This window comes from Eleutherodactylus coqui, chromosome 7 (genome assembly GCF_035609145.1).
Source record: "Eleutherodactylus coqui strain aEleCoq1 chromosome 7, aEleCoq1.hap1, whole genome shotgun sequence".
Taxonomy (NCBI): Eukaryota; Metazoa; Chordata; class Amphibia; order Anura; family Eleutherodactylidae; genus Eleutherodactylus; species Eleutherodactylus coqui.
Genome location: NC_089843.1, coordinates 213,448,509 through 213,592,687, shown reverse-complemented (window position 1 = coordinate 213,592,687; position 144,179 = coordinate 213,448,509). Strand labels below are relative to the sequence as shown.

Sequence of the window (144,179 nt, the reverse complement as noted above, 5' to 3'; positions counted from 1 at the left end):
ACTCAGTAATAATGCCCTTATATAGGCCCCCGCTCAGTAATAATGCCTCTCACAGGCTCCACTTAGTAATAATGCTCCATATAGGCCCTCACGCAGTAATAATCCTCTATATTGGCCCTCACTCAGTAATAATGCTCCATATAGGCCATCACTCAGTAATAATGAGTGATGACCTATATGAGTGATAGCCTCACAGGCTCCACTCAGAAATATTGCTCCATATTAGCCCATGCTCGGTAATACTGCCTGGTATAGACTCCTGCTCAGTAATAATGTCCCATTACAGGCCTCACTCAGTAATAATGCCTCTCACAGGCTCCACTTAGTAATAATGCTCCATATAGGCCCTCACGCAGTAATAATCCTCTATATTGGCCCTCACTCAGTAATAATGCTCCATATAGGCCATCACTCAGTAATAATGAGTGATGACCTATATGAGTGATAGCCTCACAGGCTCCACTCAGAAATATTGCTCCATATTAGCCCATGCTCGGTAATACTGCCTGGTATAGACTCCTGCTCAGTAATAATGTCCCATTACAGGCCTCACTCAGTAATAATGCCTCTCACAGGCTCCACTTAGTAATAATGCTCCATATAGCCCCTCACTCAGTAATAATCCTCTATATAGGCCCCCACTTAGTAATAATGTTCGATTTAGGTTCACACGCAGTAGCAATACCCCACATATGCCCTCACTCAGTAATAATGCTCCTCACAGGCTCTACTTGATGATAATGCCCTATATAGGCTTCCACTCAATCATGATGCCCCTCACAGGCCTACACTCAGTAATAATGCTTCATATAGACCTTCACTCAGTAATAACACACCAATTTGTAATAATACTCTACATAGTCTCCCATTTAGTTATAATGCGCCTCACAGGATCCACTCAGTAACAATGCCGCATATAGGCCCCTGCTCAATTAATAATGCCTTTCATAGGCCCCTGCTCAGTAATAATGCCTTTCATAGGCCCCCACTCAATAATAATGCTCCATATAGACTCACACTTGGTAATAATCCCCCTCACTGACCATGAAAGAGAGAAGGAGGAATAGTGTACGAAGTCTGCTCAGCACTAGATAGAGGTTGTGAGGGCAATAAATATGTATCAGATTTGTATCTTGTATCCATCTTATGTGCTTCAGTCTGTTACATCATAAACCTTATGATTTTCCAAAACTGGAGTATTCCAGACAGAATATCTTAGCCTTGCCAAAGTTGTACAAGAAATCCAGACTGGCGACTTTGATGTTATCAGCATCAGTTTCCTAAGAATATGTTCTGTTTTACTTAACACTATAAATTGAGATGCAGCACTAATAAAGAGAGACTACTTCGATGCTGCGTGTGATTTGTAAGTTTCCTCGAGCTCGAACATTAACTCTTTTGAATTTGGCTACCTGAAAATATACCTGCAGTGAAGGTATTGCACTAACACATTTGGCACCCAACGTGAGGCATGACTAAAATCTCACTCCAGATCCCAATGAAGGATTCAGTGATTTTCTCTTTTCCTGAAAGGACAGAGACTGAACGCTCTATAAATAACAGGTTAGAAAGCTTAATTTTTACAAAATTATCTGTCCTTCCCTGAGGTTGTGATTGTCCCTCTTCACTGACCAAGGAGGGCACTACTGTCATGCTTTGAGATTCATGTCACAGAATCAGGAAAATAAAAACAGATGACACACAGAAGTATAAAACAGTTATATCATGGACATGCACACATTAAAATCATGCTCATCTGAATAAGCTCTACGAATACTTTTGCAACTATGATTAGTGATCGTACACAAAGTAATCATACCTAGAAAAACTACTAAAGAAAATGGTATTGTGGTGCCACATGTAAAAATGTCAATCAACTTTTTTTTACACTTTTTTTTTTTTTTTTTAATGGTGCATTGAATTCAATGGAAAATACCTTGCAATTTTTGACAATGGTGCAACAGTCAACATATGCCCTGAAAACTGAAACAGAAAAGCATACACTGAAATGGGAAAATACCATTAGGCCGCCTGCAGACGGGTGGAAATTCCGCGGCGGGATTTCCCGCAGAATTTCCGCCCCTGGAAGCTGCCATAGGCTTGCGTTAACAAACGCAATCCTATGCAGATGGCCGCGGGAAATCTCGCGCGGCAAACAAATTGCGGCATGCTCTATTTCTGTGCGGGGCTCGCAGAGTTCCGAACAGAAACGTCACTCACCGGCCGCTGGCTCCTCTCTGCGCATGCGCCGGCACATGAAAGTAGTGCACGCCACCCGAGATACAAGACATCGCCTTGAGAATAAACCCAGAAAAATGGGGCATCTACCATCAGGAAGATGCCCAACTGACTTTTCTTTCTGACAATCTTTTAAGACCTGCTTCACAGTTAAGTAGTAATTTAGGCTGGCTCCACACGGGCGAGAAAATCGCGTAATTTCTGCCTGCTGCGATAGAAAAAAAGTAGAGCATGAAACCGATGATTTACAATGGTTTAATTCTAGAGATGAGCGAACGTGCTCGGCCCCGCCCCTTTTTCACCCGAGTACCGCGATTTTCGAGTACTTCCGTACTTGGGCGAAAAAATTCGGGGGGCGCCGTGGCGGCGCGGGGGGTTGCGGCGGGGAGTGGGGGGGAGAGGGAGAGAGAGAGGGCTCCCCCCTGTTCCCCGCTGCTACCCCCCGCACCGCCGAGCCTCTCCCCGCCCCCCGGCGCCCCCCGAATCTTTACGCGCGAGTACAGAAGTACTCGAAAATGGCGGTACTCGGGTGCGTAAGTACTCATTATGAGTACGTTCGCTCATCTCTATTTAATTCCCATCTGCGATGTTTTCTCTGATGCGATGTTGAGGGGATAAAAAATCGTAGCATGCTCTATCATTCTGCGATGTGCGATTTTTTTTTTTTTATATATATTTTTTTTAAATCTCCCATGTATTCGTATGGAGGCTTCTTTCTATCGCAACGCTACAAACGTGCATTGCGGGGAACCAATTATTGAATCATTGTAATCAAGGATTCAATGAATGGCTGTGATTGGTTCCTCAAGCGCTGGGTCTGATTGGCTGAGCTGCGCGCTCGGGAACCAAGCAGAGACAGAGCTTTCTGGAGGCAGGGATTTTCAAAGTCCCGACCAGGAAGCTCTGCAGGAGAACTTTAAGCAACTGCCGGGGAGCTTCAGGGGAGATGACAGCGCCAGATAGGGGATGTATTCCTTTTTGTACATTTTTTTTAATGCAGCTAGGGCTTAATTTAAGGCTTTTACAGTAAGATTTCCTACTGTAAAAGTTCTATCGCATCGCATGAAAACCGCGTTTTTGTGCAATACGCTGCAACACATAGGAACGCTCCATAGGGAAACATGGGCTACCAAAAAAAGAAAAAAAAATCACAAATCGCGGCTGTATACAGCATGATGCAATTTTGTATTCTTGAAATGTCACAGGCTACAAAATATCACTTGTGTGGAAGAACCATAGGAAAGTATGGGCTCTACATACATGCGATTTGTAGCACTGTCGCATTGCAACAAAATCACCCGTGTGGAAGCGGCCTAAGCCAAGTGCTCCCCACACAAAACAGAAAGACAAGGCAGACAGTTCCTCACTAGCCAAAGGAGAAAATGACTAAGTGAACAAAACTGCTCCCAGCGAGGCATAATTTTTCCAGGTGGAGGTAGCTAACAACCTTCGTAGCAAGCCCCACATTAAGGCTATATCAAGACCCAGAGTTGATATTGGCAAACCTCCCCTTCCAATTTGGCCCATGGAACTAATTCCTGAAACTTCTGGAGGTGGAACCGGGAGAGAGAGAGAGAGTCAGCAATTGCATTTACAGATCCTGGAAGGTGAACAGCTTTTATTCACATATTAAGCCTCAAACATAGCAGAACAAGATGACAAAGTAGTTAAACTACAATATCCAACTTAGAAGGCACACAATTAATAGGGAACATAACCCCTTTATATCAGTATGGAACAAAATTCACCTGTTGGCAAAACCCCCAAAGAACCAAAGCCACCAAAATGGTAAACAATAGGGATGAGCGAGTATACTCGCTAAAGCACTACTCGCTCGAGTAATGTGCCTTAGCCGAGTATCTCCCTACTCGTCCCTGAAGATTCGGGGGCCGGCGCGGGGCGGGGAGAGCGGGGAGGAACGGAGGGGAGATCTCTCTCCCGCCCGCTCTCCCCTGCTCCCCGCCGCGACTCACCTGTCAGCTGCGGCGGCCCCCGAATCTTCAGGGACGAGCAGGGAGATACTCGGCTAAAGCACATTACTCGAGTGAGTAGTGCTTTAGCGAGTATACTCGCTCATCCCTAGTAAACAACTCTAGAAGAACAATATTAGACACTAACCCATTCTCAACCCAAGTAGAATGCCACTGCTCAGCAAACCAATGGCCGTCCCAGAAAACACCAAACCCAACATTACCTGCAGTATCAGCAAACAGCTGCAAATCATGTGAAGATATAAACTGCTCCTGCCGCAAAGATCTACAATTAAAATCCTGCAGAAATTATAACTACACTAACAAATCTTCCTCTGCACTGAAACAATATGTTACGAAAACCAGCAACCCCATTGGACAACCACCGACAAAAAAAAACAACACATAAGTATAATTCTAGAAGAAAAGGTCAAAAGATCGCAAACTGACTGGGTCTCCTTCACTAACACCATTCTAATAGACAGCAAAGGGAGGCGGAACTGTCCCGCAAAAGGAATCTATCATGATCACAAGATACTAAATACTGGTAGACAGAAGCACAGTTTTCGCCTCAGCTAGACGAACCCCAAAAGCACAGCACATGCAAAAAAACCTGATAACAAAACAAAACATCTGACACTACAGGACAGGCAAAAAATCATCAAGATAATGCATGGTACCTACTTGCATTGTTTCCACCACTACTGCCAATTCCAAAAAAAGAGAAAAAGGCTTCTAAGTAGAAACAAGACAAAGAGCAACCAATGGGCAAACAAGTTACCAAAATAAAACTGACCCTGAAACTGAAAACCCAATGAATTGAATGTCTCTGGATGAATTGGCAACAACTGAAAAGCCGACTAAATATCACCTTTCGCCATGAAAGCACCCCCACCAAAGGATCTAACAATAGACAACGCGTAATCAAAAGTATCGTAACGCACAAAACACAAAGACTTAATTGCATCATTCAAAAGATTTCTAAAAGGAAAAGACAAATTATGTACAAGGTGGTAAGAATTAGACTCCTTCTTGGGTAGCACTGCCAGTGGAGGGAGATGAAAGTTAAAGGGGTTGTCCCGCGCCGAAACGAGTTTTTTTTTTGCATAGGCCCCCTGTTCAGTGCAGGACAAACCCAAGGGATGTGTTGAAATTTTTTTTTTTAAATTTACTTACCCGAATCCCCTCTCTGCAACTTCTTCCTTCTTTTCCTCCAAGATGGCCGCCGGGATCTTCACTCACGATACACCGCGGGTCTTCACCCATGGTGCACCGTGGGCTCTGTGCGGTCCATTGCCGATTCCAGCCTCCTGATTGGCTGGAATCGGTACACGTGATGGGGCGGAGCTACGCAATGACGCGTAGAAGGGGGCGGAGCCAGAACGCCGCTCGTGCCCGGACCGACCAGAAGGGAGAAGACCCTTCTGCGCAAGCGCGTCTAATCGGGCGATTAGACGCTGACATTAGACGGCACCATGGAGACGGGGATGCCAGCGCAAGGAAGGTGAGTATATAACTTCTGTATGGCACATATTTCACGCACGATGTATATTACAAAGTGCATTAATATGGCCATACAGAAGTGTTTAACTTAACTTGTCATCGCGGGACAACACCTTTAAGAAAGGGTGGGGTGGAGAAAAGACCCTCGATGTGACTCACCATCAACTCTTTATGCAACCTTTGTTCCACAACCACAGGAAAACATTACCAGAAGACAAATTCTCAACCCAGACACACCTTTAACCCCGAGAAGATGGCAATCTGAAAGCATTAATGAAACCATCAATTAACATTTGCATCATCCGTCAGTTTGGAAATCAGCTTAACCACGAGAGCATGATCGTCAAATTTTACTGGCGGTAATGCTATTGACCAAGAAATTCTTCGTGGAGGGCTGAGCTGGAAAACAGGCTTTTTTAAAGCATAAGGACATAGGATGGGCCCAGCTGCAGAAAGAACATTTGTGCCGGTATTTACAAGTAGTAGTCCACTTACAATATCATTAACGTGATGCAAGTACCCTTACGAAAAACACTAGAACTAGCGGACTCTCTGGGAGAATTGGCTGGCAACTTACATATAACCATTACATTTAACCATAACCCACATCTCTAACCCCCCCCCCCCTAAGTAACTGGGGGTAAACAGATAGTTTCTGACGAAAATTTTCATCATACACAAACCACCCAAAGTTCATTGACATGTTGAAATAAATTAGAACACTCAGTAGAGTATCGTTCTGCTAGCACACTAGCGTAAATGCTGAAAGCCTGAAGCCAATTATTGAAAGAACGAGCAATAGCCCATCTTCTATCCTCATTTTTTATCTTTCTTCTCTAGCTTAAAGGGGTTGTCCCGCGGCAGCAAGTGGGTCTATACACTTCTGTATGGCCATATTAATGCACTTTGTAATGTACATTGTGCATTAATTATGAGCCATACAGAAGTTATAAAAAGTTTTTCACTTACCTGCTCCGTTGCTGGCGTCCTCGTCTCCATGGTTGCCGTCTAATTTTCGCCGTCTAATGGCCAAATTAGACGCGCTTGCGCAGTCCGGGTCTTCTGCTCTTCTCAATGGGGCTCGGTGTAGCTCCGTGTAGCTCCGCCCCGTCACGTGCCGATTCCAGCCAATCAGGAGGCTGGAATCGGCAATGGACCGCACAGAAGCCCTGCGGTCCACGGAGGGAGAAGATGCCGGCGGCCATCTTCAGCCGGTAAGTATGAAGTCACCGGAGCGCGGGGATTCAGGTAAGCGCTGTGCAGATTTTTCTTTAGGTCCCTGCATCGGGGTTGTCTCGCGCCGAACGGGGGGGGGTTTAAAAAAAAAAAAAACCCCGTTTCGGCGCGGGACAACCCCTTTAATCATAAAATCATTGGAAGGCGGCAACAAATAGAGGTCCATAAACTCATTCTTCCAAACTTTTTCTTTACCCGTATTACGAAGATGAAAACCCACCAGCAGCACCTCCCTATAACGAGTCTCAACCATTCTCTGCAACTTACCAATTCAAGGTGTGGTTGACACACTTCCTACCCAGCTTCTTCTGATGCCACCCAAGCCCCAGCAACCTCCAAAGAAGTAGGAGTGGCAGAAACATCAGCCTGGGAAACACAAGCAGAAGGAGGGGCAGAAAGAGACTTCAGAGTTGCAATAGCATGCAAAAGAGAAGCAGGAATATGACCAACTTAGAGGAAGGCAACTCACTGGGCGCTGATCGCTGTGCCAATTTAGGTCCAAGACATCTATCAGCTTGAGAGCACCGTGGGCTTCTACGAATAGGAAAAGGCAAGAAATGCCTTTGTTTGGACCTCCGCAAATGTTCCTGACCATGGACCTGAATCAGGTCACCGGCTACAAAGGAATCCGGAGAAACCACATTGTACTAACGACTCCTCTAACCATGCAGCAATCGTGCTGTCACCAGTTACTTTCTGGAACTCAGACACAAGATCCTCCATGGCTGGTGAGCTGACTGCAGCGACCATTCCAGAAATAGGTGAGCCAAAAGTCCATCTACCCCTGAACCAACTTATTTATCCCCACCGCCAGTCACATGGGTTCTATACGAAACCCAATGACCTGCTATTGCTGGGGGCAAAGAAACCTACCATCTGACAACCAGACCTGATAGGTCAAAGCACTGGTCAATCAATCATGCATCTCCAATGGTAGAAAAAAAACTGCCTGGTGTTGCTTTAAAGTGGCGGTAGAATACTCGTTAAAATTGAAGGAAAGGATGCACAAGGGATGTACCTACTGTCATGTGGATGCCTCCCTAAATCTCTATATGTCAGGTGGAAACCTATGCCAGCTTTGAGCTGGAGTAAGTTTGTAGTGTAGTATATGCCAGTTTCTAGTGTACATTATGCAAAATGTGACAGACAGCACTCAGCCATGCCCCCTAATGCTAAGCGCCACCTACTTTTAAAGCAGTAAGGCATAAATGTCCAAAAAGTTGCAATTTTGGTGTGAGCTTCAAAATTATAACTATTGTATTCCAGAAAACTGGTGCACGGGGCATAATAGATGTTCAATGTGATTTATCATTATTAGTTTTCAATTATTTGTTATGAGCTATAACAAGGTCCGGAATTGAAATGTCAGCATGTGAGGTATCATTCATTAATACCCTTCAGTATCAGAATGGTATACCATGCATACCTCCCAATTTGTTGGACAGTCAAAGGCACGCTTTGATTCGTTGTATGACAGATCTATTTTTCCATCCATATCTTTACACTTAAATGCTTTTTATATAAATATTAGCACAAATTACTAGAATTTTAATTATCCAAATTGCCCCATATGAAGGCATACAGTTAGGAACCATACAGATAGCTTATAGAGCAACATCAGTATATTGCTTACAGGTTTTAGCTGTCAAACATAGCCAACATCTGCCATGTATGGTACAGGCTTGGCTCTTTAACTTCCCCGCTTTTCCTTTTCTTCCCACCATATACAATAAATGTAAACCCGCATACCCAGGCTGTTCCTATAAGTATTTTTATCCCTGCTTTTTCAATTCTCCCCAGGCCATCAGCAGGTGGAGATTTGATATTGAATTCCCCCACCTGTTCCAGGCAGGCTTCTCAAATCTGGGTTGTCTTGCCCTTTCATTCCCATGGCCAATTAGAAAATAGAGATTTGATGTACATCCCGTTGGTATTCAAATTCTTGTAACCCCGCCCCTTCATTTCTCCTCATCCTATCGGCAGGTGGGGATTCAAATTTGAATCCCCCACCCATTCCTTGCAAATTTTTCAAATCCCTGTAAGCCCGCCTCTTCCCTTCCTTGGCCAATCAGCAGACAGAGTTTTGAATGTTTTGCTCTTTTCCCGCGGATATTTAAATCCTTGCGCTACACCCGCGCCACAGCACCTTTCCTGTCCCGCTTGCCCATACTGGTGATTATTCCTCACCCCCTATTTCTATGCTAAAATAAAGTATAGGAATGGGCCCCTCATTTTGTTTCTGACATTTTGATATATAATATGTATAGTTTCGGATTACAGCGACGGTTTTGGTTGGCATCGGCTTTGGGTCATTTTCTTTTTTTGGTATATTTTTTATTTTATTCTGTAATTTTTTTTAACTTATTTATGTAACTATTATTTTTACCATCTATGTCCTCCATGACATCATATAAGACCTCTGGGCGACATTCACATGTTTTTTTATTTTACACTTTTCCACTGTAGTTGAGGCATCCATAGGAGCTCCAGTTATAGGGGAAAACATCCCCCTGTAGTGACAATAGTCACTAATAGTGCTGATTAGGGTCTTCTAGGACCCTGCAGCTCTGCTGTGAAAGGGGATCCCAGCGGCCTCTTCCACTTTCGCTTTTTAGTACATAGCGCTGATTGAGCACTATGTACCTGGGAAACAAGAATGCAGAAGTGGTTAAAAAACACTTCTACATTCTCCTCCGGGTCCTCAGCTGTGACTATCGCCGAGAACCTGACCTGCTCCTGCTTGATTGCAGGAGCAGAGGCTTTAATCCTGCGCTGCATTTCTGCGATCGGGTGGGATTAAAGCCCAGGAACAAGCGTCATAAATTTACGGTGCTTGGTCCTTTAGGGGTTTATAGAGGAGAAGTTTCACACTACACTATCTTTGGTCTTTAATATTTGGAGTGTTGTGCCAAACCACCCTTTCTTTTGGCTTTATCTTCCTGTGCATTCATGCTCACGTAGGTGGTGCATTATCTGGTAGGCATTATGTTTCCCCAAAAATAAGACACTGTCTTATATAAATTTTTCCCTCCAAAAAGGCACAGTGTCTTATTTTCGGTTAATGCTTTAACACTCATCTAGTAGGCGCCTTTTGGGTCCCATTCGCTGTTCTCTGTCGCTCCGGCAGTCTTCTGTGTAGTCCTCAGTGCTGAGAGAGCATTCTCTTCCTGGTAACTGGGCTTGAATACCCCGCCTCCAGCATGACATCATTGAATGACTGTGATTGGTTCATCGAGTGCTGGTTCTGATTGGTTGAGGAACACCGCCTCAGCCAATCACAACAATCTCTTGCTGGAGACGGTGTATTTTAGCCCCGTTTCCAGGAAGAGAATGCTCTCTCGGCACTGAGCACTGCACAGAAGACTGCCGGAGAGCTGCGAGAGGGACCTGAACAGCGTTTGCTAGGTGAGTATTGTTTTTTTCATGAAGTGCAGCTAAGGCCTTTTTTTTCTGGGGAGGGCTTATATATCTCCTCCCCCCCCCCCCCCCCCCGAAAATCAGATTAGGGCTTATTTTTGGGGAAACACGATAGCACCTCTATTATTTCAAGCACTAATGGAAACTCCACAGTCCTAGATTTTCTTTTGTCGTATCACAATTATTCGGGTTTTGCTCCACCTTTTCTATTTTTCTCGTTCTTTGTATTTGGCTTCATACGATAACACTCGACATGTGCTGTACATGTATAGCACATGTTGGGAAGGGGTTAAAAGGGTTTTCCCGGTCTTAAAAACTGATAACCTTTCCACAGAATAGGTCAACAAGAGCAGATTGGCAAGGATCTAGAACATGGATAATGCACACAATGATATTTCACCACAGGGTCAATCAACTCACAGCACAGAGATGAGAACAGTGATGTCACAATACACAAATATTAAGAACAGTGATATATCTGCACTTGGGTAATGGCCAAAGGAAAGTAACAGGACAGGAAAATAGTCACTGAAACACCAATGTTTTTTCACACTGTGATAATGGCTTCCATTAAACGTACAGTTCTATGCAAAAGTTGGGGATTTTGGTCAAGATTAATGGTGTTCAGGGGTGTTTATTGTCTACTGGACTGAATGGCTGCTAAGTCCAAAACTCCTGAACCATCAGGGCCCCAAAGCAACAGCTACACACGCCTCACCTGTTGCTTACACCTCCAGGATGCTGCATAGGGGAAAGCAGTTGGCTGTTAACCCAGGCAATCACATTAATTTTTTTCTTTTCCCGGGCCCCAGAGCGAGACCAAGATAGCGCGGCCAAGAGCTCACAAGACAGCTCTCCTACTTCAGAACCTGCAGAGCGCTCATCTGAGCATGTGGATTCAATGGAGCAGCAGCAAGGACACAATTTCAAACCCTTGAATAGTGAGGTTTTCCTTCCTAGCTGTAGTGGCCCAGTACATACTTTACTGGCCCCCTCCATAATGTCATGCATGGCATGTCTTGTGTTGGTGCGCTGTGCAAATCTGTCTAGTCATTCTGTTATATGTATTGCACAGCTGCGGCGTGTGATGGGTTAAGTGTCTGCAAAAGCCTGAAGGTTGTCTGTAAATGCATCAATTTATGTCCTGTCAGGTGGTATGAGTGTGATTCTAAATAGGAGTGTCTGAGAGCAGGAAAGGAGTTCCATTTCTTCTGGGATCCTGAGGATTCAGAGTGCGAGCCACATGGGGGTACCATCAACTCCGATGTGGTGAAGATGGAAGAGGAGGAGAGGTTCCCTAGAGTGCAGGGGTATTAGTGTATCTTAAAGGGGTTGTCCCGTGCCGAAACGGGTTTTTTTTTTTCCATAGACCCCCGTTCAGCGCGGGACAAACCCAAGGGACGTGATAAAAAAAAAATAAAAATTTTACTTACCTGAATCCCGCTCTGCAGCTTCATTCTTCTTTCCTTCACCAAGATGGCCGCCGGGATCTTCACCCACGATGCACCGCGGGTCTTCTCCCATGGTGCACCGTGGGCTCTGTGCGGTCCATTGCCAATTCCAGCCTCCTGATTGGCTGGAATCGGCACACGTGATGGTGCGGAGCTACGCGATGACGCGTAGAAGGGGGCGGAGCCAGAACGCCGCTCGTGCTGAGACCGAAGAGATGGGAGAAGACCCTTCTGCGCAAGCGCGTCTAATCGGGAGATTAGACGCTGAAATTAGACGGCACCATGGAGACGGGGACGCCAGCGCAGGGAAGGTGAGTATATAACTTCTGTATGGCTCATATTTAATGCACGATGTACATTACAAAGTGCATTAATATGGCCATACAGAAGTGTATAATCCCACTTGCTATCGCAGGACAACCCCTTTAATGCTACCGGGAAGTCCTTGCGGAGTCATGATTGACAGGGGGTTGACGCCCCCTGAATGTCATTGGCTGCATATGTGCTCATCCTGGAGGTCGTGGAAGGCAGTAAGGAATTGTAGCTGTGGAGGGCCGCTGCCTTAGTAGCGGTGAGAGCTCATCAGGAATGAGGTAGCGGATGGAAAATATATGACAGCCAGCACCCAGCAGACACAAGTGCCGGATGGCCGTCTCACACGGCGTCGGAGCACATTGGGAGTGCTGAGCGGGGGAGCAGCCGTGAGACAACATGGAGGCGCCGACGGAGGCAGACCACATGCGTGGCTAGCGCCAACATCAGGGTGAGCAGCCGTCAGCCAGCACTGAGGCTGCAAGAGCTGTCAGAATGCAGCACTCAGTCGGCAGGCGGACGGCAACCGGGAACGGATGGTACGCTTACACTGATTGCTGCACACTGCAAATAGATTAATCGGTACCCTGCAGGCTTAGCCTCATAGTTATTTCGGTTCTTAGCCTTACATTATAACATGTGAATGCTGCCATGTAACAGCGCTAACATGGCAGTAACTGAAGTAACCATCGCGCTAAGCCTGCAAGGCACCCATTAAGCAATGTGCAGGGTGCACCTAGGACCTTTGTGCCTTCACCCTATCGGGAGCTAGGGGTGTGACAGGGGCGTTCCTCCTGACAAACCCCTAGCTTCCAGGGGCGTTAAGGTACACTAATACCAAGTGCATGTACCAGTGATGAGAAAAGAGTGAGCGCCAAGCGGAAAGAGAGAGCATGAGTCAGAAGTAAGTGCAATTTCCAAGGCCTAGTGCAGAGGTACTTTCTAACCTCTTTTCCTACACGGCCATCCGTAGTAATTGGATCACCGCATAGAGGTACTCTTCTTCATTCGTCACACCCGGCACGTCCTGAAGTCTGAGATCACTGAGTGGAGGTCCTCCTAAGTCTGTTATTTACACACGGCCGTTCTGAAGTCTGAGATAACTGTACTATTACTCAAGTCTGTTTAATACCTGTACTTCTAATTGTGCCTCGTGTTATTCTGAAGTTATTCAAGTAAAGTTCTTCTAGGCCCTGACCATTCCCAGGGACCTGAGGTACACCAATTCTGTCTGCGGCTCCATTTATTTACCACTGAGAGTCATTCTAGTGGGTAACGGAACGGTGACATCACCCGTGACAACCCCCTATCCCTGTTCTCATGTTATTGGGCATCCCTCTCTGAGGGTGTCCGGAAGAGACCCAGCGCTGTCCTGGCCGAGGATACGTGCGTCCCTCTGGGAGGGAGCGTGGCAAGTGCCGCCGTGACAAGCCAGCATCCTGCCCTCCCAGCTCCTCAACATACGCCCTGTGTCCAGGGTCACCCTACGGGACCAGCGGGTACCCAGAGGAAGTCTATACAGCAACAATGTCGTTATCATCAACCACTCAGCCACATGGCGGCTGCAATCTATTCTCCATCTACTACCTCAAAAGAACAAAAGGAAGAGACTGGACTCTCCAAGAAGAATCATTTGACGCACAGGTGAGCAATTCATCACAAACCACTGCTACATTCTCACTCTTAAGATTAATGGTGTCCTCAATGGTCAAAATTACAGATACTTATCCAACATGCAATACCATCAGGGAGGAATTTGATTGGCTCCACATTTATTTGGCAGAAGGACAACAGACCCCAAACACAGTGCCAATGTCATTAAGAACCTATTCTTGGAGTAAAGAAGAACAAGGAGTCCTGGAAATGATAATGTGGCCCCCAAAGAGCCCTGATCTCAACATCATCCTATCTGCCTGGGATTACATGAAATATTGATTTGATTTAGATTTCTCTTTGTTCAGTCACTTTGCATTTTGTTAATTGACTTCTATATTGGAAAATATTCTTACTTTGCAATATTTTTCCAAACCTGCTTAAGGGCGCCTGCACACGAGCGGAAATTCTGCGGCGGGATTTCCCGCGGAATTTCCGCCGCTGGAAGCCTGCATAGGATTGCGTTAACAAACGCAATCCTATGCAGACGGCCGCGATTTGGCCGTGCGAAACAGGCCCCCAACTGCACTGCTTTATTCATAGTACTGGGCTCCCTATATGGAGAATGGGGGGCTTATAGGCCCCCTAAGGCTCCTGGGTTTGGGTGCCGAAATGTCACTTACCCGCCACCGGCTCCGGTCTGCGCATGCGCCAGCTTCCCGGCAAGCCGGCACATCAAACAGCCGGAGCCGTGGGCGCGGGTGGTCCCTGCAGGCGCTCGGGTTGGGTCCCGCGGCGAGAATCCTAGCCGCCGGATCCGACCCGCCTGTCTGCAGACGGCCTAAAACTTTTGCACAGCTCCTGGCATATACGTTAAACAGAGGCTGTTTCAGATGGCCAACAGTGACATCCAACACCTATAGGACATAATGGCTTCGTATAAAAATAAATAAATTTAAAAAAACATTAAACGGATGCCATTATTATATGCCAATTATCACATGCCTGTGGGTGGTTGCCATACAGTGGCATCCATCACCCATAGATTGTTATGTTACTTGTTTAATGAATGTTTTTTACAATAGGCATCTGGATGGAATAGCGCAATATGCTGCCCTATCCCATCCAGGATAAAAAAAAACACTCTCCTCAATGGATTTCTGGCTGAAGAGATGTCAAAAAGGACTTTGTCCGGTGGCTTGTGGATCCAGTATGAGCTTCCTTCATGGTGCCTATGTAGACAAAACGTACCGTGAAAGTAGGCTAATCAAGTGATGTCACAAATGGGCAAAGAGCGCCATGAAGTCCTTGTCACAGTAGTGTCTCTTTTTTTTAAAAATCCCAGAAAATCAGATCAAGCGTACTTCAAACCACACAAAGAGACCATACTTACTGATACAAGCGCGGATTCACACACCATCTCTCATTACCATTTACCCTTCATAACACAAGCCTAGTGTGTCTGCAATGTGGGTCAATTTTTCTGCATTAGAGAGGGAAATACTGTGACACCCCTTTGTGACATCACAAAAACATAGCCTTAGGTGACTGCTGGCCCACAATGAATGTAATAATAGCCGCTCGCTTATAGCATGGTAATCTCTATTTCAGGCATTCATTCTTGCATCATTTCTCTCCTGCGAAGACAATTCGGGTTGCTTGTAAGACAAGAAATTTAGAGTTTCGTCTGTATAACGAAGACGATGTAAATAGATTTTCCAATTTCGTTTAGTAAAATCAATTATCCCATATGTTTGACAAAAAGATTTAATTTTTTTTTTTTTTGTTTCCCTTCATGTATTTAGCAAATAAGGCTGTATTTACACAGGCGACTGCGATATCATGCTAGTACACATACGCCTGACCTGCGATTGTGACGCATTTTGCAAGAAAGATACATTGCATCACTGCACATACATTGTTCACACGCATGAAAATCGCATGTTTCAATAGTAAAAAATATAAAACGTATCAAACTCGTATGAAAATCATATTTACACGCGAGTGCGATTTCTTTTTTTTTTTTTTTTAGCCATAGAAATGAATGGAAAAGATCGCCCAAAAATAGGACAAAAGGACATGCTGCAATTTTGCTATCTCTGACTCTCGGTGAGAGAGAAAAAAAACTGGTTATTTTCTTGTGCAAGTTCCATCCATATTGCAATTGGACGGAACTTCTGCAAGGAAGTCACCTGTGTAAATAATGCCCAAGGGCTCCTGCATACTGGCGAGGGTGATATCGGGCTGTAATTCACTGCCCGATATCGCCCTCGCAATCCATGGGAAACCCCTGGATGCAAGGCATTTTTGTGTGAAAATAGTATCGCATCACTGCGAGGAATCCTTTCATCCCATTGCTTTCAATGGGGCCAGCCGCATTGAAAGCAATGGGAGAAGATTGCGATCCTCTGCCACTGCTGTGACAGCAGCGGCAGGGGATTCCTTCATCCCCGTTGGGGAAATCCCCTCATCACTGAACACCCTGCTGCTGCTGTCACAGTATTCAGTGATAAGGGGACTCCCCACGGGGATGAAGGAATCCCGTGCCGGTGCTGTCACAGTGTGCAGTGATGAGGGGACTCCCCGTAGGAATGTAGGAATCCCCTGCCACAGCTGTCACAGCAGTGGCAGAGGATCAGGATCTTCTCCCCCTTTGTTTTCAATGGGGCCGGCCTTGTTGAGAACAAGGCAAAAACCCTGGATTTGACTGAAGGAATCCACCGCCGCGGGTGTCACAGCTGCAGCAGGGGATCACGAGGTTCTCCCATTGCTTTCAATGGGGTCGGTCCCATTGAAAACAATGTGTGATATTGCAAAAAGAAAGAACATGCTGTGATTATTTTTTTAACACACCATTGCAGGAGTGAAAACATCGCAAATGAGAATGAAATCATCGAAATTCACTGGTTTCATAATCATGCGTTTTCACTCATTCTTTTTTAACATTAGCAACACCGGTTGTCGTCTATAGCACGAGCAAAACGCGAGAAATGGCAGGCAGCAGCGATGCGCGAGGATTTTCATGGAAAAAGCATCGCCACTGCTCTAACATCACATGAGCAGATGTTATATCCCGCTCGCCATTGTGAAGGAGTCTTAAAACAGACTGACACTTGGTTTTTCGTTATGCTTTTTTTTTTACCCTTTGGCTTCTGCAGCTGCATGTATATACTGTATATCCTATTTAAAGGGGTATTCCGGCGATTTAAAGGGAAAGTTATTATTTTGCAATATAATGTTATAACTTGTTTTACAAAGCTGCAGAGATATGACTTTACCTGTGGCGTCCCCTCCATGCTGTACGCTTCGCTGTTTTACTGGTCAGGTATGCTCAGTGCCTTTAAATTCTGCAATGATTATACAGTTTGTACAGTTGTGGATGCACACTTGTCAGTAACTAGCAGTGAGGCATTGTGGGAGATGTAGTCTAAAGCTCGAGATTTCAGCTCGTATTAATGTTAATTTCTTTTTTAGAAATAAACTCTCTGAGGAACCAGTGGCATTAGCACTTGAGATTACATGATATCACATTCAGGGGATGTAAAGATAGTAGTGAAGGACTATGCAGCAATGTTGTTGGTCAATATGCACCGCCAGCTATGTATGTAGACATTTGTGAGACGTCATTTATTGGAGTCTCCACACAGGTGTGCAGCTGTCTCACAACCAGATACAAACTTCCAGACTGGGTACTGCTGTATCCATAGCAACTGAGGCTGCAGGGGTTAGTGGGGCGGATGTAGTTCGCTCATAATCCCTCATTTAGTGCACAAAAAGGACAAAGGACCTGTGATGATGTCACCGTCATGTGATTAGGGGGGCGAAGCTATGACCTGGTAACTGATTACATCATCAGGTGCTGTCAGGCTCTGCATGTAACTCACACGGATAGACGGACAAGTGGTCATTAGCACTTTGACAGGGCTGTTTCAAAACAGAGTGCGGATTTTGACTGTTTTTTGGATGCGGAAATGCTTTTTTTTGCCATGGAGCAATTGCTCCGATTGGTTCATCGAGCATCGCGTCAGCCAATCAGAGCCACCGCTCGATTAACCAATCACAGCCATTCAATGACGCGGCAGTCGATGAACCAATCGCTTGCTGGAGGCGGGGTATTCAAGCAGCGCTACCTGGAAGAAATGGTCTGTCAGCGTTCAGGAGTACACGGAACCCTGCAGCAGCGTCGGGGCCCAGCGCAAGGGACCCAAACACTGACTGCTAGGTATTGTAAGACACCACCCAAAAATAAGACACTGTGCCTCTTTTGGGGCAAAAATTAATATATGACTGAGTCCTAATTTTGGGGAACACGGTAGTAATAGTGCTCCCCTGAGACCTATATACTTACCTCCTCGTCAAAGCGCTGCTACTCCTCTGCTTGGTTCTTTTGTGGACATCATTGTGTGCCTCTGGATGCCTCCTCACCTCTGCTCTCATGGAACCAAGGAAGAGAGGTCTGGGAAGGAGGATCCCAGGTGCACACTGATACTCACTACCATGGTGAGCAGCCACTGGCACGCCTGCCAGCAGAGAGGGCACTGCATGCTGCCTCTGGCACACATGCCATAGGTGGCACCACCACGGCCCTATAGTAATAAATAGCCAAACTGTCCCCCTGTGGTAATATATAGCTATACTGTTCCCCTGTAGTAATAAAAAGCCCTAATTCCCCTTGTAATAGCAGCCAGAATGTCCCCAGTAGTAATATATAGTCATAGTGTTCCCTTGTAGTAATATATAGCCATGCTGTCCCCCTATATCCACAAATAGCCGTACTGTTCCCCTGTAATAATAGATAGCCATGCTGTCCCCCTGTAGCCATGAACAGCTGCAGCGAGCAGGAGTTGGCGGTAGTAGCTCGAGTGGGTGTGCTTAACTCTGGCCTAGTCACGGTGGTGGCTACTCTGCCTAAAATGGTAGCTTGTGCAGCAGGTGGGATTGCAAACGGTATTCTTGGTGTAGCAATTAGTAGTTAGAATAAGTTCAGTGTGATGCCAGTGCCTCTGTACTAATGAAATAAAGAGACAAGTCCACAGAACTTTAGTAAAACCAAAGGCGCAGAGTTTACTTTATCATTGCGGACTCAGTACAATATTTACAATCTTCAATTCACAGACAATACATTTTCCAGCAACATCTTGTACATGTGACATGACATATGTTTACTCCTTAATTCTTTCCTGAAGTGAAATGAACTGCCAGACTACGTTAAATGCTTGCTGATACTAGGATGTTATTTGTGGAGGAATGAAGGGAACAGTGCAGGCTCTCCTGTGACACACTGACTTCTGATGGTGCAGTGACAAGTTAAACTCACAATTGTGGTGTTGGGCTCCTTCCCAGTTACGTGCAGTCCTTCTCGGGTATTTCTTACTCCGGGCAAGGTTGAAGAGCCTTCTGCCTGTCTTGCTGCTCTCCCCCTCTGCTGACTTCACAACTCGACTTCTTCCAGTGCTAGGCTCTTCTTCTTCTTCTTCTTCTTCCTCTTCCTCCTCCTCCTCTTCTTCTTCTTCTTCCTCTTCCTCCTCCTCTTCTTCTTCTTCCTCTTCCTCCTCCTCCTCTTCTTCTTCTTCTTCCTCCTCTTCTTCTTCTTCTTCCTCTTCCTCCTCCTCCTCTTCTTCTTCTTCTTCCTCTTCCTCCTCCTCCTCTTCTTCTTCCTCTTCCTCCTCTTCTTCTTCTTCTTCCTCTTCCTCCTCCTCCTCTTCTTCTTCTTCTTCTTCCTCTTCCTCCTCCTCCTCTTCTTCTTCTTCTTCCTCTTCCTCCTCTTCTTCTTCTTCTTCCTCTTCCTCCTCCTCCTTCTTCTTCTTCTTCCTCCTCTTCCTCTTCCTCACTTTAGACTTGACTCTTCACTGCCTAACCTCACCCATGTTCTGTCTTTTATACTCTCCCCACTAACCAATCCAGAGCTAGGGATTCTCTCTACCCAATCCCAGTACTAGCTAGGGGTGATTGACAAGTAATAGAGTAGATTAGGGTGAATTTTGCATAGTCATGCAGTGTTAGCTAGAGAAGACACTAGACATTAACTCTTAGTGACCCTTTAAGGCCAATATACATAACTAAATGTTAGTACACATACATACTTCATAAAAAGTAGCTATAAAAGTGCTGTGGGACCCCAACTCTGGGGTACTACACAGCTGTAATGTTGCCCTGTAATAATAGCCATACTGTCCCCTGTAGCCATAAACAGCCGTACTGTTCTCTTGTTGAAATAGATAGCCATGCTGTCCCCTGTAGTAATAGCCGTACTGTCACCCTGCCGTAATATATAGAAATATTATCCGCTTGTAATAATAAATAGCCATAATGTAGTAATAAATATCCATGCTACCCTCTGCGTTAATATATAGCCATGATGTCCCCCTGTAGTAATATCCAAAATGTCTTCTGCTTTAATAACCATAATATTCCCTGTAGTACTAAAAAGCCATAATGTCCCCTGTAATAGTATCCATAATGTCCCCTGTAATGGCCATTATGTCCCCTGTAGTAGCAGCCATATTGTCCCCATAGTAAAATAATAACTCACAGAAAAAGAAGCCAAATTTACATCACCTGATACTGCAGGGCAGGCTCAATCACCAAACAGCATGCAGAAAGCCACATTGCAACATGAGGGAGCTAAATGTTTAGTGCAGACTAATGTTCAGTTACTTTACTCAACCCAGGATTAGGGGAGTGGTGACTGCAGACAACATAGTCTGCACATATGAACTGATATCACATTGCACTCTGGCTTTCTGCATGCTACTAGGGGATATGGTGATTGGGCCTGCCTGCAGTATCAGCTGATGCATATTTAACTTCTTTTCCTGTGAGTTATGTCTGTTCCCACACACCGATATTCTATGCGGCGGAGTAATGAAGATGACTTGTGTGTAGTACCTTGGGTCCCTATGAATGGTTAGGGCCCGGTATAACTTTACTTAAGAATAATAACTTGTTTAACAGGTCATGCAGGTACAATTCGCTTTAAAGGGGTTGTCCCGCGAAAGCAAGTGGGGTTATACACTTCTGTATGGCCATATTAAAGGAGATGTCTCGAGGAAGCAGTGATTTTTTTTTTTTGCCCAGTCCCCCTAATTAAACATACATTACTAATTACCCCTGTAAATGACTTTCCTAGCTGGTTTGTACTTACCGTTCCAGCGTTTCAGCAACTTATAAAAGTTTCCCCAAGATGGCCGCCGGCTCTTTCCCCATCGCTCGCTGCAGCCCGACGTGCGCGCTCCCGAGACGCTGCCAGCTGTGTCTCCATGGCAACCGGACGCCCCGCAGCCGCCGACCAGACGCCCCGCAGCCGCCGACCAGACGCCCCGCAGCCGCCGACCAGACGCCCCGCAGCCGCCGACCAGACGCCCACCGCCAGGCAGCAGGTAACCGGCGCTAGCCCCCGGCTCCCCAGCGCTACGCTCCCGGCTCCCCAGCGCTAGACCCTCAGCCCAGGTGAAGGCCCCGGAGCCCAGCGCTAGGTTCCGGAGCCCAGCGCTAGGTTCCGGAGCCCAGCGCTAGGTTCCGGAGCCCAGCGCTAGGTTCCGGAGCCCAGGTGAAGGCCCCGGAGCCCAGCGCTAGGTACCGGAGCCCAGCGCTAGGTTCCGGAGCCCAGCGCTAGGTTCCGGAGCCCAGCGCTAGGTTCCGGAGCCCAGGTGAAAGCCCCGGAGCCCAGCGCTGGGATCCGGGGCCTTCACCTGTCAGTGAACATCACCCCCGACCCATCACTTACCCCCCTGGCCCAGCGCTAGTTCCCCCGGCCTAGCGACAGCCCCCCCATCGCAGCGGCAGCCCCCCCCCGGCCTAGCGACAGCCCCCCCCATCGCAGCGGCAGCCCCCCCCGGCGCAGCGACAGCCCCCCCCCATCGCAGCGACAGCGACGACAGCCCCCCCCCGGCGCAGCGGCAGCCCCCCCGGCCCATCACTTACCTGGACGGCAGGACAGCTGGACGGCTTCTCCGGACAGCTGGGCGGCTCTGCACCTTCCTCTAACAGAGGATGGTACAGAATGGCCGCTCCAGCGCGCTCCCGAGCAGTGACAGCTCATCTGCGCATGCGCAGAAGAGCTGTAGCGGGGAGCACACTGAAGCGGCTCGTGCTGAAAGGAGAAGACCGGACTGCGCAAGCGCGTCTAAAAAAGCAAGCTGCCAGCGAATTTAGACGGAACCATGGAGACGAGGACGCTAGCAACGGAGCAGGTAAGTGAATAACTTCTGTATGGCTCATATTTAATGCACGATGTATATTACAAAGTGCATTAATATGGCCATACGGAAGTGTATAACCCCACTTGGTTTCGCGAGACCACCCCTTTAATGCACTTTGTAATATACATCGCGCATTAAATATGAGCCATACAGAAGTTATATACTCACCTTCCCTGCGCTGGCATCCCCGTCTCCATGGTGCCGTCTAATTTCAGCGTCTAATCGCCCGATTAGAGGAAGGGGGGTAGGGGTCACTCCGCAGACTCTCTAGCAGACAGTTACTAAGGAAGGCTTAGCCAATAAAACACCCCGCACTGACTACGAGTAGGTATCATAATCAAGTACCTCTGTGCAGTGATCTTAACGATGGATGGTCGCACAGAAAAACGCCTGTAGTGTGAACGGGTACCTGTTTTAGAAACTTTGATGGGGCTCTCTCTCTCTCTAGGGACTCACTCCTATTCACATCCACTCTTAACATGCTACGGGATGTTGCTCCTCTTCCTCGATCTTCACCTACATGGAAGCTGAAGGTGCAGTATTAGTGTATCTTGACGCCACCGGAAGCTAGGGGTTTGACTGGAGGAACCCCCTCTCACCCCCTCAGCTCCCGATAGGGTCAACCTAGTAAGGTCCTAGCAGCACAGTGCGGATTGCTTTCTGCGTGTAGGGCACGCAAAAAATCAATCCACACTGTGCTGCTGCCTGTGTGTGCTGCGGGCCAGCCGTCATTTCAGCCATGCTTACCCCCAGGCCGGCGACTCACGGCTCTGTGGTGTCCGTCCCCTGACTTCTCCATACGGGCCGTCAGCTGCGTGCTCCCTGCCGCGTGCCGACTGACTGCTCTCTGTCTTGCGACGGCCACCTCTCTGCTGGTTCACGGACGCTCCCCTAGGGACAGCTGAGAATACGGCGGCCGACTCTCTGCTGGGTGAGGGCAGCCACCTTTGTGCCCCCCGGACGCCCGCTCCACCGATTAAACATCTGAAGACGGTGGCCGCCTCTGTGATAGGTGACGGGGGCAGCATCAGTGATCTGTGATGGCAGCTCCTCCGCACTTATGTTTCTGTGAAAGCATAACAAATGGAAATTGGCCTCCCTGCGGGGGTTCGGAGTTGTGGCCCGCCGCCGGACCCTGCCGGACGCTCCCCTGCTGACAGCTGAAGTGCTATCCCTTCAGTGCGGCCGCCGGGCACGCTCTTGCCCCTGGGGCTATGCAGAAGCCACGACAGCACACCCTTTATTCGTTCTGTGAATACTTTTAGTGCCTTTGCAGGACCTGAGGAATAACAAGCACTGTAGCCAATCACATTCAGGGGGCATCATCCCCCTGTCAATCTTGACTCCACCAGGAATTCCTGGTGGCGTCAAGATACACTAATACCTGAAGGTGCTTCCATGCGGCTCTGTGTTAGCACTTAGTTGGAACTCCTGAGCATTGGACTCCTTTCCTGCTCTCAAACTCTCCACTTATAACTTTACTTGAAGTTATAACTACCACATGACAAGACAAACTGATACATTTACAGGCATGCAATGAATTTTATTAAAGTTAACCTCTCAAGCACTGCAGCTGTGCAACACACACTCTGGATATGACAGGACAAGGTTTGCACAGTGCATCTACATAGGACAACACATGTATGACCTTTATGGAGGTGACCGGGATGGTGTTCTGGGCCACTACATATGTAATGTCTGCTGTCCCGTGGTTCGGACAGCACACGGATGGTATGTCCATGCATTTTGTGCCCGAGTCTCAATGCGGCTTAAGCCAGACTTACATGCCGACCATACTCCTGATGTTTATCTCCAACTTGTGTGACCTCCTGTCCTCTGAACATGCGCTTATCTCTCCCCCAGGGTTGACAACCTTCTCCTTGATTTTTTCTGGACAATTTAAAGAAAAATCACAGACAGCCCAAAATTTTTATCAGCTTATTCCCTTAACCCTTAAGCCCTGCAGCCCAGGCTGGGGTACCATAAAGTGGCTCGGGACTACCAGACATCACTGTCCTCCCTGTTGCGTGGGCTGAGGTACAATATGGCTGGCTGGGCATACTACACATCACTGTCCTCCCTGTAGTCTGAGATGATGTACTATATGGCTGGCCGGGGCCACTACACATCAATGTCCTACCTGTAGCCCGGGCTGAGGTACTATATGGCTGGCTGGGCATACCACACATCACTGTCCTCTCTGTAGCCCGGGATGAGGTACTATATAGCTGCCTGGGCATACTACACAACACTGTCCTTCCTGTAGCCCGGGTTGAGGTATTATATGGCTGGCTGGGCATACTACACAACACTGTCCTCCCTGTAGTCCGAGCTGAGGTACTATATGGCTGGCTGGGCATACTACACATCACTGTCCTCCCTGTAGCCCGGGCTGAGGTACTATTTGGCTGGCTGGGCATACAACATATCACTGTCCTCCCTGTAGCCCAGGATGAGGTACTATATGGCTAGCTGGGCATACAACACATCACTGTCCTCCCTGTAGCCCAGGATGAGGTACTATATGGCTAGCTAGGCATACTACACATCACTGTCCTCCCTGTAGCCTGGGCTGAGGTACTATATGGCTGGCTGGGCATACCACACATCACTGTCCTCCCTGCAGCCCGGGCTGAGGTACTATATGGCTGGCTGAGCATACTACACATCATTGTCCTGCCTGTAGCCCAGGCTGAGGTACTATATAGCTGCCTGGGCATACTACACATCCCAGTAGCCCGGGCTGAGGTACTATATGGCTGGCTGGGCATACTGCACAACACTGTCCTCCCTGTAGCCCGGGATGAGGTACTATATGGCTGGCTGGGCAAACCACACATCACTATACCCTATCTGTAAGCGCGGGCTGTGGTATTTACTATAAGACTGGCCAACATCCTACACATCACTATCCCCCTCTGTACCCTGAGGTACTATATGGCTGTCCTCCCCCTGTACACTGAGGTACTATATGGCTGTCCACCCCCTGTACACTGAGATACTATATGGCTGTCCTCCCCCTGTACACTGTGGTTGTATATGGCCGTTCTCCCCCTGTACACTGAGGTACTATATGGCTGTCCACCTCCCTGTACACTTAGGTAGTATATGGCTTTCCTCGCCCATGTATACTGAGTTACTATATGGCCATCCTCCCCCTGTACACTGAGGTACTATATGGCCGATCTCCCCCTGTACACTGAGGTACTATATGGCTGTCCTCCTCCCTGTACACTGAGGTAGTATATGGCCGTCCTCTCCCATGTACACTGAGGTACTATATAGCCGTCCTCCCCCATGTACACTGAGGTACTATATGGCTGTCCTCCCTGTACACTGAGGTAGTATATGGCTTTCCTCCCCCATGTACACTGAATTACTATATGGCCGTCCTCCCCCTGTACACTGAGGTACTATATGGCCGATCTCCCCCTGTACACTGAGGTACTATATGGCTGTCCTCCTCCCTGTACACTGAGGTAGTATATGGCTTTCCTCCCTCATGTACACTAAGGTACTATATGGCCGTCCTCCCCCTGTACAATGAGGTAGTATATGGCCGTCCTCCCCCATGTACACTGAGGTACTATATGGCCGTCCTCCCCCATGTACACTGAGGTTCTATATGGCTGTCCTCCCTGTACACTGAGGTAGTATATGGTTGTCCTCCCCCTGTACACTGAGGTAGTATATGGCCGTCCTCCCCCATGTACACTGATGTACTATATGGCCGTCCTCCCCCATGTACACTGAGGTACTATATGGCCGTCCTCTCCATGTACACTGAGGTACTATATGGCTGTCCTCCCTCTGTACACTGAGGTACTATGTGGCCGTCCTCCACCTGTACACTAAGGTACTATATGGCCGTCCTCCTCCTGTACACTGAGGTACTTTATGGCCGTCCTCCCCCTGTACACTGTGGTAATATATGGTCGTCCTCCGCTGTACACTGAAGTACTATATGGCCGTCCTCCTCCTGTACACTGAGGTAATATATGGCCGGCCTTCCCCTGATCACTGAGGTACTGTATGGCCGTCCTCCCCTTGTACACTGAGGTAGTATATGGCCATCCTCCCCCTGTACACTGAGGTACTATATGGCCGTCCTCCCCCTGTACACTGAGGTACTATATGGCCGTCCTCCCCCTGTACACTGAGGTACTATATGGCCGTCCTCCCCCTGTACACTGAGGTACTATATGGCCGTCCTCCTCCTGTACACTGAGGTGCTATATGGCCGTCCTCCCCCTGTACACTACTGACGTTGGTTCTATCCAATAATTGTTTTCTATATCAGGACCGATTTTATCGGCAGTTACAAGGGACTGCGATGGGGTCCAATATGGCCCCATCGTATGCCAACATCTACATGCGACATATGGAGGAGATGCGTCTCTGTACCTCCCCATCCTGGGCTCCTGCCCAGGTATGGTGGAGGTACATTGACGACATCTTCCTCATATGGAATGGCTCAATTGAGCAATTGGATGCCTTTCACAGGGAATTAAACGATTTCCTCCCTGAATTAAAATTCACGCTCTTTGCATCGGACATGTCCATACAGTTTTTGGACGTTTTGGTCATAAAACAGGGGACCTGTCTAAAGACGGATTTGTACACTAAGCCAACTGATCGTAACAATCTATTACATTTCTCTAGCTGCCACCCGCCGGCCATGATTAGGTCTCTACCCTGGAGTCAGATGCTCAGGGTCCGGCGGGTGGTTAGCGATGAGTTTTTTGATGAAAGGCTGGAAACAATGTACAAAAAATTCGTCTCTAGGGGTTATCCCCATAAGTTGCTGTGTGAACAGACACGTAGAGTTAAACAAATGGAACGGGCTTTTATTCTTGGCCCTTCCACCATAGCTAAGGAGACCATGAAACGGATTCCATTTGTCTCTACTTATGGGACACACAGTAAGGAAATTCAATATGTGTTGAGAAAACATTGGCATGTCCTTACGAGATGTCATCCTGAAATTGTGGAGTTCTCACGTCCACCTATGATGGCCTATAAACGAGCACGGAATTTAAGGGACCGTTTGGTCCGTACATCTTTTTCTCCTGCTTCCGGTTCCATACAAAGAACATTGGCACCGGTTAGGAGTGGTAACTTTCCGTGCCTGGGATGTGCGGCCTGTCACAACATGGTCAAGGGGGACAGTTTCGTACATCCCAGATCTGGGAAGAGATTCCGCATACATGGATGGTATAGCTGTTGGTCGGCGTTCGTTGTGTACTTGATCTGCTGCCCTTGCGGCCTCCAGTATGTGGGTCAAACCATCACGGAGGTTCGCAAGCGCATGGCGAATCATAAGAGCAGTATCAGGACGAGAAAACTGGATCTCCCTATCCCTAGACATTTCGATGATCATAACCATACCATTAGCCAATTTCGGTTTATGGTTATAGACTCGGTGGATAAGGATATTAGAGGTGGCAACAGGGAACAGAGATTAAAATTGTTGGAGGCTAAGTGGATCTACAGGTTGGATTCTCTGACCCCTAGTGGGCTAAATGTGGAGTATAATCCATTACTACATCTTAATTAATATATGTCATGATATACCTTGGTGTTTTTTGGCTCTTACTTGCGTTGTTTTTAATCACAGTATTTCACTAATTGTTTTTATTGTTTTTGTTTTTTGCAGGTCACATTGGGTGTTACAGTCTTCCTAGTCCTTGTGCTATTCTGGATCGATTAATAAAACTAATAACTGAGCATTTGAAATATATGTGTGGTGTCATGCTTATAGGATTATTGATAGATCTGTCCATTATTTGTGAAAATTGATTTAGAATTGGTAAATATATGGGGTGATTATGAATGAAATGGTTTATGGAGCATTGGTAATATTCCCAGTATATAGAATAAAGGTGGGGTAAATAACACACATAGCCTCTTAACTGAATGGGAACAATAGAAATGCTAGATAGTTGGATATATACCCAATATATTGCACATATATATACCAAGCCCTCTTAAGTGGATACGGTGCTGGTTTTCTATAGTGGTTCCCAGCAGCCGTGCATGTGCGCGGTGAGCCGGAGGCATAACTTGATTGTGCTACCACTTGCGATGCGCTTTTGCTATAAAAGGTCTATGTTATGAATGGGATGGATGCGCGTGCGCATGCGCCGACAGCGCGACTATGTTAACATATGTGAGACGTTCGTAGTATAACAGGTATGCGCTACGGATGACAACAGTGCGCTTGCGCTGTGAGTATGCCCTAACAGCTGATTGACGTCGCAATGGGGAACTCCACACTAATCTCGCGAGATCTCCAGCGAGAACGTTTGAGGTGACTGACGTCAGAGGGACGCGACCAGATCGGCAACAGAGGATCTGGGACGCACAGCATGACACCTACACGCTCATCCCGATTATGTATGCTGCACCGGGGGTAGGAGACGTATACACCCAATGATAGTGTACCTGTTTTAATTGTATTGTGTTACGATATCTGTGGTTGGTGGAGGTGGAGCTATGGGGGGTATTAAATGTGGGCATTTGTGTGTATGTATTAGGACTTGATAAAGACTCTCAGCAGAGAGTTGAAACGTTGTTGTTTGGGCAATAAAGATTTCTACTTTATTTAAAATCCCTGGAGTGCTGCTCTTCCATACTTTGTACACTGAGGTAATATATGGTCGTTCTCCCCCTGTACACTGAGGTACTATATGGCCGTCCTTCCCCTGTACACTGAGGTACTATATGGCCGTCCTTCCCCTGTACACTGAGGTAGTATAAGGCCGTACTCACCCTGTACACTGAGGTAGTATAAGGCCGTACTCACCCTGTACACTGAGGTAGTATATGGCTTTCCTCCCCCATGTACACTGAGGTACTATATGGCCGTCCTCCCCCTGTACACTGAGGTAGTATATGGCTGTCCTCCCCCTGTACACTGAGGTAGTATATGGCCATCCTCCCCCTGTACACTGAGGTAGTATATGGCCGTCCTCCCCATGTACACTGAGGTAGTATATGGCCGTCCTCCCCATGTACACTGGGGTAGTATATGGCTGTCCTCCCCCTGTACACTGAGGTAGTTTATGGTTGTCCTCCCCTATACACTGAGGTAGTATATGGCCGTCCTCCCCATGTACACTGGGGTACTATATGGCCATCCTCCCCCTGTACACTGAGGTACTATATGGCCGTCCTCCCCATGTACACTGAGATACCATATGGCTGTCCTCCCCCTGTACACTGAGGTACTATATGGCCGTCCTCCCTCTGTACACTGAGGTACTATGTGGCCGTCCTCCATCTGTACACTAAGGTACTATGTGGCTGTCCTCCCTCTGAACACTGAGGTACTGTATGGCCGTCCTCCCCCTGTACACTGAGGTACTTTATGACCGTCCTCCCCCTGTACACTGAGGTACTTTATGGCCGTCCCCCCCCCTGTACACTGAGGTACTATGTGGCCGTCCTCCACCTGTACACTAAGGTACTATATGGCTGTCCTCTCCCTGTACACTGAGGTAGTATATGGCTTTCCTCCCCCTGTACACTGAGGTACTATATGGCCGTCCTCCCTCTGTACACTGAGGTACTATATGGCCGTCCTCCATCTGTACACTAAGGTACTATATGGCCGTCCTACCTCTGTACACTGAGGTACTAAGTGGCCGTCCTCCACCTGTACACTAAGGTACTATATGGCTGTCCTCCACCTGTACACTAAGGTACTATATGGCCGTCCTCCCCCTGTACACTGAGGTACTATATGGCCGTCCTACCTCTGTACACTAAGGTACTACGTGGCTGTCCTCCACCTGTACACTAAGGTACTGTATGGCCATCCTCCTCCTGTACACTAAGGTACTATATGGCCGGCCTCCCCCTGTACACTGAGGTAATATATGGCCGTCCTTCCCCTGTACACTGAGGTAGTATATGGCTGTCCTCCCCCTGTACACTGAGGTAGTATATGGCTGTCCTCCCCCTGTACACTGAGGTAGTATATGGCTGTTCTCCCCCTGTACACTGAGGTACTATATGGTCGTCCTCCCCCTGTACACTGAGGTACTATATGGCTGTCCTCCCCCATGTACACTGAGGTAGTATATGGCTTTCCTCCCCATGTACACTGAGGTACTATATGGCCTTCCTCCCCCTGTACACTGAGGTTCTATATGGCCGTCCTCCCCCTGTGCACTGAGGTAGTATATGGCCGTCCTCCCCCTGTACACTGAGGTAGTATATGGATGTCCTTCCCCTGTACACTGAGGTACTATATGGCCGTCCTCCCCCTGTACACTGAGGTACTACATGGCCGTCCTCCCCCTGTACACTGAGGTACTATATGGCTGTCCTCCCCCTGTACACTGAGGTACTATATGGCTGTCCTCCCCCTGTACACTGATGTACTATATGGCCGTCACCCCCTGTACACTGATGTACTGTATGGCTGTCACCCCCTGTACACTGATGTACTGTATGGCTGTCACCCCCTGTACACTGAGGTGCTATATGGCTGTCCTCCCCCTGTACACTGATGTACTATATGGCCGTCCTCCCCATGTACACTGATGTAGTATATGGCCATCCTCCCCCCGTCCATTGAGGTACTATATGGCTGTCCTCCCCCTGTACACTGAGGTAGTATATGGCCGTCCTTCCCCTGTACACTGAGGTACTATATGGCCGTCCTCCCCCCCCCCCCATTGAGGTACTATATGGCCGTCCTCCTCCTGTACACTGAGGTACTATATGGCCGTCCTCCTCCTGTACACTGAGGTACTATATGGCCGTCCTCCCCCTGTACACTGAGGTAGTATATGGCCGTCCTCCCCCTGTACACTGAGGTACTATATGACCGTCCTCCCCCTGTACACTGAGGTACTATATGGCCGTCCTCCCCCGTTCATTGAGGTACTATATGGCCGTCCTCCCCGTGTTCACTGAGGTACTATATGGCCGTCCTCCCCCTGTACGCTGAGGTACTATATGGCCGTCCTCCCCCTGCACGCTGAGGTACTATATGGCCGTCCTCCCCCTGCACGCTGAGGTACTATATGGCCGTCCTCCCCCTGCACGCTGAGGTAGTATATGGCCGTCCTCCCCCTGTACGCTGAGGTACTATATGGCCGTCCTCCCCCTGTACGCTGAGGTACTATATGGCCGTCCTCCCCCTGTACGCTGAGGTACTATATGGCCGTCCTCCCCCTGTACGCTGAGGTACTATATGGCCGTCCTCCCCCTGTACGCTGAGGTACTATATGGCCGTCCTCCCCCTGCACGCTGAGGTACTATATGGCCGTCCTCCCCCTGCACACTGAGGTACTATATGGCCGTCCTCCCCCTGCACACTGAGGTAGTATATGGCCGTCCTCCCCCTGCACACTGAGGTAGTATATGGCCGTCCTCCCCCTGCACACTGAGGTAGTATATGGCCGTCCTCCCCCTGCACACTGAGGTACTATATGGCCGTCCTCCCCCTGCACACTGAGGTAGTATATGGCCGTCCTCCCCCTGCACACTGAGGTAGTATATGGCCGTCCTCCCCCTGCACACTGAGGTAGTATATGGCCGTCCTCCCCCTGCACACTGAGGTAGTATATGGCCGTCCTCCCCCTGTACACTGAGGTGCTATATGGCCGTCCTCCCCCTGCACACTGAGGTACTATATGGCCGTCCTCCCTGTACACTGAGGTACTATATGGCTGTCCTCCCCCTGTACACTGAGGTAGTATCAGGCTGGCCGGCATCCTACACATCACTCCCCCCTCCTGTACACTAAGGCAGCCGAGCAGCTCCTCCTCTCCCTCCTCCCCCGGTGGCCATGTTCCTCCAGCGCTGGTGAGCGGCAGTCAGTGAGGTTGTGCAGCATCTGGCAGGATCGCATGTTCTCTCCCTTCTCCTCCTCCAGCACCGCAGGACAGCAGCATGGCAGTGGCAGTGGGCAGGCAGACTGTAAGTTGGCGCTCCTTTGCATGGCCTCCTGCAGGCAGCATCACATCGTGTCTCCATCAGTGCCCGGCGGCTCCTTTGTCCTCCGTCTGCTGGATTCCTCCTTTCCTTCCATCCTGCGATGCAAACCGCTAGGATGGGAGGCTGAGGCGTAGGAGTAGTTATATAAGGGGTGCCCGGGCAGCTGGCACACACCTAACTGTGCCCACACCAGGGGGTATTTATAGCCTGGCTCCTCTGTACCAGCAGCTGCGTTCTCTGCACAGTGCTGAGCCCAAGAGCTAGCAATCTACATGCATGCTGGGGGTGATGGTGCTGGATGACATCATGATGCTGATCGTTATATTCTTGATGGCTGCAGTCTGGCTGCTCATTAATTAGCATCTGCAATGTAATGATTGGGGGGGGGGGGGGGATATTTAGCAAAAGTCCCAAATTTGTAACAAACTTGAACAAGCAGAGGCTGGGACTTGTGATTTAAGGTGCGGTTCTTTCTCCTCCTTCTGGTCCAAACCTTGGAGTTTGTGCCCGGACCATGATGAGCGGCTGTGGCATGTGGCGCCCGCCGGCATGCTGCTGGTACTAGAGGAGGGGTAGAGGTTACAATACCAGATCTGAAGGCATCTCTTTGTTGGCTGCCGGATGGAGAGGCCTCACCCCATCCCGCTTCCCCCCTCATCCAGCCCTTGGACAAACACTTATCATTTCCTCTCGGCTTACAGTCTGGCTATCTGCGCCGTGTGGGCAGAGACGGTCAATGGGAGCAGAAGACACGGAAAGACACCTGAAAGTCTTAGAGTGCAGAAGTCTCTGTGCGGGGACTCATGCCAAGTCAAAAAGTGGCATTCTAGTTCTTAAAGGGGCACTAAATGTAGCGCCTTGGCTGGAAGTGCTCTTATGTATCCTTCATAGGTAATTGCTTCTGGAGCAAGGCTGGGGTAATCGCAAATGCGGGCAGCCGAGACCCTTAGCGCGGACGCGGGCAGCCGAGACCCTTAGCGCGGACGCGGGCAGCCGAGACCCTTGGCGCGGACGCGGGCAGCCGAGACCCTTGGCGCGGACGCGGGCAGCCGAGACCCTTGGCGCGGACGCGGGCAGCCGAGACCCTTGGCGCGGACGCGGGCAGCCGAGACCCTTGGCACGGACGCGGGCAGCCGAGACCCTTGGCACGGACGCGGGCAGCCGAGACCCTTGGCGCGGGCAGCCGAGACCCTTGGCACGGACGCGGGCAGCCGAGACCCTTGGCGCGGACGCGGGCAGCCGAGACCCTTGGCGCGGGCAGCCGAGACCCTTGGCGCGGGCAGCCGAGACCCTTGGCGCGGGCAGCCGAGACCCTTGGCGCGGGCGCGGGCAGCCGAGACCCTTGGCGCGGACGCGGGCAGCCGAGACCCTTGGCGCAGATACAGGGACCCTTAGTTGTTAGCGGTGACTTATTTTTGGTTGCTTTCTATGTATTTGGCCAATAGAAAGTGATCCTTGAGTGCGCTAAGAACTGGAGGTATGTGATATTACATAGATCATGGGGGAAAGTGTTTTACGTTTTGGCTCTGCTGCCAGGTGACCCAGTCAAGAGCGCAATAGTCAGACTTTTCCAACTGGAAATTGGTTGATAACGGAGAACAATACATGCACTTGTGGAAACTGAAAGTCTTAGGCCGGGCTCACATGGGCGGATTTGGATCGCCGTCCGCGTGGGAGTAAAACGCAGGCATTGAAGGGCATGAACTTTATTTTTTTTCTCGTTCACACTCGCGAAGACAAACTGCGGATTCCGTGAGCGGAAGAAAAATCACACATGCTCTGTGAAATGTGCGCGGACGGCCTCCGTTGATGTCAATGGAGGCCGATCGACCCGTAGCCCATGCTCAATTAACAATGTATATGGGCTGCGGCCACTTGCTTCCTAGCTAAGCGAAGAAGGTGGTAATACAAACGAACAAGAAAAAAGTTGCGAGCCTCCGCGGTCATACGCAATGCAGGTTCGTGCCGTACTCGGGGTCAGTGGCCGGGCTCACAGACAGAATCCGCTGCCGGCGTTCCACATGTGGTCGTGTGAGCCCGGCCTTACAGGACTTGGTGGACTTTCATGAAACATGGCAGATATGAGCAGCCATACCCCGTATAAAGGGTAGCAGATCGCAATGAATCACACTGTAGCAAAGGATGTCAGAGTTCGCTCTCATGCAGTCAGGCCCGTGTCACATGAGCGCATTTGCGCAGTGTTATGCGCAATTAATAGATTTTATTGGGCTCGTTCACATAAGGCATACTTTGCGTGTGCATTACGTTCGTGCAAAAAAATACACGGCATGCTCTACTTTTTCCTGCGTGTTTTGTACATATGGAACTAATTAACTTAAGTGCTCATTTCAATAATTGCGAGCGCGCTTACGTGTTTTTTTGCGTGTGCAAAACACTAATGCCTGTTTTACGCAGACGAGAAAACCGTTTAGGATTTGTGCGTTGCGAGATACACAAATCGCATGCGAACTCTTAAATAGGGTCATACACATGAGCGATTTCCCCAATCAGATCGCGGCGCAGGAAAAAATCCCGGCACGACCTATCTTCGGGTGTGCCATCGCATCGCCCATCATTTGCAGTGGGGCCGGCGCCAGCATTGCACCACGTGCTAGGTGTACGCGAGGCCTCCCCATTGAAGCTACGACAAAGGATCACTACTTACCCAAAAAAGCGCCTCACATCCGCGGGGAAATTGCATGTTGGCGAGGACGATACTGGGCCGTGATTCACGCACTCACCCTTGTGAACACGCGCCACAAATGCTCTGAAAATGTGCTTTCAACCCATGTGACAGCGGTCTCAGTATTCCTATATCTTGTTGGGGGTCTCGCCATGCCTGCTTGGTTTGTACAGTCAGTTGTTGTATGGTTTGTGGTAGGTGGCCATGTGACATAATGCATCTACCGATGGTGCAGGCCAATACATGGTCGTGACACCTTGCAAGACTTGTGATGGCTATTCTCTCATTGGAAGATACCCTTCATGGCCACCATCCAAAGTGGCATGACAATACGGTGTGCCATTCTGGAAGACAGTCATTGTACCTTCAGAGTCCTGCTGTCATAACTGATTTGCCCCCAAACCATGACTCTCGGGGCTGTGGTGCTCTGCAATGACACCAGGGTGGGCCCTTGCTCCAAATAGAAGGCGGCGTCTTCCTGCGCAGACCTCTAGAGGATTGGAGCCTTCCTGTGTCCACCGAGTAGCCACTCTCTGTACTGACATTACACTACGGCCGGTCCTTCGGGTGATATCAACCTACGTGCCAATTATCCAACCTCTCTCAAAGTCAGACATTTGGGTGTACGGAGTTTGACCTCTGATTTGGCGCACCGGGTCATCAACAATCTGACAAAAAAAGACCTTCTTAATTACAACTTTACATTTACACTTTCCGACTAAAACAATGTAGCAACTTGCGTTCCCCTTGATATGGAGAGACTTTGATCCAAGTTTCGTAACTTTTTGGCAACTTTGCCTGGATGTAACACTTTCAGAATAACAGTTTTATCATTTTAGGGGGAAAGTCAAGTCCAACTCGTCTTTGGAGGGGTGTAGATGTTGTTGCTCTGTTGGATGTTGACCTCCTGTAATATAAGTGTTATCTGTCGGTTTTTGCATTCACAAGCACTTTCCCACACTAATATTACGCAGCTGTTATTGGTAAATTTCACTTTGAGAAATTGCTTGTCACTTTAATGTGGGAATGTTCGGCCTCGCACGTCACGCGGGACTGATACGTCTACTAATGTGTCTCCAGGACGGAGCGCTTTCCCAAGCTAGCGGGGCTTTCACGATCACTTAAAGGCTCGTTCAGACTTCAGAGTCATGCAGTCTGCTCATGGGATTTAATAAAATCCTATATACCGTTTACGATCCACAGGCTTAATGTGTTTTTTTTCTTTTTCCAATACTACGCCAAGTCCCCTCCTTACCTATACTAAAATATCCTAAAAATCGCAGTTTTGAGTCTCCTTACGTTTTTTTTTTACTTTCACCCTACAGACGCAAAATATGAACTGGTCGGTAAAACCAATTTAAATGGGTTCTCTAGAAATTTCCCAGAAACAGCACCCCTGGGGCTTGTTGGCTGTGTCTGGTACTGCAGCTCACTCAAGTGAATGGTGTGAAGCCGCTGTACCAAACCCGCCATGCACTAGGTCTCAAACTGTCATAGAGGATGAGCTTGCATCAGCAGCCTCGGCTTTTAGTGTTTGTAGCCGGCAGTATAGCATGCTTTGTATTCTGAGTATAGACAGGTTTTTGGGGAAGATTGAGCAGCCATTGATTGCTTTTCCCTTCCTCTTAGGATGCCTTCTCATGTAGTGAAATCGCGAGAATTCCGCAGTGGGCAACTCAGAACTTAAATTGGTGTAGAATTGGCCACATTTTCACTTGCGGAATTCGACCCTTGTATTTTAAGGGCTGATTCCGCAGCGTGATTCCGCAGCATAATTAGACATTCTACGGAATCAGAATCCACAGCCTTCTTAAAAAATTCTCCGCATCGTGTAAAAGGGACGTTCTAAATCCCCTCCACATGGCTTGTACCGCAAACACTACTGCATTCCCACAGCGATTCGGTTAGAGGAAATACCGCAGTGGATCCTGCTTGTGTGAAGTCAGGCTAAGGCCGGCTGCACACGGTCATAGTCGCATTGCGGGATCCCGCACAAATACTCTCCATAAGACATGTCATGGAAAATGCTTTTGCATGCCCATGAGCAGAAAACAACTGCGATTTTCTGCTTGCGGTGTAAAATCACAGCACATCCTATTCTAGTGCGAGGCCCGCACATACTGCTTCCATTGCAGTTAATGGAAGACTTCTGTTCCGCTGAGACTCATGGCGGATCCGCATCATCGCCGGCCTGACTCTCTGCACTGCGCATGTACGGCGAGGAACACAACTGACAGGTACGCGGGGTCAATGCTGGGGTACAGGGTCTGATTCCGCTGCAAGATTTCGCAGTCGGAATCCGACCCGGCCGTGGGTATTCGGCTGTGCACGGTAGAGCCGCATTCTGCATACAGGTTCCCCCATATAATGGAAGCCGTCCATGCGGAATCCGTACAAAAGTAAAGCATGCTGCGATTAGAATTATTTATTTTTCCTCTGCGAGCAAAAAAGCGCAATTGATTTCTGCTCATGTAAAGGAAAACGCGTTTTTTCATAGCATGCTATGGGCAATATGTGCAGCGGAATCTGAAGGCCCGCTCTGGATTCCGCAGTGCAAATCTGCACGTGTGCAGCCGGCCTAAGGCTTTGTCCTACAGGACGGAAATCCTGCGGCTTGGCTGCACCGAAAAGCCACGACATTTCTGCAGGAGAGATGCGGCTTCAAAACCTGCAGCATTTTGCCGGCATTCCTTTGCGATCTTCTCTCCCCATAAAGAGGAGTGAGGCCGCAACGGAAAAACTAAAGAATTGACATGCTGCGGCTGTCAATTCCGCACTGCATCGCCGGCTTTGCCGCGACGAATTGGCCGCCCCGTGTAGATGAGATTTTTACAAAATCTTGTCCACATGGCTGGCTAATCCCGGGATTAGGAGCCGTGGGTGGATGTGCCGCACAGAATTTCTGCGGCTAATCCGTCCCGTGTGAACCCAGCCTAAGGCCGCCTGCAGACGGGCGGGTCGGATCCGGCGGCGAGAATTCTCGCCGCGGGACCCGACCCGAGCGTCTGCAGGGAGGAGCGCGTACTCACCCGCGCCCGGCGGCCCCGGCTCTTTCATGTGCCGGCTGACGGGCAGCCAGCGCATGCGCACACCGGAGCCGGCGGCTGGGTGAGTGACGTTTCTGTGCGGGGCTCTGTGAGCCCCGCACAGAAATAGGACATGCCGCGGTTTGTTTGCCGCGCGACATTTCCCGCGGCTGTCTGCATAGGAGTGCGTATTGTAATGCACTCCTATGCAGGCTTTCAGTGGCAGAAATCCCGCGGATAATCCCGCCGCGGGATTTACGCCCGTGTGCAGGGGGCCTAAGAGTGTCAATAAGAAGCCAAAAGTGTCCATTTAAGATGCTGGAGTCTGATATTGTATCACCAGAAGAATTCTATACGGTATATATATATTTTTTGTCTACGCTGTATATTTTGCGCATAGTACGGATACATTTGCGTCGTGCTTACCTCCAACAGGGCTGTTTGACGTTGTATAGCAAAATATTGCACTCGCCATACGTTATATCAACTTGGCAAGCAATTGTGATCTGGCAGCATACGTTCTGAGACGAGGCATAGATGGTGTGTAACAGTATACATTAATTGCTCTGATGGTTAACCACCAAACGTCGTCTAGTGACAGGAAGAGAGCCGTAGGGTTTGACCAGGATGTCCTTGCTGATGTCATCAGGCACGCCCGCACCAATTAGTTCTTCCTTCCTTTGAGAATGATAAATCAAGCAAGCTGAACATGTGCCTTAGTATTTAGTCTTCCTTTCGGGATTGCACTAAGTGCTCTTTTTTTTTTTTTTTAACCATAGTGACAAAAAGCACAAAATGTATTTTTCTAACACAAAAACCTAAATTCTTTCTTAACCATATGATACTTTCATCTTATTCATATCAATTCATATATAATATACATATTATTATCGAAACTAGCCTTTTCGTAGTAAATTTTTCATAGTAGTGATGTATATATGCAATGTGACCGTAGAGTTCAGTAGGCCAATGGGTGTCCTTTCATCTTAAAGAGAATCTGTTTTCGGGTTTGAACCCCATAAACTTTGTTATGGGGCTCAAGTGTGAGAGAACTGCGGTGCTATTTCATACTCGCGGGCGCTCCATTCCTTTGCTGTATCCCTTTTGAATTTTCAATGAATGAATAGCTATGATTGGTTCATCGAGTGCCGGCTCTGACTGGCTGAGCCGCGGCACTCGAGAACCAATCAGAGGAATCGCTTGCTGGAGGCGGCGTTTTCATGCCATGTTCTGTCGGTGTTGAGAACCGCAAGGAAGTTTGCCGGAACTGCAGAGACCAGCAGGAGGGACACGGATGGCGCCTGCTAGGGGATTATGATAAGACCCGCTGCCTCTTTGGGGGCAAAATTTTATTTTGGAGGAATCTTAATCATCAGGTTATGTGGCAATCTCATCGCCAAACAGTCTGAAGTCAGAAGGATCCAATAAATTGTATTTTAATCTGTCCAATATTTTTCCATGGTCATCGTACTTTTAGGGATACCAAACATTAAGGAGTATTCCCAACTCGGCCACTCATGGCTGGGATGAGAATCTGTATCTATGCTGTGGCCACTGGTGACTCGGTTTACCGAACCCACCGAACTTACCCTTCTACAATGTCCTCGAACTGCCTGCTTAGCCGTTTCCTTAATCTTGGCCATCGGTGCCCATGACATACACATCGGTATCATCTCAACCGTGATTGGCTGAGGTTGGAATACCATTTTAGGCCTCATTACCAAGAAGGGCCTCGTTACCTATTTTTCGAACTTGCTTTGGAGATGTTAGTGGATTGGTTGCTACATACAAGGTAATTTTCTCTGATACATGGCATTGTGTGCAGAATTCCTGTTGAGGTGTTCGATGGCCTCTTCTTACAACTGCAGAAACTTTCTTCTCTACAATCGATATTTCACACAAGTATGAAAGTGTAGAAACCAGAAGATGATACTAGTATATTGTCTTCTCTTCTAACTCATTAGCCTCACATTAGTTCCCTCATAACCGCCGCCGTACATCTATCCTGTCCCGGAGTTTCTTCCTTTCCTTTCTTGACAGCTTATTTTACTCCAAAAAGCCTAATTGCTGTGGTTGTTAATCCCCCACTAATTAGTCAAATCACATTTCAAAGAAATGCTAATTAGAGGATTAAGTTAAGATATTCTGATAAGAACCTTTAGATGTGTGAATAGAAATGAGGGCTGGGAGCAGGAGTTTCCACCCGAGTTGATACCTCTCCAATTACCCTCTTTCAGATCCTTCCTTTCCTTGAGCGATCGCCTTGATCCTTTATGTAAATATTGCTGCATATTCATCCCAGTTTGACCGCTCTGCCGTGTTCTATCATTTGGTGGCGCTATGTAAGCCACAAGCTTAAAGGGGTTGTCCCGCGCCGAAACGGTTTTTTTTTCTGCCACTTGATATCATGGAGTACCACAGTTTAATGTAGTTACCCCACTTTTTATTGGTAACACTTAGTAGCCAGACACTTTTCCTCGCTAGTACTGTGCAGAACCTTTGGAAGTTGACTACACTAATGGCCATAAACACTATTTAGCTGTTAGAAGCTAACCTATATATAAACGAGGTCATGCATGTTAGGGCTCTTTCCCACGAGCGTATATCGGCCGCCGTTTTCATGGCTGGCCGATATATGCTATGTTGGGAGAGATAAAACTGGTGAACAGGCGCACAAATCAAACGTTTGTGCGCCCGTTAGGATGTCATGGGTCCCGGCGCATATACGCCGAGACTACTGTGCCGTCGCCCTTTCCCCTCCCTCCCCATCACAGGCTCACCTCTGCTCTCCTGCTTGCTCGTTCTTTGCAATGGTAGGGGGAGGGGTGTAGCTAAGTGCCGGCCCGGCCTGCCTCCTCCCATTGATGGCTATGGACAAGGGGCGAGGAGAGGGTGGGAGCTTAGCTCCACCCCCACTCCACCCCCTCATATTCCAAAGAGCTTGCATGGGGGGGGAGGAGAGCAGAAGTGAGCCTGCATGGGGGGGAGGAGAGCAGAGGTGAGCCTGCATGGGGGGGAGGAGAGCAGAGGTGAGCCTGCATGGGGGGGAGGAGAGCAGGGGTGAGCCTGCATGGGGGGGAGGAGAGCAGAGGTGAGCCTGCATGGGGGGGGAGGAGAGCAGAGGTGAGCCTGCATGGGGGGGGGAGGAGAGCAGAGGTGAGCCTGCATGGGGGGGGGAGGAGAGCAGAGGTGAGCCTGCATGGGGGGGGGAGGAGAGCAGAGGTGAGCCTGCATGAGGGGGGAGGAGAGCAGAGGTGAGCCTGCATGGGGGGGGAGGAGAGCAGAGGTGAGCCTGCATGGGGGGGGGGGGGGGGAGAGCAGAGGTGAGCCTGCATGGGGGGGGGAGGAGAGCAGAGGTGAGCCTGCATGGGGGGGGGGGGGAGAGCAGAGGTGAGCCTGCATGGGGGGGGGGGGAGAGCAGAGGTGAGCCTGCATGGGGGGGGGGGAGGAGAGCAGAGGTGAGCCTGCATGGGGGGGGAGGAGAGCAGAGGTGAGCCTGCATGGGGGGGAGGAGAGCAGAGGTGAGCCTGCATGGGGGGGGAGGAGAGCAGAGGTGAGCCTGCATGGGGGGGAGGAGAGCAGAGGTGAGCCTGCATGGGGGGGGGAGGAGAGCAGAGGTGAGCCTGCATGGGGGGGGGAGGAGAGCAGAGGTGAGCCTGCATGGGGGGGGGGGGAGAGCAGAGGTGAGCCTGCATGGGGGGGGGGGGAGGAGAGCAGAGGTGAGCCTGCATGGGGGGGGGGGGGGGAGGAGAGCAGAGGTGAGCCTGCATGGGGGGGGGGGGGAGGAGAGCAGAGGTGAGCCTGCATGGGGGGGGGGGGAGAGCAGAGGTGAGCCTGCATGGGGGGGAGGAGAGCAGAGGTGAGCCTGCATGGGGGGGAGGAGAGCAGAGGTGAGCCTGCATGGGGGGGAGGAGAGCAGAGGTGAGCCTGCATGGGGGGGAGGAGAGCAGAGGTGAGCCTGCATGGGGGGGGGGGGGGAGAGCAGAGGTGAGCCTGCATGGGGGGGGGAGAGCAGAGGTGAGCCTGCATGGGGGGGGGGGGCAGAGCAGAGGTGAGCCTGCATGGGGGGTGGGGAGAGCAGAGGTGAGCCTGCATGGGGGGGGGGGAGAGCAGAGGTGAGCCTGCATGGGGGGGGGGGAGAGCAGAGGTGAGCCTGCATGGGGGGGGGGAGGAGAGCAGAGGTGAGCCTGTATGGGGGGAGGAGATCAGAGGGAGGGAGTTTAGCTTCTATGGGAGCCCATGCAGCGGCCGACGTATTCCAGCCCAAAAGATAGTTCCAGCACTATCTTTTGGGCCCCAGGTAAAAATGCTCAGCGCTCTATTGGCCGGCCGGGTGCTTTTACGTCTCAGGAATATGGCCATGTGATGTGATGCATGGGAATCCAATTCATCAGATCACAGCATATATCAGCCGGCCGTGAAAACAGCGGGCCAATATACGCTCATGGAAAAGAGAGCCCTTAGATGAACATTAGTTGCATCCACCACTTTTGGTGATAATTACCTACCATCTAAGGCTCTATCCACATCATGATAACGGCCACCATTTGGCTTGTGCAGCAGGAAAAGCTTGTGGAGGTTTGCGACATATCCCACTGTACAGGCGTGCAGCGGATTTTTTGCGTATAGGGCTCCATTATTGGAGAAAAAAGTTTACCAAACAGTGTATTTAATTTTTTTTAGGCGTTCTATGGAATAGTGTAGTCAATTGTGCTATCCCATGCCTTTTTTTTTTTTTACTTTGGAAATATGTTAGTGTATTCTGACCGAATAAAAGCCAAAAGGACAGTCTTAGGACCTCAGGTTCAATGAAATCTTGTTGAGGGGACCTAATATATGTAGGGGTGTCGCGCAATTGGTGGCAGATGGGAAAGGAGGATTGGGCTAGTTGGTTTTGAGCATGACTGATCCTCTGATCTTATGGGAGATTTCCTTGTCTACTAAGAAAACTTCCCAAGTGTGTATGTGGGGTCAGGAGGAATAGTTAGCAGATGAATGAGCATTTGGCCAACAGTTGTCTTAAGTTATATGACCTTTAAAGAGGTATTCCCATCTTGGCTTTTCACAGTCAAGATGGCAAACCATTCGGACATCGGTCAGCCCAATGCTCGTTCATCTGACAGCTATGCCTCCTGACCCCACATACAAACTCATCATCAAGTCTTCTCAATTAGTCGTACGAATAATAAGGGCTCATGTGTGTTCCAGCTGCAAGTCCTTGTCTGACCATGGATACCATAGACTCCTATGGTGCTGTCAATTTGGCTCTGTAAACCCACAATCGGGCCTGGATTGTTAGTCATGATGCAAGTTACGAATGCGCTCCTAGTACAATTGTAGGAAACTGGCTTAGGGTGGCCATATACATTAGGACAAGTTCGGACAATTTTGACGGGACCGGCTAACCACCTAATGTGTACTATAACTTTGACCGATGGTTGTACGGCAGATGTCAGGGTTAAAGAGGACCGGGCATGTTGGAATTTCCCATGCTCTATTATTTTGCTCTCCAGAGAGCTAAGTTGCGGCCAACATGTCTGGCATCAGCTTACTGCCTCCTCCCTATTGAGATCACCTCCTCTCCGAGCATGCATGTGTATGGGGTACCGTGGAGGCGTAGCTGTTGGCCAAATGAGTGTTCATCCGAAACCTATTGAAGGTGTATGGCCACTTTAGAGTGGGATAAAATTCAACCTGTTTAGTCAATATTTTCCCCAAAAGAATACATATAGAAGTATAGATATTGGCCTGAACCCATATGGTTAATAATGAATCTGTTTTGTTAAAGGGGTTTTTGGGACTTACAAAAAAATATACTCTAGGCTTAAAATTGTGTAAAATAGAGAGAACTTACTCCCCTACTCCAGCGGCCTCCTGTACAGTGCTGGAGCCCCCTTGCCTGCCGCTCGGAAACTGAAAGAAGCTGGTGGGCGGTCATCTGCCTTTGAGTGTGCCTGGGATCCCTCAGCCAATCGTAGGCTTCAGTGTTGACTCTTTTATGGCTGCTGAAGTCTGATTGGATGAGTGGTCATGTGCACAATGTATGGCACATGACCCTCCGCCAGCTTCTTTTTTTTTTTTTTCCTTCTACACAATTTTAAGCTAAGGAATTTTTGATGAGGTTTGGCCCGGGCTACCCTTTCACTTCAGTTACTTGACACGTCTCATTGTGTGAGACGGGATCCGTAGAGGCAGCGTTGCCATCTCTGGCGTTGACTTGCACGAGTGTCATACCAGATTGTCTTGTAGTAATTGTGGCACCAATGAGTTGAGCATTCGGGACGTAGATGACGGTATTGAATATGTGAGCGTGTAGTATGGCATGGAGATTTGGTTTGTATATCTTTTTCCCACTTTGTAGGTCCTGCAGTAACTCACTGACCGTGGTGCGCCGCTCCCCGCTATCGGGCATGCAGGAAGCAGTTGCACAGTTTCCACTAAATTGATGACTTCTGTATATTTCTGGTCACTGCTCTGGATCATAGAGGGCGTCCTGATGGAAGAATAAGGGCTTCAGTGTTTGATCTGTTGGTGAACTGTATGAAATATTACCTATGATGTATTGTTTTCGGCTGCCCATCCATGGCAGCTTTTACTTGTGGCTTGGTGCTGGCTTGCGGGTGCAACCTCGCTACAGATATGATTGTCGAGAGCTAAATATAACGGATTGAAAGTGCAGGTTATTGATTCTAAAATCTGTTAGTAAATGACCTTCATGTAAACAGCCGAGACTAGAAATGAGATGTTATTTAACCGTTGCTGACCACAGTGGAGTTGTAGGTTGCGTCTGCCATTGGATATTATGACGCGGCTGCGACTTCAATGTGGACGACACGTTTACTTTTTTTTTTTTTTAAAGATTATACTGCAGTGTTTAGTTAAGGCCTCTTTTAAACGGAACGAACCTCATTCACAAAATCGTTCAAACGAGCAAAAATGAACAATAGTCGTTGAGTGTAAACGCAGCCAACGAACCGAACGATAAATCGTTCGCTTTTTGTTTTGTCGTTCATTTGATGCCGGCCTAAAAATCGGTATTATTGTATCTTGACGCCACCGGAAGCTAGAGGTTTGGCAGGAAGAACGCCCCTCTCACACCCCCAGCTCCTGATTGGTGCAAGAATTCAAGGTCCTGGAAGGTCCTAGGCTGCAGTTCTGTCACGCACTGACAGCTGTTGCTGTCTGTCCTCCGCATCTGTGGCCTACCTGCGGCACAGAGTGAATGTCCACCCGGCTGTAAGGGCTCCCTGCTGTTCCCTTGCAGAGGTACTCTGCGGGCAGCAGCGCTCACATGGACCTCCGAGTCTCTGCGACTGCTTCAGGCACCCCCCCTTCCCTCATCGCTGCCCATGTCCTCCCCCATGCAGCCCACTGCCGCTCACAATGTCCTCCCCCATGCAGCGGGTCTGATCGTTGTGCGTTGCCCAGCGGCACTCAGCAGCGGTGACATGTCGGGACTGCCGCGTCTCTCGACTGCCTTTTCCCACTGTGCTTTAGGAGCCGCAGGGACGCTAGCAGGGCAGAAATGTGCCGACCGCCGGCTGTGTGTTCTACCTCGCATGAGGAGCCGCACCACCGACAGCGGGGCACATCCAAGGAGTGGAGGTGGGACTGCACAGCCGGCGGGGAAAAACCAAGCAGCAGCAGAGAGGCCAAGAAGCATGGAAGAGGGGCCGGGATCCAGAAATGCACACCTGGGGAGGCTATCAGACTGACGCAAGCAGCAAAGACCTTGAATCAGGGCTCGGAGTCGGGATGGGATGGGAGAATAAAAGTGGCCTGGCAGGATCTGCAGAGGAGCCATCTCTACAGCCAATCAGGTTCAGGGGGCGTCATCCAGCTGTCACTCTTGACTCCACCAGGACTTCCTGGTGGCCTCAAGATACAATAATACCTTAAAAATCATCGTTGGCTCATTTGGTTTAAATTTCGATCTTTCAATCACTTATACAGCGAATGTGAACGACTGAAGGAGCCAACTATGTATCTGCTGTATGAACAGGCTAAACAAGCGAACTTTGACATTGTTCACTCATCGAAACGAGAAATTGGCATGTTTAAATGGACCCTTAGTACGGGCCACGTGCCGCTGGCAGAGAGTTTTTGGTGGTCCACAATCTGTGACATGACTATGAGTAGTCGCTAGCCTCTTGATATCACAGTCTGCGCCACAGTCGTGTCACGCTAGCCTCTGCTTGGGGTAAAGCCAAAACTTTATCTCTAGCGGCTAGTGTAACATGACTGTGCGGGTTAAAGGACCTTCAGTGAATGACAGTCATGTGACCTGCTGTGCTACAGTCGGTGAAGGTCCTGTAGGCGAGAAAATTGGGCGAGGTTTGTGCATTGTGGTGCGTGAAAAAATAGTTTTCAATGGGTCCAGAAAACGCATCGCATGTCGCATGATGCAGGTTTTCCCATTGAAACCCCTGCGTTACCTGAACCAACTGAAATCCATGCTCATATCTAGGCGCTAGGAGACCAGCATCCTGGGGTTGGCAAAATAATTTTTTTTGTGGCTTACACAAATCTTGCATGTGATGGAGTCATACACATTTTTTTTTTAATTTTATTTTCTCGCACTGCGACGGGGAAAACAAATTGCGGCACGTCCTATCTTTGGGCGTGCTCCCGCATCCCATCTGCCATTGTTTTCAGTGGTGTTGGCAGCAATATCGCACCACATGTTAGGTACACACAAGTGCGATGCGTGGTCTCCCATTGAAAAGAAGCTGCGGCGGAGAATCGCTACTACCCCGATGTGATGCCAGGTGGTTTTGACATAAAAATATCTTGCATTCACAGAAAAGTCACATGTTGGCAAGTGGGATGTCAGGTCCTGATTCGTGGCCTGATACCATACTTGCCAGTGTCAGTCTGCAATGTTACATGTGCGATTTCCCAAGTTATTGTTTCCTAAAGCCGGCCATCCATGTCAGCATAGAGTCCTAAGTGGGCCATGATGTATCCTCTAACATATAGCTGACGGGTATATGACGACATATAATTGCCGGGTTCAGTAGGCACTACTAGAACATTTTAGGCGCAGTGGCTGTTTGGGTAATTTGCAGCGCTTTTTCCATCCGTTATGCTGTGCCGGAGCCTCTGACCGGGGGTTCTGACCCAGATGTGGAACCTCTCTTAGGTCTCTTGGTCACCATGTTTGGGAGATCAGTTCTTTGGTACCTCATTATTTTTTCAATTAAAAGCAGGACCTGATTTTAGCAAAACGATGATGGGAAAACAATTCCTCAGGTGGCCCGCTAGATGGCTGTCGGACCATTGTGTATTTGGCCAACAGCGATTTTTGCCCTACACCTCCATACACACACATGCTTGGCTTGGCGTAGTGTGCATGTCTCTTGTATGTAGTCGGGGGGAAAAAAGCTGCTGCCAAACACTTCTGGCAGCAGCTTATCTCCTCAGGACAATAGGATCAGGCAGTTGAAATCTAATTGCTGATCCTTATTTTCCTCTGCCATTGAGAGAGTCAGGAAAATGCTATATGACTTGGATAATTGTCCAGTCCCTCTAGATATTGATGGGCCAAAACCCACCAATTTCAATGTGTATCGGCAGCCCTAACTCCTTAAGGACTAAGTGCTGTAAATACGTGGTGCTTGGTCCTGGGCTTTAATTCTGCCTGATTGCAAAAATATGTAGTGGTATTAAAGCCCCTGTTCTGCAATCAAGCAAGAGCTGATTGGGTCCTCAGCTGTTAGTCACAGCTGAGAACCCAGAGGAGAAGCAAGAAGTGGTTTTTAACCCCTTCTATCCTCTACTTTCCCGGGTACATAGCTCTCAATAGTGAAAGTGGAAGTGTTTCTTCCACTACACGAGCCAGTGGTCACATGACCACCGGGAGACCCTGTTACAGCAGAGCTGTAGGGTTCCAGTAGACCCTGACCAGCTCTGCAAGTAACTATTGGCTCTACAGGGGATGTTTTCCCCTGTAACTGGAGCTCCTATGGATGCCCAGGTACAGTGAAAAAATGTCAAATAAAAATAAATCAAAAACATGTAAGGTCTTATATGACGTCATGGGGACATAGATGGTAAAAAAATTATAATAAAACTAAAAAAACGGAAGAAAAAGTCAGTGAAAAAGATATAAATAAAATCGCCCTATATGTCACGGGAAAGAAAAAACACAGAAATTATTTTGGTAGCTAAAGAAAAAAAAAAAAAGGGCAGTAAAATCGCCATTTGGGTAAAATCCCTAAAAAGTGTCTGGTCCTTAGGGGGTTAAGCCCCTTTTACACAAGAGGACTGGCGGGCACTTCAGTGATAAGCGTTCCCGTGCCACACCATCGCTCAGTGGGTCAGGGATCGGTCCCCCGACGGCCTGTTTGCACAGAACGACACAGCGGCGGACCAACAATGATTTTTAGGTCTGCATGAAAGATCCGATTAACGATTTATCGCTCATCACTGCATTCACACAACACAATTATTGCGCAGACCGCTAGATCTCCCGATCGATTTGCCCGATAATCGTCCTGTGTACAAGGCGCTTTAGTTCTTTTGGCTGTAAGGAGCCTCCCGTCGGGCTCTTCTCCCCCGTCGGTATTTTGGGAGCCGCGGACAGACGTGACCTCTAGTATGTAAGCAGGCTTTTACTGAATCTGCTGTTTACGGTTTGGGCAGCGATCCCACTTTTCAAGCGTTTTGTAATTAATGTGATTACTTAATCCCGTTTCTGGCCGGTATTTACTTTACAGTAAATCAAGCTACGTATAAACACGAGCGGAAGGAACGCTGGCGAGTACGCAGGCAGTTTAACCGCTTCCTAAGCAATGTCCTCATGGTGCTCGGACCTCTGTCACATGACTGCATGCGTTTTTACACTCGACCGATCGCGGCTAAAAATCGTATGAAGGAAGAATAGCCGCGATCAAGTCCCGATTTTTAATTCGCGTTTTCTCGCCCACTGACCGCGGCGTATCGGCAAAAAAATACGCTGCAGCATGGAAATCCCTCGGTCGGCAGAAATCCTTGGAATGGCTACTAATGTTTAAATAGCGCCACCTGTCTTTTCCCAGGGTTGCACGCAGCTTACCCCCATCCCCTTTTTTTCAGCTCCAATAGGAGTCTATGGAAGCTTCCAGCGTATCTCGGCAAAAGATAGGGCAAGACCTATCTTTTCACGTACCATATAAAATGCCTCAGCTGCATAAAACCGGCCGTGTGAATAAGGCCTTAGGCCACATGCCAACGGGCTGATCGGATTCCACATGTGGGAGCGCCCAGCGGAGTCCGACCCTGCCCGCGGCTGAGGACGCTGCTTACCCGTACGGACATATAGAATCTGCGGCCCATCCGCAATTCAACTGCGGCCGGGTCGCGGATCGGACGGTTTCCATTGACTTCCATGGAAGCTGTCCGTGCATGACCCACACTGAAATGGAGCGTGCTGCGATTAATCCGCATGCTTTAATTCATGTGCGGACGCCCATTGCTTGATTTGCGGATCTTCCGTGCAGATCAGATCCGCCCGTGGTCGTGTGTGTTGAGGGAATGACCTTTCTGTTATTCGTTAATCTCATCTCGGTGAAGTACAGAAATCCTGTTAGAATACATTTTTCTGAAAGTATCATTTCTATTTCTTCCGTACATTAAATATGTTCCTCCTAATGACAGCGTATCGTGTTATATAAGTCCCATCACTCCCTGTCAGGCTTCCGCAGCGAAGGAGATGCGCAATTGATGTGCCAGTAGGTGTTGGGCTGAGGCAGACAATGCACTGGAATACACTTATATATATGAGAACCTAATATATATGATGGTTGGCGTCCCCTATACTGCAGCTGTACAGTTCAGCTCCTTTGCTCTGGCCACTCACTTACTGATGGCCTCACAGCATTTCTGACCGTTCCGTTACCCCCTCTCCTGTACATAGGTGATGCATGGTTTTCGGGAGAACTCCTCTAAGAGGTGTCCCCCCAGAGACCATATGTTCTCCTCTTCCTCCTCTCTGGCCTCCTTCCCTCTCGCTCTGCTGCAGTAGGAGACCAGATACTGTAGCGTAATTCCTGGCTAAACCGCCGCTCCGCCATCAATAGTCTGCAGGCTAAAAACGGAAGGGAGGAAATTAACCCCGTGTTCCCTGCAAGAGTCCTCTTTGTTTCATCCTTCAGCTTTTATTGCCTACCTTCAGCTGACCTGTCCGGCTGGACGTCCCTCTTATCGCTTGTGGCATCCACTTAGGCAGCATGAAAGTCCTTACTGCGTTATCGGTATCGGTAGTTATCACATGTCATATCACCGATTACTTCAAAAGGATCGGTGTTACGGGGATTATTCCGATTGCCAGATTGAAGTCGGGATGGATTCCATTGAAGTCAATGGAAGCCGTCCAACCCGCGGCACTTCCGCAATTGACATTGGGAAAAGGTCGTGGATTCCGCATCATCGCCTCGCGATGTCACAGGACAGGCAGGGATTTATTTTTAAAAACGCGTACTACGCATGTCTGACGGCGAGCCGTGCGGACCGCCTGCGGTACAGATTATTCGGGTACGCGCGGACAGGGGCGGATCCCGCTGTGTGCTCCCCCATGTGAAATCCAACCCGTCTGTGTGAGACTGGCGTAACATACTAGGTTAATATGTAATAAATCAGTACTGCCTCAATTAACCTCTTAGTAATGAGTCTGTTTTGTGCTTTAACCCCTTAATGCTGCAGGGCGCACATTTACGTCCTGCAGCGTCGGGGTGTGTATTAAGAGAGAGAGCGGGGCAATTTCTTCATAAACGTGGGCGCTAGCTGTTTCTTACAGCTGGCGCCTGGCGGACCCCCTGAATGAGGTTTGGGTGTCCCATACGACCCCCCTGGGATGATATTGCAGGGAGCCGTGCGGGTGTCATGGCAGCCGGGGGCCTTCTTGGCAGAATGCCTATCAAGCCTGCCTGATCGCTATGGTATTACATCATGCTGCAGGAGCGATCAAGGCATCGCATGTTGTTTTACTAAAGGTTTACTAATTATTTAAAAAACAAGTAATAAAAGTTAAAAAAAATAATAATTTTTTTTCCTATTTAATAAAAGAATCTAAATCCTAAAACAAAAACACATTTTTGGCATCACTGCATCCGTAAAAGTCCGATCTATCAAAGTAATACATTATTTACCCCGCACGGTGAGCGTCGTCAGAAAAAAAGACAAAACGCCAGAAGTGCGTCTCCAAGAAGAAAATGCAATAAAAAGTGATCAAAAAGTTGTATGTATTCCAAAATGTTACCAACACAAACTTCAGGACGTCCCGCAAAAACAGAGCCCTCGCACAACTATGTCGACCGAAAAATAAAAGTTATTGCAGGCGAGTCGATTTCCGTGGGCGGGGGGATCCCACCTTGCGCAGTGGGGATTTTATTATTTTTTTTTCTTCTAACTCTCCTGCTCTTCCGTGGGACCCGCAGCACAGCCGGAGTAACAGTTCCCGGTGTGCCGCGAATCGCACAGCTTCCATTGACTTCTATGGAAGCCGTGCCTGCAGAATTCGCAGCAAAATAAAGCACGCCTCTGGATTTAGTCACAGGGGCGCATCGGCACCCGCGTTACTGCAGGAAGGAGACGGCTGGACTTTAGGACGGACGTCTCTCTGCAGCGCCGGAGGGAAAAACATGACTGGCTTCATTGCCGGTCATGTGTTCTTTCTTCTGTGCTGCGGAGAGTCGTCCGTCCTGAAGTACGGCCGTCTTTTTCCTGCAATAAGGGAACAGTCACATGGGCGCATCGGCGCCCGTGAACATGTGCCGATGTGCCCGTGTGACTAAGCCCTCAATTTGTTTTCTGGACCGGAAGGTCCACAAAACAAACCTGCATGCTTTAAATTAAGCTGCAGGCGCCCAGGAATAGTTTATGGGCGGCCTGAACTCCAGATCATCCGCGGGTGCCCCACATGGATTCTGGAATTCAAACCCACCCGTGGACATGAGCCCTAATTGTTATCACTGCATTGCAAGAATCATAACTCATTGACAGCCGTATGAGGGCTTGTTTTTTTTTTTCGGGCAAGTTGTATTTTAATGGCACCATTCTGGGGTGCATATACAGCATAATATAACTTTTATTACATTTTTTGGGGGGGTGGGGGTAGGATGGAAAAAACCCTCAGTAATTCCGCCGTTGGTTTGGGTTTTTGTTTTCATGGCTTTTACAATTTTTGGTATAAATATCACGGTTCCTGCAATACCAAGTTTATAGAGATTTTTTTTTTAATGTTTTTACTACTTTTGTACAATAAAAGCAAGTCTTTGAAGTAAAACCATTGAATCCGTGTCGCCACATTCTAGGACCCGGGACATTCTCATTTTTCCGGCAGCGGAGCTCTGTGAGGTCTTGTTTTTTTGCAGGAAGAGTTGTAGTTTCTATTGGCCCCGTTTTGAGGTACGTGTGACTTTTGGATTGCTATTTGTAGCGTTTTGTGAGAGGCGAACAAAAGAAAAATGGCAACTCGGCAAGTATTGACTATGAGCGATTAAAAAAAATATGTATTTTCATTGTCATCACCAACGCTGTAACACCTTTGGGAGGGGCAATGCTTATTTTCTTTAAACTGGGTTTTTTGTTTTTTTTTTACTTTAAATTAAACTGTATTGAAATTTTTTGATGCCATTTTTTTTTTTTTAGTCCCTCAAGGAGACTTGAAGAAGCAATAATTCGATCACTAGGACACTACACTGCATTATTTAAGTAGTGCATTCTACTCAGTCTATGAGATTGTGTTGGAGGCGGGGCCTGATTGGCTGAGTATCATGCAGACACGGAGACCTTTGTCAGTCTCCCATGGCAACCCTTGATACCTTGTAATCGCACTGTGTGGTGCCAGTGGGTGACAAATGGATTCCCCTCCCCCTGTCCTCAGATTACATGCTGCAGTTACTTTTGACTGACATGTAAGGGGTTAAACTGCCAGGATCTGACATTTCTCCATTCCTGGCAGTTAGAGCAGTTGCCTGGCTGTCAGCTAAGCCAGTGTTCCCCAACTCCAGGCCTCAGGGGCCGCCGACAGGTCATGTTTTCAGGATTTCCTCAGTGTTGCACAGGTGAAGTAATTATTGTCAGTGCCTCAGCCCATGCCACAGGTGTTCTTACCATAGGAGATCCTGAAAACATGACCTGTTGGTGGTCCCTGAGGACTGGAGTTGGGGACCCCTGAGCTAAGCCACCGACTTAAAAAGATGTATGCGCAAGTTAAAAGAACATTAGTGAGGTCAGTAAAAAGGCGTATGGGCCGTCACTAAGTGGTTAATATGATAAATTATTAGGATTTTCCAAGACTAGAGTATTGAGGCTAGGTTATCAAAATACTAACGACAAACTGTACGTCTGTCTTTCCGTCCGTGCATGAGTGAGTTTCATGCTCCGCCCCTGATCACATGATGGTGACGTGCATGTAGCAGTGCTGTGTGTATGTGACGTGCATGTAGCAGTGCTGTGTGTGTGTGATGACGTGCTCGTAGCAGTGCTGTGTGTATGTGTGTGACGACGTGCACGTAGCAGTGCTGTGTGTATGTGTGTGACGTGCATGATGTGCATGTAGCAGAGCTGTGTAACGCATAGTGCCACCAGAAACACTGGTACTATACAATTTCCTAATAATTACTAGTCAATACTAGACCGATGACTGTCCTACACACATGCTGGTGAGCTGTTGACTATTACATGAGCACTAGAGCAGCACCCGGCGGTATTCTCATGCCTGGTGCTAGGGCTGTGACGCGGCGGGCAGCGTATCCAGTGAACAGCCTATCAGAGGATGACTCTTTGCCTCCGTTTTGTCCTTGCCATCACATTATTCTCACTCCTGATGCTACATATATTACTGTACAGTGGCATCAGGAATACACCCCATCCTGAAGGGCTTCATTCTTGACAATACCCTGGTTCTGCCCACTAAACGGGCACAGTGGGGGAATATGGAGGGGGGGGGGGGCGACCATCGCCAAATGCTGAAACGGGGGGAATGGAGTAACCCTTCAAGATCTCGAAATAAGCCTGGAAATCTGGATGTGTCACCTGCTATGACTTGTGTTGCTAAGCAACTCCTGAAACATACTTGGACGGCTGCCGACAAACATTGATGCGAGAAAATTATTCCTTAAGGTATCTAAATGACTCTCTAATTAATATTTCTGTTGGGAAAAACGGCTTTCAGTGGAGTTATCTGTAAGCCTGCGCAATCAAAGACAACGGTTGTTTCTATTTGTACTTAGACCGATTCACATTTACGTTGGGACCTCCGTCGCCGATCCGGCACAGAATACCGGAACGGCTGAGTGGAAACCAAAAGGATCCCGTTACAGTCAATGGGGTTCATTTAACCGTGTTCAATTCCGTCATAAGGCGGATCCGTTTGGCTGGAGGATTCCCCTTTCCTGCTACAGAAAATGGCGCCCCGACGCTGACGTGAAAGCAGCCTTAGTTGCTCGTCCGGGCTGTGTGCGGTAAGGACTGCTGAGCACTTGGCGGGTGGCTCTTGTGACGTATTCCTACTTGCGGTTGTCGCTGCTTCCTGTTCCGTGGCGGTGAGGATAGCGGGAAGCGACCTGCAGAGTTCGCCCTGTCGGAGAGTAGATACAATGTTGCGCATGGTGAAGTCTACACAAGGGGCTTTGCAGCACAGACTACACATGGCCGGACTATGTGCGCTGCTTGGGATTTGTTGGCTTCTATCATTGCCCCATTTTTGCGCTGCCAAATCCGTATCCTCATCATTATTGTTGGAGAGGACTTTCTTCGTAATGTATAGTAGAACCGTCCTCCGTGTCGGGGGCAGAGATGTCGGGGCACAAACATGCACTACCGCGGATTGGACCGCTTTCACACCTGCGTTGGGGTTAGTTCAGGGTTTCCGTCTCTCTGCGCCATTTTTAGAGTAGAAAAACTCAAATAAAATGGGGGAAAAAGGTGAGTTTTTTTTTTTGTTTTTTTTTTCTCCATCGGTTTCAAAAGTTAAAGGGGTTGTCCCGCGAAACAAAGTGGGGGTATACACTTCTGTATGGCCATATTAATGCACTTTGTAATGTACATCGTGCATTAATTATGAGCCATACAGACGTTATTCACTTACCTGCTCCGTTGCTAGCGTCCTCGTCTCCATGGTGCCGTCTAATTTTCAGCGTCTAATCGCCCGATTAGACGCGCTTGCGCAGTCCGGTCTTCTCCGTGTTGAATGGGGCTGCTCGTGCTGGAGAGCTGCTCCTCGTAGCTCCGCCCCGTCACGTGTGCCGATTCCAGCCAATCAGGAGGCTGGAATCGGCAATGGACCGCACAGAAGACCTGCGGTCCACCGAGGGTGAAGATCCCGGCGGCCATCTTCGCAAGGTAAGTAAGAAGTCACCGGAGCGCGGGGATTCGGGTAAGTACTACGCGGTTTTTTTTTTCAACACATGCATCGGGTTTGTCTCGCGCCGAACGGGGGGGCTATTGAAGAAAAAAAAACCCGTTTCGGCGCGGGACAACCCCTTTAAGAAAAAAAAAAAAAAGCAAACGGAAAGTCTTCAGTTTTCCTTCGTTCCATTAGGTTTCCAGTTTTTTGGGGATGGAAGAATAGCACAATCTGCAGCAGTATTTTTCCATTCCACCCCCCCCCCCCCTTATTGCAGGTATGAAAGGTATGCTGTGATTTACCGAGATTCTCCGCGGTGAGCCTATATGTCAGATAGGCTCAGTGCGGAGAACCGTGGGCTGTCTCCTGCTCCGCAGCGGAGATCTGCTGCGGGATATTGCTACGCCCGTGGACAGGCAGCCTTAGTGAGAAAAAGCAGCACTGACGCTCAAATATTGCGGCAAATAGGTCTTGACTTTCTCGCTGACGTATCGCGATCGCCAGTGTGAGGGAGCCCTTAAAATGCATCCACTCTCGTATACAGCCCTTATTGCCTCTGTATGAGATATTTGTACATGGGGATCCACTGACACACCGCGCGTCCGTAGCGATAAACTCTCCCAGATCAGTGCGTGAAAGCGGCCATCTGTGACATGACAAGTAATCATGCCGGCCATGTTTGATTTCCGCCAGAGCAACAACATAACATTCATCAAAAGAGTTTAGAAACTTTTGTACAAGTGAAAGTTACAGCTCCGAGAATTACGAGCCAGGACGTACGGCAAAGTCACATCCCGAGCCTCTTAGTAGTAATGTGTGAGAAGGAGGGCGGACTGTAACGTAACTGTATTGTTTAGCATTTTACAAAAAAATGACGCCTTTTCTGTTTTTGAAATGGGAATTTAAAACTGAAGCCCGTAAAGACGTCTGAATAGTTGTGGAGATTACATTCTCTTCAGCGCTCAGTAGAAATATTTTACTGGCAAAAAAGTGAATTTTCCAAACTTTGTTTATTCTCTGGTATGTTTTTTTTTTTCTAACAGAATATCTTTTAGATTTCTTTCTGAATTCTTTAACCCTTTCCAATCCGCTGTCTTTCGTCTAAAGACCTTCTGATTAAAGGTTGTACAGCTCCAATGTCGGAAGACGTCCGGCAGGGTATTCTTACTGTGTATTACTGGCCGCTCTGTTGTTGGGGGGCCTCTCCAGCATGTCCCATACCGCAGTACTGGCTCTAGCCAGCAGATAGCGCCATTGTAAAATGGCAGAAAGAGAAAGACCCCCTAGGCAACCCAGAATCCAAACTTGGATTGCAGAGGGTTAAGTCTGAAGCCGGGCTGATAACGAGTCTTACCGCTGGATCGCCGCGCACCGCAGTGATTTTTCACCGTGCATGACCGCGTATATCATGCACGCTGTCATGCGCCAGCTTCTTTGTTTCATTTTTTTCTTTTATTTCCTGCTCTGCCGCTTGGCAGCGTTGCGTTTATTACTCGATCAGCCGACAATATGGCTCCATAGCGCATAAGAAGCTTTAATTAGAACATGTTGCGTTCTTTTTTTAAAATACAGCATTAGTGAAATTAAACTTTCCCAACTCCGAGGGCGTTCTGCTCCAATGAGACAAAATTCTGGCAATGGCCACTTTAGACGATGTGCTCACCATTTATGAAAAATGTTTTTTGGTAAAAAAGTCGTTGCTAGGTGGCGCTATAGCTATGCAAATAAGGCTGCAAATGTTTAATAAGTCCCTCTTGGTTTTCAACAATGCTCTCCATTCTGAAAACAATGGATCGCGCATCCTCTCAAGTGGCCATTGTCTACATTTTGTCTCATTTGGAGCAGTAGAGCGCCCTCCAGAGGCCTCTGAGTTGGGGGAAGTTTAATTTCGCTAAAAGTCAATGATGAGGGCACACATACAATGGGAATGGACCACGAGGATGTACAAAACTGATCAATACCTGCTGTAATGTTGCATTGGTAACACAACCTAACCACCGAGCATCATTAACCCTTTACAATCCACTGTCTGACGTCTAAAGACTTTATGATTTTTAAGGCTGTACAGCTTTGATGTTGGAAGACGTCCGTCGGGGTTCTCTTACTGTATATTGCCAGCCTCTCTGCTGTCGGGGGCCTATCCAACATGTCACCTCATGCAGTACTGGCTTTAGCCAGCAGATAGCACTGTTGTATAATGGCAGAAAAAGAGTAACCCCCTAGGAAAACCTGGATACAAATTGGATTGGAAAGGGTTAAACATGATTACTTTCTTACTCCATCAAACAACTTTCTTAGTCCTAATTCGTTTAGTTATAAAGCTGTTGTAAACTTTCCCCATCCGCCAGCCTCTTCAGAGGTCCACCACCACCAGCGACCTTCTACAGCCCGTGTATGGACACCGATATGACCATTACATTGTTGCGGACTAGCTGTCCAACCACGAGGCGCGGTGAGAGCCAAGATGTAAGAACAGTCAAGGTTGGATGATAATTGTTGTACCATTTCAGAATCCGGGCTATTGAGTTCTCCGTCATCGCGGTGCGCAACATTGTGTGTGATGGCGATCTCCAGATCACATTTGTACAGAGGTCCACCTGTCTGGGGGGTTAGGCGCTCTCGCCTGACAGCAGGTCGTTGGGGCTTCATAACATTTAGTCCACACACCAAGACAGTGCATGGCAATCGGCGGCCCGCAATAATCACACAATGTCATTGCATGCGTGCCGCGTGACTGTCCCATATGGGCGGCATACGGCTACCGACTTAACCGCGGGCTACAAGGTCACATGGATGGTTTTATCTTCACACAGACCAATGGTCCCCGTGAATAAACTTACAGCGCGACCAAACCTGTCTGTTTCACGGACAATCGACACCCGTGATTGCGCATCATCCGACGGCACGCGGCGGGGCGGACCGCAAGAGTTGTGACTTTCTTTGTTGGATGTTGTATTAGGAACTTTTTGGCGCTGGTGTTTGGGAAGATGTTTGTGTTTTAGGTTAATCAGTCTTTGAGATCTGTTTTCGGTTTAGGTATGTGCATGTTTAGTGTTAGTCCGGGACACTGAAGACTCCAGTTGGGCAGGACTTTTATTTAACCCCTTAGTGACCGAGCCGGTTTGCGTCGTCTGACAAACAAATTTTACTTTTATTTTATTTTTTTTCATCGTCGCATTCCAGGAGCCATAACTTTTTTTTTTTTTTTTTTTTTAGGGCTTGTTTTTTGTGGGATACAAACATTTTAGGTACATATAGTGTATTGTGTAGCTTTTTAAATTGTTTTTTAGGGGGATTGGGGCTAAAAAAAAAAAAATTCTGTCATTTTGGTTTTTGAACTTCATTTTTATGGTGTTCAGTGTACAAAAAAAATAATGTGCTAACATTATCCTCGGTCGGCATCATTCCGGCGACACCAAATTTATACAGAGTTTTTGGGTTTTTTTTATGTTTCACTATTTTTGAACACAAAAAACTTTTTTTCCCCCCTTCATTAACCCTTAATGACATGGCCTTTTTTGGGCTTAAAGGGGTTGTCCCGTGGCGGAATTCAAAATTATTTTTTTTTAAACTTACCCCTGCATTCTGCCCCGTTAAAAACAATTCCGTTAGTTATTTAAAAAAAAATATAAAAATCACTTACCTGCATCCCCGTTCGCGCAGCATCTTCTTATCTTCTTTTAAAGATGGCCGCCGGTCCTTTCGCAATGATGCACCGCAGTTTTCTCCCATGGTGCACCGCAGTTTTCTCCCATGGTGCACCGCGGTTATCTCCCATGGTGCACCGCGGTTTTCTCCCATGGTGCACCGCGGTCTTCTCCCATGGTGCACCGCGGTCTTCTCCCATGGTGCACCGCGGTCTTCTCCCATGGTGCACCGCGGTCTTCTCCCATGGTGCACCGCGGTCTTCTCCCATGGTGCACCGCGGTCTTCTCCCATGGTGCACCGCGGTCTTCTCCCATGGTGCACCGCGGGTCTTCTCCCATGGTGCACCATGGATTGTCTTCTCCTTCCCTGCGTTCCACTGCCGATACAGCAACCTAATTGGCTGATCGGCACCACGTGACGGGGCGGAGCTACGATGACGACGCGCAGACCAGCTCTCCGGCGCGAGCACACAGCAGAAGGCCGGACTGCGCAGCGCGTCTAAAGAAGCAAGAAGACACCGAAATTAGACGGCTCCATGGAGACGAAGATGCCAGCACCGGAGGGGTAAGTGAATAACTTCTGTATGGCTCATATTTAATGCACGATGTATATTACAAAGTGCATTAATATGGTCATACAGAAGTGTATACCCCCACTTGATTTCGCGGGACAACCCCTTTAAGGACGCAACGATTTTTGTCGGATTTTCATCTCCATTTTTCAAAAGTCATAACTTTTTTATTTTTCCGTCGACGCGGCCGTATGAGGGCTTGTTTTTTGCGTGGCGAACTGTAGTTTTTATCGGTGCCACTTTTGGGTACATAGACTATATTGTAAAACTTTTATTATTTTTTTTATGATAGCGAAAACGCATCAATTCTGCCATAGTTTTTTTTTGTTTTTTTTAAAATCCGCATAAAAGACACAATCCATTTTTTTCTGCGGGTCAATACTGTTACGACGATACCAAAATTCTTACTTTTTAAAAAAAAAGTTTTTCCACTTTTCTGCAATAAAACCCCCTTTTTGGAAATCTTTTTTTTTTTTTTCTAAATCGCTGCATTCAAAGTCCTGTAACTTTTTTTTATTTTTTGATGTACGGAGCTCTATGAGGGCTTATTTTTATTTTTTGTGAGACGAGCTGTATTTTTTATTGGTACCATTTTGGGGTACATGCGTCTTTTTTGATCACTTTTATTGCTTTTTTAAGGAGGCAAAATGCTAAAAATTAGCATTTTTGCCTCAGTTTTTCTAACGCTTTTTTCTGTGCAGAGTCAAAAGCACGTGCAACATATTGCGCGCAACGTTACGAACGCGACAATAACAAATATGTGGGATTTTCTTTTTTTTTTTTTTTTTTTATGCCAATATGACAAAAACCCCAAAAATAACATTTTTGTTTTACAGTTTTCTTTTTTGTACATTTTTTATTTATTTTTTTTACAGTATTTGTGTCCCTCTGGGGGACTTACAGCACAGCACCGATGATCGCTGTAATAAGGCATGGCAGGACTTCTGTCCTGCCATGCCTTTTTGCTTATACAGCGATCACAGGCTATGGCAATACAGGATGCCAGTATGTGGCGTCCTGTTGCTATAGCAACCAGCCGGGCTCTTTGCGCGCTCCCTCTGTGAACCCTTCCCATGCCGCAATCTACATAGATCGCGACAGGGAAGGGGTTGACATCGGGGGGCGCATCTCCTATGCACCCCCGTTGTTGCAGCGGGAGGCCGGCTCCCGCTACAGGATAGAGTGAGATCACTTATGAAGTACCCCGCTGCCAGGACGTAAACTTACGCCCTGGAGCGGGAAGGGGGTAAAAATTTGCATTACAGGATGTTGCATTACAGGAGCCATAGCGGTTTTATTTTTGTGATGTGGCGTTACAGGAGCCATAGCGGTTTTATTTTTGTAATGTGGCGTTACAGGAGCCATAGCGGTTTTATTTTTCCACCGGCTGAGCTTTACGGGGGGCTTCTTTTTGGTGGGATGAACTCTAGTCTTCCAATGTTTGGAAACGTACTGTATAACATTTTGATTACTTTTTATTCCATTATATCTAGAGGCAAGATTGATCAAATTCTGGCATGTTTTTAATCGTTGTTTTTCACAGCGTTCACCGTGTCGGCAGCGTTATGTGTCGTTATGTGAAATATCGCAGTGGACTCCCCAGAGACCCTATACTCACCTGTCCCGACCCACCACGAGTCTCTCAGCCGTCGGCCATGCGCAGTGCAGCGCATGACGCTCCGGCGCTGGGCTGTGACGTGGATTCTCGCGGTACTTCCACTGTGATCACACTGCGGAAGTATCGCAAGACGGACGGTTTCTATTGATTGCTATGTAAGCCACCCGTGCGTTTTTCCGCACAGAATAGAAAATGCTGCGATTCTCCCCCGCGAGCGGAAAATCGCTGTTGATTTCCACTTGTGGGCAGGGGAGAATCATTCCACACAGCATGTCTATGGACGGTCATTGCTGCGGAATTTGCAGCGGGTGTCTGACCACGATTTCCGCAGCGATAATCCGTCCGTGGGCATTGGGCCTAATTTATGCAACGTTTTGATCACTCTCTATTCTGTTTTTTTGTAAACGAGAGAGGCAAAATTAGCTATTTCCACTATGTTTTTTTGTAGTTTTTTTTTTTTTTCCCATCGCCTGTACTGTGTGGGGTTAATAATGTACTAACTTTATTCGCTGGGTCATTTAACGTAGCAATACCTTATATATATTTATGTGTGTATATATAATATTTTTATTGTTATAATTCTTTTTTCTTGCATAGTAAAGTGGGAAAGGTAGAGTTTTGATTAGAGATGAGCGAGCATACTCGTTAAGGGACAATACTCGAGGGAGTATCGTCCTTTTCGAGTACCTGCCTGCTCGTCAGAAAAGATTCTGCGGCGGCAGGGGGGGGGGAACGAGGGGGAGATCTCCCTCCCCCTCTCCCCCCTGCTCACTCCCGCAATCCACCGGCACCCGAATCTTTTCTGACGACCAGACAGGTACTCGAAAAGGACGATACTCGCTCGAGTATTGGACCTTAACGAGTACGCTCGCTCATCTCTAGTTTTGACGTGTTTATTTTTTATACTTGTGTCCCTTTTTTTTGTTCCATTTGGGGACTTGACTATCACCATCATTTATCATTCTACTAATACACTACTATTAGAGATGAGCGAGCACGCTCGGATAATGCAGTTACTCGAGCGAGCCTCACTCTTCTAGCGTAACTGCATTCTCGTCCGAGCAGGTTCGTGATGGTGGCGGGGGTGAGCGCGTGCGCGCGCGGGGGGGGGGGGGGGGCACACAGGACCCCCGTTATCGATATCGGCAGAGTTCTCTGTGGTAAGGCTTCCACCGATCAACAAGTTATCCTCTATCCTTATGATAAGTTAAGTGGGCAGGACTGACTGAACTGTAGCTTGGTGTGGCTTGGCATGCAGGCCCATGTAAAGTACACTGAACATTCCCTGTTGTATGGAATCTGGAGTATTCTCCCACCCAGTAAGCATTGCATGCCTACAGCCCATGATGACTGTAAATCAATACCTGTGCCTGAAAAATGAAGGTATCGGGCCCAGAAATGTCTGCAGAACACCTTCATGCCCGCGGTTGTGTGAGCCCGGCCTAAGGGTGACTGGCCAACTACTGTATATTGGATTCTTGATTCCTGATTTTCTGTGACAGATTTTGGAGTAAAAAAGGATTGGTCATATTGGATTTCAGTATGCTCGATCCTTTGTTTCTGCAGGAGATGAGCTGCTGCCAGAGGAGTCGGAGCTTTCAGAAAAATGATCATCAGAATGAATTGCAGTAAAGGCTACACTGGTGGTTTTTAGTCTGGTCTTATATTTGTCCTCTTTTGCCTAAAACAAAGTAATCAATAACGGCACAACAAATTTATGCAAACTAAAGATCAGTTTTTCTTTTTACCATTTGAAAAAATCGATACAAATGAATTAAGAAAACCATTTATCCGATACATGAAAGCTGCATTAAAGGGGTTGTCCCGCGCCGAAACGAGACAAACCCAACGCATGTGTTTAGTACTTACCCGAATCCCCGCGCTGCGGCGACTTCTTCCTTACCTTACTAAGATGACCGCCGGGATCTTCACCCACGATGCACCGCGGGTCTTCTCCCATGGTGCACCGTGGGCTCTGTGCGGTCCATTGCCGATTCCAGCCTCCTGATTGGCTGGAATCGGCACACGTGACGGGGCGGAGCTACGAGGACCAGCTCTCCGGCACGAGCGGTCCCATTCACCAGGGAGAAGACCGGACTGCACAAGCGCGTCTAATCGGGCGATTAGACGCTGAAATTAGACGGCACCATGGAGACGAGGACGCTAGCAACGGAACAGGTAAGTGAATAACTTCTGTATGGCTCATAATTCATGCACGATGTACATTACAAAGTGCATTAATATGGCCATACAGAAGTGTATACCCCCACTTGCTTTCGCGGGACAACCCCATTAAGCAAACACATCTCTGGTTCAAATTGCTCATAGAAAGAGACCGGAAATCCACCTTGTGGATGGAGGTCTCCATCCATGATTGGCAGCTTACCTGTAGAACTGTACATACCATTATAGTGGTCAATCGCTCATGGTACCGCCCACTGGACTTCCGACATGGACACCCATGCAAGGGTGGTTTCATACCTGGGATTCCGCTTTCCTGATCCCATCGGGGAGCAGATAAGGGTGATCTCCGTGACTGAAGAACTCCATCTCAGGATGGAACCGAACCCTGCTGAACGGACTACATTCACTATTCTTCTTAGCTGTTCCAGTTTTAGACAGAAGAAAAAGTGCTGCATGTAGCGCTTTTTTTTTCTCCAATTTTCAGCTGGCTCTGCGGCGAAGCATCCGACCGACAGTTCTAGTGCAGATGTGCAACTACCCTCAACAAGGACCAAATCTTTTGACTTCGGAAACATGTATCACAACTGCCCTTTGTGAAGGAGGCTTTTCAATCCTGAGCCAGGAAATTCTCTCCACGCCTGCGCTGCCACCATCATGGATCACGGAGTTCACAAAAGTTTCACTTGTAACTCCACAGACTACAAGACTTTTTCCCAGTGGAATATCAAAAAGTTTCTTCTGTGACTCTTATCGTGCGGCTGTTTAGGCAAGAGAGGCCAGCAGTTCTTTGGATCATCTTCTGGGATGTCTTGGTGACTTCCAGGACTTGTGTTCGAGTACCTAAGATTTCTACTTTGGGAACCTTTCCTTACATATAGTGTTTACATGAGGACATGAGACTCTTAATTCCTCTTTGTTTCCATTTCTCTGCTCCAAAAACGGAACAGAGGAACAGAAATCACTAACAGTAGTGTGGAGAATTACCAATTCTGCTCTTCTCACTGGGTGGAATAGAAGGGCGGAAACCCTGAAGGCCTTGCAGTGAGGTACCCAGATGAGGTCTGGTCACGCTAGCGGAGTAGCCTTCCTGGCTATTCGTGTATTGGCACCGCTTTGATTTCTGTATATTTGTTGAGATCTACTATTTAGAGAAGGAGGCACAGAAGTGTAGCCGCTATTGTAACACATGTGCCGACTTAGATCTAGGCCATTCTACATACTGCTTCGTAGGCTTGTTTTCAGATGGAACCTCTCTTGGCCGCCTTCGTTGTCTCTATCATATGTTTAACATATGGTAATGCAAAGCTGAAGACCTAGAAATGCTGAACTCTTACTAATGTTTAATAAATCCAGTTGTTGGCAAAGTGATCTGGAATCACTCCTGTTCGGGGCTTACGGGCCCTGAAGGAATTAAAGGTGCAGTGCTGTATCTAGATGGAAGCCTTGCTGTAGGCTGGGCTCACAGGCTGCAGCAGCGATGCGGGCAGAACAGCACCAGCCTACAGATGGGCACGGATTTCACATTGGTTGCAGCTTATAGCAGTTTTTTTTCTTTTAGCGCTTACACTGGACGATCGCTGATCAGATTTGCTCGTTTGAACAAATTTTGAGTGCCAATCGTCTCGTGTAAATGGCTCGTTTGAGAGAACCTGTCACTAGAGATGAGTGAGCATGCTCGGTTAAGGAAATTACTCGAGCGAGCATCGGCATTTTCAAGTAACTGCCTGCTCGTCCGAAAAGATGCGGGGGGGGGGGGGGGGGATCTCTCGCTCACCCCCCACCGCCCCCAAATCTTTTCAGAGGAGCAGGCAGTTACACGAAAATGCTGACGCTCGAGTAATTTTCTTAACCGAGCATGCTCGCTCATCTCTACCTGTCACGTCTTCTGACAATGGGCACCACCGGTCACCTATCTTGACAGCCGCATCTTGATTCCATTGCTTTTCTTTTAACCATATGGGTGTACCTCACTGCTTGGTGTCAATCAAATGGCATTACAGCCGTTGTCATTGGGTTGTGGAGGCTGCATACTCAATAATGGACCAGTATTTGACTACGAAAATGACTTTGGTCATTAGAATGAATGGTGGTGTGTAAAACAACAGAAACTGCATTGCAATCAGCAAGACCACAGTTGTAAAGGGATGCAGCCCATTCTGCTTGTCAGACGACTTGATAGGTACTCAAATAGCTGCTTTGAACTGCACCCATTGCTCTGGCTAATTAAGAGTTATCCTGAGCAAGGGACTACCTGTATTACATCTATATGCCCTGCTAGGGTTGTAGGAAAAGGACTGAAATGCCCAGAGCTGACAACCCCTTTAATTCCCCCATACCCACCCCCATACCCCATCCCACATCTCCCTAGAGTTTAGGATTTCTGTTTGTTTTGCAGGAAAAGGACATTAGAGTCTTGGACGAATAAAGCTTGTTCTATCAGGGCTACCAACACGTGTCATTGTAAGGCTACGATTCTTGGCTTTAATCGCATCCGATATTATCACTTTGCAATCCTATTTTCGATTCAGGGTTTCCTAGGGGGGGCTTTCTCATTCTGCCATTATAAAATGGCGCCATCTGCTGGCTAGAGCCAGTACTGTGGTATGGGACATGCTTCAGAGGCCACGGACAACAGAGCGGCCAGTATTATACAGTAAGAATCCCCTGCCGGTCGTCTTCTGACATCAGAGCTGTACAGCCTTCAATCAGAATGTCTTCAGACATCAGACGGGATTGGAAAGGGTTAAGATTTCCCTGCATAGCTCTGATTTTGGACGAGGTCCAACACATGTTTCTAACAGTATGCAAGACAGCGCTTGTACAGTGTACACTGTAGCATTGATATGTAGAACAGCTTCCGACATCGGAGATACGCAGGGAAATGTTAATGTCGGACGAGGGCCGGCATTGGACTGGAAATTGTTAATTAAAAAAAAAAATTGCTAATAAAATCATTGTGATTCATTTTTATGTGTATCTGTTAGTTAATTCCAACAAATTCACAACACCCTTTCCCATCCAAACCAAATAAGAGCCGAGGAGTGTGCGAGTGGCATGGAAATTGGATTGGAAAGGGTTAAAATGACACCAAAAGCATATCGGTGGCCCTTACAGAACCAGAGCTACACCTGTTTGAAGTGGGGTTGGGAATACTGAATTTACAGCTGTCATTTCAGTGTGTGCAGAGCAGAGAGGGAGGGGGACACTAGGAGCAGCAGAGAAGATCTGTGATTCTACTGTACATCTCCCTGTCCCAAGGGAGGGTTGACATGAAAATAGTTTTTATATTATGACCTCTCTCAATCAGTATATTTCAGGGTTACCAACCTGATTTTTTTCCCCCTATTTTTTGGGCAATTTATCTAAAAGTCAGACTCATTACCATCATTTACTAGGATCTGCAAAGTGCTGGTAATGAGTCCTTATCAGTAGCAGGCATAGATTCTCCAGCCTGGTCAATATTTGAGCCAAGGAAGATGAAGTCTCGCACGCATTCTATAGTCTTGTTGCCGGTTTTGATGTGAATTTGTCCATTTTTTGCCATTGTCATAATTTTACTCTTCTTTAAATGCCCGTAGAGGCCCATTTTTTCACTTTCAGTTTTAATCTTCCATATCAGCGGCTTCAGACCGGCTTCTGTTTCTGCAAGCAGAGTTGTGTCATCTGCGTAACGGAGATTGTTGATGTTTCTTCCACCTATTCTCATCCCGGTTTCCAATTCATCTAGGTCCATTTTTCGCCTGATCACTTCTGCATATAGGTTAAACAAGAAGGGTGAGAAGATGCTGCCCTGTCGGAGCCCTTTGCCGATCCCAAACCAATCTGTGTCCCCATACTGTGTTCTCACCGGGGCTTCTTGATTGGTATAAAGTGAATTTCTGAGGCAGTGACATTACATTACATCACCTGTGCAATACTAAAGAAACCCTGAAAACATGACTTATTTGGAGGGGGACGGGGTACTTGAAGACTGGAGTTGAGGAAGCCTTTCCTATACTATGGAGCTCACGTAATAACACTTGTTTAATGGTACTAATTTCCAGGTTGCCCCTGTGTTTGCAGCTTCCACCAGGCAATTGTGTGGAAAATGTAAGCGCTATCATGTAATAGTAGCCTAACCATTCTTGAGCAGTCAACTAATAAGACACACAGTTGTACCCTTCATGTGTTTTATTGAGCACATTGAGAAAACCTCCACGGTGCCGGGAGAAATAAAGAAACCTTGGAGTTAATAGCCTGTAGATCTACTTTAGCAGCAATCCCCTCCACCAAATGTTTCCTGTAGATGTGAATAAGAGTTGCACAACATTGAGCAGAAATTGTGGAGCATTCCTCCTTTGCAAATGTATTTTGCAAAGGAGGAATGTTCATCAATATTTCTGGAATGCCTTGCATACACACCCTTTTCAGCTTATGCCACTGTAGAGTTAAAGAGGTAATCCGATCTTGGACTTGTAAGCGCTTACAAACCATTGAACTTGTATACCCTACTATATGGTGCGTTTCTTATTAGGTCTCGTTTACCTCTTCGTTATGGATTACTTTTTCATGTTCCATTATAGAAGTAGGAAAACGAAAGCCCTGCCCAAAATAGATCCATTAGGCTGCCTGCACACGGGCAGATCGGACCCCGCATGTGGGATATCCACCTCCGAGTTCGACCCAGTGCCCGGCCGGTGACCCCAGCTTACTTCTTCGCCGGTCTTCTCCTTTGCTGTGAATGTGCCGGCTGGCACACATGCGCAGTACAGAGGTCGCCGCGCTGACGCTATGGCGATAACGTGGCTCCCGCGACCATTCTGCAATGATGATTGCATAATGGTCGTGAGATGTACAGCTTCCATTGATTTCAATAGAAGCCGGCCGTGAGTAGCCTGCAGGAAAATGTGTAATCTCATAGCATGCTATGCGCTGGATTTGCTGCAGAATCCGGAGGCGGAATCCCGCTCCGGATTTCGCAATGCAAGTCGGCTTGTGTGCAGGAGTCCTTAAGGCGCAACCAAACAAATCCCATTTTTTTTAAAGGGGTCCATTCAGCTTCTGTTATGCCGTCCGGCAGTTTCCAGGATGAAACGGCAGTTCTTGCAACACACTTTCCCCCTGGATTTTTATGGAAATCTGCAATGAAGACTGAAGAGAATCTCCAACGCAGATGTGGACGATGCCTCAAGTTCCTCATAAGCACCCCATGCTTACAAGTTTCTGTCCTACTTTCCATGTGGAGCACTGAACAGTTGCTTGCTGGTATGAATAGACGCTCGGCACGTGCTTTACACATTACTCTGCAGTAGGAGAATCCTATTACTGGAGTCTTTGTGTCCGTGTAGATTGGGCATGTTGGTGAATGGGTGCAGTCTTGGCATGGCATGGAATGTAGAGTAACTATCCGAAGAATAACCATTTGTGCAGGACAAGCGGCTCTGATATTCGGAGAAGAGTTAGCAGAGGCTTGGCCCGGCTCTTGGACCTAACATATGTTTTCAGTTTGACTACGCAATTCAGAATTATTCTTTGCCTTTCACATCCTCGTTGCTCTGGAGGAAGTTTACGAGACGCAGAAGAATGCACAGATGTTCCTTGTCATCTCCGCACACCGCTTTTAGTGGGCAACTGTCTCTCTTCTAATTCCCCCAACTGCTTTCGATACAGAAAGGTTCTAAGAATACGATCTACCAAGACTGGGCAGGAAACTTCTAATTCTCTAGTTTGTGACCAATACTAATATATAGTAAGCACATCACTTTAACCCCTTGAGTGGCACGCCCGGAAATTTTCCGGGACGAGCTCCACTGCTCATAGCAACATAGCCCGGAAGATTTCCGGGCTATGTATCACTATGGGAGCTGCAGAGCACAATACCACAAGCTGTGACAGTGTGCTCTGCCTGCACAGACCCACAGAGAACAAAGCAAGGGCTTTGAAAAACCAGCAGAAGATATTGCTGATCTGCCGGCAATCTCCTGCTTTGTTTACAGGTTGCCATAGAGACCATCGGCTTGTCAGAAGCAAGCCGATGGTCTCTGTGGCAGGGAGAGCTGGTGCTTGGCTGTCAGAGGACAGCTAGGTACCAGCTCTTACAGCAGAGATCAGAGAGAACCTCCGATCTCTGCTGTTAATCCTTTACATGCTGCAGTCTATGTGACTGCAGCATGTAAAGGGCTGTCACTGCAGCATGTAAAGGGCTGTCACCATCGGACCCCCGGAATGTGATCAGGGGTCCTGATGGGTCCCTGTGGAAGTCCCCTAAAGGGACAAAAAAAAAAAAATTACAAAAAAAAAAGTAAAAAAAATTATAAAAACACTTGTCTCCCTTTACTTTGTAAAAAATCAAAAATACAAATCACACATGTGGTATCCGTGTGCGTCGTAATGACCCAGAGAAGGAAGTTAATACATTATTTAACCCCTTTATGACATGGCCCCTTTTTTTCTTTTTTCCCCATTCCTTTTTTTCCTCCCCCCCCCCCCCCCCCCCCGTTTAAAAAATCACAACTTGTCCCGCAAAAAACAAGCCCTTATACGGCCATGTCAATGGAAAAATGGAAAAGTTATGGCTCTTGAGACACAACTGCAAAATTAGTTGAAATTCAATTAGACCATTTTAAAAAACCTGCCCTGGTGGGCACGACAGGGTGGTAGGAAACCCGCCACTCAAGGGGTTAAAGGGAACCTGTCAACGCTTTCAACCCTACTACAAGGGCAAACTACAGCTTTTTCCAAAAATATATATTTTTTCCTTTTCAAAGCATACCTGCAGGAAACTTCTTTTGCATGTTCCCGTGCCACACGCTAGTGTCCGGTCGGGTGGGCAGGGCTTGGACCGTCTCTTCTGGTTGTAATTTTTAGCATAAGCCCGCCCACCACAGCTGTTGGACCGCCCACTGGACCCGACTGGATTGGACTGGACCGTGGATATTACTATAGGGCAGGGAAAAGTTTAAAAGGCGTTTTCTGCTTTGAAATGGAAAAATACTAGAGATGAGCGAGCATGCTACCTGTGCGGCTGCAAAAGGGGGCACCGCAGAAGGCTTGGCACATAGGACTTGTGACCACCGCAGCTTAAGCACCATGGCTCCATTCTCAATGCCAGGCTGTTTACGGGACGTTACAAGCTGCAGCAGCCATCCTCCGCGCTCTTAACGCTGCAGCAGCCATCCTCCGCGCTCTTAACGCTGCAGCAGCCATCCTCCGCGCTCTTAACGCTGCAGCAGCCATCCTCCGCGCTCTTAACGCTGCAGCAGCCATCCTCCGCGCTCTTAACGCTGCAGCAGCCATCCTCCGCGCTCTTAGCGCTGCAGCAGCCATCCTCCGCGCTCTTAGCGCTGCAGCAGCCATCCTCCGCGCTCTTAGCGCTGCAGCAGCCATCCTCCGCGCTCTTAGCGCTGCAGCAGCCATCCTCCGCGCTCTTAGCGCTGCAGCAGCCATCCTCCGCGCTCTTAGCGCTGCAGCAGCCATCCTCCGCGCTCTTAGCGCTGCAGCAGCCATCCTCCGCGCTCTTAGCGCTGCAGCAGCCATCCTCCGCGCTCTTAGCGCTGCAGCAGCCATCCTCCGCGCTCTTAGCGCCGCAGCAGCCATCCTCCGCGCTCTAACGCTGCAGCAGCCTGTCATGTCCCATACATGGGTTGCTGCTGGAGGTCAACTCCGTGGCATAGTGGAAACCCGAGGATTTGGCAGTGGAGTCAGGAGAGGAGGGTATAGGGTTGTTTTATTTTTATATGTGGAGAGCAGTCTTTTTGACAACCCCCTTAGTACATAGCATCGTATTAGATCATGTAGAGTTGATGTTCGGTCCTCGGTGGTGTTATTTAGGGAGCCGTATGGCACTATACTGAATGACGATTCTACTTTGGCGCGGTTTGGTACGGTTATTTGTAAAGCTGATCCGGATTTCTGCTTTCATTCTTTATCAAAGCAAAAATATTGCATTAATAAGAGTGCAGAGATGGGAAAAGTGATGTAAATCATCTAAGTGGACTCACGCTTACAAAAATATCCCCCTGATCTGTCCTCGGGGTATATGCCACAGACCGCCATTATCCCAGGGTGTGGAATTGGTAGCGGTGAGTCATACTTTTGCCTGTAAGTGCTTATCTTGTGGCTAACCACACAGCAGGCCGGATGGAGAAGACTCGTATGCCATCTACTTTGGTGAAAGAGGAAGGCTTTACATGGTGGCCACATACTGGATTTTTGTGGGCAGGAAAGAACTTAATTGCCACAATAAATGTCAGAATAAAAGCATCGGTGCCAAAATGTATCTGAAAGCTCATATTTCCAACTCATGAAGACTAATAAGGCTGAATTATATGGTGATCTAAAATAAAAAATGATTCATAATTCCGTTGGATTATGTTTCTGTAGTGTTAGTAAATAGTGCTAAAAAGTCAACAAAAAGTATTGGGGCGAAACCCCTTCATCAGTTCAGGGCAGGAGAAACTTCTGCAGCATTTCCGCCTCCAAACAGTCATCTGTAGCTGTCAACGCCCCCGGCAGCCTCTGGCGAGTTCTGAGCTGCTGGTCAGGTGACGCGGGAGTGGAATCTTCTGCTGCGGGCATTCTGCAACATTTCCATCCCGTTGAACGTGCCCCCTACAGAGGACCTGTTATGTCCTTAGGTCAGCGGAGTCTGCTGCCCAACTTTGCATCTCCATATCTCTTTCTTAGCTTTCTCTTTTGTTCCTACATATCCCCATATGGGCTCTCCATAGATTAGTCTGTCGGTGCTTCAAAACTGTCAAGCGGGCCGTCTCTACCATTCACTATCAATGAATGATATCAGATTGACAGTGAGTAGTGAGGACTGTCCGCTTAATAGGGTCAAAGCCCTAGGAGCTGACTCTAATGGGGGGTAGGAGCAAAAGAAAAACTGCAATAGAGTCAGCAGGGAGGGCCGTGGCTTTAAAGCTATACAGCTGGCCATGCCAACCTGCGGACATGGCAAGGGCTTTTGAAATAAGCCAGTTGTATGACTTTTGTCTTTTATCCCAAGAACAGAACCCACTCCACGCTCTACATCTGTCATACAATGCAATGTACAGAAAACCATGGCAGATCCTGCTCCCGGCATCTCCTGTTTTAGTGGCCACCACCAGCTGGGCAATTTCTACTGCAGAACAGGGTTCGGGGAGCCCCCAATCGGTATTATTGTATCTTGATGCCACCAGGAAGTACTGGTGGAGTCAAGATTGACAGGGGGTGACGCCCCCTGTACGTGATTGGGTGCACAGCTGGCTCGGCTGCAGGTCCTGGCAGACCACTAACATTGAGGCTACAGCAGAAGAAATGTTTCATGCAGACAGTGGCCTCGGATGCAGGTGCGCATTCACCGCTGGTGCAAGGGGCTTTTCTGCCGCTGCTGCCCCAGAAGTCGGCACCCCCCCTCTGTGTTTGCGCGCAGAGCGGGGTAGGCAGCAGAGAGGCCACACCGGCGTGAAGCGCGTTTCCCGGCGGTGGTGGACAAGTGCACCCCCCTCACCCACATGTCAGTTTAACATCGCCAGCAGCAGCAGAGAGTCCACAGTGCAGAGGGGACAGACAGTGACTGCTGGCGGCGGCAGAGTATGGGACCACTGCGTGGAGAGCACTACGGCTCGGGACAGTCGCTGACCTGCGTCTCCGCAGACTGCTGTACCCCAGCAGGGAGGCAACAGCGGCGGGGGACTGTCAGTGATAGACAGCAGGGAGGGCACAGTGCCGAGGTCTGGGAACAGATGATTAGCTGCGCTAACTGGGGTGGACGGGAGCGTGCCTCACTCAAATGCTACGGCGCTTCAGGTCGAAATCCACGGTACCAGCTTCCAGGACCTTCAGCTCTTGAGCCAATCGGGAGCTAGGGGTGTGATCGGGGCGTGTCCTCCATGGAAGCCCTGTCCAACCCCTAGCTCCCCCCCCCCCCCCCCCCAATCTTCTGAAAAAAGCAGAACTGATTTTGGCTGCAGCTATTTTGGCACATAACACCATATAACTTAAAGGGGTTGTCCCGCGAAAGCAAGTGGGGTATACACTTCTGTATGGCCATATTAATGCACTTTGTAATGTACATCGTGCATTAATTATGAGCCATACAGAAGTTATTCACTTACCTGTTCCGTTGCTGGCGTTCCCGCCTCCATGGCTCCGTCTAATTTCAGCGTCTAATCGCCCGATTAGACGCGCTTGCGCAGTCCGGTCTTCTCCCTGGTGAATGGGGCCGCTCGTGTCGGAGAGCTGGTCCTCGTAGCTCCGCCCTGTCACGTGTGCCGATTCCAGCCAATCAGGAGGCTGGAATCGGCAATGGACCGCACAGAGCCCATGGTGCACCATGGGAGAAGACCCGCGGTGCATCGTGGGTGAAGATCCCGGCGGCCATCTTAGTAAGGTAAGGAAGAAGTCGCCGCAGCTCGGGGATTCGGGTAAGTACTAAACGTTTTGTTTTTTTTTTAACACATGCATTGGGTTTGTCTCGCGCCGAACGGGGGGCCTATTGAATAAAAAAAAAACCCGTTTCGGCGCGGGACAACCCCTTTAAGGAATTACACTACTGTATGATGTATCGGCATACAAGTTATGTCGCTCGTTTTGGTGCCAGGAGACTGCCTAGTGTTGGAAGCTGCAGCTCGTAGTGTTCTCATTGCTAATTCCCTTTTTTGAATGTAACCTGTAGTAATACTACTGGCATATCATCTGTACAGAGAAGTATCCTCCCTCTGACCTGGCTAGAATATCTGCACAGATTACCTTATTTCTCCTGCTTATCACTCTCACGCGCCGTAAGTTCTTACATGACATGATGCAGCTATCCCAATGTGCCGGTCTGTCCGGAGTATGTATTCTAGTCTGCTTGGTTTGATCTCGCACACACTTTTCTAATGCATCTGCACATCTGCTGTGCGCTTGTGGTTTCTGCTCCCTTCTTGACATACCAGACATTTTCTTTAAAGTATGCAGAAGCAGGGATAACGAATGTAATGTGCTGGTCAGCAAAAACAATGTACTCCCTCCAAACCCCAAGAGCTGAGCAGTTACGTATTTACACTGCCTTCCGTTAACCATACACTTTGGCGCGCTGGAACGCTGTAGGGTGAAGTGTGCTTTACGAATTTTTTTTCAAAATGAAGAATGATGGCGGATGGCTGCGGTCTAGATAAGGAACCAGAAAGCTAACGTCAGTGGTTTAAGGCTGATAAGGCTCCTTTTAGCATTTGCGGGGACTAATTAGGCTGCTCAGACTTTTAAATCATGGTGCGCTTGTGTCCCACGCCGATGTAAAATGCGCATGATAGCTGTGATGACAGTGTGTCTAAGCAGCCTTCCGTGGCGGACCCCCCCCCCCCCCCATCCAGCGGCCCATAGGACCTACGACACAATCATGGGTTAGCATGGCACTGATGAAGGCTCTCAGGGCCACTATTTATAGATGCCTATTAAGCCCTGTATGTGCCAGGGCTTAATAGGTAACATTGAAAAGTAATCTATTACTGCACTACTGAAGTATTGTAGTATATAGTACAGGCGAACAAGTAATATTAAGTTCAAGTACCCTATTAGGATCAAGAGAATGAAGAAAATAATAATATGCATGTAAAAAAGTAAAATCTTTTTGGAGCAAAAATTGATATAAGACCCTGTCTTATTTAGGGGGAAAGAGATCTATGTCATTTACTGCACTGAGTGCTGTGAAAACGAAACTTCCTTCATTTCCCCTCACTTGAAAAGTTTTTCAGTGCATTCCTCCTGCACATGGGCGAATTTGCATTGCGGAGTAAGTGGTGGGCGTCCGTCTCTGGACTCCGCAGCAAATACAGCCCATAGTATGGCAAACGCCATTTCATCAACTGCGATTTTATTTTTTTTCCATTCGTGGAGAATAAATCGCAGCATGCTGCAATTTTGTGCATGTTGCGCATGGCCGGCTTCCATTGAAGTCAATGGAAGCCGTCCATCCCGCCACACTTGTGCAGTGAGCACTGTGGAATTATCCCGGGATGCGCGTCACCCCCCCAGAGTCGGCGGCTACTGCGCATGTGCAGAAGCGCCCGACAAGCTGGGGTCACCGACCGGGCACCAGGGTCGAACTCCGCAACGGGAATGCCACATGTGGGGTCCGACCCGCCCGTGTGCAGGAGGCCTTTACATGGTACATCAAACTGTGCCATTTAAAATACAGTTTGGCCCACAGAAGAACTCGTACAGTGTAAGCCGCTGCTCCGACTTTTGTGTAATGGCCGGCACTTGTAATTGCAGGCGTAGCTTCCTTTCATTTAAACCTAAGCTTGCAATTTCAAGCAGCGCCCACTTCACAGGGGTCAGAGCAGGCCTCCACTCTGACCCCGATGTACCCCGGCTCTGACAACGGACCCTGCTGCCTGGAAAACCCCTTTTAACTTCTTTATAGGCAGATTTTTCTTGTTTTAAAATTTTTCATTTTAGTGCTAGTTTTTATTTTTTCATTAATGGTTTATTGTCTCTCCGGTGACTTTTTTTTCTCTTTATCTCGGCCATGTGATGGTTTGTGACCTGATTACATCACTAAGCCCGCTGTTGTTAAATTTTGTGCATGAGTTTGCAATACACCTGAGTATCCAGAAGAAGGCGCCGGTGTGGCGTTGAAATGCAATTCTAAGTAAAGGTTAGTCCTCGTCATTGGGTCCTGTCCTCCGCGCGCCGTATGCCCCTCTTTTACCTTGTTTGCTCGGCCCGTGGAGGTTCTTTGCCCGTCCTTCAGGTAGGCTGCTGCTCTTGCTCACAGGCCGTGTGCCCCGTAGGTAACATTATTACACTTTGTTGCCATCTCTATAGAATGTGGCATCATGTGCTGTTCTTTTAGACCTTCTACTTGGCTCCACATTGAGGGACAGGTTGGATTGACAGATCTGTACCACAAAAGAGTTAAATTGAACCCAATTGTCAATTGAATTTGGTTGACCGGCTGATTTAGAGGGGGGGGGGGTACTATATTTCAAATAGGGCCAATTAGGGCTGAACATGCAAATACAGACAAAATCAGGAAGGGGCAAATGCTTTTTCACAGCACTGTATGTTTTTCTCCTTGGTAGATATGAAGCATATCCGCCCCATGTGGAGCTATTCTCCAATAGTAAATCAATACACACATCTTACCATGTCCCTACAGAAAAAAATAAAGTTATCTAATTTTTTTGCATTGAGTTTTCCTTCTCATGCACTTAGAAAGCATCATACTTGTTCTCCTACATTCAAGTGTCTAGCTTGAGGGCATCCCCAGCACTGATCAGCTTTTCTCTCTCTTATAAATGTGCACAAGCTCAGCTCCCCCCTCCCTTCTCCTCTTTCAGAAGCTGTGTAGCATAACCATGACCATTCAATACTACACAGCTATCTCTTCATCCTATCTTTGAGAATCTGCTGGTTCCATTCCACATCAATGCTGATAAGAGCAGAAAATTTATCTGGAGAGAATTATAACCCTCTGTAATAGTAGTTTTCTCTGCTCTGTCCTTGTGATCTCCTCCGCCACTCCCCGGCACTGTTATACAGCCCTCTGTAATAGCTCTGTGGAAGGCCAGTGAATATACGTTCCAAACAGGGCAGAAGGCTAGGGGAGGAGCTGTCAGTTGCTATCGTTGCTATCCCTCCCGGGTTATATGATGAGACGTGCGCTGCGCTCCTAATCACATGAACCAGTCAATATTTAACACATTCTCTGATGCAATAAGATATATTTTGGCTTATATGTCGGCTTTGACTTGATTGATGGTCGAGTGTTTCCTTTATCTGTGTTTATGGAAGGAAAATAGGAACAGAAACTATGATGGACTTGAACATTTCCTTTATTGCCATGGGGGAAGGGTGTGAAGCGTGGCGTGCATGATCACCAGAAAATATAGTATAAACCCAGTGGCGATGGCTTCCTGGGAAAAGTATAATTAATCATGGGGATGTCTTTTCCATGATATTTATTGTTGTTGGGGGGCGGGATTGTAGATCTAACTCCAGAATAAGGCCGCCTGCAGACGAGCGGGTCGGATCCGGCCGCGAGAATTCTCGCCGCGGGACCCGACCCCAGCGCCTGCAGAGACAAGCGTGTACTCACCCGCGCCCGGCGGCCCCAGCTCTTTCATGTGCCAGCTGCCGGGCAGCCGGCGCATGCGCAGACCGGAGCCGGCGGCCGGGTGAGGGACGTATCTGTGCGAGCCCCGCACAAAAATAGGACATATAGGACATGCCGCGGTTTGTTTGCCGCGCGACATTTCCCGCGGCCGTCTGCATAGGAGTACGTATTGTAATGCACTCCTATGCAGGCTTTGAGCGGCGGAAATCCCGCGGGAAATGCCGCCGCGGGATTTCCGCCCGTGTGCAGATGGCCTAAAGCACTAGAATATCACTTATTTGATTTTACTCTTTGTCTGCATTTAGTAAATACAGACTTACAGCTATGTACACCGTGGCACATTTTTTTTTTTTTTAAATCAATGTGTTTTTGGAAATGAAGATTTTTTGTAATTGCTTTTCATTAAAAATTTCTGATTTGTTTGATTTTCTATGCTTGTATCGTTTTCCAAGGAACTGTAAACTGACAGCTCCTCCCCTAGCCTTCTGCCCTGTTTGGAACGTATATTCACTGGCCTTCCACGGAGCTATTACAGAGGGCTGTATAACAGTACCGGGGAGTGGCGGAGGAGATCACAAGGACAGAGCAGAGAAAACTACTATTAAAGAGGGTTATAATTCTCTCCAGATAAATTTTCTGCTCTTATCAGCATTGATGTGGAATGGAACCAGCAGATTCTCAAAGATAGGATGAAGAGATAGCTGTGTAGTATTGAATGGTCATGGTTATGCTACACAGCTTCTGAAAGAGGAGAAGGGAGGGGGGAGCTGAGCTTGTGCACATTTATAAGAGAGAGAAAAGCTGATCAGTGCTGGGGATGCCCTCAAGCTAGACACTTGAATGTAGGAGAACAAGTATGATGCTTTCTAAGTGCATGAGAAGGAAAACTCAATGCAAAAAGTTAGATAACTTAATTTTTTTCTGTAGGGACATGGTAACGTGTGTGTATTGATTTACTATTGGAGAATAGCTCCACATGGGGCAGATATGCTTCATATTGTCAATGGTGGATTTGCATGTGAAAAATCAGCATGTCATAACTTGGTACGTATTACGCACCGAAATAGCCCATTGAAATGAATGGGCTTGCATAAATATGCAGGACGTCTTACGTGTGTTAAAAAAAAATGCAGATTGATTGAAATAGGAAGGAATAGTCGGTTTTTGGTTTGTAAATACACATCTCATGCCTATGTGAATGAGCCCTACAGAAGGGCGGCCGACCTGCATTCCCACGTCCGTAAATTCTATGAACACAGTGGACTTTATTGCATATGTCGGGCTTGTAGTTTATAGCAATGTGCCGCAGGGATCCAGAGACGGCAATCTTAAGAAGGTCAAATAGTTTGCGCGAATTACAGCAGGTTTGTTAAAAATGGCATTGATTTCTTTTCATCTCCTCGCTGACGAGGAGCCTCGTTCCTGGATCCCCCACTAAAGAGTTGCTAGAAAGACTTTCTAATGACTGCGCCGTCTTTTTAAGTCGGGAGCACAAGTTGAATCAGCAGTCCTCTGACTTGGCGCTCGTTCATTTGGATCCATCTGCTCAGCTCCGTGCCAGGAAATCTTAGTTTATCGGGCTTGCCAGGAATAATTTTTGCGGTAATAGCTTTAGTGCGTGTGTGCGCCGTTTTAATTAGTCTGATTTATCCGAGTGACCAACATTCCTCGTACAATAGCAGAAATCTCGCACAAGATGATATATTTATAGCAGAAAGTTGTCATAAAGTGCCTCCATTGTTGGATCCACGCGGCACGGGCGAGGCGAGGGAATTATTACCCCAAGCTGTTCGCAAAGTACAGACTGCTGGAGAAAGTCAGACTAAAGCCGGATGCACACGGGCGTGAGCGCCTTTACATTCGCATTTGGGATGCGTTTTCGCACGGTTGGCGGCGCGTTTTTGTTTTTTTTTTGCGTGCATACGTGTGCATTTTAATGTATTTTTTGAACGCTATGTGTATTTGTGCGTGCGGAAAAGTCCGCAAGTATGCTCCCATTTATTTCAATGGGCAATTAAGTTAAATACGGACTAATGGCGCATAATACACGCCAAAATAGGACGCGCTTAGTTTTCTTAATAAACCCATAGAAGTCAATAGGCTTTATTCACTGCATATTATTACGCATGTAAAAAAAAATGATTGTACACTGCGTATTTACACCCGTGTGAGTGGCCGCCCGTATTGCGGATCAGTGTGGTAAGGACCTCGAATACTTGGACCTCTGCAAGCCTCAGATTTTATGTGGAAGCACACAAAGGACTTTAAAGGGAATCTGCCATCGTGTTTTTGTGGTTCAGTTTATGGTGATATGTCTGCTATAAGTATCTGTGCAGTAGTTTGGGAGAAACTTAGTCCTGCATATTCATGAGCTGCAGCCTAGCCACACCCACCCCGCCCTCCAGCCAATGATTGATTGCTTATTACTGTGCATCCTGAGAGAGCCAAACAGCAGTCAGTCATTGGCTGGAGGGCAGGGTGGGTGTAGCTATCCTGCGGCTCAGGAATATCCAGGACTACTTTAAGTAGTCCTTTATGCATGTGCTGCTACTCCTAAAAAGGCAAGTTTCTCCCAAACTACTGCACAGATCCACACAGCAGACATATCAGTGTGACAGGTACTGCCTTATGTTGTCCTCCAGAGAGGGTGCAAGAACAGGGCAATAAAGTATTTTTTTTATGATTGAGGCTCCCATAATGTTGATGTGGCCCTTGGTGAAAATGAGGTTGACATCCCGGCTGTAGATCATCATCAAAAATTGAAGAAGAAAAAAAAGCGCCAAAACTTTTTGAAAAACATGTTTTAACGTAAAAATGAGATTTATACAATAGGCCATTACACCTTCGCTGTACAGAATATGTTGGTCAAAATGGAAATCTCCTCTGGCTTGACCTTGTGGTCCTACGCCTACTGTGAACCTCTTGTGTGAGGTCTTCAGGCCTTTCCTACATGGGGTTCAGATCTACTTTATTACCACCATGTTTCTGATTGTTGCTGAGGTTCTTCTGTACGTTTTTGTGTTTTATTGGGATAAAGGAATGTCTTTTGTGGTATTCTCGGATAGTCTTGTTCTCATTACATGCCATCGGTGACCGCGTGGTCTTCACGGCTCCTTGGAAGACGTCAGATCCCTACGAACCTATACAAATATATCCACAGCTCCTTTATATCCTGTAGATTGATGACCTGTGAATGCAAATGGAATGAATGAGGATCACAATAACTGAAGTACGGCGGAAAGTATGTGAATGTCCCCCTAGACCAGTGCTTCTCAACTCCAGTCTTCATGGACCCCAACAGGTCCTGTTTTCAGGATATCCTACAGTAATAAAACCTGCGGCAATGTCTGAGGCGCCGACAATAGTTATAAAACCTCAGAAAATCCAGAAAACATGACCTGTCGGGGGGCCTTGAGGACTGGAGTTGGGAAACGCTGACCTGGGGGTAGACCATACATGGGAGTTCATAGAATGGCAGAGTTGAAAAGGACCTCCAGGGTCATCGGGCTCAACCTAACGAGTTCTTTGGTGCTGCTCCGCTGAGCAAAATGTTGAGTACTTGCGTTAATAGCTCCGTATGTCCTGAGTACTTGCGTTAATAGCTCCGTATGTCCTGAGTACTTGCGTTAATAGCTCCGTATGTCCTGAGTACTTGCGTTAATAGCTCCGTATGTCCTGAGTACTTGCGTTAATAGCTCCGTATGTCCGGAGTACTTGCGTTAATAGCTCCGTATGTCCTGAGTACTTGCGTTAATAGCTCCGTATGTCCGGAGTACTTGCGTTAATAGCTCCGTATGTCCTGAGTACTTGCGTTAATAGCTCCGTATGTCCTGAGTACTTGCGTTAATAGCTCCGTATGTCCTGAGTACTTGCGTTAATAGCTCCGTATGTCCTGAGTACTTGCGTTAATAGCTCCGTATGTCCTGAGTACTTGCGTTAATAGCTCCGTATGTCCTGAGTACTTGCGTTAATAGCTCCGTATGTCCTGAGTACTTGCGTTAATAGCTCCGTATGTCCTGAGTACTTGCGTTAATAGCTCCGTATGTCCTGAGTACTTGCGTTAATAGCTCCGTATGTCCTGAGTACTTGCGTTAATAGCTCCGTATGTCCTGAGTACTTGCGTTAATAGCTCCGTATGTCCTGAGTACTTGCGTTAATAGCTCCGTATGTCCGGAGTACTTGCGTTAATAGCTCCGTATGTCCGGAGTACTTGCGTTAATAGCTCCGTATGTCCTGAGTACTTGCGTTAATAGCTCCGTATGTCCTGAGTACTTGCGTTAATAGCTCCGTATGTTCTGAGTACTTGCGTTAATAGCTCTGTATGTTCTAAGTATATATGTTTTGCTTTTCAGTCGCCCAATGATGACCTCCGAAATCTGGCCCTTTCTGGACACGTGGGGTTTGACAGTCTTCCCGACCAGCTGGTGAACAAGTCCACATCCCAGGGATTCTGCTTCAATATACTATGTGTTGGTGAGTTTGAACTTTTACGGTCCCTCATCCGTATGTGACAAAGTAAGAAACTCAAGAATTTTAATGCACTCCTTTGCTGTGACAAAGTATTTAACGTGCGCAAAAGGGAATAAGGCTGCCTGTCCACGGGCGTTGCGGTATCCGGCGGTGGAGATCCGCCGCGGGATACTGCAGCTCGGGAGCAGGAGGCGGCAGACGGATCTCCACTGTCAGCCTATCGGACAGATTGGCTGACCGTGGAGAATCGCGGTAAATTTGCAGCATGCTGCGAATTGCCGCCCGCAAGCGGAGAATCGCTATGATTCTCCGCTCGTGGACAAGGGGAAGCGCTCTTTATAGCAACGCTATGGAGAGCTTTCACTGCGTTCCCCGTGGCCGGATTATCGCCGCGGGGAACGCAATTCAAACCCGCCCGTGCACAGGCAGCCTTAAAATCATATTATCTCAACTGCGCTTTTCCTGAATATGGCTAATTAAGTCAATGCCATGCTGCGATGTCAGGTAGGTACTGGCGGATGTATTGCTATGGTATTTGGTGATTTGTTAGTCATCCTGTGCTCATGTGCACCCGATTTTTGGTCACGCTGTGGCCGTGACACGGCTGACCAAAAATCGACAATATGAAGTGCATGGGATTTTAATCATTAGCACTGAGCTGCCCTTTTGACCCCTGCTTGGCTGACAGCTTTCCCACCACATTTGTATTTACTTCACCTCTTGCCCTGCTCTGGGTAGTTTTTGGACCAGCTGGCACCAGAAGCCGAGTGGTTCAAACCCCTGACCGATGGAACCTTGTAAGGCCATAGACATACGAAAGCCGACGGCTAGAAGCCCAGAATCCATCCATACGCACGCGTGTTCAGCTTGGTGGAGGCTGCATAGTGTGAGTAAGGATTATGGGAATAATTGTCTGCCAGCAACATTTAACACTGCTGAAGGCGTCATTCACATGAGCGTGTATCTGCGTGCTTTCACGGCCGGCCGATCTACACTGCCAATCTGATGCACTGGTTTGCAATGCATCAGTTCAGATGGGTGTGTTCCTGCGGCATAAAAGTGCCTGACCGGCTAATATAGAGGCCGTCCGACCCGCAGGCCGTCCGCAATTGACATCGCGGATGGTCCGCAGATTCCGTGGGAAAAGTAGGAGTTGTTTTTTAAAAACCCTGTACTGCGCATGTCCGACGGCGAGCCATGTGGACCATCCGCAGTGCAAAGAAGCCGGAAGAAGAGAGGTAGGCGCGGCCGCCTCCTGCACACAGGTACGCGGGCTCACCTGCCGTGGTCAGGGCCGGATTCCGTGCGGGGTTCCATAGTTGGAATCCAGACCTGCTGTGTGCATGAGGCCTAATGGGTATAACCTGCGAACTGATGGGCAGAGGTGTAAAGTTCCAATGGCGACGTGGTTGGAGATGATTCATTCATACGTTTGCACTATGCAACCAGAATGGTGACGCTCTTTAAAGGGGTTGTCTCATGAAATCAAGTGGGGTTATACACTTCTGTATGGCCATATTAATGCACTTTGTAATGTACATCGTGCATTAATTAGGAGCCATACAGAAGTTATTCACTTACCTGCTGCGTTGCTAGCGTCCTCGTCTCCATGGTGCCGTCTAATTTCAGCGTCTAATCGCCGGATTAGACGCGCTTGCGCAGTCTGGTCTTCTCCCTGGTGAATGGGGCCGCTCGTGCCGGAGAGCTGGTCCTCGTAGCTCCGCCCCGTCACGTGTGCCGATTCCAGCCAATCAGGAGGCTGGAATCGGCAATGGACCACACAGAGCCCACGGTGCACCATGGGAGAAGACCCGCGGTGCATCGTGGGTGAAGATCCCGGCGGCCATCTTGGTAAGGTAAGTAAGAAGTCGACACAGAGCGGGGATTCGGGTAAGTACTAAACGTTTTTTGGTTTTTTTTTAACCCATCCCTTGTGTTTGTCTCGCGCCTATTGAAAAAAAAAAAAAAACGTCTCGGCGTGATACAACCCCTTTAAATGCGTTTATGGGACATCTTTACTGCCTGCTTACCTCTCAGATGTGATGGGTTCTTTTTATTAATGATGTATATGCTTTTTAATCTTAAGGCGTAAACATCCTCATAAATCTATGGCAGTCTCCATAAACCGATACCGATCCTCTTCAACGACCCATTAAAAATGTGAGACTTGTCGTTTTGCCATTTTCCCCCCCCCCCTTTCCTCACCTTCCAAGAGCCGTAGATTTATTTTTCTGTCGACAAAGTTGGCCAAAAGTTTATTTTTTGTGGGCCGAGTTGTATTTTCTAATGGTGCCACTTAATGCGCCATATAAAGTGTTGTGTTCAGTGTGTAAAACATAAAATGATTAAAAAAAGGGTTAAATGGGGAAAGTTGCACCATTGCTTTTCCGGTGTTGATGGTGCGGTAAAAATGTCAAGTATATTTCACTGATCAGCATGATATATATAATAAATGTAGACTTTTTTTTCTTCTTTTGTTTCACTGCTTCTAAAAAATATTGTGACGGAGCTTTTTTGCTTTTTTTTCCATTTTCGTTTTTTCCTTTTCCCTTTTAAAAAACCATAACTCCTTTATTTATCCATCGACGTCGCTGCATGAGGGCTTGTTGTTTTTTGCGGGACGAGTTGTATTTTTCATTGGTGCTATTTAAATTACCATATAATGTACAGAAAAACTTACAATTTTTTTTTAAGTCAAGAGAAATGGGGAAAAAAACGACATTCCGCCATCTTTCAGTGCGTCTTGTTTCTACGGCGCACAAACAGCAACAAGAATGGCATCATAAATTTATTCTATGGGTCGGTACGATTACTACGATACCAAACTTGTATAGGTTTTTTGGGGTTTTTTTTGCTGTGCTACATGTATTTTTTTTTTTAGAGATTTAATTTTTTAAAATTTTCTGCCTCCATTTTCTGCGCACGATAACTTTTTTATTTTTCAGTGGACATAGTTGTGTGAGGGCTCATTGTGTGCGAGACCTCCTATTGTTTCCCTTGGTACCATTTTTGAATACAAACGACTTTTTGATCGCTTTTTATTACATTTTTTTCTTGGAGATAGGGTGACCAAAAAAGTGCACTTCTGGCGTTCTTTTTTTTTTTTTTTTTGTCGGACCACGTTCACCGTGCGCGGTAAATAATGCATTACCTTGATAGATCGGACTTTTACGGACGTAGCGATACCAAATACATATTTTTGCTTTATTATTTAGATTCTTTTATTGCAAATATGGCAAAAGTTTTTTTTTTTTTATGATTAGTAAATCTTTATTGTTTTTATTTTTACATTTTCTTTTAATCCCCAGGGGGAACCACAACCAGCCATGCTTTGATCACTTGTGCCGTATGATGTAAGGCCACAGCATTACGTCATAATACATTCTGACAGGCAGCCTATCAAGCCACCCCACGGGGACAGCTTGATGGGCAGTCTGCCAAGAGAGCCATGGGGCCTTTCAGAGGGCCCCCGGCTGCCATGACACCCCCACACAGCTTCCCTGATCTCACCATGGAGGGCCGTACAGGACCCCCAAACATCGGTCGGGGGATGTAAATGCCGCTGTCAGAATTGACAGTGGCATTTAAAGGGTTAATAAGTGCGCCACCCCTTTTATCTTGGTCTATTAAAAGGGTTGTCCCGCGAAAGCAAGTGGGGGTATACACTTCTGTATGGCCATATTAATGCACTTTGTAATGTACATTGTGCATTAAATATGAGCCATACAGAAGTTATTCACTTACCTGTTCCGTTGCTGGCGTCCCCGTCTCCATGGTGCCGTCTAATTTTCAGCGTCTAATCGCCGGATTAGACGCGCTTGCGCAGTCCGGTCTTCTTCTTTGCTGAATGGGGCCGCTCGTGCTGGAGAGCGGCTCCTTGTAGCTCCGCCCCGTCACGTGCCGATTCCAGCCAATCAGGAGGCTGGAATCGGCAATGGACCGCACAGAAGCCCTGCGGTCCACCGAGGGTGAAGATCCCGGCGGCCATCTTCACCAGGTAAGTAAGAAGTCACCGGAGCGCGGGGATTCAGGTAAGCACTATCTGGTTTTCTTTTTTAACCCCTGCATCGGGTTTGTCTCGCGCCGTTTCGGCGTGAGACAACCCCTTTAACCGGCTATGTTCCTATTAGAAAAACAAACTTAGAATTCTAACTTTGCTGCGGGACATCTTGCTGGTTCCACGTCCGACGCCATTGGGTAATAACAGCGTGCGCGATATTTGTGTTTAATTTCAGGTGAGACGGGCATCGGGAAGTCGACCTTAATGGACACTATATTTAACACAAAGTTTGAAAGTGAACCCGTTTCCCACAGCGAGCCCGGAGTGCGGTTAAAAGCCAGAAGCTACGAACTGCAGGAAAGCAACGTGCGTCTGAAACTAACCATAGTCGATACTGTGGGGTTTGGGGATCAGATCAACAAAGATGACAGGTATGTATACATGCAGACGCCATACAGGTAGTGCATATAGGTGACACAATTGTATCTGTATGTTGCTATACGTAACTGATAGTGAAGTATATCGGCACGGTGGGTAATTTCGTCTTACACAGTTATTGGTGTGTAATAGTGCAATACGTGAGCTTTGTTGTATATCATCCTTTACCACTGTGTTTCCCCCAAAATAAGACACTGTCTTATATTATTTTTTGCCCCAAAAGAGGCAGATTGTCTTTTTTGCAGGGAGTGTCTTAAAGGGGTTGTCCCGCGGCCAAAACGAAAAGTTTTTCACACCCCAGTCCCCCATGTTAAGCAAGCATTACAAACTACCCCTGTAAATCGTTTTTTAAGAGCGTTTCTACTCACCTTGAAGCGGTTTCATGAAGTTATAAAAATCTTCTTCCAAGATGGCCGCCGTCAATTCCCATGGTGCACCGCTGGTCTTCTCCCATGGTGCACTGCGGGTCTTGTCCCATGGTGCACTGTGGATGTTCTTTCCCCAGTCTGAGCTCCACTGCCGATTACAGCCACCTCAGTGGCTGATCGGCACCACGTGACGGGGGGCGGAGCTACGTGATGACGCTGAGAAGGGGGAGGAGCCAGGACGCAGCTCGTGAGCCCGGAGCTTACAGAAGAGGATTCTTATCTGCACAAGCGCTTCAGTCGTCGCCATGGAGACGGGGATGCCAGCATCGGATGGGGTAAGTGTATAACTTCTGTATGGCCAATATTTAATGCACGATGTATATTACAAAGTGCATTAATATGGCCATACAGAAGTGCTTAACTGCACTTGCTTCTGCGGGACAACCCCTTTTAATACTCACCTAGCAAGCGGCGTCCAGGTCTATCACGCTGGTCTCCCGCACTCCGGCAATCTTCTGTGTAATCCTTGGCGCTGAGAGAGCATTCTCTTCCTGGTAACAGGGCTTGGATACCCCGCCTCCAGCAAGAGATTGCTTTGATTGGATCACGAGCACCGTAGCTCAGCCTATCAGAGCCGGCGCTTAATGAACCAATCACAGCTATTCAATGAATGGCTGTGTTGGTTCATCGAGCGCCGCCTCCGATTGGCTGAGGCACATGGAGTTTTCCAGTTGGAGGTTTGGATGTGATTTTTGACACCTCCTTTCCCTCCTCTGAATGCACCCTGGAATCTGATACAACATTCTGCGTACAAGCTTCTCACGTGTGCTCAAACACTCACTTACACGGCTTGTTAGGGTACGGTCCCACTAAACATCCGCCACGAGGCTGAGGCAGGGAGCTCTGGCTAGCTGCAGTTCACTGATGATTTCTGTTCTTACCAACTGCGTAGTTAATGGCCATGTGGTTTGCCTAAAAGCCACATCTCCGTCACTTGGTGAATGCGTTGTGCTACCCTGAGGGACGATTCACATGGGACGAAATTCTGACGCAAGACACAGCTGTAGAATTCTGCACCAAAATCTGCGCGATTTAATGCATTTACCTCTGTATTTGCTCTCATTGGCTGTATTTTCAGTATTTTCCTAATAGTAAATAATACTAATGGGTACTAATAAGGTAGTGCCTGTCACACGGATTTCAGTAATATGTCTGCTGTAAGTATCTGTGCAGTAGTTTTGGACAAACTTGCATTTAATTAGTAGCAGTGAGACACAGAAATAGGCCTGCATATTCATGAGCTGTAGTCTAGCCACACCCACCAGCCAATGATTGGCAGCTCTCTCTCTATGCACAGTAGTAGGCACACAGCTGTCAATCATTGGCTGGTGGGCGGGGTGGGTGTGGCTGTCCTGGTGTTCATGAATATCCAGGACTACTTAAAGTAGTGCACTTTGCATGTGTTGCTACTGATACAAGACAAGTTTCTGCAAAACTTCTGCACAGATCAACACAGCAGGCATATCAGTGTGACGGGCACTACCTCGTGCTGCCCTCAGAGAGGGTGCAAAAAGATGGGGACAGGGTCTTTAATATTAAAATACAATCTGCTCTCTATATATATTTTTGTACACCTACACACTTCTGTAGTGTCTTCTACATGCATGTAATAAGATCACCCCAAACTACAGGTCCAACTTTTGTAACTCACCTATACAGGATTTCCAAACCACATGTGGATTTCAGGAACCTACGCTGCTAGTTACCCTGATCTGAAACTCCTTTACACTATTGTATCGCAGATGCGTGAGATGATTGTTCTGGTCTGACAGCAGATCTGTAGACTTGAGTCCTAGTGATGCTGATTAGAGATCAGCGAACGTACTCGGTAAGGGCGATTTCGCAATCGAGCACCGCGATTTTCGAGTACTTCACTACTCAGATGAAAAGTACTCGGGTGCGCTGTGGGTGAGCGGGGGGTTGCAGAGGGGAGTGGGGAGAAGAGGGAGAGAGAGAGGGCTCCCCCCTGTTCCCCGCTGCTACCCCCCGCTCCGCCGCGCCACCCTCTGCCCCCCGGCGCACCCAAGTACTTTTCACCCGAGTAGTGAAGTACTCGAAAATCGCGGTGCTCGATTGCGAAATCGCCCTTACCGAGTACGTTCGCTCATCTCTAATGCTGTGAAGTCGGTTCAGTAGACCCATGGTCATGCCGGGATCCTCATCCGTAATACTGCACACCTGTCTGGCTTACCAAGTAATTGGTGAGGACGGCCCGTTCACCATCGGATTTATGTAAAAGGTGGGACTCGCTGCTGTCGGATCAGATACCCCGGACTAAGGCCTCATGTCCACAGGGAAATTACATTTAGCAAATCCACGCATGAATAAAAAACGCAAATCTGCACCCCATAGAAAAGCATTGACCATCCGCAGTTCATTAAATAGCCGCAATTGGTATTTTAAGTGATTTGCGGATTTCACGCACATGAAAAAAATGCAACATGCTCCGTTTTAGTGCAGATCACGCGTACGGGAGCTCATAGAAGACCTATCTCGATTGATCTCCCGCATGAAAAAAAAAAGACAATTACAGTGCATCCACAGCAGAAATCCGCGCAGATGCCTGCTGCGGATGCAGCCTCCTGTCCAGGGGGAAAATCGGGCCCACTGCGGATTATTCATGCAGAATCACACAGCGGGTCCCTCCTCTCCTGCGGACATAAGGCCTAAAAAGAAGAATTTACTTACCTGTCCAGATCTTCTTTCTTCGGCATGGCGCCGGCTTCAATAGGCTTCAATAGAAGCCTGCGGGAGCCCCGCACTGAAATGGAGCACGCTGCGGGTGTTTTCCCGCACACGCAATCCGCACCTCAAGGGAAAATGACATCCGCAGGTATTTAATTACCTGTGGGTGCCCAATGCATCCCTATAGGGCGCGGATCATGCGTGTGGGTGAACGGCTGCGGATCTGTTCTCGTGGACATGAGGCCTAACTGTTTTTTTTGTTTGTTTTTTTAATTTCCCTTTAAAAATGTTTATTCCTGTATCCTCATGGACCAGAGCGATAAAAAATGGCATGGATAAATCCTGTTAAATGGCAGAAACTAGTAGCGCTTGACTTAATCTGTTTACTAAAGAGGGTTCAGGCTGTTTGTTTTTCACGGTTTTCGTCATTTTACAAGAAAAAAAAAATAGCGCAGCGCGCTGCAATACTTTTTTCCCAGCATTTATGATGGAAGCGCTAAACCGGGCCTCACCCGTTCACTGCCACGTTGGACTTGTCATCAACTGTGAAGATGAACCAGCAGCTGTAGGGAATACTCCTTTGCTCTGTAACTTTGCCTATTCAAGAAGTTTCACAAGTCCGCGGTTCTTCTTGGCGCACCCTCTCCTGCATGTGATGTGGAGCGCTGCTCTGGAGGACGGGCTGATTTTTGACAAAAATCAGATTTGGGAAGTACTGACAGGGCGATTTAACTTGATTACCTGCCAGGCCCAAAGATCAGTGTAGGGGCATGAAGAACACGATTGTATTATGGGGTCACCGTGGCAGACACTGTCAGTTCATCAGCCTTTACTAGAGGGGTCTTCAGCTCACGGGTACAAAAGAATAGTCTCGTCGGTGTATGTCCTTACGTACGTGCGGTTGTCACTTCCTCAAGACTCCGCATTTCCTCTGTTTCCTACAAAGTCGGCTTTAATTGGATGTTTTCATGTGAAACTGGCTCAAAACAAAATTAATTAAACAAGGATAATGCTTGCTCCTGGCACTGGCATTGCTGGAGGTTGACTGGTATTTGTGCCAAAAGCTGTTCTACTAGGCTCACATCCTCCTGTCAGTATGCCCAAAGATACATCTGCTATATACAGAGCAAGGCCTCATTCACATGAGCGTAAATACGCAGCGAATCGGTCCCATTGATAAAAAAAATTAAAAAATCATGTGCTATATTGGTGCCTATTACACACCATAATAGCCCATTGAGATGCATGAGCATGCGTAAATACACAGGAAGCGTGCTGTGGACATGCGTAAAAAAACTGCCGATAGGCAAAAAAAAAGCAAAGCGGATTTCAGCCCGATCACAGTACCTACTGTGCAGTTGTAAGACCTAATACAGCAAGGTCATCCTGTCAGTAAATCTACAAGGGTTGGGATAGGTATCGTTTCTCCTTAGGGAGAGCACCTGGGTGTGAGGAGACTTAAAAGGCCATGCATGCTCCTCTGGGAAATATGCAAATGACAAGATGGAACAATTCCTCTACAGCACCACCTACTGGAAGGCAGCAATTTAACAATTGTTAGAAGGTCTGGCATTGACGTGCAGGAATGCTGCCTTCCAATAGGTGGGGCTGTAGAGGCATTGCTCCATCTTTTTTTTTCTCCATTTACATAAACCTATCAAACTATGGAAATGAGAAAGGTAATCAGAGAAACTGAGCACAAAAGCCATTGTACCCAGTTACATAGCGAACACTACAGTGCCCTATAATAGGACAGTCACACCTCAATTACTGCTCACCAGCACAGTGCACTGCCCTTTTTTGATGGGGTTGCGGTTGCATGTTGACTGTGTCGTGATCACGCGTCAAGGTGAGGGAGGAGGAAGCTGCTGTAGGGGCATCCCTTGATAAACAGACACAGATGTGCCACTGTCCCTGTTACGTTTACGGTGTTCTAGGTACTTGAATCATTTGTGCACTGCTCGGTACGTCTGTAGAATGTCTTCCATGCTGATGTTGTTTCTATATGTGTGCTGTAGACAGGGAGCAGAATCTTCTATTTTCTCCTTGTGCAGTCTATGTGAGCTATCGTAAATCTAGCCTGGACCCATCCAGCTCATTGAAAACTGAAAATTAAAGATACAGCTTGCTGAGGGGGAAAAACATGATAAATGCAGGATTGAAGTCATTTAATAGCCAGAAGGAGTATTACTCTCAATGTACACACAGCAGCTTATTCTAATAGTGTGAGGACATTAATGTAAGGAGAATTTATGTGTTTATCAAAGAGAAGACGATGACAGATCGTGCAGAGGTCTGGGCCCAGGAGAAATACAAATCACACCAGCTTGTGTGGTATCAGATGATTTCTAATTTATTCTAAGGTGTTTGAAGCTTATGTACCATAAATGACATCACAGCAAAAGTACATACCTCCAAGATTAATAAGAATACATAATAGGCTAAAACAAAAATGATTAACATAAGTTACACCTCCTAAGGTGTATCTATTACATACAATAAAACCGTTATGAGTTCAGGGAAAAGGAATGCAAGGGAGGGGGTCTTTTAGTCTATCCTGTTTCCTGTGCACATGGGTGGTCTAGTAGACTGTCTTATCTCTTATCTGTCTACCTCAGAAGACATGCAGGCCTATAGAAGGGTTTCGTTTAACCTCTTCACTACTTATACTAGTATCATGCTATATATTTCTAGTCTACAATGCAATATAGAATAATTAACTGATACATTGATCTACAATTTTCTTAACAATTAACATTGCAGTAAACCTGTGATCCACCTGTTACTAAACGCCATGTAGCCCCAGACTTGGTGTTCTGCAAGTTAGCAGAGATTTAGGTCCATTATTAGATTTCATTGTACTACTAGATTGAATGTCTTCCTATCATTATCGCTGGTCTATTGGCCTCTAATAATTTATATCCCAATGCGATATCAAGGAATAGGAATATCATATTGTACTTTATTTAGGTTTTCATGATTCTTGGATCTTCTATGATCTATTTCATCACTGCTGCCTGCATGTAAGAGGAAAATGATCACACAAGGTCGTATCAATCCATAGCCGGTTCCTCCGGTGTCCACTCTCATGGGAGCCTAAGTGTTGAAATACAGACTCCATAAGGAAGTCTGGACAGGAAAAGATGAATATTTCAAAGCTCTGCAACATGATTGTGGATTTTTTTTACAGGTATTGTTAAATTTGGCTGTGGTGATCTTTCCAGTAGAAAACCCCGAGTCTGCCAAAGTGATGTGTTAACCCCTTAAGGACCAAGCACAGTAAATTTACGGCACTTGCTCTTGCGCCCTAATCCCGACTGATATCAAAAATACAGCGCAGGATTTCAGCTCCTGCAATGTAGCAGGAACAGATCAGCTCCTTGGCTGGTAGTCACAACTGAGGACCTGGAGGAGAAGGAAGAAACCGTTTTTAACCTCTCCAGCCTTCTCCTTTACAGGCTACATATCACTCAATGAGTGCTATGTACGAAGAGAGAAAGCGGAAGTGATCACGTGACCGAAGGGTTCCCCCTGCCAAGGCAGAGCTGGAGGGTCTTAGTAGACCTCGATCAGTACTGTTAATGATTACAGTCAGTACAGGGGGATATTTTTACCTGTGTCTGGGACCCCTATGGATGCCCTTGCTACAGTGGAAAAGTGTGAAATAAAATAATGAAATAAATGAAAAAGACAGTGTGAATGACCGCCAGAGGTTTTACACGATACACAATGAAAAAAAAAAAAATAAATATATATATATAAGAAAATGCCCCACCACCAACGCTAACCAAAACTGTCAGCATATACGCCCTGTAATCTGAGGCTATGCAAATTATATATCAAAACTTCTGAAACAAAATGAGGAACCTATTCCTATATTTTATTTCCACGTAAATTCACTAATTGTAAAAATTCTAAGTTTAAAAAAAAAATCTTGTTTTTATTTTTTTAGGTTTTTACCCATAATAAAACTAGAAAATGGAGGGAAAAAAATTTGGTACCTGAAAAAAAAATTTAGGCCCTAAAACCACCACATAGTTAAATTCCTTGGGGCCCTGGTCCTTAAAGGGCTTAAAAAGAGTCTGTCAGCTCGATCATGCTGTGCAAACTGCAGGCATCATATTACAGAGCAGATTGATATATAATTTATGGGGAAGGATTTAGTAGAACCTGTATTCTATCCATTTATATCTCTGCACATTCTGAGCTGAACATTCCAATGGGCGGAGCTATTAGTGATTGACAGCTATCTGTGTATGACTGTACATGCAGCTGTCAATCACTGATAGCTCCGCCCACTGGACTTTTCAGCTCAGAAGGAGCAAAGGTTTAAATGAATAAAATACAAGTTCTACTGATCTTTTCCCCTAAAACTATACATTAATCCGCTCGGGTCCTCCTGCTCTATAACATGATGCCTGCAGTCGGGGCAGCGTATTCAAGCTGACAGACTGCCTTTTAAGTTGCATCTATACATCAGTTTTTTAAATGATCCGTAGTTTGTAAAAGTGCTTCTAGGATCTCCATGTTCCTTGAAGATGTCCTTTTACAAAGCACATTGTTACTTCTGTTATTGGAGATTTGGCACTGGTTAGGTTGGGGTGCGGTGTCTCAGTAATCGCCCAACCTTCCCTGTAAGGAGATATGGACTTTCCTGATCGGATTCCCGGGTCATGGTCCACAGTTGGAGGGAGTAGTGCTGTAGTTAGGACCGGAGCCACGAGAAAGGTCCTAATGCGACAGGCCAGAGTATAAAATGGGGAGGCAGTAAGGAACAGATCCATGGGCCAGAGCTAGGAGTAGATCTGCTAGTACCGGTGAAACTATTATATGGGTGAGGCAGGAGAATAAGGTGAAGGTCACGGTCACAATGAGGAGAAACAAGGCCAAGGTAATGGACACGGTCAACGTCTTTTTTAATGAAGCCACTTAAGTGATGTCAGATGGAAGCACCACTTGCTGTGGCAACGTGATGCCTCCACAGGGGGCAACAGAAGAGCCATTACTAGGTCAGCTGAGTTGCAACTTGCAGTAAAGCAGGGAGGCCACAGCACATGTAAGGATACACTGCCGGCAGCGAGTGACTAGCACACATCAATGCCATGTCAATTGTGATCCAGTTTGTTCACCACATGGGTCTTTTACTCCTTTCAGGGTAGATTGGTTCGTGCCTTATGTGTTTTTCACCTTCCTCTGAATTAGGCTGTCTGCACGCGGCCGGATTTGTATTGTAGAATCCAGAGCGGGCGTCCGGCTCCAGCTTCTGCAGCAAATACCGCCCGTAGCATGCTATGGCACAGCCATTTTTTTCCTACCCATGAGTGGAAATCAATTGTAATTTTCCGCTCGCGGGGAAAAAGTTGCAGCATGGCCTATTTGAAGGTTTCCGTGCAGACTATTTCCGTTGAGGTCAATGGAAGTCGTCCGACCCGCAGCCCTTCCTCAATCATCATTGCGGAAAGGTCGCAGGATCTGCGTCACCGCCTAGCGATGGTGCGGTATTATCTATACTGCACGTGTGCTGGCCGACACATCCGTAGTACAGGTGAGAAGAATACGGACAGGTATGCGGGTGTGACCGGCCGGACCCAGGGTCAGGCTCCCACTGTGGGATCCGGCATGCGGAATCCGAACCGGGCGTGTGCAGGCGGCCATAATAGGGGTAAGACAAACCCATAATATTTTCCCTTTCCTTAAGCAACATCCTCTCCTCTGCTTGTCAACTGTAAGTGCTGCTGGTGGGCACTGGTAATAATTGAGGCTGGCACCGAACTAATAGTATGGGACGGGATGGGAGAGAACTTATTTAATGTTTCACCCCAACAGATGCTAAAGTGCTTGTGCAAATGTAAACTTTTTACAGTGTTGCTGAGATTTCTTCTCATTCACCTAACAGAAAAAGAAAAAAAAGAGTCCGTTATTTTTAGACCTTTTCTCTTGTTTCTCAGGAAGCATCTAATAGGTTTCCTCAATTATGTAACTCTAGAGAAGAGTGTTGACAACTTTGCTTAAATTCCCAATGTTTGTGAGCCAAAGAAGAGTAAAATGGGGTAAACGCCCCAATCCCTGCATATTATTTCAATGGGGTTAAGCCTCACTTCATCACACTCCTACCATTCTTGGGTGATGTGGAATACCATAAAAGATGCCCATTGCTTAGCTGAAGTGTCTTCAGGGTAATATAAAGTTCTATTACATAATCTGTGTGATGGTAGTGACTGTGCAGGGAATTTTCTCTGTTTCTCAGGGTTTTATTTGTGTTCCTGCAATCTTGTGAAAAAGGGAAGCAACAAAACGAATTAAATATTCTGTCATTTGTTTCATTTCAGCTACCGGCCAATTGTGGAGTACATTGATGCACAGTTTGAGGCCTACCTACAAGAAGAACTGAAAATCAAAAGATCGCTTTTCAACTACCACGACACAAGGATTCATGCCTGCCTATACTTCATTGCCCCCACCGGCCATTCATTAAAATCTCTGGACCTGGTCACAATGAAGAAGCTTGATAGTAAGGTACTAGCCTAGAATTAGCTGGCACCAAATTCTGCACATAACTGGGCAGAAAACACTAGCACGACATATATCAGTAATCGCACAGAGAATAAAATCATCTGCTAGTGAAAATAAAGACACAGAAATAGGAGATCTTTCAGATTTTTCTGTTGCTCTACTGTTTCTAGTATACTTTCAAGGAGGAGGAGTGTAGCAAGCCTAACATTCTGCCAGTAGTACACTGTCTTGCACTTCCTTGCCCCTTACTTTATGTGCTGCACTGCACAGTCTCTGGTCCAATCAGCAGGGAGGTAGTATTCAAATACCCACCCCTATGCCTCCCAAGGATGATCAGGCATTTGGGGACATTCTGGCCAAATGGTTAGTAAACTTAGTATAGAGTGTGCGCAGACAGCCAGAGACTGCAAAGATCGTTATTACAGTGTCTGCAGATCTGTCAGCCTGCAGCCTGTGAGTGTATGGGAGCTGTCTGGGAAGCTTTTCCCTCCCCCTGTTGCTACGGAAGTGTCCCTGTGTCCTTGTTACTATGGAAGCTTTCTACCTAATAACAGAGAGTGGATTTCAGAGAAGCTGGATGGGAAACCACTAGTTGTAGCCACTTCAGATGTGATTTACAGTGGTAAAGCAACAAAATGTTTAATTCAAGTACATTACAGAAATTATGAGACTAACACAAACTAGTAGATCAGATGAAGTTGTATAAAAAGTTAGTGCCCCATTTAACTTGAGTCCCTGGTAAGTCCACTGTTCAGCCTTCAGCTGTAATACCCTTATAAACCAGACCACAACCAATAGTTCTACCTTTACAACTCTCAAGGGAGTTCTGTACAACTTTTGAAAGACCCCTAAATGACTTGTCTGTCCAGATATGCAGCAATAAGGAAGTCGCTGCTTTTTCAAGAGCATAGGCAAACTGAGTGACAACCTGGACGGAAATGAAGGGTGCATATATAACCATTGTATTTGGGGAGAAATGCTATATAATGTATGTCATGACATTGTTATACCCTTTTGCCTTTCTAGTTTGTTTCATAAGTGTGCAAATTTACCATCTACCAAAATCCTTAGTGTATCACACTCACATCTTGTTTAGAAGGAGTTACTTGCACAAGAGATGCTTAATTTTTACGTCTGCACAGGATACTGTAGGAACACTGTGGTCCCCAGCGGGAGTATGCTGACAACGGACTGCTCTCTGCTGATTACTCAACAACTTACTAAGTGACTTCACTTTTTACGCTCAAGAAAAGTGTCCAGGCTCCTCTTTTAGTGAGTTCACCTTCTCCATGTTGTCAGGCAGAGAGTTCCACAGTCTTACTGCTCTTACAGTAAAGAACCCTCTTCTATGTTGGTGTAGAAACTTTCTTTCCTCTAGATATAGGGGGGGGACTTGTTACAGTTCTGGGTATAACTAGATGATGTGAGAGATCTCTGTATTGTCCCCTGATATATTTATACATGGTTATTAGGTCACTCCTCGTCATTCTAAATGAGGATCGTACAGATAGGTTGGATGAAAGTATTATATGCAAGTGACAATTAAAATAAATGGGCAGTAAAGAAATACAAGTGACTTTTCCCAAGTCACACACTTAAGAAGCAGCACACTCTCTGCATACAGCACACTCGCTATAGCTTATATCTGTAATGCTCCTGCTCCTCCTCTGTTTTTAAGGTCTGTAGTGTATGAGCCTATGGGAAGCTGCCAGTCACTGCTAAAGTCACTGGACCCCCTTCAGAACAGCTAGGGAGCCTGGAAGATTGGATTTTAAAAAAGTATTTTGGGGTGCATTCACACACAGCAGATTTGGTGTGCATTCTCCACACCAAATCTGCTGGAAAATTTGTGTCAAGGTCCATACCATTGGTACGGATTTTGACTGATCCATAGCATTGATTCACCCTTCAAGGGCGAAATCTGCTGCGGATCCACGTCAAAATCGGCAGCACAGAATATGCTGCGGGTGTCAGTGCACCCAAACTCATCATATATGAACAGAGCCTTTTGAAATGGTGCAGTTTGCCAGAAAAAAAACACCTTTATAGCAAAAGCTTCCACACCCGGACTATGATAAGGCAGTGTAGGGTTACGTTGGATACAATGTAACAGAAATTGCTTCATTTGCTACACAGTTATCAGTGTCTAATCCAGTGTGATGTGGTTTAACTCTCAGGCTTCATTCTGATGTTAGAAGTAGGTAATGTGATGCCGGATATTTCTGATCATTATGCGAAGTCTAAAAGTTTAGGTTTTTGTTGGCAAGCCAAGAAAATTCCCCCTTGGCCGTTGCCAGAAAGCATCTCATTGCAGTAAACCTTTATCTGACACCGGCTTGTTATTTTTAGACTGATGACACTTTTTGTAGAACTTTTTCTCGTCAGGGAGGATGGGGACGCTGGACTTGTTTCCTGCCTTGCTCTACGAATGACGGCACCACATTTCCTTTTGTACTTTCTGAGCCTACAGACGTAACAAAGTACATCAAGGCTGCCGTGCGGACGCCTGCGGATCTGTCATTCAAATGTATCAATAATACATATATTAATATATATATATATGTATGTGTGTGTGTGTGTATGTATGTGTGTATGTGTATATATATATATATATATATATATATATATATATATATATATATATATATATACTGGTGAAAAGTACTGACCTTTAAAACGAGACATCCGATCAGAATGTTCTGCTCCCAGATATCACTAATGTGATCTTCTCAAGTGTATCTACAAGACGCTATATAAAGCAACTTCTATAAAGCAAAAAAGTTTATTTCACAATGTTTTTTTTTTTTTTTATGCTAAAGGTCTTAAATCTTATGCGCTGTGCAAACCTTGACGCAGTAGTAGAGCAGAGCTCGGCCATTACCATTAGCGTTCCTTCAGAAAAAATTATTTGGGCCGCGTATTGCGCGCGCATAATTAGCGCGTGCAATACATAGCAAATACAACCTGTGATGTCAATGGGTTCGTTTACATTAACCCCTTAGTGACCACCCTATTGTGTTTTTTATGTCCTGCCATTGCAAGACGCGTATGGAGGGAGATAGCGTTGCTATCTCCCTCCATACATCACAGGTGTCAGCTGTTTATTACAGCTGACACCTGTCAGCAACAACCCCGGTTCAGACGCGCGGCCGATCGAGACTGTTAACCCTTTAAATGCCGCTGTCAAATCTAACACGCGCGGTGAGAACTGGGGGAGCCGTGCTTGTGTTAAGCCCCCAGGGCTGTCATGGCAGAATGCCTATCAAACGAAAATAAAGGGGGGGGGGGGAAGCAAAAACGTGTGGTCACTAAGGGGTTAACAATATTTTGGGGTGCATTAAGATTAATGATCTTGCGTGCAAAAAATATAATATTACGAATATGAACCCCATTCTTTTGAATGGGGTCTTATAGATGAGCGATTCAATTTTTTTTTATCCCACATTGCATCGCCCATTGCGTCACGTCCTATCTTTGGGCATCACCTTGCATCGCATTGCCCATTGTTTTCATTTGGGCCGGTGGCGGCATCACCCCACGTGCTAAGTGCGCACGGTGCAAGGTGAGGTTTCCCCATTGAAAACAATTGGAGAAACTCTGCGATCCTCCACTGCAGCTGTCAGCCACTGCAGAGGATCGCTACTTCCCCGGAGTGATGCAAGGCGGTTTTGAGTTAAAAAAAAACCCGCCTAGCATCCACGGGGATATCACATGTTGACTAGCACGATATCGGTCCAGGAATCATTATATTGCACTCGTCCGTGTAAAGTTGGCCTTAGTCGGGAGCGGTATCCTCTCTCCTTAAGGAGAGCACCTAGAAGGTGAGGGAGGAGACTTCTAAAACCATCCATGCTCCTCTGGGTAATATGCAAATAAGGAAGATGGAACAATACCTCTGCAGCGCCACCTATTGCATGGCAGCATTTTTGCATTGATTTGCAGGAATGCTATCATCCAGTAGGTGGCGCTGCAGAGGTATTGTTCCATCTTCTCCATTTGCATAAATTAGCCTTAGGCACACCTTTTACTATCCGGTATAGTTGCTGTCTTCTTTTTGCCGTTGTTGGTGGCTGCTGGGATAGACCCATACAAATGAGCCCATTAGAAGTGTTTGGGAAGAGGACGGATCCCTAGATGCAGGGCTTCAGTGTAATAAGTTTGGCGCGGCCCTCGCATTCCTTTCTCTGCTCAGTAATCTGAACTGGATTGTAAATTCCTGGCAGATGCAGTTTTTACAAAAAAAAAATCCAAAAGGACTGCGTGCGATGTGCAGCGATCCGGCGGCGGTGTAATCTCCTCCGCCAGATGTTCCCACTATGTTACATGGCCGTGTAGATGCAGAAGGGCTCCTGTTTCATCCACAGAATTAAGTACAAATGCAGGAAGGAAAGAAAGGGTTTACTTAACCCCTTGAGTGGCACGCCCGGAAATTTTCCGGGACGAGCTCCACTGCTCATAGCGACATAGCCCGGAAGATTTCTGGGGTATGTATCACTATGGGAGCTGCAGAGCACAATGCCACAAGCTGTGACAGTGTGCTCTGCCTGCACAGACCCACACAGAGCAGTACAAGGGCTTTGAAAAACCAGCAGGAGATATTGCCGATATGCCAGCAATCTCCTGCACTGGTTTGTTTACAGGTTGCCATAGAGACCATCGGCTTGTCAGAAGCAAGCTGATGGTCTCTGTGGCAGGGAGAGCTGGTTGTTAGCTGTCAGAGGACAGCTAGGTACCTGCTCTTACAGCAGAGATCAGAGAAAACCTCCGATCTCTGCTGTGTTAACCCTTTACATGCTGCAGTCTATGTGACTGCAGCATGTAAAGGGCTGTCACTGCAGCATGTAAAGGGCTGTCACCATCGGACCCCCGGAATGTGATCAGGGGGTCCTGATGGGTCCCTGTGGAAGTCCCCTAAAGGGACAAAAAAAAAATTTTTTTTAAAAGTAAAGAAATTATTTAAAAAATTATAAAAACACTTGTCTCCCTTTACTTTGTAAAAAAATCAAAAATACAATCACACATGTGGTATCCATGCATCGTAATGACCCAGAGAAGGAAGTTAATACATTATTTAACCCCTTAATGACATGGCCACTTTTTTTCTTTTTTTCCTCCCCCCTGTTTAAAAAATCACAACTTGTCCCGCAAAAAACAAGCCTTTATATGGCCATGTCAATGGAAAAATGGAAAAGTTATGGCTCTTGAGACGCAACTGCAAAACTAGTTGAAATTCAATGATTAGACCATTTTAAAAAACCTGCCCTGGTGGGCACGACAGGGTGGTAGGAAACCCGCCACTCAAGGGGTTAAAGGTTCACTGGTTTCTTCTTCTGCTGGGAGACTTTCCGTTTTTCTGTTTTTGCGCATGGGATATGAACAGAACCTGCAGTACAATGAAACCGCTCGCCGGCTGGACGCTCGGACTCGACCCAAATCAATTGCAGAAGGCTGCAAGAAAAGGATCCAGCATCCATTAAATCTTGAAACGCGTCAGAGGTTGCGCCATTGTATGTCCTTCCTGTTGGGATTTTAATAGGCCTCAATAAAGTGATGATTTTATGGATGCCGGATGCTTCACTTTCTGTCATCTGCAGTCTTAACATGTTTGTTACCTTGTTAGAGGTTATCCCAAAATCAGGTTTTATCACCTAGATAGCGCCATACATTGTGCAGTGGCCTGGCATGGTGTTGCAGCCTATTAGTGAATTTACTATAGAATATATGTTGGTATATATTTTTCAGTCATGGGTCTTAAGCCTAGGGGTAGGTGCTGCAGTTTTAGGGGTACAGTAGAAAAAAAAATAGCCATAGGGCACTGATATGCAAGGCTACATGCATATATGGGACAACTGGTCTGAAGCCTGTAACCTTAGGGTTTGATCTGGGGCCTGTAACCTGTACTTTTAGTGGGTGTCTATGTATATAATTATGAGGGGATGAGTGTAGACCCACTGTGCTAACCAACCAGCCGGGCTTTTGGACTAGACCTGGTGTGGCTGGCAGCTTACCCGTGGCTAGCCAGGAAGATGGGAAGACCCCTGCCTAAAAGCAGGGTAGGCATCCTGATACAATTTTCCCAGAAAATAAGCCCTACCCCTATAATAAGTCCTGCCACTATTTAGGGGGGGGGGCTCTCTTAATATAGCCCCGTCACCAGAAGGAGAGTTCTGTGTGAACGCCCAGCACACTGCAGTCTGCTGCATTGGCGCCGTAGATCAGCAGCGCCAGGGATCCAGACGCCGCGGACTGGGTGAGTATAAGACACCCGTCCCCGAAAATAAGACACTGTGCCTATTTTGGGGCAAAATTTAATATAAGACAGTGTCTTATATTCAGGGAAACATGGTAAGAATGGACCTGCGCTGGAGCCTCGGGGCTCACGATCACCGACAGGACATGGATGATGTTCTGAACGCAGGGCACACAGAATGGGACTGACTACCACGAAGACTGGAATGAAATGGACAAACGCACACATGCAAAGAGTGTCTGAGAGAAATATTCAATTATACTGAGGCAAGGAGGAAGAGCATCAGCCCAGCTTAAATAGGAGAGTAATTCCTATTAACCCTGCAGCTGGGCTGAAATCCAGAGAACTGGTTAACTCCTTCAGTGCTGATAGAGAATAGAAACCTAGTACATGCATACAGAAGAAACAGAGTAGCGGGTAGCAGACCTAACAATAATGTCTGCCTTCTGGCCTGTGGTATGTATACAGGGCTGGAGTCTGTATAAAGACGATATGGCTGGGGGTCTGTGTGGTCTATTCCTTCTTCTATATAGAAGCCATGACACAGTGCCTGATTTATCATAAAACAGATGTCAATTGCTTCTTCCAGCAGATCCTATATACGAATATATAGGGTCCATCTAGATTTCAGACATGTTGTTTTGACCACAAGAATTCTGCTTCATGTTGCGTTGTAGAGTCTCTGATGACAGTGTACCCTGGGGGTACTTGGTTGGAATTTATTGTCCACTGGGAGTACTTGATTGGAACTTCTTGTCCCCTGGGGGTACATGGTTACAACTTCTAGTCCCCATGGGGGTACTTGGTTGGACCTTCTAGTCCCCATGGGGGTACTTGGTTGGACCTTCTTGTCACCTGGGGGTACTTGGTTGGACCTTCTTGTCACCTGGGGGTACTTGGTTGGACCTTCTTGTCACCTGGGGGTACTTGGTTGGACCTTCTTGTCACCTGGGGGTACTTGGTTGGACCTTCCTGTCACCTGGGGGTACTTGGTTGGACCTTCCTGTCATCTGGGGGCACTTGGTTGGACCTTCCTGTCACCTGGGGGCACTTGGTTGGACCTTCCTGTCCCCTGGGGGCACTTGGTTGGACCTTCCTGTCCCCTGGGGGCACTTGGTTGGACCTTATTGTCCCCTGGGGGCACTTGGTTGGACCTTATTGTCCCCTGGGGGCACTTGGTTGGACCTTATTGTCCCCTGGGGGCACTTGGTTGGACCTTATTGTCCCCTGGGGGTACTTGGTTGGACCTTATTGTCCCCTGGGGGTACTTGGTTGGACCTTATTGTCCCCTGGGGGTACTTGGTTGGACCTTCTATCCCCATGGGGGTACTTGGTTGGACCTTCTATCCCCATGGGGGTACTTGGTTGGACCTTCTTGTCCCCTGGGGGTACTTGGTTGGACCTTCTTGTCCCCTGGGGGTACTTGGTTGGACCTTCTTGTCCCCTGGGGGTACTTGGTTGGACCTTCTTGTCCCCTGGGGGTACTTGGTTGGACCTTATTGTCCCCTGGGGGTACTTGGTTGGACCTTATTGTCCCCTGGGGGCACTTGGTTGGACCTTATTGTCCCCTGGGGGCACTTGGTTGGACCTTATTGTCCCCTGGGGGCACTTGGTTGGACCTTATTGTCCCCTGGGGGCACTTGGTTGGACCTTATTGTCCCCTGGGGGCACTTGGTTGGACCTTATTGTCCCCTGGGGGCACTTGGTTGGACCTTATTGTCCCCTGGGGGCACTTGGTTGGACCTTATTGTCCCCTGGGGGCACTTGGTTGGACCTTATTGTCCCCTGGGGGCACTTGGTTGGACCTTATTGTCCCCTGGGGGCACTTGGTTGGACCTTATTGTCCCCTGGGGGCACTTGGTTGGACCTTATTGTCCCCTGGGGGCACTTGGTTGGACCTTATTGTCCCCTGGGGGCACTTGGTTGGACCTTATTGTCCCCTGGGGGCACTTGGTTGGACCTTATTGTCCCCTGGGGGCACTTGGTTGGACCTTATTGTCCCCTGGGGGCACTTGGTTGGACCTTATTGTCCCCTGGGGGCACTTGGTTGGACCTTATTGTCCCCTGGGGGCACTTGGTTGGACCTTATTGTCCCCTGGGGGCACTTGGTTGGACCTTATTGTCCCCTGGGGGCACTTGGTTGGACCTTATTGTCCCCTGGGGGCACTTGGTTGGACCTTATTGTCCCCTGGGGGCACTTGGTTGGACCTTATTGTCCCCTGGGGGCACTTGGTTGGACCTTATTGTCCCCTGGGGGCACTTGGTTGGACCTTATTGTCCCCTGGGGGCACTTGGTTGGACCTTATTGTCCCCTGGGGGCACTTGGTTGGACCTTATTGTCCCCTGGGGGCACTTGGTTGGACCTTATTGTCCCCTGGGGGCACTTGGTTGGACCTTATTGTCCCCTGAGGGGCACTTGGTTGGACCTTCTTGTCCCCTGGGGGCACTTGCTTGGACCTTCTTGTCCCCTGGGGGCACTTGGTTGGACCTTCTTGTCCCCTGGGGGCACTTGGTTGGACCTTCTTGTCCCCTGGGGGCACTTGGTTGGACCTTCTTGTCCCCTGGGGGCACTTGGTTGGACCTTCTTGTCCCCTGGGGGCACTTGGTTGGACCTTCTTGTCCCCTGGGGGCACTTGGTTGGACCTTCTTGTCCCCTGGGGGCACTTGGTTGGACCTTCTTGTCCCCTGGGGGCACTTGGTTGGACCTTCTTGTCCCCTGGGGGCACTTGGTTGGACCTTCTTGTCCCCTGGGGGCACTTGGTTGGACCTTCTTGTCCCCTGGGGGCACTTGGTTGGACCTTCTTGTCCCCTGGGGGCACTTGGTTGGACCTTCTTGTCCCCTGGGGGCACTTGGTTGGACCTTCTTGTCCCCTGGGGGCACTTGGTTGGACCTTCTTGTCCCCTGGGGGCACTTGGTTGGACCTTCTTGTCCCCTGGGGGCACTTGGTTGGACCTTCTTGTCCCCTGGGGGCACTTGGTTGGACCTTCCTGTCACCTGGGGGCACTTGGTTGGACCTTATTGTCCCCTGGGGGCACTTGGTTGGACCTTATTGTCCCCTGGGGGCACTTGGTTGGACCTTCTTGTCCCCTGGGGGCACTTGGTTGGACCTTCTTGTCCCCTGGGGGCACTTGGTTGGACCTTCTTGTCCCCTGGGGGCACTTGGTTGGACCTTCTTGTCCCCTGGGGGCACTTGGTTGGACCTTCTTGTCCCCTGGGGGCACTTGGTTGGACCTTCCTGTCACCTGGGGGCACTTGGTTGGACCTTATTGTCCCCTGGGGGCACTTGGTTGGACCTTATTGTCCCCTGGGGGCACTTGGTTGGACCTTATTGTCCCCTGGGGGCACTTGGTTGGACCTTATTGTCCCCTGGGGGCACTTGGTTGGACCTTATTGTCCCCTGGGGGCACTTGGTTGGACCTTATTGTCCCCTGGGGGCACTTGGTTGGACCTTATTGTCCCCTGGGGGCACTTGGTTGGACCTTATTGTCCCCTGGGGGCACTTGGTTGGACCTTATTGTCCCCTGGGGGCACTTGGTTGGACCTTATTGTCCCCTGGGGGCACTTGGTTGGACCTTATTGTCCCCTGGGGGCACTTGGTTGGACCTTATTGTCCCCTGGGGGCACTTGGTTGGACCTTATTGTCCCCTGGGGGCACTTGGTTGGACCTTATTGTCCCCTGGGGGCACTTGGTTGGACCTTATTGTCCCCTGGGGGCACTTGGTTGGACCTTATTGTCCCCTGGGGGCACTTGGTTGGACCTTATTGTCCCCTGGGGGCACTTGGTTGGACCTTATTGTCCCCTGGGGGCACTTGGTTGGACCTTATTGTCCCCTGGGGGCACTTGGTTGGACCTTATTGTCCCCTGGGGGCACTTGGTTGGACCTTCCTGTCACCTGGGGGCACTTGGTTGGACCTTATTGTCCCCTGGGGGCACTTGGTTGGACCTTCCTGTCACCTGGGGGCACTTGGTTGGACCTTCCTGTCACCTGGGGGCACTTGGTTGGACCTTCCTGTCACCTGGGGGCACTTGGTTGGACCTTCCTGTCACCTGGGGGCACTTGGTTGGACCTTCCTGTCACCTGGGGGCACTTGGTTGGACCTTCCTGTCACCTGGGGGCACTTGGTTGGACCTTCCTGTCACCTGGGGGCACTTGGTTGGACCTTCCTGTCACCTGGGGGCACTTGGTTGGACCTTATTGTCCCTGGGGGCACTTGGTTGGACCTCCTTGGCCCCTGGGGGCACTTGGTTGGACCTCCTTGGCCCCTGGGGGCACTTGGTTGGACCTCCTTGGCCCCTGGGGGCACTTGGTTGGACCTCCTTGGCCCCTGGGGGCACTTGGTTGGACCTCCTTGGCCCCTGGGGGCACTTGGTCGGACCTCCTTGGCCCCTGGGGTTACTTGGTCGGACCTCCTTGGCCCCTGGGGTTACTTGGTCGGACCTCCTTGGCCCCTGGGGTTACTTGGTTGGACCTCCTTGGCCCCTGGGGTTACTTGGTTGGACCTCCTTGGCCCCTGGGGTTACTTGGTTGGACCTCCTTGGCCCCTGGGGTTACTTGGTTGGACCTCCTTGGCCCCTGGCGGCGGTACTTGGTTGGACCTCCTTGGCCCCTGGCGGCGGTACTTGGTTGGACCTCCTTGGCCCCTGGCGGCGGTACTTGGTTGGACCTCCTTGGCCCCTGGCGGTACTCTGCTTGAAAAGGGTAAAGAACACAGTTCCATAGCACCTGCACTAAGCATTGTCCTGTTAAAAGCAGCATTATGTCTATATGTTTTTTAATTACCCTCTCCACGGTGACTATGGGCTTCTGCTTTGGGATACAGTGTTGTCCTCTTATTTTCTAATATTGAACCACTCTTGTGCAAGCCTGGCTTCTAGATGTTGGAGTTGATGCCAGCAATACATAATTTGGCATCCCCCCTCCCTCCCTGCTTATAATTTATTCATTTATTTTTGCGCATATGTTTATTCTACTAGGAAATACTGTATTTTCTAATTGTTTTGGGAAGATGCCTGGAACATAGTTTATTTTTCTCTTCTCTCAAGCTTCTCTCAATGCTTATCCATACTCCCACTGTAGAAGCTGCATGTCCGCCACACATTGCTTTCTTCAGGGATTGCTGAAACTTCTACCCTAAACTCCATTCCAGTTATCTAGGAGTTTGGTAGTTGCTATAGTTCAGTTTGCTAAAAATAATTGTCTTTGAATTTTAGGTGAACATCATCCCAATCATTGCAAAAGCGGACACAATTGCCAAAAATGAGCTGCACAAATTCAAAAGCAAAATTATGAGTGAGCTGGTCAGCAACGGAGTCCAGATCTACCAGTTTCCTACCGATGAAGAGACGGTTGCAGAGATCAATGCGACAATGAGTGTAAGTTACAGTTTGTTATGTTGGTGGTGTTAACATACAACCTATGAGGTCCAATCTTATCCACTATCTAGAAGACCAAAGAATTATACCTCTGGGGGCCACATTTTAAGTGATGGGCCAATTTCCAGTCATAACAGAAGATATAGCAATGTGCCAGCACGGTTATAGGATGAACCTAAGCCACACTCAACAAACCCTATTCACATATAAAGGGGTCTGTCGAGAATGTGTTAATTTTAACATCTTGCTGTCAAAAGTGATGGAATCCTTGAAGACCCCCAATCACAGCTTTAGGGCTTATTCAGACGACCGTATATGGGCCGGTTTTTCACGCCTGGCTGATATACGGTGTCCCTCTCTGCAGGGGTAGGAGGCTGAAACAGCCGGGAGCAGTGCTCTGAGCTTCCACCCCCTCTTCACTAGTTGCAATGGGAGGGGCGGGATGGGGGTGGAGCTAAGTTAGGGAACTTAGCTTCGCCCCCGTCCCACCCCTCCTATTGCAAATAGGGGCGGAGAGGGGGCGGGAGCTCAGTGCACTGCTCCTGGCTCTTCCAGCCTCCTCCTCCTGCAGAGAGGGACACCGTATATCAGCCAGACGTGAAAACCCGGCCGATATACGGTCATCTGAATAAGCACTTACAGAGTACCTCCAATTTTTAATCAATAGTACAAGCAAAGACCTGAAACTTTAATAAAGTATATTAATACTTTATTACAGAAAAAAAGCCTTTTTCTTCTCTTGTTGGACTCTTCCTCCTGAATTTGCTGTTATAATTCTTACGTGGGAGGCAAAAATGGCATATTTTCAGCTTTCCTGAGGAACCGGATTACAGCTGTTGTCCATAGGAGTCTATGGAGAGGAAAGGAGGAGGGTGCAGAAAATTAACTGCTATGATGTCTCCCATACACTTAGTAGAAGCAGCATCTCTGTCTGTTCCTTTCTCCCACTCTTAACAGGTGCTCCCTCCTCTTCATAGACTTCTATGGGGAGCAGCTGTAACCTCATCTCTCAGTGAAGCTGATAATCCATCTCCTTTCTACCTTCTGTGTACCAATTTTAGCAATGAACTGAGAATGAGCGATCAGTGCAGGGGGAGGAGAGGAGTCGAGTCCTAAATGGCTTTTTCTGCAATAAGATATATTACAATTTTTTTTAGTATCGCTATAGAAAGTCGTTACAATCCTAATTGGAGGTACTTTCTGAAGGTCGCTCCTTGCAGGCACGTTAAACCATTTTTTTTTTCTGATTAACCTTTTGACAAACTTTACATCATCTTAACATCTTCCCTTTTACACGACACAATTATGCAAATAATTGTTAGATTCTGTGGTTTTGCTCGATAATTGTTTGGTGTAAACGTGTGCAGCATCCGAAATGATCATTATGAAAACGGCTGGATATTAACCCTTTCCAATCCAATGTCGGGCCTGCCCCGACATCATCATTTCCATCCACCGCTCCGATGTCGGGACAGGCCCGACACTGCAGTGCAGGAGTGCATCTGCACCCGATCGTCAGACACATCGGGTGCAGATACACTTGTGCACTGGTCCCCATCGAGGACCCCCTAGGAGAAGGCAGAAAGGGTTTTTAACCCTTTCTGCCTTCTCCTTTACACATTACATAGCGCTCAATTAGCGCTATGTAATGCATAGAGATTCCGGCCGTCCGGCGATCATGTGACCGCCGGTGTTACCTGACCCCCGGCGGTCACATGAACTCCGAGCCGGGAGCCTGCACTGTGGGACCTGCTTACCTGACCGGCGTCTTGCGCGTTCTCCTTCTGTCTCCCGGCCCGGCGATCATGTGACCACCATGTGCCACCTGACCCCAGCGGTCACATGATCGCCGAGCCGGGAGGCAGAAGGAGAATGCGGAAGACGCCTGACAGGTAAGCAGGTCCCTCCACGGTGCGGTGAGCACCTGCACCCTCCTGAACTCTGTCAGTTCAAGAGGGTGCAGGAAAATGTATTTTTTCTCACCCATTTTCCCCAGCTCCAATTTATTTGGAACTAGGGAGAATGGATGAGAAAAAATAATTGGATTGGAAAGGGTTAAAATTCTTCTAAAGTACAGATCGGGATGGTGAAAATTTTCAAAATTAAAAATCGCCAAAAATCCTTAAATTGTTTAACATATAAACTTGATTTATACAACAGGTCATATTTAACACCTTCCCTTTAAATTCTCCTAATTAAAGTGGTTGAAAAAGAGAGCCTCTAGGCCAGGGCATCCCGGGGTACTTGAAAGCCATTTAAAATTCCAAGAGGTGGATGTATGTGTTCTGTATATGCAGCAGTCTTGGGCTTCAAAGACTACAAATTGGCAGTGTGATTTGTTATATGCAGGAAGAAATTCTTTCAAGAGCAATATAGTTCTTTTCTGGGGGCTTTATGTGCAGGGTCAGAGGTCAAACAGACTGAAGGAAACCAAAAGACCATAAACAGCCCAACTGTGGAATGCATTGCTCATGGGCATTCTGTACACACTTGTGCCAGTTTAATATTAAGAGTAGGATTGAGACTTGTCTGAATTGACAGAGTAATAGTGGCCCCTAGTGGTCCCAGTAGTAATAGTGACCCCCCCCTTAATGGCTCTAGTAGTAGCTAATAGTGACTCAGTTAGTGGTCCCAGTAGTAATATTGACCTTGGTATGGGCCCCAGTAGTAATGATGGCCCCCATCATCATATTGGACCTCCAGTTGGGCAGCAACCCTACAAGTAGTGCACTCGCTCTGTCCACAGCTCTGGTTGGCCATCCACCATGCTGTCATCAGAAGCGGTGACCCTGACCTCTTCCCCCCCCCAGTGTCTGTGTGCAGGAATGCAGACGCCAGGAGGATTGGTTAGGGGTCACATCCTCTGAGAACAGAGCGGCTGCCACCCAACTGGAGCGGCAAACAGAGGGAGTGCACTGCTTGTGGGGTTGCTACCCGGCTGGCGTTTATTTTTTATCAGCCATTAATTTGCCCGGTAAAAAAAAAATAAATACCAGCCGGGTGGCAACCCACCACCACTTGAGGTGGCATGCTCAGGTTGCCTCATGGAAGGGGTGCCCTTGGCTAATAGGCTGTTTTCTAAACCCCCTTATATAATACACCGGGCTCACACATGCTTGTGGTCACAGCGTATTACGCCTGCAGGTTTTGCATGCATACTACGCTTTATCAATCTTCCATTGCCTCCCGTGTTTGGCTCCCCAAACTTATAAAATATATCTAGTATCCTTTTATTTCACTTCTCCATTTTCAAGATCCCTGCTTGCTTTAGTGAATGATCTTTCATTCAGAGCCTGCAAACTCCTGTCTCCCTAATGCTTCTAACAGCTGCACGTTTTTGCATTCCAGAGGATTTGCCATTATGGGTCTGTAAGTTTCTACTGTGTGATAAGTTTTCATATTTCAATGGAATTGATCACATTCCAAAAATCCTGCGGTTCAGTGTCTTATATTTAAATGTACTTTGTTTTATAAAACCTCAGTCTGTGTCTTTTATTTCAGGTACACCTTCCCTTCGCAGTTGTTGGAAGTACTGAAGAAGTGAAAATTGGTAACAAAATGGCGAAAGCAAGGCAGTATCCATGGGGTATTGTGCAGGGTAGGTCTCCGCCATACCAGTATATGCCAACAGCTGTTCGTTAAAGCTGCTAATTTACATAAATGTTGTCTATTGATCTGACGCTCTAATGCAGATGGATTCTCTATTGTCTGCTGTCCCTGGATAGCTTGGGGTAGATGTATTAAGAACACCAGTCTTGTTATTTCCCCGGGGCACAAAGTGCCCAATATATGAGGCACTCTCTTTCATACATAAGGCGGATGTTGGCGCCTACATGTGCCTACACAAAAATGTAGGTCAGGTCCAACCTGGGGTACACTGCTGCTATAACTTCCCCCAAATGTGTCAGTCTGGGACAACTACCTCACTTTGGTAAACAGCAGTGCAAAAAAAAGTTGGCCAAAAGTTGCAAAGTTTTTTGCACAAGCCATGCACTGAATATCGTGACTCTTTTCACACCAGAAACTGGCCTAAAAAGTTTCGCAAATGTCCCCATCGTAGTTCAAAAATGATGAATTCTAAAACGGCCGATCCCTTGTTCTTGCAGCAGAACAGCCGTCTTTTCCTTTTGCCTACCTCTGTCTGAAGTGAACTTTTCTCCTATTATTCAGTTGAGAACGAGAACCACTGCGACTTTGTGAAACTGAGAGAGATGTTGATACGAGTGAACATGGAGGACTTGAGGGAGCAGACTCACGCCCGCCATTATGAGCTGTACAGGCGCTGCAAACTGGAAGAAATGGGATTCAAAGACACAGACCCAGACAGCAAACCCTTCAGGTAAATGTGAAGAAGGGGGGATCCCTCGCTCACACCAACAGCTGACAATTGGGAATAGACTGCAGCCATTGGGGATGATCGCTGCTGGGGAGGATAGGAACGGAGCAGTAAGGGTGCGCTGTGTAGCTGTGGAATATATCAGCACTGTATGAGCAACCTAAGTAAATGCTTCCATACGAAGAGCAGAAGTAGTATTCATGCGTGAACTAGTATGCTCTGTTGGCTCTGCCGCCCGCTCTCCGAAATCCCCAGTTATCTCACATTAGCAATCTTTTCTAAGTGAAATCACATACTTGTAACACAATCCGGTCAGCTGAGCTGGTGGCAGACCAGATGATTAGCTTCTCCGTTCGCATAAACAGCAGATTATACGCTGTTTTACCGCAGCAGAACTCAAATATGTCCTGCAAGCATTTAAGGAATTTCTAGCTGACTTCCTGCATGCCTGAGGCCCCGCTCCTCATATTAGGCTTGGAAGGAGATACAGACCTTCAGTAGTAGTGTGCATATGGGGCGTTGCAGAAAATGTGCGCTTCTGATATACATCAATGTAGTGCTAAACGTCTTGATGCTGTAAGACTCCACTGTTAAGTGCAGGGGTGCACAACATGTGGCCCACAATGCGATTCTGTGCGGCCCCAATTACCTGGACACAGAAATATTTATGTGTGGCTGCTCACATGTAGTTTCCATGTGCGGGTGAAGAAGAGTGACACATAGCAGGGCAATAGGAACAGACCAGTACTAAGGGGGCACTGTGTGGCCATGTCTGGGTCCCCTATATATTAGGACAAGTACTAAGGGTGCTCTGTGTAGCCATGTCTGGGTCCCCTATATATTAGGACAAGTACTAAGGGTGCCCTGTGTAGTCATGTCTGGGTCCACTATATATTAGGACAAGTACTAAGGGTGCCCTGTGTGGCCATGTTTGGTCTCCTATATATTAGGACAAGTACTAAGGGTGCACTGTGTAGTCATGTCTGGGTCCACTATATATTAGGACAAGTACTAAGGGTGCCCTGTGTAGTCATGTCTGGGTTCACTATATATTAGGACAAGTACTAAGGGTGCTCTGTGTAGCCATGTCTGGGTCCCCTATATATTAGGACAAGTACTAAGGGTGCCCTGTGTAGTCATGTCTGGGTCCACTATATATTAGGACAAGTACTAAGGGTGCCCTGTGTGGCCATGTTTGGTCTCCTATATATTAGGACAAGTACTAAGGGTGCACTGTGTAGTCATGTCTGGGTCCACTATATATTAGGACAAGTACTAAGGGTGCACTGTGTAGTCATGTCTGGGTCCACTATATATTAGGACAAGTACTAAGGGTGCCCTGTGTAGCCATGTCTAGGTCCCTCTATATTAGGACAAGTACTAAGGCTGCACTGTGTAGTCATGTCTGGTCTACTATATATTAGGACAAGTACTAAGGGTGCCCTGTGTAGACATGTCTGGGGCCCCTATATATTAGGGCAAGTACTAAGGGTGCTCTGTGTAGCTATGTCTGGGTCCCCTATATATTAGGACAAGTACTAAGGGAGCCCTGTGTAGCCATGTCTGGTCTTCTATACATTAGGACAAGTACTAAGGGTGCCCTGTGTAGTCATGTCTGGGTCCCCTATATATTAGGACAAATACTAAGGTTGTACTGTGTAGCCATGTCTGGTCTTCTATATATTAGGACAAGTACTAAGGGTGCACTGTGCAGTCATGTCCGGGTCCCCGGTATATTAGGACAAGTACAAAGGGTACCCTATAAATTAGGACAGGTAATAACAATGCACTGTGTAGCCATGTCTGGGTCCCCTATATAGTAGGACAAATGCTAAGGGTGCCCTGTGTAGCCATGTCTGGGTCCCCTATATATTAGGACAAATACTAAGGGAGCTCTGTGTAGCCATGTCTGGGTCCCCTATATATTAGGACAAGTACTAAGGGTGTCCTGTGTAGCTATGTCTGGGTCCCCTATATATTAGGACAAGTACTAAGGGAGCCCTGTGTAGCCATGTCTGGTCTTCTGTATATTAGGACAAGTACTAAGGGTGCCCTGTGTAGCCATGTCTGGGTCCCCTATATATTAGGACAAGTACTAAGGGTGCACTGTGTAGCCATGTCTGGTCTTCTATATATTAGGACAAGTACTAAGGGTGTCCTGTGTAGTCATGTCTGGGTCCCCTATATATTAGGACAAGTACTAAGGGTGCACTGTGTAGCTATGTCTGGGTCCCCTATATATTAGGACAAGTACTAAGGGAGCCCTGTGTAGCCATGTCTGGTCTTCTGTATATTAGGACAAGTACTAAGGGTGCCCTGTGTAGCCATGTCTGGGTCCCCTATATATTAGGACAAGTACTAAGGGTGCCCTGTGTAGTCATGTCTGGTCTAGTATATATTAGGACAAGTACTAAGGGTGCACTGTGTAGTCATGTCTGGGTCCACTATATATTAGGACAAGTACTAAGGGTGCTCTGTGTAGCCATGTCTGGGTCCCCTATATATTAGGACAAGTACTAAGGGAGCCCTGTGTAGCCATGTCTGGTCTTCTATACATTAGGACAAGTACTAAGGGTGCATTGTGTAGTCATGTCTGGTCCCCTATATATTAGGACAAGTACTAAGGGTGCATTGTGTAGTCATGTCTGGGTCCCCTATATATAAGGACAAGTACTAAGGGTACACTGTGCAGTCATGTCCGGGTCCCCTGTATATTAGGACAAGTACAAAGGGTACCCTATAAATTAGGACAGGTAATAACAATGCACTGTGTAGCCATGTCTGGGTCCCCTATATATTAGGACAAGTACTAAGGGTGCACTGTGTAGCCATGTCTGGGTCCCCTATATATTAGGACAAGTACTAAGGGTGCCCTGTGTAGCCATGTCTGGTCTCCTATATATTAGGACAAATGCTAAGGGTGCCCTGTGTAGCCATGTCTGGTCTCCTATATATTAGGACAAATGCTAAGGGTGCCCTGTGTAGCCAGGTCTGGGTCCACTATATATTAGGACAAGTACTAAGGGTGCCCTGTGTAGCCATGTCTGGGTCCACTATATATTAGGACAAGTACTAAGGGTGCTCTGTGTAGCCATGTCTGGGTCCACCATATATTAGGACAAGTACTAAGGGTGCCCTGTGTACGCATGTCTGGGTCCCTTATATATTAGGACTAGTAATTTATTAGGAAATTATAGTACCAGTGTTTCTGGTGGCGCAATGCGCCACACAGCTGTGCTATGTGGTACATCCATTATGATTCACAGACATCTCACACACAGATCCACTACATCCATCGTGACACCACAAATTACACACAGCACATTACACACACAGCTGTACTATATCCATCCTGACTCCCACAGGTGTCACACACAGCTCTCCTACATATATCCTGACCCCACACATCACACACAGCTCCACTACATCCATCGTGACTCCACACATTACACACAGCACATTACACACACAGCTGTACTACATCCATCCTGATTCCCACACGTGACACACACAGCTCTACTACATACATCCTGACCCCATACATCACACACACAGCTCTACTACATCTATTCTGTCCCCACACATTACATACACAGCTCTACTACATCCATCCTGATTCCCACACATGACACACAGAGCTCTACTACATCCATCCTGACCCCGCACATTATGCGCAAAGCACATTACACACACAACTCTACTACATCCATTCGGAGCCCCCAAACATTACACACACAGCGCATTACACACACAGCTCCACTACATCCATCTGGACCCCACACATTACACACACAGCTCTACTACATACTTCCTGATTTTCCACACATGACACACACAGCTCGTGGATACAGCCATCAGCCCCTGGTCTTGTGATCCCTGACTCCACCCACACAGGTGATCACATGACTGTGACGTCATCACAGGTCCTGGTAGCTGCTGTCGGCTTATCCAGTATACAGTACTTTTTGCAAAACTCCAGAATGGCTCCTCCCACAGTAGTGACATCACCGCTGTTCCTTCAGCCCACCTTATCTCTGTGGTGTTGGTGGTGGTAGGACAGTGTCTTCTGTCAGGACTGCTGAGTTGTGTCTGAGATAATAGCGACTTAGTTGTATTCTCAGTGTGTTACTTTTGTCCTCTCTTTACAAGAGCCCTAACTTTGTTGTTCTTCTGTCGGTCAGACTCTGTGTTTTTATATGTATTGTAGGACCTGCAATGACGTCACCAGGGGGCGGAACATGAGAAACACATACATACATACATACATACATACATGTTTACTCATAGACAAGTGATCATTAGTAGTTTGACAAGTACTAATGATGCACTTTGTACCCATGTCTGGGCCCACTATATATTAGGTACTATGGGTGCACTGTGTCAAATTCATAAGCTGGTGTTTTGTATGTTTGTTCCGTCTTATTCCAGTTCAACAACGTATAGAAAATAATACAGGATATCCTGTTCTCCCAATCGTGGGAAAGTAATGTCCATGTTGCACACAACACGCAGTGCGCTTCGATCTCCTGGTTGCTGCATGCTGAGGCGATACGGAACGGAAAAATGTGTTTTTGCTGGAGTGACCCTTTAACCCCTTGAGTGGCGGGTTTCCTACCACCCTGTCGTGCCCACCAGGGCAGGTTTTTTAAAATGGTCTAATCATTAAATTTCAACTAATTTTGCAGTTGCGTCTCAAGAGCCATAACTTTTTCATTTTTCCATTGACACGGCCATATAAGGGCTTGTTTTTTGCGGGACAACTTGTGATTTTTTTAAACAGGGGAGGAAAAAAAGAAATGGGGAAAAAAGAAAAAAAGGGGCCATGTCATTAAGGGGTTAAATAATGTATTAACTTCCTTCTCTGGGTCATTACGATGCATGGATACCACATGTGTGATTGTACTTTTGATTTTTTACAAAGTAACGGGAGACAAGTGTTTTTATAATTTTTATTTATTTTTTATTTTTTTGTCCCTTTAGGGGACTTCCACAGGGACCCATCAGGACCCCCTGATCACATTCCGGGGGTCCGATGGTGACAGCCCTTTACATGCTGCAGTGACAGCCCTTTACATGCTGCAGTCACATAGACTGCAGCATGTAAAGGGTTTACACTGCAGAGATCGGAGGTTTTCTCTGATCTCTGCTGTAAGAGCTGGTACCTAGCTGTCCTCTCACAGCCAAGCACCAAGCTCTCCCTGCCACAGAGACCATCGGCTTGCTTCTGACAAGCCGATGGTCTCTCTGGCAACCTGTAAACAAAGCAGGAGATTGCCGGCATATTGGCAATATCTTCTGCTGGTTTTTCAAAGCCCTTGCTTTGTTCTCTGTGGGTCTGTGCAGGCAGAGCACACTGTCACAGTTTGTGGCATTGTGCTCTGCAGCTCCCATAGTGATACATAGCCCGGAAATCTTCCGGGCTATGTCGCTATAAGCAGTGGAGCTCGTCCCGGAAAATTTCCGGGCGTGCCACTCAAGGGGTTAAAGGAACACCCCAGACAAAACTGTTCTGTCTAGTGCCTGGCCTGGGAATTGTTGCATGAACTGTATTTTCCTTCAGTGCCCGAGTCATGTACGGTCCTGTCAGTCTTTGCACTATATATCACACATGGTACCCGTTTTGCCTGCAGTGCTCCTTTAATCTGTAACTGTTATTTCAATAAAATAAATAGGAGAAAATAGGTGATTCTAAGCAGTTTTGCTGTGTGTTTTATTAGCTTGTGTTCATTATTCCTCTTCTGCTATGCAGCTAGGTGAAGACGTTGCTAGGAAATCCGTGTTCACCTAACTGCATAGCTGTGCCTGCACTGTTCTCTATAGTGGAGCTGCAGACACAGCTGTTCTCATTGAACACTTTTTTATTAATAATGGCTGCTTTTATACTATTTGAGTGTTACAATCCTTTCTTCTGTACCCCACATCTGTCTCTGTTTAGTATATCTCTTTTGCCACCGCTGGCCTTTGTTCCGACTGTGTGCTGTGTCTGGAGAAGCTGTTCTATACTGACGACTTCTCCTGTTCACAGCACCCGCCGGCTCCCTGCCAGACACGATGCACTGTCAGGGTTTCAGTGCATCAGATTGTGACACGTCGTAATGTACACGCGATGTACTGAGACCCTGACAGTACATCAAGTGCTGTGAAGGCGAGAAGCCGTCTGCAGCATAAAAGCACTTCTTCATACACAACTCACCGCCGGGGGTGGGGGTGGGGGGGTGGGGGGACAGAAGTGGTAGAAGAGAGATACTGAGCAGAGTGCTGGGGGACGGATTTGGTGTACAGAAGAAAAGATGTATAATTCAGCCTTTATTAATAAAATCTTTTTGTGGGAACAGCTGTGCCTGCAGCTGCACTATATAAAACAGTGCAGGCACAGCTGGAGCGCCCTCTTCTGCTATGCAGGGAAGTGCACACGGATTTCCCTAGCAATGCATTCTCCTAGCTACATAGCAGAACAGGGATTTTGAAGACAAAATGTACAGACTAGGTTAATAAACACACTGCAAAAATGCTTAAAATCACCTATTCTGTACACTTTTTGAAAAAATGTAAATGACAGTGACATGTTTGTTCTATGTAGTCAGCCATGTGGGCGATTCTAGTATCAATAATATACAAACTGTAGAGAAATCCTCTAACACCCCGTAGGTAAGACACACGTGTGCCTAGTATACGTCTGACTGACGGCTAAGGGTGCTGTTAGACGGAAAGGGTCGTTCAAACAAGTGAAAGTGAACGATAACACTGCTCAACAGCATTTTGCATCTGGTGTGCAATGTATCAATTCTTATGGATTTTTGGGTGTAGAATCCGAATTTGTCTTTTAGAAATGATGTATCCTGTATGGTTTATATGTAATTTTAGATTTTTTTTCAATTTTTTTAACAAGGTTTTTGTGTTTGTGCTCATTTTCTGGTGAATTATTTATATAAAATTCAATCGGTGGCTAAGCTAAACTCTTTATTTGAATGTAACACACAGTGGAGGAAGTTCTAAAAATGGTCACTAGATGGCAGAACAATGTAGTTGAGCAGGAAGGTTACCGACATGAGCCTATCTGTACTGCTGTTTAGTGTTTGGCAGAACAATGTAGTTGAGCAGGAAGGTTACCGACATGAGCCTATCAGTACTGCTGTTTAGTGTTTGGCAGAACAATGTAGTTGAGCAGGAAGGTTACCGACATGAGCCTATCTGTACTGCTGTTTAGTGTTTGGCAGAACAATGTAGTTGAGCAGTAAGGTTACCGACATGAGCCTATCAGTACTGCTGTTTAGTGTTTGGCAGAACAATGTAGTTGAGCAGGAAGGTTACCGACATGAGCCTATCAGTACTGCTGTTTAGTGTTTGGCAGAACAATGTAGTTGAGCAGGAAGGTTACCGACATGAGCCTATCAGTACTGCTGTTTAGTGTTTGTTGTAATCTGCATGAAGCACTTCTCTTCATTCTTACCAGATACAGAATTATTTTTTTGATTTGTTGACCAGTGTGATCTAAACGTGAGTCAGCGACTGAACAACGGAGAATCCTTCCCTTCTCACTTGTTTTATGCAGACCTAAAAATCATTGTTGTCTGATGGTTCCATTTAAGCAGCCATCGTTCAGTGTTTGACATTCATTATGTGAAAGGCTGAACGATTAATGTTGAATGAGTCAACGATGAAGCTGCCTGTCTAAACCGGCTGCACAAGAGCGGAGGAGCGACCTGTGACCTCACCTGCTCGATCGCTCCTGCAAACAAGAACCGACTGGTCTGATAGGAGCTCTAGATAAAGCTGTTTTTACATCACATTTTTGATGACCATTTATGTCTATACCATGAATGTGCACGCTGAATGTGTCCATAAGACTCAACAGAGGCCAAGCTAAAGAGTGTCATGTGACCTCCATCTGGTTGGTATACAAGGGTATCTACAAAATGCGTATGGAGTAGTATAGTGCACTACATCACAGTGGTATGCAGCAAGAGAATGTTTACAATAGGGCACTCCCCCCCCCCCCCCTTATTTTGTACATTTGGACCCTATGGAAGGCAGATGCCACTGTATGGCACCCAGCAAAGGTCCCAGTGGTTTATATTAAAGGGGTTGCCTCGCGAAAGCAAGTGGGGTTATACACTTCTGTATGGCCATATTAATGCACTTTGTAATGTACATCGTGCATTAATTATGAGCCATACAGAAGTTATTCACCCACTCCGTTGCTGGCGTCCCCGTCTCCATGGCTCCGTCTAACTTCAGCGTCTAATCGCCCGATTAGACGCGCTTGCGCAGAAGGGTCTTCTGCCTTTGGCGCGGTCTGGCACGAGCGGCGTTCTGGCTCCGCCCGCTTCTACATGTCATCGCGTAGCTCCGCCCCGTCACGTGTGCCGATTCCAGCCAATCAGGAGGCTGGAATTGACACACGTGACGGGGCGGAGCTACGCGATGACGCGTAGAAGGGGGCGGAGCCAGAACGCCGCTGCTGCCGAACAGACCCGAAGGCAGAAGACCCTTCTGCGCAAGCGCGTCTAATCGGGCGATTAGACGCTGAAGTTAGACGGAGCCATGGAGACGGGGACGCTAGCAACGGAGCAGGTAAGTGAATAACTTCTGTATGGCTCATAATTAATGCACGATGTATATTACAAAGTGCATTAATATGGCCATACAGAAGTGCTGAACCCCACTTGCTTTCACGAGACAACCCCTTTAAGCGGAGGTTATATAGACGATGTACACGGGGCCTAAGGTGTGCAGGCACCTTTAATCTTCTGGACGTCCTTTGTAAACCGTAGATTTGAACGACCCAAAGGACGTGGCCTCTTTTTGCCACCAATGAGTAACGGTCGATTTTTTCCAATTCTATGCAACTTTTCTGTTTCCAGCCTTCAGGAAACGTACGAAGCGAAGAGGAACGAGTTCCTTGGAGAACTACAGAGGAAGGAGGAAGAAATGAGACAAATGTTTGTCATGAGAGTGAAAGAAAAGGAAGCGGAGCTGAAAGAAGCCGAGAAAGAGGTACGGATGCAGCAAAGTTTACCTTGATTGTGACGGCGGGCGCAGAACGTTATCTCATCCTAACCCACTTCAAATGATATTCTTCTCTTATCGTAGGGTGATTGTAGAGATAAACCCCAGGATATAACATCCCATTTAGGGTCAAAACTAAAAAATATACTTCTGTATTAGAAACCCTTTTCTTTAGGAATAGCCATGCAAATCCTCCGTTAGGCCTCTCTCACACCGGCGCCTTGTACTGTGATTAACGCCGCATTAATCGTGGTGTAACCCTCCCATTGCAATCAATGGGGCCTCGCAGATATGAGTTCATCACGACGCCTTCCAGCATTGCAATTTTCGGGTGCGGTCTACTCTATATTTGTCCGTTTTTAGCTAATTTCTCGCTGCGTCCAAACGCTGGCCGGTCTCACCTGACCGGATATGAATTGCGGATTCAATGAGTGTATGATCTGCGGTATTACACGGACCAATTAAATTCATTGACTTGTTTGGTTCCGATCACAGTAGTGTGTCAAAATTGCGTAAGGGGCTGCGATTTCCGCTTACGGACGTGTGAGCCCGGCCGTAGAGTGTGAAGCGCTGAGCAAGAAGTGAGCGATGATCTGCTTGTCTAAATGTTGTGCTTGAACGGCGACGTGGCCCGAGCGTTGATCCCACAGTCGTCTGATGTAAATGGGGCAGTACTCGCCCTTATATGTGATCTATGGCCCATAAATTGCTTCACTCTGCATCTATCTAAACTCTTTCTAGCTCCATGAAAAGTTTGACCACCTCAAAAGGACTCACCAAGAGGAGAAAAAGAAGCTGGAAGACAAGAAAAAGGAGATTGAGGAAGAAGTGAACACGTTCCAGAAGAAGAAGACGGCAACGCAACTCCTTCAGTGCCAAGCCCAACAGGCTGGATCCCAGCAAACCAAGAAAGACAAGGACAAGAAAAAGTAAGCTGCCTTGTGTAACTACTCCCCGTCTCAGTCATTGGCTTTTGGCATGAATGCAGCTACTTGCCATCTTGTCATCTCCATAATAACGGGAAACTGGTCTTCTTTCTTCATTTTTTTTAATTTTTGGTTTTTTTTATACTTTATTACAAACTAATCTGAAAATGTGCGGAGCGTCCGTTATTACCCGGATGTAGTATAACCAAGGTGGTCAGCATCAGATGGGCACAAGCTGGTTCATTGGGCCCTTGGTGGTAAGCATGTGATGAGAAGAAAGGTAATAGGCAATCTCCCTCCATGCCAGCAGTGTAAGCCGTAATTATCGGGGAAGGATATGTATTGTGTATGTATACTTACCCTATGTGAAGAATCGTTATATGTATAGTATGTAGAAAATATGAGCTTTATTATTACATGGACCGTAGGTAGAGCACAGCTTTAGGGGTTTAAAAAAAAAAAAAAAAGCACTTTAATTAAAAATATATATTTGCAATGGATTTTGGTAGGCAAAAAAAAGAAAACCGTAAATAATACCGTTGATGGGGATGATGTACGTTATACACTGTACATCCTTGGTTCAATTTCCATACCCTCGAGAGTAGATCAGGGATGTAGAACCAGAGTGTACAGGACCCCAATCGAATCGCACACATGGCTGCCCCGTCAGTTAGTGCGCCAGTGTTGGAGGATATAGTTCTCAGAGATGATATAGGATTCTTGCTAAGGGCCAGAGATGCTCAATGTGTTATTTTATATATCATGTACATCTAGTATTATGTTGATGTGGGAGGTAGATTTCAGGAAAAAAGCCTTCCCAGCTCAAAGGGCCATCCCGCTCATTTCTACTTTCATGCATTATGTAACTCCTCCCCTAGTAGAGTTTAGTTATTCCTTTCTCTCTCTAAGTTTCTGGACTCGTCTTTTCGTTGGGTCACGTGACCTCGTTGTGACTGTCTGGGATTTACTAGTCCCTATGTGACTCCCGTGGAGAACAATCTCACTCACCTAAACTTCCTGTATGATGATCATTGTACGGACTGTACCACAACAGGCTCTTCACAGAGGGGATCATAAACAACTATCACCGTTACTGCCGATGTTTAGAGGCCCCTTTCATATAGTTATAATGATGTAGATGCTAGTTCATCCCTGCTAACTGTATACTTCTTATGGTCTTTCACTTATAGAGGTAAATATATAGAGGGTAACGGCAATCACATTGTCCTCCCAGGAGGCAGAGATGGTACTGACTCTAGATAGTCATGTGATGCTGTGCTAATGCATCATAGGATAGCTAGTACATCATAGAGGAAGAGGAAGCAGGGAGAAATCGAACTGGTGTCTGATAAGTATCAGATAGGAGGCTGCACTGCATGGAAGGGACTGCAATATAAATAGATGTCCGGAGTGTGATAGATAATGAGGTGTAGTGATGGAAAAATGTGTTTTTACTGGAGTGGCCCTTTAAATTTACAGATCAGATCAAAGTTCTTTTACCTTTTTAGAAAATTAAAATACACGGATGACGAGGACCCACTAAAGGTCCTTTTACACGCAATGGTTATGGTCCAAAAACATTGTTTATAGGAGCAAAAATAGGCGATAATCGTTCGGGTACGGAAAACGGACGTCTTCAAGAGCTGCACCTGATCTCGGTGTAGTTGGCACAGAAGGGAACGGCCATAAAATGCTTATTGGTTGTGATATTGTAAAGGGTTGAAACTTCTTGTAAGAATCATGATTAGCAAGTTTATGATATATTTTGTCTTTCAGTCATCATTTTCAGATCTCTGAATGCAGTCATTGAATGGAAACCTTTACTTGTTTGCACCATGTCCAACTGAGCAGGACCTGATCTGTAGAGGATTTCCATTCACTGCCTGAAAGCAGAGATCTCACAAAAAAATGAAGAATGAAAACGCAAGTATTTTAAAAAACTGCATCGCTTTAAATGTTACAATCATTAAGCCGCGCTAACAGACCACCTGATGGCGTATACATCCACTTTGCAGAAATGGCATATTTCTGTTAGTTTTTAAGCAGTCGTTTTTTGTTTTTTTTTTCTTTACCGAAAAAAAAACCGCTGCAGCCAAATTTTTCACAGTTTTTTTTGGGGTCTGATGTGTTTTATTTTTATTTTTTCATTTTTTTTTAATCCCAGCATGCTCTGTGTTTAACAGGCCATTTTTTCTTGGGCTTCTCTATAGGGGAAACGCCGAAGGAAAAAATGCACGTGTAAAAGACTAAAAAAAAAAACGACACACAAAAAACCAAGCAAAAACTGCAGGTTTCATCAAAAAATGACATGTTTTTTTTTACTAAGCCAAAAAACATCCATAAAAAATGTCTGGTGGAAGCCTGAGAGCTCATTCACACGGGCGAGAACCCTTAAGGCCTCATGTCCATGGGCGGTTCGGGTTCCGTGGGCGGGAGCCCCGCCGCGGGATCCCACCCTGCCAGGGGCATGAGGACATTCCAGACACGTGTGGGTCGTCTGGTGTCTCCTCCGTGCATGCGGGTGGGTACGCCGGCCGGCACGCTCCCCGCACATACAAAGTGGAGATTTGGGGGGGGAAAAAATCTCCTGCTTTCCTGCGGGACTTGCAGCACACCCAGAGTGACCATTTCGAGTGTGCGGCAGATCGAACTGCTTCTATTGACTTCAATGGAAGCCGGTCCCGCGGCAAAACGCAGCATGCCGCGATTTTGTTTTTCAGACAAACCCGCATGCTTTAGTTAAGCTGCAGGCGCCCATGAATAGTCTATGGGCGCTTGAACTCCGGATCACCCTCGCGGGTACACCACGCCGATCCCAGAATTCAAACCCGCCCGTGGACATGAGCCCTAAGAGGGTTGTCCAAGATTGGAAAAACATGGCTGGTGTCCTAAAGCAGAAGGAAGGGAGGGGGAACACCACACCTGTCCACAGGTTGTAGGTGGTATTGCAGCTCAGTTTCTCGCAGCTCAGCTGCAATACTAGAAACAACCCAGGATTTTAGAGTCCTGATTGCAAGAACTAGTACAGAAGAAGTTTTCTTGTGCCGCTGCCATGAGTTTGACATGTCGTCTTCCGGTTCCGTAAAACGCAATTTTATTTATTTTGAACCCAGAATAAGTTCAGATTTGACAGTTTAAGTAAAAATAATACACTCCACACTATTAGCAGGAAATGCATAAGAGGCTCCACTTGCAAGCGGATGGATTGAAGCCTAATAGGAAGTAAGCAATAAGACCATATCGCTCGCACAGTCATGGTTCCGATAAACGGCCCCGTTACATTATAGCACGGTGGGACGGGCTCAGTGTGGCACAGTACTGGCAAAGGTAACAAGTATCCTGGCAGCCCTCCGCTTCTGGCATGAAGCCCTGCATGGAGTTAGTCTTACAAAGAAAACCCTGCAGTGTGCGGTAGTTGGCCGCCGGCCTGAGTTATAATTAATGTGCGTGAAGGAGGCGGCTCGCTAACAATTATAGCAAGGAGTAAAGTCAGCAAGAAATAGTAAGCCGGGCCAGCGTTCACTGAATCATCACAGGGATTGAGCTTCCATGATGGAGTACAGGATCTCATCCAGGCAATGCCAGCTAGGATACAGCCGGGTCGGAGTGGAAGCTGCTGTAACTGCAGGCACAGCTCTCACTGAAATCAATGGCAGCTGTGCTTGTAATGGAAGACGCAGCTCCCATTCATTTTAGTGAGAATCGCACCTGCAGTTACAAGAGCTGGCCACTACACAGGGTCGGAGCAGCAGCCTCCTCTCCGACCATGGTGTATTCCCGCACTGACAGCAGACGCCGTCCGGAAAACCCCTTTAAATGGAAGGGTGCTGATTTCTGTGATGATTTCCAAGTGTATTTGGAATGCTGAAAGTATTTTATTGCCAAGGCAGAGCAGACTTGTAAAATGCCCAGATACCATGGTACAGCACCACGTCTTGCCCACCATCTCCGCACACAGGCAACATACATCTCCAGCATTTACTTTCTGTATGAGTGACATCGGGTCTGTACAACAAGATGAGGATTTGGCATTGCCACCCAGAGATCACATACTTTGTAGCTAAGCAGCAGCCTGAATATATACTCCTTGTCAAAAAACAATCCATTCCCTAGGAGTTGTCAGAATCAGATGAAACTTTCTATGTGTGATTGTAACATTGATGTAAGTAAGAGATTACAGTATCAGAGCAAAAGGATATATTGTGGAGAACCGACCCCTTAAAGGGAGGCTCTAGTACCCTGTTATACCGCCTCTAGCTTGGATACAAGATGTGATACTGGCGGGCATGGAGGCTCTAGAACCCTGTTGTACCGCCTCTAGCTTGGATACAAGATGCGATACGAGTGGGCATGGAGGCTCTAGTACCCTGTTGTACCGCCTCTAGCTTGGATACAAGATGTGATATGGGGGGCATGGAGGCTCTAGTACCCTGTTGTACTGCCTCTAGCTTGGATACAAGATGTGATACAGGCAGGCATGGAGGCTCTAGTACCCTGTTGTACCACCTCTAGCTTGGATACAAGATGTGATACGAGTGGGCATGGAGGCTCCAGTACCCTGTTGTACTGCCTCTAGCTTGGATACAAGATGTGATACAGGCAGGCATGGAGGCTCTAGTACCCTGTTGTACCACCTCTAACGTGGATACAAGATGTGATACAGCCGGGCATGGAGGCTCCAGTACCCTGTTGTACCACCTCTAACTTGGGTACAAGATGTGATACAGGCGGGCATGGAGGCTCTAGTACCCTGTTATACCGCCTCTAGCTTCGATACAAGATGTGATACGGGCGGGCATGGAGGCTCTAGCACCCTGTTATACCGCCTCTAGCTTGGATACAAGATGTGATACAGGCAGGCATGGAAGCTCTAGTACCCTGTTGTACCACCTCTAACGTGGATACAAGATGTGATACAGCCGGGCATGGAGGCTCCAGTACCCTGTTGTACCACCTCTAACTTGGGTACAAGATGTGATACAGGCGGGCATGGAGGCTCTAGTACCCTGTTGTACCGCCTCTATCGAGGTTGTCCTGAGCCTGGTCACCTTGTGTGCCCTCACTCATCCACTGTTCCCAACACCTCCTAACAGTCTGGTCAGATGCTCCTCTCTACTGGTGGTCTGTAGGGGCGTCCTGAGCCCGGTCACCTTCTCTGCCCTCACACATTCACTGGTCCCAGCATCTCCTAACAGTCTGGTCAGACGCTCCTCTCTACTGGTGGTCTGTAGGGGGCGTCCTGAGCCCGGTCACCTTCTCTGCCCTCACACATCCGCTGGTCCCAGCACCTCCTAACAGTCTGGTCAGATGCTCCTCTCTACTGGTGGTCTGTAGGGGCGTCCTGAGCCCGGTCACCTTCTCTGCCCTCACACATTCACTGGTCCCAGCATCTCCTAACAGTCTGGTCAGACGCTCCTCTCTACTGGTGGTCTGTAGGGGGCGTCCTGAGCCCGGTCACCTTCTCTGCCCTCACACATCCGCTGGTCCCAGCACCTCCTAACAGTCTGGTCAGTACGGCCCGGTGGGGGACAATTCATCAATACAACCCTTCAGATTCTCACATCCCAATAATGCGCCCTCCTCTGGTAACGGGGTGAAATCTCTTCTCTGCGTCATAGAGGGATCTAGTGCTCAACAAGCTCTACAAGCGAGAGAAGAGGTCACTACAAACAAGGAGCCTCCAAGAGCCTCTTATAGGCCATGTGGGGGGGGGGGGGGGGACCACTTTTAGGGCCTCTGGTGACAAGACCGTCCATCTAATCACATCACAACTCATCATTTGTATATCTGGCTAAGATGTAACTGCAGGACGGGCTTTTCAGCAACTTGACAACTTCTAGGGGTGGCATTATTTTTTTTACAAAGTGTGTATTTGGGAAGTGCTTTACAGGCACCATAGAGCTTGGACACTCTAATGAATGATCACGATTGGTTGGATTTTGCATTACAATAACCTGATTATATCTGTTTGTGAGAGAGCTGGATTACAACTAAATATGGCTGACATTACATGGCAGACAACCAGCTTTTCACAGACTCCTAAGTGTTAAATCTGAGAAGAACTAGCAATTTGTTAGCAGAAGACCATTCAAGAGCCCGTATTTATATAGTGTATTGTTTGCATTTTCGTTTGGATACAAAATATCGTAGTTCCCATTTCTAAAGAGTCGGTCGCCCTCTAGTGGGGACTTTATAGTATATCTTCTTAAAACCCAGAACACTGATATAAAAACCAGAAAGGAAAATCCAGTCTTCAGCTTAGTAAATTTCCTTCCGTAGAAATGACACTACATACTGGAAACCAGGGCAAAACAAGAACCTAAGTAACTGACTTCACAGTTTTAATGTAGTCAGAACCCCTCTATTATATTTGGACAGTGGTTTGCTCCAGAATGAATGAGTCATTCAGTGCTGCTTGTGATGGAAAGGTCCACTGTACACGGATAATGTAGGGGTTCTGACTACGGTAAGCAACATTGTTACCTGAGGATTTTTTGGTTCATTAATCTACAAACACTTTTCTCCTAAACTGTTGTGTATGTTGTGTAAAATGTTTGCTAAGAACATGCATTTTAAATCTTTTATCCATGTGTTTTATGATCTACGCCATTGTTGTACAGTTTCCATTTTCCATGCATTTACCTCAAATCGTGTGCTGTATTTTTAATGTTTCAAACAATAGAACTGTGATCATGGTACGAAGTGTCATTAGTACACCCATATTCTATATCTGTCGATGTTTAGGTGTCAAGCACATTTATCCATATAGCTTGGTCTATCAATATTGCAAATTCTACTTTTTTCCATACAGTAGGTCTTGTTCACAAAGTATAAGCACAGTTTTTGTGTATTTTCTTTAGTCAGAATCAGAAGTGTATCCTAAATGGGAAAGCTGTATTAAAGGGGTTTTCCCAGTTGTGGGGGGTCCAATTCTTGGGACCTCCCCAATTGTGATACACTGTGGTACTTTCTTAATCTATGCTTTCATAGTGCCACTCCTATTCAGATACACAGGGCTTCAGATGGCAGCCAAATGGTCACCAATGCGCTTTAGACTTTGTAAATGGCAACAAGACTTCACAGTCCTGTTGCCATTTGCGACTAGACCCACTGCTGCTGTTCAGTGTTGTAACAAAAAAAAATCTTCCCCTTGTAAATAGCAGAGAAACTAGGCACATCTTCAAGATCTGCGGACCCAGCATTCAAGATGGGCAGTCGCAGCTGAGGAAAGTGACAGAGCAGAGCCTCAATGATGGCTCCTTCCCTTTCTGATCATGTGACCAAGCCCGATCAGTAACTAGTAGACAGCGAAAGCAATCCTGGACCCGTGTTATATGTAGTCCACAGTTGTTCTAATCTTATTATGGGCAGACTACTTGGCAGCACCACCGGACGGGGTCAGTCATGATACAGCTTCGTATATGTGATGCATGTATGATTTAACCCCTTAAAAGGACCAGGGTGTTTTGGTCAAAAAGGACCAGACACTTTTTAGGGATTTTACCCATGTGGTGGTTTATTTTTAAATTTTTTTTTTTCTTCTTCAGCTGCCAAAATTATTTTTGCTGCATTTTTTTCCATGACCTATAGGACAATTTTTTAAATATCTTTATTGACTAAATTTATTTCATTTTTTTTTTGTTTTATTAGGAGTAAAAAAACTTGGAAAAAAAATATGTATAGTTTTTATTTTAGCGCAAATATACAAATTTTTAAAAATAAACAGAAATGGGTTCCACATTTTGTTCCGGACAATTAGAAATATATAGAATTTTGTACGGTCTCGGCTTATAGGGGGCATATGGCGTCGGTTTACATTGGAGTCGGCACTGGGTTGTTTTTTTCCCGTGAATTTTTTAAAATGGTTTTTGTAACTATTTTTGTTTTAGCATCTATGTCCCACATGACGTCATATTAAGACCTCTGGGGGTCATTCACATTGTCTGCTTTTTCCTCCATACTTTTCCGCTCTAACTAGGGCGTCCATAAGAGCAGCATCCATAGGAGCCCCTGTTACAGGAGACAACATTCCCTAGTGGGACAGTAGTCCCTGTCAGATCTGGTCAGGGATCTGCTGAGACCCTCCAGCTTTGCTGTGTCAGTGGGCACTTGGTGATCACCAGGTTGAATATCAGAAGCTGCATCTCTGCTTTCTCTATTCACTACATAGCACTCAGTGAGCGCTATGCAGCCTTCAAGAGACAAGGCAGAAGCGGTTAGAAAACACTTCTGCCTTCTCCTCCGGATCCTCGGCTGTTACTAACAGCTGAAGACCCGATCTGCTCCTGCTACACTGCAGGACCTATAATCAAGTGCCATATTTTTACTTTAAAGCCCAGGACCAAGTGCCATAAACTTACAGGGCTTGGTCCTTATCGAGTTAAAGCCAACCCTGCAGGGTTGCCAGGACCAAAGGTAGGTAGGATAGAAATGATCAACACCATTTATAGGTGCCGGGGGAACAAGCTATTATAATCCAGACTTACCTGAGAAAGAGATCAGAGCACCATATGATACATTGTAATCACTGGAGTGTTCTGTGTTAGCAGCGGTTACCCTTCCCCTCCACTAGGAGGCAGCACTCAAGACCATCAGCACCCATCTAGCGGTGTTAATGGTGGGGCCGTAATGAGCGCTTTGAGCTTGACACCTAAACATGACATATTATTGGATGGAAAACCTATCTGTATGCATTTGTGTCAAACATTTCCAAAGATGAACATTGCTCCTCTGGTTGCTGTTTATTTTTGATTTTTTTTTTTTTACTTCGCCTTTTAATTTGCAGTTTTTCATTGCTAATGTGAGTGTTTTTGTATGTTTTCTCCCCCTGTGTGTTTTTGTGTTTTTTTTTTTTTTTTCTTTTAACTTACAGTGCAAGCTTCACATAAAGTGTGCCAAGCCAAGGATGTCCCAGCATTCACCTGCTTTTTGCAGTAATGTGTCCCTGCCATTTGTGTTCCTTGACACAGATCACTAATTACTCATTTAACGCATCATGTTTGGCTGCCCGTGGGGAGACTGCGTGCACTTGGACTTTTTTTTTGATTTGTTGCTGGGAAGCGAATGTTGCCGAGCCCGGGGGCCTGCGCCGAATGGCAGGAATGCGTGCCTCTCACCTAATTGTGCTCCTGCTGGCTATAAACCTTACCTAATCCTTGAAGACCTTGCCTGCATGTATTTAGCCCGGACCAGTCACTGAACATGGACATCACACCACGGGTACACGGCCGACCCATAAGCAGTATGCACACACATTTGTATAAGATTCCCGAAGTTTTGGCGAGGATGCGGAGGTCATGTGACTTGATAAGTAGTAGGCTCGACGTCTTGAGGCACCAGAATCGGATTTGTATCAGTAAGCCTTTGTCTTGTCTCCAATAAGGTTGCGCTGATGCCCCTCGGATACCAGTGTGAACCATTCCACTCCGCTTTGCACATCTATTTTGCCGAAACCCCCTTTTTGACATCTCGACAATAGAGAATGCTTCACACTGGTTCAGAGGCCAGGCACGAAATGACACCCGAATGAATGCTGCTAAGTGACAAACAATGAAGAACGCAGTTGCTAGTTAATAAGCTTATTTTCTGTGTATTTAATCTTTTGTGAAAAGTAAAGGCTTCAGCTTAATGCAGCAGCTTGAGACACTTTTGGTTTCTTATCAAGCCTCTGACTTTAATGTGGAGTTCTTCTTGTTTGGCTTTCAAAGCAACAAGACCCTTTCCTTATTATTACAAGTATTACTTAGTTCTAATTAAATGTCACTTTTAAAGGGGTTCTCCCACTTTATAGCTTTTCTTCAGACTGCTCCGTGCATTGCGCAGTGGTTCAAGTTGGTACTGCAGGCCGAGTCCCTTGCAATAGGATTCAGCCTGCAGTACCAACCTTGGCCACTGTGCAATGTCCAGAACTGGTTAAAAAAATGCTAAAAATGGGGGAACCTCTTTAAGTCACCCTCATTTCTTGTACCTTTACTCCAGAGAGCAGGAGATTTCTGTATGTATGTGTGTGAAGGAGCTCTTTGACCCCGCACATTGCTGTTTTTTTTAATTTTTTTTTAATTAAGTAAGCTTTCAACCCTGACATCCAAAGCCAAACCCTGACATCCAAACATCTTGTGTTGGCATACATGGTAAGAAAACTGACTAAACTGTGTCTTATATTCTCTTTCTATGCGGTTCCTTCCCGGACAGCAACCTTTCCTTTATGATACATTCCAAGAAGTGGCGACCCATGTTTACCTTTTGACTTCTGGATTTCTTTCTCTTCCGACGCTGTTTTGCTGATCCCTCTCTGCTCATAGCTAGGTAGCCTCTCTCTTCTATTGTTTGTAAGCTCGCCTGGGTCACGGCTCGCCTAATACTGCACCTTCCACTCTGCCTGCTGCTGACCCCCTCACTTGCCAGAATGCATCCAATGCTTGATGATTTGCCTTGATTGGAGCCTAATATTTATATTTTTTTTTGCACTGCCTAAACATGGCTCTGGGTGGTGTCTGACCTAGAAAGGACCACTATGCAAGGGTTTTTAGTCTTGGTTCACGTTTTTAGACAAGTCGGAAACCAGTTTCCTTCCCATTAGTTGTGTCTGGTCACTCATTTTGCTCAGGCTCTTCATGTCGTGTGCTGTGGTTTCATGGCTGTACAGTTCTTGTACGCTTTTCGTATACGTTCTACTATTTGTGCCCGCTCCAGTACCAGTTTTGTAGTATGTTTTTTTTTTTGTTGTTTTTTTTTTAATATTGTATTAAAATAACACATTTTGACTAATCTCAGGTATTTAAAACCAAAGCAGTATTTTGTTGCTAGTATTTCTGTTACTTAGCAAGCGAAATTTAGCTGGGAAGCTCCAAGAGGGGTACAATCCAAACCAAAATCATTGCATTTACAGGTATTATGTAGCGCGCTCGCTACACTCTAGGCCAATATTTTAATTCTACGTTCAGAATTTTTTTCTAATTGGATATCTTTTTTTTTTTTTTTTTTTGTTTTATTCTATAAAAATATCCAAATTTTTTCATTTCCCCCCCAAAGTTAGTTTAGTCTACCAAGCCTCCGTTCTGTGACATCCCTTGGGCCATGTTTAGCACAATACTCGCTGCACTTGTATGTCTTTCTTTCTGTGTCTATACTTTTTCCACAGTAGTCCTTGGCTGTGCACGGAGTAAGTGGCTTCCTTCCAATCTGTTTGGATGTGCTTCCCCCCCTGCCCGCATGTAAGTATATCAGAGGTCTTCTAATCTAGTAGAATGTGGGCTTGTTTAAACAAGCAGCAAGTTAATGCCAGCTTTTGTTCTTTAGTCAAATGAGACCTGCAGCCAGCATGAGGGCATAAAGAGGAGGCTCAGCTGTCACCCCGTTATACCGCTGACGGGCGTCTTCAAAAAACTGAAAATTTTTGTAATTAAAAGGAAAAAATCCCTACAGTATAGATCGTACGGATTTTCCAAAAATGTGATAAATAGTAGCAGGATAACTTTGTGTCATTATTTCAATAGAAACCCTAAATACTTGCCAATTATGTCCTTGCATAGTCCCTCATTAGCGGTCTTTTACCAAAACCCCGGTATGAACGCGAGTCTTCCACTTATAATAATGCGGTTTGCGCTATACATACATGTCGTGTGGAAGGTAGACGTTCGTACAGTCAAGCCAATACCAACCTCCTGAAGGTGGTTTCACACCTCCGCTTTCCTGCTCCCATTTGGGGAGCATTCCCGCAGCCGGACGGAACCGAACAATGCCAAATTGACCCTATTGACTATAACGGGGTCGGTTCAGTTTTCGATTCAGCTGCCCGGCTTTTAGACGGAAGAAAAAGAGCTTTTTCTTTCGGTACTTTGAGCCGGATCTGCAGTAGAACCTCCTACCGGACCTTCCGACACAGATCTAAGCTCTCACTCACAACCTGAAGGTTGTGAGTTCAATCCTTGCTTGGTTCAGGTATGCCAGGAATGCCGTTCTAAAGCCGCATGCCAACCGTATGTTAACTCTATATACAATGCAGTACGAACAACCATGATTCCATCGCATTGTCTTGGCTCTCCCATGCAACTCCGCTTGCCTTTGCCTCATTTCTCATCCCCCTTTTTTTCCTGCTATTATGGGAGCGAACTCATGGGTCGTCACATTTAGTCATCGGAAAGATACATCCATTGTCCTCATCTCGTCTTGTGCATTTGGATTAATAGGGTGTATGCCATCCGGAAAGCTTGTGGATACAATGTAAAGCTCGCTGTTACCTTTTTTTTTTTTTTTTCCTTCCTGAACATGAAGCTGTGAACAGCACTAGGAATAATGTAATGTTATACTTTTTATATATATATAAAACATACCGTTTGCCTTAAATTCTAGCTTTAGGAGTTTGAATACCAATGTTGAAAATTGTTTTTTTTTTGTTTTTTTTTGTACCTTGCATCCAGTGTTATTGCAGTATTCTATAATTGATGCATATTGTAGGCACTTGTCATGTGTTTGGATTTTTAATAGTGTTTGAACATTTTGTGTATAAACTTATAAAAACTATATAACTTTTTGAATACCTTTTTGTATGTTAGACAGAGGACATGAAAATGTTGCCAGCACATAAAAATATATACTTTTACCCCACCTCGAGACGTGTGTGTCCTTTTTGTGCTTTATGTATAGTTTGCATACATTTCTCTGACCAGTATTGGATAGGTTGACATTATAGCGCATGAGGAATATTCGCAGAAGTCAACGAAAACTCAGATAGAAGTGTAACCGTGCCGTCCGTAAAGTGTTCCTCCTAGTTATGTTGCCTCAGCTGTTTAGTTGTGTAGGCACCAGGATAGAACATTGAAATTCTCTCCTGTAAGGCCTCCTTGCACACGGGTTGGATATCAATTGCGGAATCCACAATCGGAACCCACGCGGATCAAGTCCCCCATAGGGAAGCATGAGCTTCCGCAGCTCCATGCGCACATGCGGATTTGAATTGTAGATCCTGCTCAGTGCGGATGGGCTCCATTGATCTCTATGGAAGCGTTCGATCCGCAGTTGTAGGCGGGTACTTCTCGGGGTGCTTGGACACCAGGCAGGGAGGTGGGGAAGGCAGCAATGGGCTTGCGATTTTTTTTTTTTTTTTTTTTACATCCACACGGAAAAACTCTTGAATCCGCGATCATCTGCAAGCATTTTTAATTCATTTCCGCAATGATTTGCAGATCTTCTGCGGCGGAAATCCGCATGTGCAATCTGGCTCTGCCGTGTGCGGGCGGCCTGAAGCTCTTCAGCTTCTGATAGCCGATTCAGCTGTAAGCATCACTGGAGGTCCACTTTATGAAAGGCAGCGGGGATTCTGTGTTTCTGCTCCATTCGGGGAGCAGGAAAGGGGAATCCCCTGTCTGATTGAGTCTGTCTTATGACCAAGCCGAACAGACCCCATTGACTATAACTGGCTCCATTCGGTTACAGCTCGGCTCCCCAGCATTTGACTGGAAGGTAAAGTGCCGTATGCAGCGCTATTTCTTCCAGTACTTTGTGACGATCAAGGTGAAAGAACACATCAATTCTGCCATAGTTTTTTTTCAGGTTTTTTTGTATTTTTTTTTTCTTTTCCTTCATGGCGTCCAATATGCACTATGTCTAATAAAAGAAATATAACTTTTTTCTGCAGGTTGATTACAATACCAAAACCTATAGAATACAGAATTATTTTTTCATTTTTGCACAATTAAAAAAAAAAACAAAACATTTTTTGGGGGAGCGAAAAAAATTGTCCTTGGCATTGCTGTATTCAAAGACCTATAACTTTATTTTTCCATGGACAGAGCTCTGTCAGACAGAGCCGCTTAATGACACTCACATACAGAAATTTGAAATCAATGGAAACAAACTCAAAAAAGTGTCTGACCGTAAGACTGTCCTTGTTGTCCACAGCAACCAATCACAGCGCAGCCGTCATTTCTCAAGTTGCCGAGATAGAATGAAAGCTGCGCTGTGATTGGTTGTGAATTTCGTAGTTACTGATATGGCTTCTGCTGCAGCCGGAATGGAAAGTCCCAGGTTTCCTCTCCCAGTAGGAGGTACCCCTTTACCACCCCATTTCCACAATGAAGTCCGAAGTAAGCTCACTAGGCGACTACCAAACAGATGGATTGGCCGTGCAGGTGCTGGCGATAGTGATGACCTTCTTTGGCCTCCACATTCCCCCGACCTTACGCCTAAGGGTTTTTTTCTGGGAGAGTGTTAGAGTCTACATGCCACCCTTACCACCCAACATGGATGACCTGTGAGTACCCATCACAAAAGCCATTCTATTAGTCAGGCTGGAACGTGATCACAGGCTCGATGTGTGTCCAGTGACGATGGGGGCTCACATTATTAAAGGGGTTGTCTCGCGGCAGCAAGTGGGGTTCAGCACTTCCGTATGGCCATATTAATGCACTTTGTAATGTACATCGTGCATTAATTATGAGCCATACAGAAGTTATTCACTTACCTGCTCCGTTGCTGGCGTCCCCGTCTCCATGGTGCCGTCTAATTTCAGCGTCTAATCTCCCGATTAGACGCGCTTGCGCAGAAGGGTCTTCTCCCTTCTCTTGGGTCTCGGCACGAGCGGCGTTCTGGCTCTGCCCCCTTCTACGCGTCATCGCGTAGCTCCGCCCCGTCACGTGTGCCGATTCCAGCCAATCAGGAGGCTGGAATCGGCAATGGACCGCACAGAGCCCACGGTGCACCGTGGGAGAAGATCCGCGGTGCATCGTGGGTGAAGATCCCGGCGGCCATCTTGGTAAGGTAAGTAAGAAGTCGCCGCAGCGTGGGGATTCGGGTACGTACTAAACTTTTTTTTTTTTTAACCCATCCCTTGTGTTTGTCTCGCGCCGAAAAAAAGACGTTTCGGCGCGGGACAACCCCTTTAATGATATGCAACAAAACTTTTTGGAGTTTGTTTCCCTTGATATCAAATTTATGTACCGAAGTGTCATTAGCCGTGAGGTATGAGTGTTTCAAATCGGGAAGATTATTTGTAATAAACCTGTATTTTTCATTAATCTTTTTTGCAAAAAAAAGGAAAAAATACACTTTTTTAATATTACCATATCCCTGTAGAGGGCTTAAATCTGCGATCCCATGAACAATCAGACAATACACCGTAGTACTTTTTTGTACTGCAGTGTATTATCTCCATTCTTTGACATTCTAAGCCATAGCAGAATCTGAAGCCGTTGTCAGGCATCCAATTGCCATGGCAGCCCCCCATCCCTTTGTTATTAGGTGACAGAAAGCGGATAATGTTAAGGAAGGGTTACCTGCGGGAATTTGACTGAACCCCGCTATTGCAGCAGGACGCCAGCTGTCAGTTACAGAACATGCATGGCATTTCACACTAATCGCTTTCCTCCCATGACATAAATGTGCCATCTCTGGGCGAAAAGGGATTATTCAGGTTTAGAAAAACATGGCTTTTGTCTCCCCAAAACAGCGCCACCCTTGTCCATGGGTTGTGCCTATTATTGTAGCTCAGCTCAAATGAAGTGAATGGGGATTGGTTGCAATACTACACATGACCTGTGGACAGACGTGGCGCTGCTTCCTGAACAAAACAGCCATGTTTTTCTCATTAAGGGGGCTTTATGTGGGATGACTATCGGCCAAATGGAAGTCATTCTGTGTAAATATGGCCTCCAACAGGTTGGTTGATCGCAAGTCGGTCTTATACACCAGGTCCCTTTTGAACAAATTTGCCTGGAGATATTCTCTCTCCCCCACCTTAGGCGACTATTAGAGTAATAGTTGTCCAGTGTAAAGGCACACCATCTAAGCATCTGTCTCTGTAGCCCATATCTGCTGTTAATAATCACTAAGGAGTAGAGATGAGCGAACGTGCTCGGCCACGCCCCTTTTTCGCCCGAATACCGCGATTTCCGAGTACTTCCGTACTCGGGCGAAAAAATTCGGGGGGCGCCGTGGCGGCACGGGGGGTAGCAGTGGGGAGTGGGGGGGAGAGGGAGAGAGAGAGGGCTCCCCCCTGTTCCCCGCTGCTACCCCCCGCACCGCCACGCCTCCCCCCGCCCCCCGAATCTTTTCACCCGAGTACTGAAGTACTCGAAAATGGCGGTACTCGGGTGCGTAAGTACTCGAAACGAGTACGTTCGTTCATCTCTACTAAGGAGCCTTATGTGACTCAATGGCTGAGATCAGCGTTCCCCAACTCCAGTCCTCAGGGACCGCCAACAGGTCATGTTTTCAGGACTTCCTCAGTATTGCACAGGTGATGTAATTATCATCAGTGCCTCAGCCCATGCCACAGGGGTACTTACCATAGGATACCCTGAAAACATGACCTGTTGGTGGTCCCTGAGGACTGGAGTTGGGGACCCCTGGCTTAGAGAACGCTTCATGAAAGGCGTGCCTCATGCCAACGCACAAGACCCAAAATGTCTAGATCTTACAAAAATTTGCAAGTTTTTTTACTTCTAGATTTTCACGCCTTTTACTTCAATGCCAGTGTTGTATGTTTGCTGCGTCTGTCATACTTATTGTATGTTTTCAGTTTGTTTTACCCACACGCTCTACAAATACAGAATTTTGGGGTTAAAACTTAAATTATATGGGAAGAAAAAAACTTTCCAGCTATTTTGGATACAAGAAATAACAACCTCGTCCGATCGCGTAACAAAAATGTAGGCCTCGAGTCCACTTGGACGCACAGATATCACTGCTGTATGCCACAGTGGAATCCATGTGTGCCCGCGGCCATGGAGAGGGCAAAGCCATTTTTCCTACCTCTCCAGACGCTGCAGGTCTCGCCTCCCATTGTGGCCAGATCTTCTTTACTTCTTCCCGGCGGATATACTCGGCACCCCGACTGCGCCCATGCACACTTTTAAAAAAAATCTCCTGCGTATCCACGGCACAGCGCAAAAACAGCTGTTGCCATGCCATGGATACGGACGGCTTCCATTGACTTCAATGGGAGCCGTCCGTGCAGGAGGATCGCAGGAAAATAGAGCATGCTGCAACTTCTTCCCGTGCGTGCGACCCGCATGCCGGAAAGAAATCACATCCGCATGCTTTTAGCTGCCCTACGAATGCCAATGCATCCCAATGGGCAGTAAGACACACGGATCACCTATGCGGGGGCGGGGGCGACGTGGATATTGGGCCTTATTCTACACCCTTTAGTTGACAAAAAGTGTTTAGAGTAATAAGGCCGCCTTCACTTCGAAACCGGTTCACCGTGGGAACGCTTCAAAATTTGCAAAAATTTATTTGCCAATTTTGGTGCAGTTTTTATGTTCTCTGTGGTGCCAATCCACTGCATTTCCATCCGGGTGTCCAACATAAATAGACCTGCTGCCGATTCGTAATCCGCAGCAGAGAAATACCGCTCCATTCCAGGGAGGTTTGTAAAATGTCCTTTACGTACCTTGTACTGTAAACTGCAGAAGTGGAAATTCCGCAGCGGATTCTGAAGGCAGCCTTACAGCGTAGTATAGTCCATAGCCATCCTTCACCAAACATAAGGCCGAATTCACACGGCGGGGTCAGATTCCGCAGCGGAATCCGACCCTGTGTCCAGCCAGTGACCGGCACATAGGCAGTACACATAATGGTGCGCCATCGCTAGGCGATGACAGCGGATCCCACAGCCTTTCCGCAATGATGATTGCAGAAGAGCCGCGGGTCGAACGGCTTCCGTTGACTTCAATAGAAGCCGTCCGCACAAAATCCGCGTCAATATAGTGCACACTGCAATTTTGTTTTTCCCCACTCTATTTTTGCTGGTGGGCATGAAAACCCGCTTTTACATTGCATGCTTATGGCAGGTATTTGCTGCAGAATCCGAAGGCGGATGCCCACTCCGAATTTCGCAATGCGAATCCGGCCGTGTGCGTTTGACCATATATGTTCAGTTTTAAGGGGCATCTCAAAAATAACTTCAAAAATCTAATTTTTGGGGACATTACAATTTTATAACTGTATATGTAGCAGGTATTCTGGAAAATTGGAAGGTACACCTAAAGGTAAGTCTGGTACAATACCCCCTCCTGTACAATCTTTCGATCAGTATATATGTAAGACTGCCTTCACATTTGCGGTGGGAATTCCGTTTTCTTGCTCCAATCAGACAGCAGGAAAGGGGAATCCCCGGGCTGAACGGATCGGTCTTATGACGGAACCCAACAGCGCCGAACAGATCCCATTGACTATAATGGGGTCGGTTCAGTTTCCGCTCAGCTGCCCGTCCTCATACCGTAAGAAAAGGCGCTGCTTGCAGGACTATCTCTTCTCTTACTTTGTGCCGAATCTGCAGCAGAACCTCCGACCCGCTTCCACCGCAGATGTGAAGGCAGCCTGAAACACTGTAGCTTTAAAGTAATTTGATTCTCCTTCTCCAATATTGCCAACTTCACCTTAGAAGAGAGATTAACAAGTTTTTTCAAGCATGCACAGGAATAAAAAGAGCTTGATCTAGTGCAACGACTGCTGAATATGCCCTTAAAAGGATGTGTAAGTGTTAATTGGCCTAGCAGAAAATCCAGTTAGTGTGACCTACCAAGAATACTTGGGTTCAAAACCAAAACTGCCCAGGAAACAAGAAGATGACTCAAACACTGAGCTGAAGGGTTTTTTTAAATATTTTTTTTCTGGTTTGGCTTATATCCTTAGTCATGTTATTGACAACTGTTTGTAGGGTCGAATATTGACTTGTAGGCAAATCCGCTTCCACTAGGTGGCACTGTGGAGATACTTCGCCATTCCTTATCTGCATTCTTTTTTTTTTTCCCAGGAAGCATTGCATGGCCATATAAGGCATCACATGGCAATATAAGACCCTCCATTCCAAATTGGCACTTTCTTCATGGCAAAAACTAATATTCCCAGACCTTATGGCGTTTTTTGGTTTTTTTTCTTCTAAAATTGCAAATGGGTCACTAACAAATGTGTCCTGGTGGTGCATATGATAGCATACCCGGAGTTCCCAATAATGTCTAAGGAATATTAATTGTGTATAATTGTAAGACAAATAGTTAGAAAAGCTTCTTCAAAGTGACACAAACTTCTTCCTAATATTTAACCCTTTCCAATCCACTGTCTGACCTCTGAAGACATTATGATTTAGGGCTGTACAGCTCCGATGTTGGAAGACGTCCATCAGGGTTCTCTTACTGCATATTGCCAGCCTCTCTGCTGTCGGAGCCTATCCAATGTGTCACCTCATGCAGTACTGGCTTTAGCCAGCAGATAGCGCCGTTGTATAACGGCAGAAAAAGAGTAAGCTCCCCTAGGAAAACCAGGATATAAATTGGATTGGAAAGGGTTAATAGAGCATATATATGTTATCGCCACATGGGCAGAATGGTTGTTAGCGCATGATGCGTAAGAGCTCCCAGCAAGTACATTAAGCAAAGTCATAAGGCCGATAGAGGCCAAAAAGGGGTTTTTTTTGCCTTTAGTGGCGCGATATGCATGAGCTTGCCTCTTCCTTCGTATAGACAGGCACAGCAGAATGTACTTTCCTATCCACAGAGCCATCGCAAAAAAAACATACCATGCACCTATATTCAACATTTTTCTCTTTCCTCTTTCCTGTAGCTTCTTCTTTCTATAACCAGCCTGTTGACAGTCTTACACCTACCCTGTAATGGACAGTAAGGGGGCCAGAAGAGCAGCAGTCTATGCACCCTTTGGAAGATCTGCCTCATGACTTCTGCCATTGTTCTTCCTTGCGCATACTTCTTGTGGATTACTTGTTCCTGTGTATTGAGGAGTGCATTTGCTTACTCACTGAAGTATGTCATGGTTCGAAGTTTCATACGATTGCATTGAAAGACATCTAGAGACCTATTATGCCGGTAGCGTCCTATTACACCGGTACTGTCCAGATTCCTTAAGATTCTCTCCTCATTCGGTCTGGTGTGTATAAGGATTACTTGGGCAGCAGTACCTGCTTACAAGGAGGACCACGTGCCTGCAAATTATTGGAACACGAAGACGACTTTCATATGGAGTAGATCCATGTTTTAAGTGGCGTGTAAACTGTGCTCATGTCACTGTATAAGCTACACTAGACCAAAACTGTGGTTTTGGTGACTGAGACCGGTTTCTCGGTGCACCAGAGACCGGTCTTATCATTTTGTTTTCAGTAGTCTATATGATGGTCATGATTAGAGATGAGCGAGCATTGCCCATAGCGAGTACCTGCCCGCTCGAGACAAAAGGTTCGGGGAGCAGTGAGTAGCGGCAGTCAGCAGGGGGGAGAGAGGGAGAGAGAGATCTCCCCTCCACTCCCCCCCGCAGCTCCCTGCTCGCCGCCGGCACCCGAACCTTTTGTCTCGAGCGGGCAGGTACTCGCTAAGGGCAATGCTCGCTCATCACTAGTTATGATTAAATTTAACATTTCATATATTAGAATTTGACTAGTCCAAGAACAAAGTGCAGTCCTTGGAATTTTTTCTGTTTTTCACAATCCCTTGACACCCCCCCCCACAACCCTTCCTCCATCTCAAGGGGTGGAAAAAAAAAAAAAAAGTTTGACATTTGGTCATCCAACATTTTATTTTGCCAATTAAAGGAGCCCCATTTAGCCCGTTAAGGGCGATCACTGTGTTTTTCTAGATTTTAATCTCACAGAAGCCAAAAGGTTTTTTATGTCGCCATTAAGGCCATCTATTTTACAAGATTTGCCTAATATGTATTATAAGATTGCTTCAAGTGCATTTTTATCTTCGACTCTGAGAGAGAGAGCTTTGTATAAATTCTAATTGTGCTTTTTTTTTGTATTTCAGGTCAAATTGATAGTAAAGGTATAACATTACAGACTTTATTTTATTCCCTGACGCTTCTACAAGTGTCATCTGAAGGATAGTATTGCCAGAGCCTTTAATGCTTCCATTACAAATCATATATTAGCAAAGTATGGGGTAAAAGCCATTTCTGAGGCATGAATGAAACGATTAATTTTTGGTGTGAAATGACCAGGGTAGATGAAACGGGGGAAATGCTTGAAAATTCCAAGTTTGTTTCGTACCACCGAGATGTTCTGTGAATAAATGACAAACTATAGAGCCGGGCCAAGGAATCCCTACACGCCTAACTGGGACCGTGATAATAGGGAGTAGGGTGAAGGTTTGATATTTAGGGCTGCACACCTTCTGTGAGCATCATGTAGGCCTCCTTGGTCATCGGAGCGAATCTCCCCCAAGATGTAGTGCATGTAGAGGTACATCCTTCTGTAAAGGTTTTTCCTATATGATATCGGAGACATATTGTTGAGGTCCCATGTCCAAAATCAAGGCCTTCTATTGTGTCTTTTCAATAGAACAACCAATGGGAGCTTAGAGATGGTAGAAAATCTCACAGATGAGAAGCTCAGGTCTACTAGTGTGTATAGGCTTAGAAATGGAAGGGGCTTTTGTTAGAAACTACCTTGTGAGCAAATCCGTGAAGACCCATAGTGCTCGTTTTAACCCTTTCCAATCCACTGTCTGACGTCTAAAGGCATTCTGATTGAAGGCTCTACAGCTCCAATGTTAGAAGATGTCCGGCAGGGTATTCTTACCGTAGATTACTGGCCGCTCTGTTGTCTCGGGCCTCCCCAGCATGTCCCATACCACAGTACTGGCTCTAGCCAGCAAATGGCGCCATTGTATAATAGCAGGGGGGAAAAAAAGCCCCCTAGGAAACCCTAAATCCAAAATTGGATTGCAAAGGGTTAAAGAGTGAGCCTTCCATGAGAATAAAGCGAGTGGAGCTGAGCTGCAATATCAGACGCACTATGAACCGAAGGGGTTCTGGGCTGGAACAAAAAATTAGGAGCAAAGCCCTTTTTTTTTTCTAAACTTTTTGAATATGTTACGGCGGTTGACAAATCTGTATCGGAAGTGATGGAAGAAATTAGATTATATATTTTTTTGCGTAAATTGACATTGAGCGTAACTGATGATACGTTCCTTGATGGAATTTGATAGAACAGAACAGATGCAACTGTCCTCGGCACCAGTAGAGTGGCTTAACGGAAGCCATCATAAATGTGCCTAAAGTTGCTCCTACGGTAGACATGATACTTCTGTAAACCGATTTTGTCACCAACAAACTTGCATCTATGGTCACAGCTTATCTTCAGTCCTTCCGGTCTTAGGGTTTTCCTCAAGACAAGTGGCACCAACAGTACCTAGCAGTCAGTTATCCCGTCCCGCGATAGAAATGAGAGAGAGAGATGGCTGTTTGGCTGATATTTAGTACATAACCAGCTTTAAAAGTGATATTTCACTGATTGATAGATTACCATGTTGGCCACTATAGGACACTATAGTAATGTGCAGCCAAAGGACACGGCAATAGAGATGAGCGAGCATTGCCCTTAGCGAGTACCTGCCCGCTCGGAAGATAAGGTTTGGCTGTCGGCGCCAATGAGAGGTGAGTTGCGGCAGTGAGCGGGGGAAGAGAGGGAGAGAAAGATCTCCCCTCCGTTCGTCCCTGCTCTTCCCCGCAGCTCCCCGCCCGCTGCCGGCAGCCGAACCTTTTCTCCCGAGCGGGCAGGTACTCGCTAAGGACAATGCTCCATTGAGTAATTGCCCTTAGCGAGTATGCTCGCAAATCCCTACGCAGCAGTCATTTGATTAGCTTACTATATAAGAGAGCCTAAATCATTCCATTATCGATTCGCATGTTGTCTTTTCATAGACCTAAATACAGCAGTTGTCTACAAAAAAATTCCAAAAAAACTATGGAAAAAGCTCTGGAGCTAAATGTATGTCCAATAATACTTATTTTTGCACAC

At 47.0% G+C, this 144,179-nt stretch overlaps 1 protein-coding gene across 3 annotated transcripts; it reads left to right on the top strand.

Annotated features, from left to right (window-relative positions):
• Positions 1-31,726: 31,726 nt before the first annotated feature.
• SEPTIN11 (septin 11) lies at positions 31,727-141,564 on the top strand. Of its 3 annotated transcripts, XR_010785858.1 has the most exons (11): positions 31,727-31,854; positions 81,352-81,472; positions 85,705-85,900; positions 95,350-95,536; positions 106,997-107,158; positions 110,660-110,756; positions 111,329-111,497; positions 120,359-120,491; positions 121,245-121,432; positions 130,302-132,642; positions 140,993-141,564. XR_010785858.1 is itself a non-coding variant. In XM_066574340.1 (10 exons), the coding sequence occupies exons 1-10, from the start codon at positions 31,828-31,830 to the stop codon at positions 141,006-141,008; spliced, it is 1,296 nt and encodes a 431-aa protein (XP_066430437.1). In that variant the 5' UTR covers positions 31,727-31,827; the 3' UTR covers positions 141,009-141,564. The 3 variants fall into 3 exon arrangements, 2 of the variants coding, with proteins under 2 accessions (XP_066430437.1, XP_066430436.1); XM_066574340.1 differs by lacking the exon at positions 130,302-132,642; XM_066574339.1 differs by lacking the exon at positions 140,993-141,564 and having other exon boundaries at positions 130,302-134,035.
• The last annotated feature ends 2,615 nt before the right edge of the window (positions 141,565-144,179 follow it).

Excerpts from the sequence above, each read along its gene's own strand:
- SEPTIN11 (XM_066574340.1), top strand. The coding sequence starts at position 31,828 with ATGGCAGTGGCAGTGGGCAGGCAGACT. Across the intron at positions 81,473-85,704 it reads CTTCAATATACTATGTGTTG|GTGAGACGGGCATCGGGAAG; the intron begins GTGAGTTTGAAC and ends GTTTAATTTCAG. Across the intron at positions 95,537-106,996 it reads TGAAGAAGCTTGATAGTAAG|GTGAACATCATCCCAATCAT; the intron begins GTACTAGCCTAG and ends TTTGAATTTTAG.